Source organism: Ovis aries, chromosome 15, assembly GCF_016772045.2.
Source record: "Ovis aries strain OAR_USU_Benz2616 breed Rambouillet chromosome 15, ARS-UI_Ramb_v3.0, whole genome shotgun sequence".
NCBI classification, from domain to species: domain Eukaryota; kingdom Metazoa; phylum Chordata; class Mammalia; order Artiodactyla; family Bovidae; genus Ovis; species Ovis aries.
The window spans coordinates 61935833-62080011 of record NC_056068.1 but is presented as its reverse complement, the minus strand read 5'-3'; the positions used below and the strand labels follow the sequence as shown (position 1 = coordinate 62080011).

The following is a 144179-nucleotide window of genomic DNA, read 5'->3' as shown; positions in this document are numbered from 1 at the left end:
AGTCAGACACAACTGAAGTGACTTAGCAGCAGCAGCAGTTTATTTTAGTTTTAAAATTCCATGGATCAGTAATATCATGCAGTCTTTGTCTTTCTCTAATTTATTTCACTTAATATAATGCCCTCCAAGTCCAGCAATGTTGCTGTTAGTAGCAAGGTTTCATTCTTTTTTATGACTGAGTAGTATTCCATTGTACATATTAATGCATATATTTACACGACTTCTTCATCCATTCATCTGTTGATGGAAACTTAGTTTGCTTCTGTATCTTGGCAACTATAAATAACGCTGCTATAAACATGGGGCATATATATCCTTTAGAATTAGTGAGTTGGTTATTTTTTTCAGATACATCCCCAGGAAAGGAACTGCTGGGTTGTGTGGTAGTTTTGGGCTTCCCAGGTGGCTCAGTAGTAAAGAATCCGCTTGCCAGTGCAGGAGATGCAAGAGACGCAGGTTCGATTTCTGGGTTGGGAAGATCCCCTGGAGGAGGAAACGACAACCCACTCCAGCATTCTTGCCTGGGAAGTTCTATGGACAAAGGAGCCTGGCAGGCTACAGTCCATGGGGTCACAGAGAGTCAGACATGACTGAGTGACTGTGCATGCATGGAGTTTGGATGATTTATCACGTTTTACATCTGTAGTTCTTTAAATGTATGTTTCACCTCCTCTTCTTACCTCCAAGTGCTTTAAGGTCAGAGGTAGTATCTTATTCATCTTTATATCACCCATAGTCCCTAGTACAGTGTATGTACTCAGTAACATTTGTTAAATAAATGAGTATGTGAAAAAACAAACAAACCAGTGAATGAATGCCTTGTTTAGCACAGATGCTGAGCATGATATCAGCATGCGTGGTGTACTGAAACAGACTTATAAGGCTTTTTTTTTTCATTGAATTTGTGATCATTGATAAAACTGACAAATCCATTTTAGGATAAGGTCTGTGGACACAGAGTAGTTAAAAATCTTTCTTTCTCACACTTGTGATATCTTGATTGCTTTTGACATCCTGCTACAAAAAGAAGAGGGAAATTCTGAAATGTGGAAGTTCTACTCAAAAGGTCTTGATCCATGGTTTGCCTGTCCCCAGGACAGCCTGTTCGAGCAGAATCAGGACTCCAGCCAACAGCTCAGATATTGACAGTGTGATGCCCATTGTTTGAAGATTCTGCCCCCAAGCTTCTTCCATGTGGAAGAGCCAGGATTTTATCTGATCATAATTCAGGCTGATCTATAAAGGCACATGGACATCATGTTTCAGAATTTTTGAGTATGCCTGCTTGGAGAAGGCAATGGCACCCCACTCCAGTACTCTTGCCTGGAAAATCCCATGGACGGAGGAGCCTGGTGGGCTGCAGTCCATGGGGTCACTAAGAGTCGGACACGACTGAGTGAATTCACTTTCACTTTCCACTTTCATGCATTGGAGAAGGAAATGGCAACCCACTCCAGTGTTCTTGCCTGGAGAATCCCAGGGACGGGGGAGCCTGGTGGGCTGCCGTCTATGGGGTCTCACACAGTCGGACACAACTGAAGCAGCTTAACAGCAGCAGCAGCCATAATTCTTAGCATATTGCCTCACACATAATACACGTTTGTGGTTCAAAAAATAGTAATATGCTGCTGCTGCTAAGTCGCTTCAGTCATGTCCGACTCTGAAACCCTAGCCTATCAGGCTCCTCTGCCTATTGGATTCTCCAGGCATGACTACTGGAGTGGGTTCCTTGCCCTCCTCCAGGGGATCTTCCTGACTCAGGGATCAAACCAGCATCTCTTAAGTCTACCGGCATTGGCAGGCAGGTTCTTTACCACCTGCATCATCTGGGAAGCCCAATAACATGGTAGTCTCTCCTTGTCCAAAAGGAATACATTTAACAACCCAGTAGATGTCAGAAACTACAGATAGTACTGAATACTATATATACCATTTTTTCCTATGTCTATCTATTTATAATAAATTTTAATTTATGATTTTAACATAGTAAGAGATTAATAACAGTAATAAAACTGAATAATTATAATAATGTACTATAAAACAGAATGTGGTAAACCTTGGAATATTTTAATGTCTCTTTATCTGTTGAGGATGTTGAATCAATGGGCTTTTTTTCTTAGCAGCTCAAATGATGCAAATGTATTAACTTAAGAGTTCTGAAGTTCTACACAAGCTTATGTACATGTAATACATGTCAGAAGTCTGATGTGTATCTCACTGGGCTAATATCAAATTGTGGCAGGACTGGGTTCCCCTCTGGAGTACTGTGTGCCCAGTCACTTGAGTCCTGTCTGACTCTTTGTGACTGCATGGACTGTGGCCCGCCAGGCTCTGTTCATGGGATTTCCCAGGCAAGAACACTGGAATGGGTTGCCATTCCCTCCTCCAGGGGATCTTCCAGACCCAAGGATCAAACCTGTGTCTCCTGCATGGCAGGGCGAGTCTACTTCTGAGCCACCAGGTCCTTGCTTATTTAGGTTGTTGGTAGAATAGAGTCCTTGCTGGGGATCTCCATTTTCTTGCTGGGTGTCATCTGAAGGCTGGTCCCAGCTTCTGGAGTCTGCCTGCATAGCCACATGATTTGGCCTATGGCTTCCTTTCCTCTATTTTCAAAGAATCAGGGGCATTCTTAGCATATCAGAAACACTGGCAGGTTTGGAAGTATGGAGTAATAAAAGTCAAATATATGCAATGAGTTATTAAAACAGTGAGAACATGAAAGTATTAACTAAGGATAGTGATACTAAAGCATATCCCCAGATGCCTTATTAAGAAAGCCATTCTTACATCCACCATGAGAACTGACAAAAGGTCAGTGTATTGATAAATCACATGGGCATTCGACATGAGAAACCAAGACAAGAGATCTGGAATTTAGGACAAAAGGATAACTCTTGAAAAGGCTCTGAATAAATGAAGAGAGATCCCTTAATCAGTTCTCACTGACTCCATAAAAGACATTTAACTTTATGATTCTTGTCACGAAGTGCAGCCACCCAAGTCTCAGTCACTTCAGTTCACTCGCTCAGTCGTGTTCGACTCTTTGCAACCCCATGGACTGCAGTATGTCAGGCTTCCCCATGCATCACCAACTCCAGGAGTTTACTCAAACTCACGTCCATCGAGTAGGTGATGCCATCTAACCATCTCATTCTCTGTTGTCCCCTTCTATAATCTTTCACATCATCAGGGTCTTTTCCAATGAGTCAGTTCTTTGTATTAGGTGGCCAAAGTATTGGAGTTTCAGCTTCAGCATCAATCCTTCCAATGAATATTCAGGACTGATTTCCTTTAGGATGGACTGGTTGGATCTCCATGCAGTCCCAGGGACTCTCAAGAGTCTTCTCCAATACCACAGTTCAAAAGCATCAATTCTTTGGCGCTCAACTTTCTTTATAGTCCAACCCTCATGTCCATACATGACTACTGGAAAAACCATACTTTGACCAGACTGACCTTTGTCAGCAAAGTAATGTCTCTGCTTTTTTATATGCAGTCTAGGTTGGTCATAGCTTTTCTTCCAATGAGCAAGTGTCTTTTAATTTCATGGCCGCAATCACTGTCTCCAATGATTTTGGAGCCCCTCAAAATAAAGTCTCTCACTGTTTCCATTGTTTCCCCATCTATTTGCCATGAAGTGAGGGGACCAGATGCCATGATCTTAGTTTTCTGAATGTTCAGTTTTAAGTCAACTTTTTCACTCTCCTCTTTCAGTTTCATCAAGAGGCTCTTTAATTCTTCTTCACTTTCTGCCATAAGGGTGGTGTCATCTGCATATCTGAGGTTATTGATATTTCTCCCAGCGATCTTGATTCCAGCTTGTGCTTCATCCAGCCTGGCATTTCTCATGAGTACTCTGCATATAAGTTAAATAAGCAGGGTGACAATATTCAGCCTTGATGTACTCCTTTCCCAATTTGGAACCAGTCCATTCTTCCACGTCCAAGTCTAACTGTTGCTTCTTGACCTGCAAACAGATTTCTCCGAAGGCAGGTAAGGTGGTTTGGTATTTCCATCTCTGGAAGAATTTTCCAGTTTGTTGTGATCCACACAAAAGCTGGTGTAGTCAATAAAGCAGAAGTAGATGTTTTTCTGGAACTCTCTCACTTTTTTGATGATCCAATGGATGTTGGCAGTTTGATCTCTGGTTCTTCTGCCTTTTCTAAATCCAGCTTGAACATCTGGAAGTTCATGGTTCACATACTGTTGAAGCCTGGCTTAGAAAATTTTAAGCATTACTTTGCTAGAATGTGAGATGAGTGCAATTGTGCAGTAGTTTGAACATTCTTTGGCATTGTCTTTCTTTGGGACTGGAATGAAAATGGACCTTTTCCGGTCCTGTGGCCACTGCTGAGTTTTCCAATTTGTTGGCATATTGAGTGCAGCACTTTCACAGCATCATCTTTTAGGATTTGAAATAGCTCAGCTGGAATTCCATCACCTCCACTAGCTTTGTTCATGAAACTATGAGCCATGCCGTGTAGGGCCACCCAAGATGGATGGGTCATGGTGGAGAGTTCTGACAAAACGTGGTCCACTGGAGAAGGGAATGGCAAACCACTTCAGTATTCTTGCCTTGAGAACCCCATTAACAGTATGAAATGGCAGAAAGATAGGGCACTGAAAGATGAACTCCCCAGGTCGGTAGGTGCCCACTATGCTTCTGGAGAAGAGTGGAGAAATAACTCCAGAAAGAATGAAGAGATAGAGTCAAAGCAAAAACAACATCCAATTGTGGCTGTGACCAGTGATGGAAGTAAAGTCTGATGCTGTAAAGAATGATATTTTATAGAAACCTGGAATGTTAGGTCCATGAATCAAGGCAAATTGGAAGTGGTCAGACAGGAAATGGCAAGAGTGATTTTAGGAATCAGTGAACTAAAATGGACTGGAATGGGTGAATTTAACTCAGATGACCATCGTATCTGCTACTGTGGGCAAGAATCCCTTAGAAGAAATGGAGTAGCCATCATAGTCAACAAAAGAGTCCGAAATGCAGTACTTGGATGCAGTCTCAAAAATGACAGAATGATCTCTGTTCGTTTCCAAGGCAAACCATTCAATATCATGGTAATCCAAGTCTATGTCCCAACCAGTAATGCTGAAGAAGCTGAAGTTGAACAGTTCTATGAAGACCTACAAGACCTTCTAGAACTAACACCCCCAAAAGATATCGTTTTCATTACTGGGGACTGGAATGCAAAAGTAGGAAGTCAAGAAACACCTGGGGTAACAGGCGAATTTGGCCTTGGAGTACAGAATGAAGCAGGGCAAAAGCTAACAGAGTTTTGTCAAGAGAATGCACCCATATCTGGGAGAAGGCTGTTCCTCAGGCAGGGTGTGCCTACTGGGTTTATGGACTCCCTGAAGGCCAGGGTGGCCCAGGTGATGTGAACGAGGGGAGAGTAGGAAGAGACAAAGTCAACTGGAGAGCAGGAAGGGTAAAATTGAAGGTTCAGGGAACACCTTCTAGAGGAAAAGGTGATGGTGGGAGAAAAGTAAAAGCTAAAATTAGATGACAGGCTTTGCTCATAGGCTAGATCCCAAGCCAAATCTACAGATTCAAGGGCTTCCCAGGTGGCACTAGTGGTAAGGAACCCGCCTGCCAGTGCAGGAGACACAAGAGATGTGGGTTTGATCCCGGGGTTGGGAAGATCCCCTGGAGGAGGAAATGGCAATGCACACCAAGATTCTTGCCTGAAAATTCCCATGGACAGAAAAGCCTACACACCATGATGTCACAAAGAGTCAGACAGGACTGAGCAACAGTGTGCATATCCCACATTCACTCCACAGCCCGCAGGTGCCAGGTGTAAAAGATAAATGACTACTCTGGATGTCTAATGGGTTCTGTGTGGCTCACAGATCCATCTTCCATGAAATATAAGATGGTTGTCAACCATCTTATAGATACAACTAAAACTCAAGCCACCCTTTCAGGGGGCCGGGAGGCCATGGTATAAGGCTGTATCAGCAAAAAACCGATTTCAACAAGGTCACCCCCTACTTGCCCTCAATGCAATGCCTCCTTGGAAGGAGATGCGAGGCCTCACTTTGGATGCCCCCGAACTCTCTGGAGCTCTGGAGCTCTACTTCCAGGCCCCACGCCAGCATGGAGCATATGTGAGCTGCTGTGTGAGGCTCCCGGAGTTCAAGGGCAGGCCTGGCTTTCTTTTCTAAGCTTGCTCAGATCTTCAGCCAGCTTACCCACTTAGGAAGTTCGCTTTGCCCTTGTGGAGAACAAACATTTACAAAAGATGGCCTGGAATTCTGCTCCGGTGTCATTTAGGGAGGCCAACTGTTCCCAAGGCTGTGGGCCAACTTTTCCTCAGCAAGAAGGCCCCTCCATGTGGGCCCCTCATGACAGAGCTCAGGGTGCAAATGAGGTGGATGGTTTTCTGTTCTCTTCCCCTTCCCCTTCTTATCTCCCATAGAAAACAAGATTCACAGTGTTTCCCCTCATTTTGCCTTCATTAATCTTACTAGGCGTCGGCAAAGCTTGTTCCCTGAACGCCCCAATGGGGAATGTTTTCTTTACTGAAGTGCACGATTCTCCTATTCAAATCACCAATTTCCATGGTTTCACCTCAGTGCGCTGGTGCTCTCAGGCCTTTCAGGAATGAGCTCAATTATCAACCCCGAGTGAATCTGAAACCTGATTCCGTCTTCTTATGATCTGATGAAAGGAATGGGGTTTTATAAATGTCACTAAAGAAACAGTCAAACCTAGAATGCTAGTGGCTGGCGAGGCAATAATCCCCCCTGTGAACTTGGGGCTTATTAGCTTTCGAATATTTGAAGCAGATCAGTGGTCCGGTGATCACTGTGTGTCTTAGAGGGTTAAGATTTTACCCTGAAAAACATTCCTTATAATACTTGGCATGCACATTCCAAAAAAAAAAAAAAAAATTCTATCACAAGACTGGCAGTTTTTAAATTAATTATTTGAGCTTGAACAATTCAAAAGCATCATCAAATTAAAACAAGGTAATTTGGCACAGAGGTTATTGCCCATCATGTCTTCTAATTACTTTTCTGTATTTTGAAAAAACAAAAACAAAACATTAAATGCTGAGATAATGAACTTTGGGGGCAGCGTTCCGCAGCAATCCCCTTGGTGATGGAAAAACAGTGCTGACTTCCAAACAGACCCAATTGATCTTTCCCAGAAAGATCTTTTTGTAGGAAGTGGCAAGTCAAAGACTCGGGCTCCTTAGGACATCTTTACAGCACCACAGCCACAAATTGCACACAGAGTTATGGAGCAAGGAGAATTTTTTTAAAAAATAGACACAAGGGTGCTTTAAAAAAATTCAACTTTTAAAAGTATAATTTACATATTATTAAGTAGGTCTATTTTAAGTGTGTAACTTAATGAGTTTTGACAAATGTACACAGCTGTGTAACCACCAGTGCAATCAAGATAAAGCATGTTTCCATCACCCTCCAAATCTCCCTGTGTCCATCAGAGCCCATACCCCTCATCCATTCCACTTTTCAGGCCCAGGCAGCCACTGATCTATTTTCTGCCACGATAGATTAGGATCTCATATAAATGGAATCATAGAGTATGTACTCTTTTGTGCCTAGCTTCTTTCATTCATCAAAACATTAAAAAAAGATCTGTCCATATTTCTATGTATGTCCATAGCTTGCTCTTTTTATTGCTGAACAGTATTTTATTGTATGCACGTACCAAAATTTGTTTTTTTCTATTTTAATATGAACATTTGTGTATAAGTCTTTGTGTGGACACATCAAGTCTTTTTGCAAGAATAAACGTAAGACATATAAAAGGTTTGTGTAGAGCCCATAAGTTCAGTTGTCAAAGGGGAGAGGTGGGTGATGTAGATAAGGAAAGCAGGGTAAGTATAAGCCGAAACGGGTGGTGGGGACTCCAAAAATTTACCATAGGATTAGTTTTCAACTCCTGGTTTGTAGAAATCATGTTAAGAAATATGAAACAGTAATGGATCAAAAGTAAGAGCTTTACAGATCAACTCATTCCTTTGGGTCAAGGAACAAAGCACCTTTTCCAGACTTTCCCTTTCCCACAAGCATCATGGCATTAAGAATCAAGAACTTAAGATTTGGGCTTGATAGTCTTGGGTTCGAATTCCTGATCCACACCCACCAGCTATTTATATGATCCTGAACAAGCCTCCCAACTCTCTGAATCTTACTTTCCTTATTTGTAAAATGGGGATGATTTGATAACAGCTATCTCATAGAGGGTGATAAAGAATAAATGCTTATTGAGGTTAGTCTAAACATTTCCAGAAAAGCACTGATTCTCTCCCTCACTTTGGCGTAAGTTGCATGCCAGTCTCAGACACATTACTCCATCTTATGTTATTAAATCCTCCTTCTATTTTATTAACTAGGAAACGAGTCTCGGAGTGATAAGAGTGCAATGAGTCCAATGATGAGAGTGGAGGAGGAGAACCACCACCTCTAGCTGGACTTTGTGATGCCTCCCGAAAGCACAAGGCCTGGCCTGACACTTTTTGAGACCCTAGATGTCTGCCCTCACACATTTGCAGTGAGTCTCACCTTTCCCCCATCACTGCAGCCTCTGCCACTGTCCACAGCCCATATGTCCGATGTTCTCAGGAGTAACTGGAGGCAGAACTTTCCTAAGAGCAGCTCTCAGGCTAACCTGAACTGGGCTTTCAACTCAAGCGCTGCTCTCTACTGTTTTCCCAGGACCTGGTTCAGTGCCTGGCATGCGGTAGGACCTAGGTCTATGTGCATCGAAGGAAGCAAGAAAGGAGGAAGGAGCATGCTGGGAACAACATAGCTGCTCCCAACGAGAACATTCTTCCTACTGCCTGTGTGTGTGCATTTGCACGTGTGTGCGTGCACACACACAGAGCTTGAACCCATGAATGATTGCAATAAAATGTAATTATATCCCAGTAAAAGGACAATTAGGCAGATTATTTCTATAGATGTGGTGTTGCTTTGGGGCTTATACTGTCTCTATTGAAAATTTTAAAGGTTATAGTCATTTGCTTTAAATTTTATATATTTTATATGTGTACACATACACACATAAACACACGTGTGTGTGTGTGAGCTAACTTACCAGAGAATAAAAGTTCAAGTAATAAAAAGATTATATTTAATTAGGATATTAAGGAATATCTTTCTACTAAACATTTTCATTCTAATGAGATAACTTTTAACTCTAATATTTTTTGGTTTTCATTTGCTTACGAAAATTTTGGAGCAATTCCTACAAAGAACACATTTCTGGGAGTTTTTTTCTTCCTACATTAATGGTGGATATAAAACAGTACCAAAATTTTCAACTCCAGGCTGTGTTTGGCAGGAGAGGACCTATTACAAGAAATAGACCAAAGATCTTAAATGACCAGGTATTTGGTGAAGTGCTCAGTAGAACAATTTTTGAAGGAACATTCTTAGAAACTGGTAACTTCTTTCTGTTGTCCCTTCATATCATGCTGGGGCTAGGTTTTTCAGTGTTGTAAGATATTGACTTGTGGGTAATACAGTCACACCTAGAGAGCTGAAAGAGACTCAAGGCAGCACTGAGTTCCAAAGCTTCACTTTCCTGAAAAAGAAAGTGAAATATGGAATCTAAAAAACAAAACAACTGAATGAACACCAAACAGAAGCAGACTCATAGAGAACAAACTGGTGGTTGTCAAAGGGGAGGCAGAATAGGGAGATGAGTGAAATACGTAAGGGAATTAAGAGGTCCAAAATTGTAGTTATAAATAAGTCACAGGAATATAAAATGCAGCAGAGGGAATATAGTCAATAGTATTGCAATAACGTTGTATACTGACAGATGGTAAATAGACTTATTATGGTGATCATTTCATAATGTATAAAAATATCTAATCTCGATGTGGTACTCTTGAAGCTAATACAATATTGTAAGTCAATTATATTTCAGTAAAAAAAAAGAAAGTGAAATGACTCCTTTAGTTCACAAAGCAAATAAGTGGCACTGGTTAAGTCCAGAAGCCCAGATCTTCTAATAGTCATGCCAGCGTTAACAAATGCTATACACCTTTCATTCCGAAAAGTTTTAAACATAGGAAAGCAGAAAAAAGTAGTACAATGAACAATACACACTCCATATACATTCAACAAATTTCAATATTTGCCACACTTGCTTGATATTTTTCTCTTTCTGTCTGTACACCTGAGTAAAGTGTAAGACTTACATACAATTCTTTTTGTCCTTACACTATATCCCATTAAAGAATGGTGGATGGTGGTTTAGTTGCTAGGTCATGTCCAACTCTTGCTACCCCATGGACTGTAGCCCACCAGGCTCCTCTGTCCGTGGGATTCTCCAGGCAAGAATACTGGAATGGGTTCCCGTTTCCTTCTCCAGGGGATCTTCCTGACCCAGGGATGGAGCCTGCATTTCCTGTATTGTAGGTGGTCTCCTCACTGCAGGTGGATTCTCCACTGCTGAGCCACCAGGGAAGCCCATCAAAGAATACCATACTCAAAAGTTACCTTACAAATTCTTTTCTCTGTATGGTTATGATATCAATTTGAAGCACAGTTAAGATCATTTATTCCTATTTTGATTACATTTGAGGGCTTGTTTCTTTCCATTTGATATAAGAATTTTTTAGAATATAAGCATTTACAGTGTTCAAAAGTCCAAGTGATATAAAAAATGTCCTTTCCATTTTATATCCTTACAGAAGCCTCACTCCCCTCCCCAACCCCTGTCCTTCATAAATAAATATTTTAATCCTACTGCAGTTTGTCCTTCCTGTAGTTCCATTTTAGAAAAATAAGCAAATACATATATCTTAATAGTCTTCCTTCTTTCTTACATAAAAGGTAGAAATTACTATTACTATAATGCAGTTCTGCGTCTTCATTGTGTTTCATTTAACAATATCTCCTGGAGAGATCTCTGTATTGGTTCATCATTTTCTTTTATGGCTACAAAACTTTCCATTATGTGGATGATCCCGACAGCTCCCTTTTAATGGACATGTGGGCCAGCTTAGATCTTTTGCCCTGAGATAATGCTACAGTGAATAACTATATTCTTTCACGCATATGTTGTTTCAGATTTGTGGAGGCTTTTTTTCAGAGCAGACTCTTACAATATTGCTTGCCAAAGGGTAAATGCGCGTATAATTTTAATGGATATGGCCAAATTCTCCTCCACAGGAACATAGCATTTTGCATCCTACCAAACCTGTGTGAGAAACCTGTTCCCACACAGCCTCACAGTGTTATCAAGCTTTAGGGTTTCTGCCAGCTAATAGGTAAGAAATGGTGTCTCAGGGCAGTGTTAGTTCACAGTTCTCTTATTATGAAAGAAGTTGAGCATTTTATTGTGTACTTAAAGACATATCTGTATATCTTTTCCTATAAATAGTATGGTCATGTTTTATGCCCATTTTTTTAAATTAAGTTTTTCTCTTTTTCTTAAGAGCCCTTTATATATTAGAGAATTAGTCCTTGATATAAATGAAAGTTGCAAATATCCTCACTGCCACCTTTGTCTTTTGTTGTTATTACTGATGTAGTTTGCCTACAGTGTTATTTTGTTACTCAATAAGAAGTTTTTAATGCATTTAAATTTATTATTTTTCCTTTTATTACTTTCAGCCTGTGAGTCATAGTTAGGCTTTCTTCACTGTGGATTATAAAGGAATCTCTTTTTGGTAATGCTCTGGCTTTATTTTTTATGGATACATGTAGATCTTGGGTCCATTTAGCATTTATTCTGGTAACACTGTAAGTTTTTATACAAATTTCATTTTGGCATTTGATTTTTTCTCTATTTCATAGCATTTTTAAGATTAATCAATCAAAAGTTTTTATATTTTATCATTGGCATCTGCTGGGGAAAGTCCAGGGACATCCTCAGGATGGATGACTTCGGCGAATGAAGAAAGATAGAGATAGAGATAAAGAACAACACGGGGTGACCGAGCTTCTTTGGTGAGCGAGGCCCCTTTTTATTTTATTTTCCTTGGGGCTTTTATACCCTGAGTTGTACATACAGCAAGGTGAAAAATGCAGAGTCAACTCAACATTCCATCAGTATTAACTTTTATCAATACCAGGTTCTTTTCTGCAAGAGTCTTATTTTTTGTACATCAGCTTCTGTCCCGGAGGCCTGTTGATATTCCATGAACTCCTTTTGATAAATGTTGGTCAGCCAGAACAATAATCTTCCTTTAAAGTGTTTCTTCCTAAATTCTTAGCCTGCGTCACCCTTAAAGTACAAAGTTACTTTTTTATGGAGCAAAGATTCAGTGGATTACAGCAAAGAAAGAACTTACCAACTCAGCCTCTAATGTTGCTAATGTTAAAGCAACTGCTTGCTATTTCTATATCTTAACTATATGCACTCCCAGGAACACAATGGATAAGGGATGTGAGAACTTGGCAGCAAGCATAGGCCCAACAATGTTGCAAGAGTCTGGATAAATCTGCCAAGTAAGCTAGAATGCTAACAGAGGGTTTGAAACACTCCTTTCATGCCCAGGAGATTTATCAACTAGAGCCCTAAGTTAACTCTTTTAGTCAGAGACAGCCCCCTGCTAATGTCAGAAGAGCTGGTGAAAGACATAAAATAGTTAGACAGATTCTGGTTCGGGGGGGTAGATGCTCGAGCAGGTCCAGGGGGTCCGCCGAGTCCTGAGGCCTTGCTTATCAGGACTCTTCGGCATGACCTTGTCATGGGTCGGATGGCCCAGGGATTCCCTCAAGTCCTGCATGACCTTGTCATGGGTGGGATCTCCCATGCTGGCTCCTGGCATCTCCCCCTTTTTTATTTTTTAAGACAGCCAGATGTAATTCAGTCGCAAGCTTCTGAATGCTCTGTGGAAGAATTCTAACAATACAAGGAAGAATAATTATGAGAAGCAATATTAGAGCGGCCACAGCAGCATAGCTAAGAATAGTAGACAGAATGTTTTTTCCTGAAATAAAGTTAGAGAATGTATGGAAAAGGTCACTTGCTATTCCTACGGCAGTAAAATCTAATTGGGAGTGCTCCATGGTCTTTATCTGATTATGAAGTTTTCCTAAATCTAAACTGATGTTGGAGCTGTTTCAGATACCTGAGATATGGTTTTTAACCTTTTCCCAACTATAATCTGTCTCATTCACTTTCAGAGGTGTTACACATATCCACCGGTAGTCGGCATGGCAGAACAGTGTCAATTTCACTTCTAAAGCCTGTAATTCAGCCCCAATATGTATTATTGCTTCTTCTAAAGCATCTACCCTCATTTCTAGTTTCCTGTCTATAACTTCCTGTGTTGCCAGCATTAAAGAGACATTCTTGGACATAGTATTAACATATGCACTTGTTGAGTCAATGATATTTGCCACCACAGTAACAGAAGCAATTGCGGTTATTAAGGCTGATATTCCCAAAATAAGTAAGCCCACAAACCGTCATGATCGCATTAAATCTTGTAGCTGTTGTAGCACAGCAAGACCATGATTATCATACCAATAAGTAGTTATAGTTACAGGCACCATAAGATAGGGTGGTCGTTGCAACACCACAAAAGAACAAATTTTATATTGAGGAGTCAAACAAGATGAGAGCATACATTGTTCACAAGACACTACATTAGGTCCACCTGAATAGTTCATTTGTATAGTAAGTTTTTCAGAATCATTAGTGAAAAGAAAAACATAGGGGAAGGGTAGACAAGCCAAAATAGAGTAAGTAGAATTACTTTTTGGCCGGGTTAAAGTAATAGGGGCAGTAGCAGCAAGGGCTGTCCAAATTTCTGGTTGCCAAAAGGTTTTGTCTTTAGAATGCATTAACTGTGGTCAGAATGACCTTTTCCTATTTGGAACCAGTCTGTTGTTCCATGTCCAGTTCTAACTGTTGCTTCCTGACCTGCATACAGGTTTCTCAAGAGGCAGGTCAGGTGGTATGGTATTCGCATCTCTTTCAGAATTTTCCACAGTTTATTGTGATCCAGACAGTCAAAGGCTTTGGCATAGTCAATAAAGCAGAAATAGATGTTTTTCTGGAACTCTCTTGCTTTTTCTATGACCCAGCAGATGTTGGCAATTTGATCTCCAGTTCCTCTGCCTTTTCTAAAACCAGCTTGAACATCAGGAAGTTCACGGTTCACGTATTGGTGAAGACTGGCTTGGAGAATTTTAAGCATCACTTTACTAGCATGTGAGATGAGTGCAATTGTGCAGTAGTTTGAGCAGTCTCTGGCATTGTCTTTCTTTGGGATTGGGATGAAAACTGACCTTTTTTTTTTTCTTTAAAAAAATATAAATTTATTTATTTTAATTGGAGGCTAATTACTTTACAATATTGTATTGGTTTTGCCATACATCAACATGAATCTGCCACGGGTGTACATGGAAAACTGACCTTTTCCAGTCCTGTGGCCACTGCTGAGTTTTCCAAATTTGCTGGCATATTGAGTGCAGCCCTTTCACAGCAGCATCTTTCAGGATTTGAAATGGCTCAACTGGAATTCCATCACCAGCACTAGCTTTGTTCATAGTGATGCTTCCTAAGGCCCACTTGACTTCACATTCCAGGATGTCTAGCTCTAGGTGAGTGATCACACCATCATGATTATCTGGGTCATGAAGATCTTTTTTGTACAGTTCTTCTGTGTATTCTTGCCACATCTTCTTAGTATCTTCTTCTTTTGTTAGGTTCCTACCATTTCTGTCCTTTATTGAGCCCATCTCTGCATGAACTATTCCCTTGATATCTCTAATTTTCTTGAGGAGACCTCTAGTCTTTCCCATTCTATTGTTTTCCTCTATTTCTTTGCATTGATTGCTGAGGAAGGCTTTCTTATCTCTCTTTGCTGTTCAGAACTCTGCATTCAAATGGGTATATCTTTCCTTTTATCCTTTGCTTTTTACTTCCCTTCTTTTCACAGCTATTTGTAAGGCCTCCTCAGATGGCCATTTTGCTTTCTTGCATTTCTTTTTTTGGGGGATGGTCTTGATTCTTGTCTCCTGTACAACGTCACAAACCTCTGTCCATAGTTCATCAGGCACTCTATCAGATCTAGTCCCTTAAATCTGTTTCTCACTTCCACTGTATAGTCATAAGGGATTTGATTTAGGTCATACCTGAATGGTCTAGTGGTTTTCTCCACTTTCTTCAGTTTCATTCTGAATTTGGCAATAAGGAGTTCATGATCTGAGCCACAGTCAGCTCCCAGTCTTGTTTTTGCTGAATGTATAGAGCTTCTCCATCTTTGGCTGCAAAGAATATAATCAATCTGATTTTGGTGTTGACCATGTGGTGATGTCCATGTGTAGAGTTTTCTCTTGTGTTGTTGGAAAAGGGTGTTTGCTGTGACCAGTGCATTCTCTTGGCAGAACTCTATTAGCTTTTGCCCTGCTTCATTCTGTACTCCAAGGCCAAATTTGCCTGTTACCCCCGGTGTTTCTTGACTTCCTACTTTTGCATTCCAGTCCCCAATAATGAAAAGCACATCTTTTTTGGGGTGTTTAGTTTTAGAAGGTCTTGTAAGTGTTCACAGAACTGTTCAGCTTCAGCTTCTTCAGAGTTACTGGTTCGGGCATAGACTTGGATTACCGTGATATTGAATGGTTTGCCTTGGAAACGAACAGAGATTATTATGTCGTTTTTGAGATTGCATCCAAGTACTGCATTTCAGACTCTTTTGTTGACTATGATGGCTACTCCATTTCTTCTAAGGGATTCCTGCCCGCAGTAGTAGACATAATGGTCATCTGGGTTACATTCACCCATTCCAGTCCATTTTAGTTCGCTGATTCCTAGAATGTCAGTGGTCACTCTTGTCATCTCTTGTTTGACCACTTCCAATTTGCCTTGATTCATGGACCTAACATTCCAGGTTCCTATGCAATATTGCTCTTTATAGCATCGAACCTTGCTTCTACAACCAGTCCCATCCACAATTGAATGTTGTTTTTGCTTTGGTTCCATGCCTTCATTCTTCCTGGTGTTATTTCTCCACTGATTTCCAACAGTATATTGGGCACCTACCTACCTGGAGAGTTCCCCTTTCAGTATCCTATCTTTTTGCCTTTTCATACTGTTCACGGGGTTCTCAAGGCAAGAATACTGAACTGGTTTGCCATTCCCTTCTTCAGTGGACCACATTCTGTCAGACCTCTCCATCATGACCCATCCATCTTGGGTGGCCCCACACGGCATGGCTTAGTTTCACTGAGTTAGACAAGGCTGTGGTCCGTGTGATCAGATTGGCCTGTTGTCTGTGATTGTGGTTTCAGTGTGTCTGCCCTCTGATCTCCTCTCTCAGTGCCTACCGTCTTACTTGGGTTTCTCTTACCTTGGATGTGGGGTATCTCTTCACAGCTGCTCCAGCAAAGCACAGCCACTGCTCCTTACCTCGGACATGGGGTAGCTCCTCTCGGCCGCCACCCTTGACCTTTTGGTTACTCTTTTTTTGGTTACTCTTTCAATTGTATAATCAACTCTGTGATGACTATGTCTACATGGTTCAATTTGGAAGAGGGGTTCCAGAAGAGGAATTGCTATGTGAAAACTTAAGCACATTTTTTAAGACTCCTGATTTATAGTTCTGAATGCTTTCTAGAAAAGTTACAGCCATTAACATTGCCACCAACAACATATGATGCTATCACTACAGCATTTTTGAGAAATATCTTTTCCCTTCAACAAACTTTTCTTTTTTAGATCATAGAGGAAGTGAAATTCTTAGCATGGAGCAGATAAAAAAGTATTATTCAGAATATCTTTGCATTGACCAGTAAATTTGGTTTTATCTTCCTTAAATTTTGTATACGTCATTATAGTGATGTTTACATAATCAAAGGGCTTCCTGGTAACTCAGCTGGTAAAGAATCTGCCTGCAATTCAGGAGACCCCAGTTTGATTCCTGGGTCAGGAAGATCCCCTGGAGAAAGGATAGGCTACCCACTCTAGTATTCCTGGGCTTCCCTGGTGGCTCAGCTGGTAAAAAATTCACCTGCAGTGGGCGAGACCTAGGTTCCATCCCTGGGTTGGGGAGATCCCCTGGAGGAGGGCATAGCAACCCGCTCTAGTATTCTTGCCTGGATAATCCCCATGTACAGAAGTGCCTGGTGGGATACAGTCCATGGGGTCGCAGAGTCGTACACAAATGAGCGACTAAGCACAGCACATAATCAAAATACTACTAAAATTTCAGATGTATAGTTTGCATCCAACTAATAAAAAATGTCTCATATTAATTCTGTTAGCAAATATTTATTGTCTTCTGTGTTCCAGGAACTATGTGGGTCATATGAGATACACCAGTAAACAAAAGTTACCCCTTCATGTATTTAAGTTACTGGGCCAAGCCTTGAAGCATCTGAGTTTGCTACATGTTTTATACATTAGGATGTCTTGCATTCATTCTTCTGCAAATATGTATCATTTATTTATCAAACACATATATGTTGATTGCTTCTATTGTGCCAGACACTCTTCTGGGATCTCAGGATAAACCAGTAAACAAAGACCCTCCCTCAGAGAATCTGTCTTCTAGAAAGGGAGCATGCAATAAACATGAAATGTAACAAATAAGTAAGCTACATAATATGTTAGAAGGTGGTAAGTATGTGGATAAATAGAGCTTGGAGCTGTCAGAAGCAGCTTTGCACTATGTAGGCAGAGTCCTAACCCCTAGTCTTCTCCACTATTATTTCCCACTAAGTTCTCTTTGAGGGCAAAAATATTCTTACATCTTTTTAAAACCTTCTGTTTTTGACTAGTTTTAAGCTTATCCAACAAGTTGCATGCAGAGTGCAGGTGTTCCTAGATACCCTATACCCAGTTTCCTCAAATGTTAACATCTTACAGACCCACAGCAGAATCATCAAACCCAGGAAATTAACATTAATATAATTTGAATTTCACCAGCTTCCTGCCCCAGTGTTCTTTTTCAGTTTCAGCATCTCTTCCAGCATTACATTGCACCTGGTTGTTAATTCTTAGCTTCCTTAAGTCTGTAAGAGAGTATGATAAACTTTCTAAATCTTTTATGACCTTAACACTTTTGAAGGCTAACCATAGTGTTTTAGAATATCTCTAAATTTGGATGTCTGATGTTTTCTCATGATGAGAGCAAGGTTATGAATTTTTGACCAGAACACTAGAAATTATGTGATGTCCTTCTCAAATCATGGGGACCATGATGTCAGTTTATTTTTATAACTGGTAATTTTAACTTTGATCATTTGGTTAAGGTAATATCTGAAGAGTTTCTCCACTGAAGAGTTACTGTCTTTCCCTTTGAAGTTAATAAATATCTTGAGGGACATGTTTTGGGACTTTGCATTTTTTTCCATTTGTATTTTCCCTTGCCCGGCCACTTCTTCAAGGAGCCTTGGTTCCTTTTACTGGAGGATGATGTTTAGAAACCAAGATCTAGGTACTGGATGTGAATGTTGAGACTGGGTACCATTGTCTCTTGGTCCTCTCACAGACAACTAGGAAATTATGTAACTATAAACCATTCATATACACTCATCAGTACCATCTATACCCACCTATATTTCTGTATGTATCTTTCATCATGTTTTGATTGGTGTATGTATTGTGTATATACATATACATATATGAAAAAAAGTAAATGTTAGTAGCTCAGTGGTATCTGACTCTTTGTGACCCCATGGACTGTAGCCTGCTAGGCTCTTCTGTCCATGGAATTCTCCAGACAAGAATACTGGAGTGGGTAGCCATTCCCTTCTCCAGGAGATCTTTCCCACCCAGGGATCAAACCCCAGTCTCTTGCACTGCAGGGAGATTCTTTACCGACTGAGCCACCAACATTGATATAAAATCATCAGTTTATACTGGTAGCTTGGATTTCAGTTCAACACCGCGGGGTTCATGTTAACTTTTTCCTTTTCTTTGTTTGCAATGGCTTTCACTAACAGTGAGAAATCAGGCTGTGATTATCTTAACCTATTTATTTATTTGTCTCAGTAAACTTTTAATAAGCATCTTTACTAAATAGAAAACAATATTTACAGGTAGTTCTCTTTGTCTTTGGCTTGACAATATTCAGTCAAGATACTGTTTTCCATGTAGGCAGAGAGCACCTTAACTCAGCTCTTTCCATCCTTCTTCCTATAGTGTAGTTACACAACTCATTTGTAGTATTTGCAATCTACTTTTCCCTCTATATCCTGGTTAGTTTTTGTTTTATTTTTTAGGGCATATAAAAAAAGATATCTGAAATATTACTATGGTTTTAAAAACACAGCTATAGGAAAAGGTAGACTCAAAGATGCCATTCATCTTTTAAAACTCATTTCTTGGTACCATACTGGCAATTCAATCAATATTTGCTGAATAAAAGAATTAATTTATAATGTCAGTGCAAAATGTTGATGTTCTGAAAGCACAGTTACCATAGTATTTGAAACTAAAATGATGGTATTGGAAAAACATGGCTGGGGAAGAAAAATTTAGAAGAAAAAAATATTAACAGAATCAAGCTAAATCAGAGGGGAAAATGGCTTAAGAGTCTCACTTTGGCTTTTCTGATTTAATTCTGTAGCTTTTCAATCAAACACTTCTAAGGAGTCATGCACAAATTAGAGAAGGGCCAAATTTGTCAAAGACGTCTCAAAAACTGAGTAAATCTCACATCAGAGTTTACGTTAGCCAGAAAGCAGAGTTACCTGCAATACCATTTTTTAATCCATATATATATAGATAGATTAAATTTCTACAGAATCTCAGATGTCTTCTTTCTGTTTCTTTGTCTCATTGTAGAATGTAAAAATCTTTCAAACAAAAGAACACATTTAATGATTTAACATTATGAATCTGCATGCTTCCTCTAAGTAAATGTCATAACAGGCCACAAATAATTTAAATTACCAAATAATTTAAATTTCATTATCCATAAAGTGGGGGGTTGGAGGACTGGGCAAAGGTTTTATTTCTTTTTGTTATCAGCATTTGTGGGACATTTTCTATTGTCATTTGTTTTTCTAGGTCATGTTCAAAGAAAATTAACATAGGGTTCTTCATAAAGTCTATAAGTGTGTTTTCTTTTTTTAGAGTGGGGAGATGAGGAACTAGATATAATAAATTACAATACATACGGTAGAAAGGGTTTTCTGAGGATAGTCAAATTAGATCCCTATCAGGTAGACTTTTCTTGAATATGTTCGTCCTGGCTTAAAAGCATCAAGTGGCTTTGAAGTTGCAGCCATTCATATGTGTATTTTTTGCAGGGAAATTCACCAAAACAGAACCATTTCCCCAGCTCGTCACTAATGCTCTTCCTGGGCCCTCATCCCTCCTCCTCCTGCCAAATTGAGCTCTCAGGAAAGAATCTGCATCAGTTTACTCCAGCTTCCATGAATTAAAGTCCACAGGGTAGGGAAAAGAAGAAGGAAACCAGCCCTAGGGGTGGGGGATGGGTGGGGGTATTTGTATATACCAGGCACTGTGCTGGGGTATATTTACTTCTTAAGCCTCATATCAAAAATGAAAGAAGAGTAGGGATTTGATCATCACGTTAAGTGTAAGTGGGAAAGTAAAAAAATATATATATATATTAAAAAAAATATATATGTATATATATATTGTGTGTGTGTGAAAACTGATCTACTCAATCTATTGTCAAGGTTGGAAACAGCATCTTCTTTAACTTCTGCTTTATTCTTTCTTGTGTCCTGGCTGGTCTTGTCCCTGAATAGTGTCATTCAGACTCTGAACAGTGTTAGCTGAAGATTAGGTTGTTTTCACTGACAATCAGAGAAGATTCCATCCTCTGATAGAGTTCATTTCACAAATATTTATTGAGCTCCTGCTTCATGAGGCTTGTTTCCTATGAAAGGGTACATGGGAGAAGATGAACATGGAATAAACCATCAGCTCTATTTTCAGGAAGCTCACAGTCCAGTGGTAAACATATTCAGAGCGTGCTTGGGGAGTGTGTATGTATGTCTACCCGAGTGGGTCTCCATGCTGTGTGATGTTTACTTTCTAATCTCCATCAGCTCCAGGAGTCTCACAAACCCCATGTTCCAAGTTTCCTTTAACCTGCCATAAACATGGTCACTTTATCTCTCAGACAATAATAAACGCGGTGAGCCAGTGATAAGTAACTCTGCGAGGGCTGCTCTCTTTCTAGCTAGAGGAAGCTTCCTTATCCTTGTTAGTGCTGGGCAGGATTTAGGGGCTTAAGCTTGGTGTCAGAGCACCTTTTTCACTCCCAAGATACATTACTTTTTTCTCAGCTCTTATCTTGATTCACTCAACTGTCTCTTTAACTATGCTCTTGCCCCAACGCAGGGTGGATATGACACGTGTTGGTCTCTTGTCCTTAAGAGCTGAGAGAGAACTTGAGTCAGTCATCCTAAGAGCAGTCTCATCCCTTTAGATGTTTTTTTCCTGCAAGGATTGCTGGGGATGAATTCAGAGGAAGGGAAGAGGACCACCGTGAACATCTATTCTTCCCTTCTGTGTCTCTCTAAAGTCCTGGGTATAGGGAGGGAATTGGCTTCATGTTCATTTTCCCAGAAACTGCCTAGGACTTGATGAGAAAGGTGACTCCTAACTACTCTTGGACTTGCCCCAGCCAGTTTCATTAAAATGCCAGCTGTTTCAACAGCTAAATGTCTCGGTTACACCCTGTTTGTTGTGATGTGTTTTTCTGAAGGGCCCTGCACTCCTGGCTGATAAGCTTGAGGTCTGGATCAGGGTAACCACAGAGTGGGCAAAACTTGTCTGCACACCCTTTTCCTCATTCTCAGGTAGGACCATGTGTTGGTAGTTGGTAGATGCAGAGATCTCTGAGAGGGCGATAGTGTCTTTTGCTGCTAGCTTTTCTTTGCACATGTCTCCAAATCTACAAAAAAGTTGAAGACAAAGGGAATTTCTGAGGACAGGGATATAGTGAAGTCGCTCAGTCGTGTCTGACTCTTTGCAACCCCATGGACGGTAGCCTACCAGGCTCCTCTGTCCATGGGATTCTCCAGGCCAGAATACTAGAGTGGGTTGCCATTTCCTTCTCCAGGGGATCTTCCCAACCCAGGGATTGAACCTGGGTCCCCAGCATTGTAGACAGATGCTTTACTGTCTGAGCCACCAGGGAAGTCCAGAAATGACTTTGAAACTTACTGCTAGAGTGACTTTTAGAGATAGTCCATGGAATCCTCCAGGCCAGAATACTGGAGTGGGTAGCCTTTCCCTTCTCCAAGGGATCTTCCCAACCCAGGGACTGAACCCAGGTCTCCCGCATTGCAGGCAGATTCTTTACCAACTGAGCCACAAGGGAAAATCGAGGACAGGGAAACGGACCATAAATAGCCACAAATACTCTGGTTTTACAGAGAAATAAAAGTTATGACTCTTTGATTTACTTCCCCTATCTTACAGGTTTTTGGAACCTAAAGCCTTGGACCAAAGAGGTTGAAACCTGAAAGGTAGTCACCAGGAAGACAAAGCTGATATTTCTATTTACTTTTTGAATGTCCTGCAGAACTTGTGGGTAAAGAACTGACAGCACTGTCTAGAGTTTCTAGGTATTAGTCACTCAGTCATGTCCGACTTTTTGTGACCCCATGGATTGTGGCCTGCCAGGCTCCTCTGTCCATGGAATTCTCCAGGCAAGAATATTGGAGTGGGTAGCCATGCCTTCCTCCAGGGGATCTTCCAGACCCAGGGATCCTGCGTTGCAGGCAGATTCTTTACCGTTTGAGCTACCAGGGTGGTAAAGATGTCCAAAATATTTTGGACAGTATGGGAAAAGAAAGCAATATTGCAGATATAATACTTAATCATACATCTATATGATTGCATGTGTTTGTATAAACACTTCAAAAGTATTTTTATGATATTTACAAGTCATGGGAGGATATTCATAGAATAATTTCCACTTGTTACCTTAGGATGCGGGTAGCAAGGAGAGAGATAAGGGGGTGGAGGTAGGGAGACTATTAATTTTTCTCTTATACCCTTCACATCTGTTCAAATTGTTGTAATAAGCTTTTATGAATTAGAAAATAAAGCATTCTATTATAAAAAGGAGCTGGAAGGTTTGCTTGTGCATCTGAGGCTGGCTGAAGTGGGGATTAAATGAGAGGCTTGCCAATCAGGCGGGAGAGTTTGGAGCCTCACTGAGCCCCTCGGACAGAGCAGGGGCTGCCCCATGGGCTGTGCTACCCCGGGGAGGAGGCCAAGGAGGCTGTGAGCAACAGGACTGTGGGAGCCTGCACTTCCTCCGGCCTAACCTCCAGTAGATGTCATTGCAGACCGCCCAGGTGATCAATCAAGAGTCTGGTTAGACCTGGAACTGGAGGGAGCATCTTGAAATCAAAGTGAGCTGATAAGCAGGGAGCACTTTGGCAGGGCCTAGAGTCCGATATTGTTCTTAGTTATAGACAACACTGAGCAGGCATCAGGGGCCAGAGAGCATGCTACTGCTTGGCAAAGCTCTCCTTTCATCTGGGTTTCCTTGTCGGGTCAGATGGTAAAGAATCTGCCTGCAATGCGGGAGACCTGTGTTCGATCCCTGGGTGGGGAAGATGCTCTGAAGAAGGGAATGGCTACCCACTCCAGTATTCTTGCCTGGAGAACCCATGGACAGAGGAGCCTGGTGGGCTACAGTCCATGGGGTTGCAGAGTCAGAGACAGCGGAAGCGACTTAGCACACACGCACAAGCACATATAGCCTCCCGGTTTTTCCAGCACTTTCTCACACCTGGTTAATCCTCTTTGGTCTGAAGTTTCCTAAAAACCAGCAAGCATACTGCACTTCCTTCAGTCCTCCACAGGGTCTGATATATCACAGCCCCTCACTAAATGTAGTTAGCTGTATTTATTTGTCGAACACGTTACTGACAGGACTCAGACCCCAAAGAGGTTGCAATAGAAGCTCCCCAGGTCAAGTAGGGGAAACCAGAAGCAGATCAAGCCTTGGGGAGAGCCCTGGGAACGCTACTTTATGTGGAGAAAGTGTTCTAAATTCTTCAGCCCACTCTTTCCTCATATCATTCTCCTCTTCCTCTTCCTTTCCTTATAAAAACATCTGAGTTTGTGTCCCAGGATAAGAGAAAAATGCGGGTCCTACCCAATTTAGTTCTTCCTCTACTGATCTGATTAGAATAAACAAGAGCCTCCTAGGACTTGTAAAAAAATCCTTACTCAGATCTTGGATGAATTATTGCTGAGAGGTTTTAATTGGCTGTGGTTGGCTTCTGACCTCTTGTACAGACTGATTTATGAGGTGAATTTGCAATCAACTGTTGGAAAAATTGATAGCTTGGTAACAGACAGAAGTTGCTATTTGAATAGGGCTTGGAAAATATTTATGCCATCTCAGCCCCCACCACAAACACCCACTTTCATATCTGAAGACAGCACTCCCTAGGAAACTGATGGACCCTAAGCTAGCCCTTTGTGTTCTGTTTATAAAATCAGATACATGTTGCTATTTTCAAATCTGTAGGGAGGAAAATATTCAGTTAATATGTAGAATTATCTGTTTTGCTCTTCCTATAGCTGTTTTTAAGCCTCCTCACACAATTTTACATATAAAAGTTTCTCTTTCAACACAAAGTGATTGCTCTCCCCCCCACTATTTTTAGTATATTTCGTGTGGTTCTTTAGGAGACATGACTTCTACTTGTGAATCACTCTCTCAGGATTTGGACAGATTTGGACATAGCCCCTCAGACTGCAGGACAGCAAGTCCTCTTTCTTTGTATAGAGGAGGAAGTCAGATTTTGAAGGACTGTGTGAGGCAAAAGAGGCTGAGTCCATGCAAAGTGGTGCAATGATTCTGCATCAATCTATGGGCCCTAGATCCTTTTAGAAAACAGGAGATCTGTGCTCAGTGATATTGATCTCCAGTTCACATTGCTTCTAGGACGCAGGACACAGTTCAGATCCAACAAGCCATTCTTAGAAAATGGTTTAGGAATAAGTAAAGCATTTCCTTACAGGAATTCCTATAGCCTGTGTATTACACTGATTCACATTGATTATCAGCCACCTGTTACCTTGTCCCTATCTTCTTTAGCCAACAAGTTTCTAAATGTTCCCAGCACTTTGCTAGATACAGAATCAGTGTCTAATAACTTACTGTTAACTTTGTTCATTTATTCATTCATTCAGCAAGTCTTTGAGTGCCTACCATGAACAACCTCTGAGCAGGCATCTAGTATACAGTGATGAACAAAACAGAGGTGGCTCTTAACTTCACGGGGCATAGCTTCTTTGGGAAGGCAGACATGGAACAAGGGAAGCACAGAAACACATCATGACAGATTATTACACATGCTAAAAAAGAAAAAGAGCAGGAGGCTGTGGGGAACAAGAGAGAGCAGAAGATGCTGACTCTACCTTTCATAGTCAAAGAAAGACTCCCTGAAGAGGTGACGTTTAAGCTGAGACCTGAAGAAAAAAGCCAGCCATGAGAAGAAGGGGAAAATCATTCCAAGCAGAAGGGACAGCATGTGCGAAGGCCCTGCCTCAGAGTAGGACTGAGCAGGTACAACCGAAGAACTAAAAAGGACCTGTGTGCATGGAGCATAGTGAGAAATGCAGGAAGATGGATGACGGACGATCAGAAGACCAGTCACTTAAGGGCTATACAGCCTAAAAGTTAAGAAGTCTGGACTTTGTTCCCTGAGCAGTGGGAAGGTATAGTCATCCTTACAGAACCTCACAAAGACACTGCATTGAATTTCTGGCTAAAATAGGCCTCTTGCCAGCCTTGAGCCAAATTAAATGAGGTCATGACTTTTCAGAAAGTTTACTGTATCTCTTTTGGTATGTGTTCGATGCCTGTTATATACCATATATATATTACACAATTTAGATAGTACTTGCTTATGTTCACAATGTATCTTGATTTTTAATGACTTCATATTATTTTAATTTGGATGTGCCATAAAGGATCTGGCCTGGTTCCTATTAGACATTTGAATCAAATAACATAGTAACAATATTAATAATTTAATGATAAATATATAAAAACATACAGAACTTATACATTAATATTGGCACACAGACACCTGATTATTTTCTTGGGGAAAATTCCTAGGAATGAAATTTTTGGGCCAAAAGAATATGTTTACTCTTATGATTGAATCAAAAGCGCCAGCCTGAAAAATACCAATTTCCATGCTCATGAGAGAAATTTGAGAGTAGCCATTTCAACAGTGTTCAGATGGTGTGTATTAGGCTGTAGAGAAAATGAGGAGTTACTCATGTTCACTGGGGTTGGAATCTTGGGTCTCATAAGCTTCGTGTAGTACAGGTAGGTATACAAACCTTACCCTGAAAGACATTTTCTTCATCAGTAAAACAGGGGAGATAATAGTATTTGCTTCGTAGGATTGATGCAAAGTTTAAGAGAAATCAAGTTCGGAAAATGCTTAACAAAGTACCTACCCAGAGTAAGCATTTATTACTCTCTCCCTCCCTTCCTCCCTCCCTCTCTCTCTTTCTCTCTCTCTCTCTCTCACACACACACACACACACACACACAATCTTATGTTATGTTGTGAATTTGGATACTCTTTTGAACAAATAGTAAAAAGGCAATTCCAGTCTTTGTTATCCCATGAATAACATGGGATGACATGTTATTAGGCATGAATAAAGGGTTTTTCTACTTTCTTTTGCAAACAAGAGTGTAATTTCCATATTCAAAGGTGAAATTTCTCCCACATGGATGTTTCCTTTCTAAAGAGAAGGCAAATCATCTTTGCCTACCACTGTGCTAGAGACTATCTGTTTTGCGTTTGAACCTTTCACTATTTGCTCACGTTATAAGGCAAATATGTGGCACAGAGTTAAGAGCCTCTAAAGACCTGGGTGGGAAGGCTAGTTCTTGTTACTTCCAGGCCCAAGCGTGGCCTTGAGCTGGTTGCTCACCCTCTCTGAGCCTCATTTCTTCCCACTGTAATATAGGTAATGCCACCTCTCAGTATTATGAGGACTAAGTCAGAGTAACACAAAAAAGGCCTCCTAATCTCTGCTGTGTATGAGATCAATAAATGTTGAATCCAAATCTCATATTTAGCTCCCAAGCAACAAATAGTGAAGATGTTAGGGGAAACTTCCTATATTCATGAGAAAAGACATCTGCTCTTGAGTCTAGCTCAGTCTTTTATTCCTACGATGATCAATTGCTTCTTCCTTTTCATAGCCTGACTTATAACCAAGATAAGAAAACACAAGTGATAAGGACACTGATGAATCTCCTGACACACTGCAGAGTTATTTGAATGATTGGGTTGACCTGCCATCTTCCTCTTTTGTCAACCTAGAAAAACTCTGAAATGGCCAAGAGGTCCAAGGCAGCCAGTAGCCCAATGAAATGAAGAGTGGAAAGAGTGCCTGAGTTCATGGTGGTCCTGAAAGAGTGTCAACAAAGAACCACTGTCTCTCTAAAGTTTACTGTGGAAACCTCCATTCCAATTGGGAGTGATGGCCAGAACCAACTTGGGCACATACAGAGTTAATTTGAGGTGGCAGGCTAGGAAAGGGAATACAAGAAAAAGCTTGGATCAGGACTTTAAAAATCATAACTCAAACTATGACTTTTTTTGGAGATTTTTCTAATTAGGTTTTTCATTCTTGTTACTTCTAGAAAGCTCTCCCCCTCAATACCCATAAACAGGTAGAAATTCTCAAATTCCAAGTTCTTAAACTATTGGCTAGCGCATGGGCTTTGAGACCAATTTATACCTGCAGCCCAGGCTGCCCTACCTTTTCTTGAAGTGTAACAATCATTTTGAACCTCTCTCTCCATCTCTATTAGTGACAATTCCATTCTTGTACTTGCTGGAGCAGAAAACTTCAGGGTTCCTCTTGTCTCCTGGCTTTTTGTCTTATATTGTTTTTCTTATATCCCTGCTCAGTCTGCTTGGAAATCCTATTTGCTATACCTTTAAAATATATCCAAGCCAATAAGACCCTTTTAAATGAATTATTCTCATTGCTACCCCTTGGCTATAACCATCTCTTTCCTGATTATTACAATATCCCCATCATTGTTTGCCCTTGTTTCATCCTGATTATTTCAGTCTATTTTCCACACATCAGGAAGATGAACCTGTTTACCTGTCCAAGTCAGAAAATGTCAGAAACCTCCAGGGGACTTCCCTAGTGGTCCAGTGGTTAGGAATCTGTCATGTGATGCAGGGATCTGGTTCTGAGGGACTGGTTGGAAGACGAAGATCACACACGTCTTGGGGCAACTAAGCCTCAGTGCAGCAATACTGAGCCCACCTCCACCCTCTGGAGAGAACTTAGACTTGATTTAGGTGTGGATTCCCATCCTGGCTCTGCCAGTTCAGGCATGGGTGGCCTGCCCATGTTCCTTCCACAACATCTGTCTCCTCATCAGAAGATGAGGGCTGTAAAAAGGGTTAGCCCAGAAAAATTTAAAACATCTTTAAGAAGTTGTCTAGCACAGAGAAAGTTTTCAGTGGACAGTAACTATTATTTTTCTTGTCCCTAAGCTTGGAAATTTATATCAAAAAGGACAATGACCTTTTGAAATATGTTCCCTTATGAGTTTGTCTGGGACTTCCTGGACCATGAACCTGTCCCTCTACATCATGCCAAATGAAGCTGGATTGTGAGACTTTTGTCCTCTTGGAACTATGGAATACACATTATTAAATATATTCAGGACCAAGGATTCTAGGGAGAGGCCATGAGATTGAACGGAAGGGATAAAGTGAAGGCTTCTGATTATTTCCCGATTGTTACTTTTCATTTGGCCTTCCTTTGTTTGTGTCCTCCCTCCCTACTCCTCAAAATTTGAAGGCTTATGAAAATGAGCTGAAAGATCAAGGAAAATATTTGATAGACTTAGATATATCATGTAGTATTTACAGATTCTTTCAAGTCTTCAACATTTAAAACTTGAGTTTATTGTTATTAGTAAAACATCCCTAGCTGATTCCTGTTGGCTCACCATATATATATATGTATATATATATACATATATATATTACAGTTGGAACATGAGACAAAACCTTCTATTAAAATGCTGACTATTCATTCAGCCTTTCAGATGTGGGTTCTTAGATGCTGAATTACAACTGCTAGAGTTGTAAGTTGACTTTTTACTAGCAAGTTCAAAGATCATCTCTCACTGCTTTTATTTTTTTATTTCATTAATTCACAAACATTTATTGGGTTCTTGATATGTGTCAATTATGGAGATGGAAAAATCAATAAAATATGGGCCCATCCCTCAAGAAAGGTTCATCTACCTACAATATGATCTGCTGAATCATAATAATCTATTGTTATAGATTATCTTGATTTTTGTGATGTATTTGAATACCGTCCTCATTTAAGAACACTGGGAAACTTTTTATCTCCCAAAGGAGTGTGTGTGTGTGTTTGTGTGTGTGTGTGTATTCACTGCCCTCAAATCATTTTTTCGTGTTCTAAACAACCTTTCAAAAAAGTCCTTAAGTCCAACTTCAGGTTTGGGAAGATATGTCTACTTGGGTTTCCTATAATGTTTTGTATTGCAGTATTATAGGCTAGATTATTTAAAATTTCTTAGTTGTTTCCATAGTTTTGAAATGCAAAAGTCTTCTTATACCTTATGAGTATTCTTTTATAAACTAATCCTTTTGTTCTTGGGAAATGTTTATAGAATAGATAAATAGACTCATAGGAAAACTTAAAGACTCTTAGTCTCTCACATAATGGAAAATATTTTATCCAGCTATGTTATTATTTTATGAATTTTAATACTGTGTGCTTATTGATTTTAATTGCATTTCTAGGTGATACACATAATTTGCAATTAATAAAAATTAGTTATTTTCTAAACTTTATTTCTCTTATTTGTGTTTTATGTTTTGCTGCATTGTACAGAACAAGGGTTTGCAACCTCAGCACTATTGATATTTTAGGCTGGATAGTTCCCTGTTGTGGGGGCTGCCCTGTGCATTGTAGAACGTTTACCAGTATCCCTGGCCTCTACCCACTAGACACCAATAGTTTCCCCAAAGTTGTGACAACCAAAAATGGCTCCAGACATTGTCAAATGTCCCCTGGAAAGCAAAATTACCACCAGTAGAGACCCACTGGTCTAGAATATCCAAAACATTTTGTAAAGAAAACAGTGATATGGGCATCCCTAGTTTGCTTCTGATTTTACAGAAAATAATGCTTCCATTATAATGTTTTTCCACTAAATATATCAGTTTAACATAGGTAGTCTTTGTGAAGGAAATAAAATTTTACTCTTAAATAAAATGTAAATTTGCAATGAGTATTGATTGTTAATAATGTAGGATAAATTCCTTGCAATCAAAAAGATTTAGTACACTTCAGTAGACCCCTAAGGACCCTGTCAGCTCAGATGGTAAAGAATCTGCCTGCAATGCAGGAAACCTGGGTTCAATCCCTGGTTCGGAAAGAGCCTCTGGAGAAGGGAATGACTGCTCACTCCAGTATTCTTGCCTGGAGAATTCCATGGACAGAGGAGACTGGTGGCCTATAGTCCATGGGATTGCAAAGAATTGGACACAACTGAGCAACTTAACATTTTAGGACCAAGGCTGGGTGGGGAGTATGAGTGTATGAGTGTGTGTGTGTGTGTGTGCGTGTGTGTGTGTGTGGAGTTGGATAGGAAGTGTTTGTTGTGTAACTCTTGATTCTAGACACTTGATCACAAAAGCAGAAAATAATCAGCGCTAAGAGAAGGCTCTTGCACCGTGAAGGGAAGGAAACCAAATACTGGATTATTGCTATAATTGAAAAATAGCCCCCAGGTATTTTGAGTAAAGGAGTTCTTTAGCCACTCCATTCAAATGATAATTTATGGCTCTTTCTGTTTTTCTGAACTTATTTTATTAGGCTTCTGCTTTCAACATTTCAAATATAATAATGAAGCTGACAGTCCCTGTTATTCACTTCCAACGGCCTTGAGAAGTCTGCTTCTGTGACTAAGGTGATGATGGCAGGCTTGGCGAGGAGCTGGAAGGTTCTAATCAAACCTTCAAAAACCGCCTGGAGTCGGGGCCGCAGACAGACCGCACAGGTGAGAGGAAGCATAAATTCTGCGCCTTTGCTGCTCAGACTCCACTTGGCCTGAAGGGCCTCCCTCTGTGGGGGGCTCGGAGGCGCCCTGGGCTGGCGGATTTATGTCAGCAAGCGCAGCGCAGTAGAAAGAGATTAAGAACACTTTCAAAGGGTGCAGGAGTGGGCTGCTCCTCCGGCTGAGCGATCTGGGACACAGAGCTCAGTCTGTGAGGACCTGGGCGGATGCCAGCGAAGGGAGTAAGGCAGGCCTGAGGAATGGAAGGCCACTGGCCAATTGGGTGTTGTGATAATTATATCCTTGTTTCCTTGAAGGTACCAGTGTCCTTGATTTTCCAGCTTCAAAGAGCGCTGCCTCTGAAGTGGGGGGACGTTCACACCTGCTTTGCCGCAGTGATTTCTGCCTTCCTGGCTGCAGACTCAACAAGACAACAATAGTTCAACAATAGGACATTTTCAAGGCCATATTCATGCACTAGGCAAAGCTTCTTTCCCACCCTTTCTTCCTTAATGGAAAGGAAAAGTTAGTGTACTCCGTGAGAATTCAGCAATGAACACAACAGAATAGTTTTACCTTAAATTTAGATACTTTGGAGGTTGTTGTAGCTGTTTAGTTGCTATGTCATGTCTGACTCTCTGTGACCCCATGGACTGTAGCCTGCCAGGTTCCTCTGTTCCTGGGATTCTCCAGGCAAGAATACTGGAGTGGGTTGCCATTTCCTTCTCCAGGGGATCTTCCTGACCCAAGGGTTGGACCCATGTCTCCTGCATTGCAAGCAGATTCTTTACCGTCTGAGCCACTAGGGAAGCTAGGCACTCTAAATCATCGCACGCACCATCTTTATCCTTCCTCCCTCTGATTCTCACCCCTCACAAAGGGACTACCACAGGACCAGAAGTCAAGCAATAACTAGAGGTGTCAGTATACAATATACCTGGAATGTTTTGGTCTTTTCTTTTTCTCTATCTCATTCATCTTCAGAGAAGCTGTGCAAACAATATTTAAGGAGTATCAGCATAGTTCTACCTTCTATATTTTTCTTAAAGCATTTAGATTTCCACGAGACCTTTCAAGAGAAAAGTGATGTATTTATTTATTTTTAATGGGACCCTGTTTGTCTACCAGGATCTAGAAGTGGGATTTTCACTAAATATACATTTACTGCCTCCCACCTAATCTTTCCACCGATCATCTGAATCCTCCCATCATTCAATGTACAAATTTAAAACCATATTCTGATTAATAAATTCCCTTTGTTAAAGATGAGATGACTGGTTTCTGGCATATAAAACTTTCCCAAGAAGTAGACTGGATATTACACATAACTTCCTAAATCCTGAGCTCTAATGTTTCTCTGCTGTTGCCATCAGTTCTGGAAACCAAACCTTCCTTCTCTATACAAAGGCGGGTGCTGGTCAAAACCTGGAAAGAAGAATGAGGGATATACAGTCTATTTTTGAAAGTACTTCTTGTTCTGACCCTTGAGAGTGATATACAGTGGTCCTGTATACAAAATATTCCCGCTTTTTAACTTTTGCTCTGAGATGGTGCAAATAAATGCTGTTAAGTTGATGAGTTTACAACTTGGTGTTATGTAAGTAACTAGCCTTTCTTTGTTGAAACATGAAGTCAGTCTGTCTCTCTGTCTTCTTCCCTCCTTCTGCCCTACCCTTCCTTTATCTCCATTGTATTAAGAGTGTTTCACTTCCAAGGATCAGAAGTAATGACTGTTATGATACCAGGGGGGAGCAAAAGCTCTGTCCTTCAGTCTGCTCCTACCCGTCACTCGGGACCCTGGGATCCTGAGCTCTTGCCTGTGATTTAATAATGAGACCCAATGGGGCAGCCCAGGTGCTGTATCTCATACCCTTGCCGATTGCCAAGGGAACATTTAATCTGTTGGCTTTATTCAGTTATGCTAGTCTGGCAAACATACCTGGAGCTATAAATTATTTAGATGTTTAATTTATTTGGTGTAGAAGGAACTCTCTTATACCTTAGTTATCTAATAGCAGATGAAAAAACACTTTGTTTGCAAATCATAAAAGCTTTAACAGACTTGTGTCTTAAAGAGTAACAGAGACTTTCCTGACCTGAGAAGTTTAACAGGGATCCAAAAAGCATTGTTAACACATTATCCTCTAAGATAAAAATTATGGTATAAATTCCTCTGGATTAGAAGTGAAATGTGAAACAAATGCCTTCCATCAGATGCTAACAGACAACCAGTCTGAAGTGAATTCAAGCGTAAACTGCAAAGGAGGGATCAGGAGGGACACAGCAGGGTCCTTTGTCACAGTGCCCATCTCCTCTGTGATAATGTATATCCACTATAAGGACCCAAGGGAGGGGGATATTTTAAATTGTTGGAAATATGATATAACCTAAACCCTATTAGTACACAAAATTACGATCTAACAGTGAAACATATTGTTGTTTAATTTATTCTTTGACTTTGCACCTAGCACATTTCATTAAATTAGAAACTCAGTACATGTTTCATTAAAATAGAAACAGATAGCACAAAGATATTATCTTATACAGCATTCCTTGTCACATCAGATAGTTCCAAGACCCTGTTTTATGCATTCTCTTGGTGAAAAATGATTGATCTGAAGCAAAAATAAATTATCTACAGCAACACAGAAATATAAACAACACAATAATAAATAATTACAATTAATAATATAATACTAAACAATATAGTAATAATAAACAATGGGAGTACAGAAATTCTTTGTAAAATTTTTCTTTTATTATTGCTTTGTTTTCAAGTTACATCTTGAATCAGGTGGTATTACTGGGCTTTTGTTTACCATCATTCAAATATTTAAACAATTTTCCTTTTTCAGTAGGAAGCAGCAGAGTTTTTAGATAAGAATGTGGTTTCTGCAGTAGCCTGAGTCTGAATTCTTCACTTTATTAGACGTGACACTGGAGAAATTATTTAACTTCTGTCTCCGTTGCCTAATCTGTAAATTAGGGATATTATCTTTCTCATAGAGTTCTTATGTAGTAAAGTACATAAAACAGCACCTCACATTTAATAAATGCTAAATTGCTGCTATTAGTCATTTACTACCGTGCTTTGGATTCATTTCTTCATATTCATACAATAAACAATTCTATGAGGTAGTTATTATTCCGTTTTACTGGAAAAGACATTTACTCCTGGACCCACAGTTGCTGCTGCTGCTGCTAAGTCGCTTCAGTCATGTCTGACTCTGTGCGACCCCATAGACGGTAGCCCACCAGGCTCCCCCGTCCCTGGGATTCTCCAGGCAAGAACACTGGAGTGGGTTGCCATTTCCTTCTCCAATGCATGAAAGTGAAAAGTGAAAGTAAAGCGCTCAGTCGTGTCCGATTCTTCGCAACCCCATGGACTGCAGCCCACCAGGCTCCTCCGTCCATGGGATTTTAAAGCACATCCAATTCACACTCACGTCTTTAAGTCCCTGTGGCAGGTTCTGATTTCTGGAGCCGATTCTGAGACAGAGGGCTTAGTAACCGGAAGTATAAGGGGCGTGCTCGGGGGCGACATCTGTTGGCCGAGGGAGCACGATGATGCAGCACCTGTGGCCGCAGCCAAGGCCACCCTACAGGAGCTCCAGCACAGGCCTGGCCCTCCAGTGTTAAACCTCAGTGGGGCAAGAGGTTGGCTGGCGCAATCTGCCGTCCTTGAGGCTGCCCCGAACAGGGGTGTGGGTTTGGGCAGAGCAGCTCTCTTCAGCCACGGGCTATCTCCAGAGAGGGTCTCAGTTGAAGGGGCAAGCAGCAGCCAACACGTGCAGCAGCTGGGGGCGTAAGCACTTCGGTCTCCAGGGCGGGGATCTGAGCAGGGGGTCAGGAGGACCACACCTCTTCCGTCTTTGGAGGGTGCCCAAGGTCGTCTCATGGCCCATGGCGGTTCTTTTGCCCAGAATCTCTCAGACCCCATTCGTGTTGGGGGAGTCTAGGAAGCATGTGGATGGACTGTTTCTGTGAACTACACAAGGTGCTTGGTGACTTGAGATAGCACAGATGCTGCCAACCAGCATCAGACCTGAGTAAATCACCCGTAGGCCCTGGCTGCCCAAGTTTATAGTCTTCTTACAGCTGGCTATAGGACTGCTCATTTAAAAATGCTTAAATAGAACAAATTTTAAAAAATCCAATCTTCGAGCATGCACTTTTTATGGTGTTTATGTCATGATCCATAGGCTAGAACTACAGAATTTTAAAACCAGAAGGGGCCTGAGAGATCCCATTCCCCGGTTTGGGTTGGGTTGGCAGGGAGTGATTTAGTCAAGGTCACACAGCAAGTTAACAGTTACACACAATGGGATTGGGACCATAAGCATGAAAATTGATATTCTCAAGTAGAGGTTAGCTGTTTGCCAAAGAAATTATAAAACAAATTCTTGGCTGAAAACTTGAAAGGATAGGTTTGGAATGTTATCTTAATGCACATTACAATCTTGAAGTTTCTTGTCATATCCTAGATAAAGCACTGTGTTTATATTTTACTCATTTCCATGCAAAATGGCTTCTAAAACTAAATGCCAAGAATTCTCACTGACACTGTTTGGTTCACATTTCGTTGATTATATTTTGTTATTTTACTGTTTTACAATTAAAACCATCCTCTATTCCTAGCACTATAGTTTTTCTCTATGTAATTGATACAATACCATAAATACTGTGTGGTATTAGCAATTTTTGAAGAATGAATTTTAAGTTTGAGAGTGGAGTCTTATCTTAAAATTACTTTCAGAAAACATATGAGACACACAGAGCTGTCAGGTTTAAATCTGTACCACCAATTTTATGTTAACTTATTATCTCAATATTCTCTGGCACATGGATACACTTATAATCACAAAGATTAGTGCTTAGCAAAAAAAAAAAAAATTAAGTTTTCATTACCTCCTCAGTACACTGCCTGGTTGGAGTTAGACGTTTAAAAATCCCATATGATTGTTCAGCTCTTAAGCAATGTTAACCCTTAAATTTTCAGCAGAAAACCTACTGAACAGTATTTGATGACTAGGAATAGTAAGAGTTTAGAGTTGAGGTTCAGAGCACAGACTGACAACCCATACTGCCTGAGGTCAAAGCCTAGTTCTACCAGCTGGTAACTTTGGGCAGGTTATTTAACCTCTATAAAATGGGAATAATATTTATACTTGTTTTTTTTGTTTCTTGTAAGGATTATATGAGATAATACATGTAAAGGGCCTAGAATGGTGCCTATACACAACAGTGCTTAGTTGATGCTCTGTCATTTAGAATTTGCTTTTTAAACTATAGAGGATTAAGCCTTTTACAAGGACAGTTAAAAATGCAGATTTGAAGACTAGATACATCTAAGTGATCCTGTTCAGTTTTTGATGCTTACAATGGAGCTCTTAGATGAAACAGAATCATAAGCCTCGTTAGGCCGTAAGTTCAGATTCTAAAGATTTATTCCACAGCCTGATGTACATAATATATGAAGCAGTAAATTCCCAGCTTTTAACTGTAAGACATTTAATTCTGGAAATCCAAAAATCATGTTCTAATAGTGAGCTCTTAAAATCATTCTCAATGTAACTCCATGAAAGCAGTGACTATGCCAACCTTGTTCACCAGTGCGTGCCCAGCCTTTTACATACTGGCATTAGTATGAATTTAGTATGTGTAGAATGACTGACCAATTGACTGTAAAAGGCAATGCCCTTTAATTCATAGAATTTTAGAGTTAGAGGGGATAACCTGCTAATGGTGTCATAAATAAGGAACCTGAGGATAAATGACTTAGAACTAATTAAACGATTAACTGTGTAGAAGCACGATCCAAGGTGTTGACTCCAGGCCTTGGACAGTCAAACAAGTGATTGCCTTCTGCAGATTTTTGCTAAATGTATTCCTAGAAACACCAGTCTCCTGGGATAGTCTTGGAGTCAAGAGTGGAAGGAGTTGCTCTATGGGCGAAACTTCGGGGAAATTTGGGGTTAAATTAATTAAATTGTGAATTTCAGCATTCTGGAGGTTTGGCTATAAAACCCCTTTAGAAATGAGGATCTTTTGGAATTGATGGTCCATGAAACACATGGGAGAAGACTGACCAGTAGCTTTCAGTAAATACTAACCACGCCCTGACTACATGCATCATGATAGAAACGATACAAAAAGTTAAGGTGAGTTAGACACCAACGAGGTCCTGGGGCATTTCTGGGAGTGGAGCAGGGTAAGTGAAGTGGCAAGGGCAAGAGAGAATTATGAAAAGGCATGTATAATTTCAGTCTATGTCTGAATTTGGGAACAGTCATAAGAAAGGATCAAATAAAAATGTTACAGGGATTCAAAGTTGAGTGTTCCGTGGAAGAAACAGCATTTGAGATGAATCTTGAAAGATGGATGTGAATTTCTTCAGTAAATGTCTGCTAGTTTTTGTTTATCTGAAACTAAATTTGTTTTACTCTCATTTATGAAATGTGGGTTTTCTGGATGTGCAATGGATAGTTATTTCTCTTCAACACTTTGAATAATTATTCCACAGACTCCCTTCGTCCACTATAACTCTTGATAAGCCTGACAGTCTAATTGTTAGTCCTTTACAGTCCTTTTCTCTGCAGTTGCTTTTAAGATTTTCTCAGTGTCTTTGGAGTTCCCCAGTTGCCCTATAACACATCTAAGACATAAATTTCCTTTTTAATTTCTCTTTCTAGGGATGTAGTGTATTTCCTAAAGCCTATGGCTTTCTACTGATTCTAAAAAATTCTCAGTTATCTTTGCTTCAGATATTATTATATTATCCATCCTCTCTACTCTCTTTCAAACCTGCAATTAAAATTTTAATTATTAGGTTATTAAATTATTAGAACATCTCATTCTATCTTCCATATCTTTAAATTTCTCTTTTTATTTTCCATTTCCTTTCTTCCTGTGCTACATTTTGAATGTTTTCTTCAAATATTTCTTGAATCCACTAATTATCTCTTCAGATATTTAACATGTTCATTAAATGTTTTACTTTCAACCATTTGATTTTTGTCCAAATCATCTTTTTTTGTTTTCTTATCTTTGGTTTTCCAGTCCTTATTTCTTTAAATTTGTCAAATGTAGACATTCTATGTTAGATAGTCAACAGAATGTAGTGATGAAGAGTGCAGACTCTAGAACCAACTGTCTGAATCCAGATTGTAGCTCTACCACTAAAGCTACCCAGGTGGTGCTAGTGGTAAGAATCTGCCTGCCAGTGCAGGAGACATAAGAGACTAGAGTTCGATCCCTGGGTCAGAAAGATCACCTGGAGCAGGGCATGGCAACCCACTTCAATATTCTTGCCTAGAGAATCCCATGGACAGATGGGTGGGCTGCAGTCTTATGGGGTCGCAACTTAGCATAAACACACCACTTAAGAAATGTTGACCTGGAATAAATTACATAACAGTAGTACTTGCTTCATAGTGTTGTTATGGGAATTAAATAAGTTAAAATTGGAAAAAAAAACTTTACAACAGAGCTAGCACTTAAGTGAAGAGGTGAAGTGAAGTTGCTCAGTCATGTCTGACCCTTTGTGGCCCCATGGACAGTAAGCCTATCAGGCTCCTCCGTCTATGGGATTTTCCAGGCAAGAATACTGGAGTGGGTTGCCATTTCCTTCTCCAGGGATCTTCCCAACCCAGGGACTGAACCTGGGTCTCCCGCATTGTAGGCAGACGCTTTTACCGTCTGAGCCACCAGGGAAGCCAGCACCTAATAATTGCCCTAAATACGTTCATAAATGAAAATATACATCCAGATTTCTTGGAGTCTAAACTGGATGCTTGTTTTTCCGGTGACTCACTCACTCTTGGTGGTCTGCCTCCTTCTGTGCTTGGTGATCTTGGATTCAAACTCATACTTGGTGACTCTTGGCTTTCCTACTGAGTATTTGATTCTGTTGGGAACAGAAGGAAAATGCCAACCTGAGAACATACTTCACACTTTTTGGAGAGTCCTGGCCTAAGGAGGAAGTGTCAGACTCTTGGCTTCCCCGTCTTCTGATGCTTTAGGGTTCATGCTGTGCTACAATGGTTCTGGCCCTTAGGACAACCCAGTATTCTTATTTTCTTAGCACTCTTGGTTCCCAGTTCTGGTTTCAGCTCGTATTTGAGGATAAGAGCTGTCCCTGGACAATGACTTTTCTACTTACAAGCCCAACAGTCCATTTAAAAAGTGATCCAGGAATTTCCCTGGTGGCCCAATAATTAGCACTGCACTTTCACTGCTGTGGCCTGAGTTCAGTCTCTGGTTGGCAAACAGATCCTGCAAGCCATGCAGCAAAGAACAACAAGAACAACAAAGAAACAAACAAAAAATCCAGTTCTTTTGCATTTGGAAGGGCTTCTGAGTATCTAGTTATCTATACTGCCAGAAGTTACCTCCTGCTTCGAATCAGTCAGCATGGGTTACCTTCAGTTCAGTTCAGTTCAGTCGCTCAGTCGTGTCCGACTCTTTGCGACCCCATGAATCGCAGCACACCAGGCCTCCCTGTCCATCACCAACTCCCGGACTTCACTCAGACTCACGTCCATCGAGTCAGTGATGCCATCCAGCCATCTCATCCTGGGTCATCCCCTTCTCCTCCTGCCCCCAATCCCTCCCAGCATCAGAGTCTTTTCCAATGAGTCAACTCTTTGCATGCAGTGGCCAAAGTACAGGTGTTTCAGCTTCAGCATCATTCCTTCCAAAGAAATCCCAGGGCTGATCTCCTTCAGAATGGACTGGTTGGATCTCCTTGCAGTCCAAGGGACTCTCAAGAGTCTTCTCCAACACCACAGTTCAAAAGCATCAATTCTTCGGTGCTCAGTCTTCTTCACAATCCAACTCTCACATCCATACATGACCACAGGAAAAACCATAGCCTTGACTAGACGGACCTTAGTCGGCAAAGTAATGTCTCTGCTTTTGAATATGCTCCAGTAAAAAACAATCTCCAGTGGCTTAGAAAAACAAATGTTTGTTTCCTTTTATGCTACACATCCATCCCAAGTCAGTCGGGTCTCTGCTCCATGTGATCTGTACTCAGGGATTCAGGCTGACGGGGCTCTGATTCTCTGGAAGAACATCAATCCTATAATGGGAGTGAGAAAATACAGTGACTCATACTCTCTGGTTGTTAATTCCATCTGGAAGTGACCTAGATCATTCAGTTTTAATTAGTCAAGGCAAGTGCCCAGGCCACACTGAACTCCAAGGAGGTGCTTAGGAAGGAGAACTGGAAATATCAGTGAACATCACTCACAATTACTACATGCTTTTGACACCTGATACTATAAACATCCTTAGGTTCTAATATGGGTTGCCCTGGTGGCTTAGCAGTAAAGAATCCACCTGCAATGCAGGAGATGTGGGTTCGATCTCTGGGTCAGAAAGATCCCTTGGAGAAGGAGATGGCAACCCACTCCAGTATTCTTGCCTGGAAAATCCTGTGGAAGAGAAGCCTGGGGGACTACAGTGCATAGGGTCACAAAAGAGTCAGGACACAACTTAGCGACCAACAAGTGTTCTTATATGGATCTGGTAACTAGTCTTTATAAATATTATTATGAAGCTCTCAAACATAAAGAATGTAAAAATATTATAATGTGTTATAATGTGTGTGTGCTCAGTCGCTCAGTCCTGTCCAATTCTTTGCAGCCCCATGGATTGTAGCCCGCCAGGCTACTCTGTCCATGGGATTTCCCAGGCAAGAATACTGAAGCGGGTTGCCATGTCCTCTTCCAGGGCATCTTCCCGACCCAAAGATCGAACCCACGTCTTCTGCATTGGCAGGCAGATTCTTTACCACTGACCCACAGGGGAAGCCCCAAACATAACATTTATTTTCTTTTAAAGAGATGATGAAGGATGTTCTGGAGAGAGAGGGCAGAGGGAGGATGTCTTTGAGAACTGATGAGTCTGCAAGAAGAAATTCCCTGTCAGGAAAAAGTGCAGAATCATCTAGAGGGGATTCATCCTCTGCCTCCTGGCAGGGTCTGGAAGGGCAGCATCTGGTGGGGAGGGGCTGCACATGTTCCCAGGGAGGCTGGATCCCAGTCTCCCTGGAGTCCCTTCTGAGCCCCCAGGGGAGGTACAGAAGTACCTGGTCAGCCTGGATCAGAGAGCAGTGATTTGACTTATCAGCAATTAGAGGAGGCCTTAGCATGTGGTTTGGTGTTCAATAAATATTTGTTAAGTAAGTGAATGATGATGATAAGGTCAGGCCTTGGTGTTGCGTAAGAACCTGGACTTCTTCATGAGCCTGTGGATTGCAGAGATGGAGGTGGCAACTTTTCTCATATGCTAGGCAGGATGGGGACTTGGAGTCAGAATTAGGGTGATTTGGCTTCCCCAGTGGGTTAGCCCTAAAGAATCTGCCTGCAATGCAGGAGATGTAGGAGATGTGGGTTTGATCCCTGGGTTGGGAAGATCCCCTGGAGGAGGAAATAGCAACCTACTCCAGTATTCTTGCCTGAAAAGTTCCATGGACAGCAGAGCCTGGAGGGCTACAGTCCATGGGGTTGCAAAGAGTTGGACACGACTGAAGGACTGACCACAAGCATGAAGGAAAATAATAGCAACATCTTGCACACTTGTTAGGCATTTTTAAAACTATTTCCCTGCATCCTTTGTAATGTGTTATGTAATATATCATATTTGTAATGTAACTTATTTGCAAATAAACAATAGATATTTATTGACTAGTGGATAAAGAATTTTCAGCACATTACTCATGAACAAGGTGAAGTGAAGAAGTGAAGTGAAGTGAAAGTCGCTCAGTCGTGTCCAACTCTTTGCGACCCCATGTACTGTCCATGGAATTCTCCAGGCCAGAATACTGGAGTGGGTAGCCATTCCCTTCTCCAGGGAATATTCCCAACCTAGGAATCGAACCCAGGTCTCCCACATTGCAGGTGGATTCTTTACCAGTTGAGCCACCAGGGAAGCCCCACTCATGAACAGGGTAAGAGCTGTAATTCTCAAAGTGCAGGTACAAAGCTTCAGACACGCTCCCCACAGGCAGCCTGGGGTGTGAGTCTAGTCTGCGGTAAATCAACAGGCGCCCCACTGGTCTTACCCAGGCTCTGAGGCCTCAGGTCACAGTAGAGAGGGTTAGGGGATGAATACAGCAGACTTGGGTTCTGCTCTTAGCCCTGACACTACACTGTCTCAGGTAAACCCTTCAATCTCTTCTGTAAAACAAGCGTTGGGTTCAATGGTCCCTAAGACAAGGTTGAAGTTCAGCCTGTCCACACTGGGTCTGGCCATTCCAATCATCCCCAACTGGTTCAGGTATCTACTATCCACTGCTTAAATGTTTTGAATATCGTCCCTACTCTCAAGTCTTTGCTATGTAAGGACAAGTTTCTTGCAGGTTTGTAGCAGACAGAGGTAACCTGGCTTCTCAGAAACAGAAGAATCACAGGAACCCATCCAAATCGTTAGCTTATCCTGATTATAAATATTACTCCTGGTGATTCCAGGAGCAATTGCTACATGTCATATAAAACTGACTTCTTATCACTGACTCTGTGCTTCAATTTTCCATTTTCTAACCTCCTCTAAATTTTTTTCTTTCTCCTTTTACTGTAAAGTAATATTTTCCTTGGCTTCAAAACATGTGGACACCTTCCCCATAGTTGTGGAAATAATGGGAGGCTTGAGCCCAGAGCATCTGAGGTTCTCTCATGGAGCCTCACTGTTGCTCCTTGGGAGAAATCAAAACACAAAAGGAAGGCGCTGCTGTAGCCAGACAGCCAAAGAGTAGTTTGTATTCTTTCATTTCCCTGCACCTTTGCCAATATTGTTTCCTCTGCCTGAAAAGTCCTCTCTACACTCTTTCTTCGGGTAAGCTTCTATCCACTCCTCAATGTCCTCAGTCTATGATTATTTTATTTCCATAACATCTGCACACCTTGCTGTTACAGAACTTAGCACTCTGTAGTGTAAGTACTATTTGTAAATCAACTTCCGGACTTGGAGAATCTACACCGTCTGGAAAACCTGTGTTCATTTTTCTTTTTATTTTTTTTTCAATTGGAGGATAATTACAAGTTTTGTTGCTTTCTGCCATACAACAATGTGAATCAGCCATAAATATATGTGTGTGTGTGTATCTATATCTATCTATCTCTCTCTATATATCTCCTCCCTCTTGAACCTCCACCCCCCTGCCCAACCCCTCTCTTCTTCACAGAGCTCTGGGCTGGGCTCCCTGTGTTGTATAGCAGCTATCTATTTTTTTAAATTTCCCTATTGTATATATTTTTGGCTGTGCTGGGGCCTCACTGCTGCGTGGGCCTTTCTGTAGCCGTGGTGAGAGTTACACTCTAGCTGCAGCGCGTGGCCTTCTCATTGTGGTGACCGCTCTTGCTGTGGAGCATGGGCTCTGGGGTATGCGAGCTTCAGTTGCAGCATGTGGCCTCGGTACCTGCGGCTCCCGGGCTCTAGCACACAGGCTCGATAGTTGTGGCGCTCAGGCCTAGTGCTCAGCAGCAGGTGAGGTCTTCCTGGATCAGCGATGAAACCCGAGTCTCCTGCGTCGGCAAGCGGGTTCTTTCCCACTGAGCCCCCAGGGAAGCTCCTGCTCTCTGTTTCACATGTGGCGGTGTATATATGTCAACGCTGCTCTCTCAATTTGTCCCACCCTCTCCTTCCCCCTCTGTGTTCACAAGTTTGTTCTCTACATCTGCATCTTTATTCCTGCCCTGCAAATAGGTTCACTGGCACCATTTTTCTAGATTCCATATATGTGCATTAATATGCAGTATTTACTTTTCTCTTTCTGACTTCATTCTGTATAACAGGCTCCAGGTTCATCCACCTAAGTTCAGCTCACTCATATTTGTTCCTTTTTATGATTGAATAATATTCTGTTGTATACTGTAGCACAACTTCTCTATCCATTCATCTGTCGATAGACATCTAGTTTGTTTTCATGTCCTGGCTATTGTAAAGAGTGCTGTAATGAACATTGGGGTACATGTGAAAATCTGTGTTCTAATATCTAGCATGACACTCTCCCTTTGATTTCTTTACAGTAGATACAGTCTTATCACCAATGCTCCTTTTGTCAGCCAGTCCGGATCATAGCATTGCCAGAACACAAAAGCGATGGCAGAAAGGGAGCCCAGAACAGAGTAAACAACATACATTGCAGGGCCCATTCAACTCAGCTCACCAGCTGGAAGCAGCCACAGTACTGTGTTAAGAACACTCAAAATAGCTCCTTAGCTCTAGATCTCATTGGCTGACAGCAACAGATGACCCTCAAAAACTGGGACACCCACTGCAATTTTATTTTGGAAAATGTCTCAGATATAAGTAGCGTTATAATGAATTGGTTTTGAAGAGGGTACTACTGAATATTAAAATTATTTCCTGGTATTTGATTCTCAGAGGTTCTATACCTGTCAACAGTAAATCTCCTTTATTTAAATTACCTTGACAGGCTTTCTGTTCCTGTGCCACCAGGCAGTCCTGTGCAAACAGTATGCAACCTGTATTGGTGTTCTCTAGAGAGGACCAAAAAGATGTCTGTGTATACACCGAAAGAGATTATAATGAATAAGCTCACATGATTATGGAGACTTCTGCTGCTAAGTGACTTCAGTCGTGTCCGACTCTGTGCGACTCCACAGACGGTAGCCCACCAGACTCCCCCGTCCCTGGGATTCTCCAGGCAAGAACACTGGAGTGGGTTGTCATTTCCTTCTCCAATGCATGAAAGTGAGAAGTGAAAGTGAAGTTGCTCAGTCGTGTCCTACTCTTAGCGACCCCATGGACTGCAGCCCACCAAGTTCCTCCGTCCAAGTCCAAAGTCTGCAGGGGTGGTAGGCCATAGGCTGGAGACCCAGGCAAGAAGTGTAGTTTGAGTCCAAAGGCAGTCTGGTAGCAGAATTCCATCTTCTTTGGGCAAGGTCAGTCTTTTCTCTATTGAGACCTTCAACTCAGTGGTAGAGACCCATGTTATCTTTTTTGAGACCCACCCACATTATAAAGGGTTAGCTGCTTTATTCAAAGATTTAAATATTAATCTCAATGAAAACAATATTTTCACAGAAACATCTAGAATGATGTTGACTAAATATCTAGGTACTGTGGCCTAACCAAGTTGACACAGAAAATTAACCATCACACCCCCTCACATTCAATTGTTAGCAATGTACCTTGAGGACCACATTGCCTATGACTGAAGCCACATCCAGGCTTAACAGGAAAGCACACTCTTATAAACTAGTGATGTCTGCTCTGAGCACAGAAGGGAAGAGTGGCAGCCTGGGTCATATATTTCCTATTCCTACAATAGAAGTTTGGTTTATATTTACTGAATGAGCAAGTGACAAATCTTGTCCATTTTGCCATTCAACATCGGACAAGCCTTGATTCAAGATGTGTTCAAATTGAATTGTTTGACATCAATCAGGCAAGCTGACCAAATTCTCATGCTCCCTGTGTATATGCACAAGAATGTTCCCAGCAGCTTCATTATCAACATCTCCAAACTAGAAATAACCCAGAATGTTCATCAATGGTACATGGGTAAATGAAAAAATATTTTGCCATAATAAATATGAACTATACATACAACCTGGATGACTCTAACAAACATGAGGTTGAGCAAAAGAACAAAAAGAACAAGGCATTAATTCCATTTATCAAGTTCCATCACATAAAATTAAACTCTGTTCTATGTAGATGCATACTTAGGTGCTGCTGCTGCTGCTAAGTCGCTTCAGTCATGTCTGACTCTGTGCGACCCCAGAGACGGCAGCCCACCAGGCTCCCCCATCCTTGGGATTCTCCAGGCAAGAACACTGGAGTGGGTTGCCATTTCCTTCTCCAATGCATGAAAGTGAAAAGTGAAAGTGAAGTCGCTCAGTCGTGTCCGACTCTTCGAGACCCCATGGACTGCAGCCTACCAGGCTCCTCTGTCCACGGGATTTGCCAGGCAAGAGTAGTGGAATGGGGTGCCATTGCCTTCTCCGACTTAGGCGCTAAATAATTGTGTTTTTTTTTAAGTTATTATTCCCATAAAAGTGGTTATCTCTAGGAGCATGAGAGATGCTATGAGGGGAGAATTCACAATATTACACTTCTTGATTTGGGTTTTAACTTTAAAACAACATGTTAAAATGCTTTTTTGTATGAGTGTTAAACAATCAAAAAGTTTAATTTTCCCCCCTAGGGTTCCCTTATGCCAATTCCTTAAAAAAAAAAAGAAGAAAGAAAGAAACAGGCTGGTGTAGAATTAAAAGAAAACTCAGCTACAATTAGCGGCAGTTCAGGCCTGTAGGGGGCGCTCTCATGCCCTCCAGGCATCCTCAATTACCTCAAACAGGAAGACACTACCCTTATAGCTCTCCTACATCTCCCACAGGCAAGTGTTGCCTATTTCACTGTCCAACTGGAAGGAAAAAACTTCTCTCCCTGAAGGATTGTGCAGCCAATCCCAGACTGGAGCAGTTCAACCAATGAGAAGCTTCCATACTTTGACTCTCAGCTTCCTCCCTCCCAAGTCTCCGCTTTCCCCTATAAAAGCTAGTTTCCCTTCTTTGTTCCCTGGGCTTGCCTATGGTCTTCCATAATTTGATACTCTGAGTTGCAATTCCTCTGGCTGTTACCGAAAAAACTCACTTTTGCTGATAAAATCACTGGTGAAAAGTGAAAGTCGCTCAGTCATGTCTGACTGTTTGTGACCCATGGACTATACAGTCCTTGGAATTCTCCAGGCCAGAATACTGGAGTGGGTAGCCTTTCCCTTCTCCAGGGGATCTTCTCAACCCAGGGATCGAACCCAGGTCTTCCGCATTGCAGGAGGATTCTCTACCAGCTTGAGCCACCAGGGAAGCCCAAAATAACTGGTGGTATTATAGTATTAAAGGGGACACAGGGACCCAAGAAGCTGACCCAATCCCTGTTTAGCCCCTGCCCAAAGAGACCAGTGCATTTGCTCTCCAAACTATTTCCCCACTGGTGTCTACTTTGGAGCTTTTTCTGTTTTGCTTCTTTCCCCAGAACAAATGTCTCCATTTTAGTAGTGATTAGATTTACAATATAACAAATTCAACAGTTGAAAGTCCTAAAATTCATCCTCAGTGAAACTTGCAAAGCAGCTGCAAAAAAGATGAATGTCACTCATGGGATCAAAAGCCTAGAAGGATTTCGTGGAAAAGTTCAGCAATATGTGCATGCACGGCCTATTCTAAGCTGAAGGCTCTGTCAAAGGATAGTGACCCTCTGTCTCACTATGAGCTGAAAGTGCCTGGGATAACTGGCCTTTGGAAAGCTGCTGGTTCCTATGCAGAAATTCTGCTACAAAGGACAGGTTCTCATGATCCGCCTTCCAGGATCCTAGGCTAAAAATTCAGAGTTGAGCTTACAGAAAGTTAGAGAAAAGGCAAAGTGATTTTAAGGGCAGGTGCTGGAGGTTTACTTTCTTCATAGCTTTGAGTACTTAGAAATTTGCAGTTAAATATGCTTTCTTCCCTCTGGAAAACAGATTTCCCCTCTCTCTCACCTCTGCCTGGGGAATAACAAATTTCATATGGAAACCTGAAAACCTGAAGAGAAATATGCAATGCTTCAGACACCTCGTGTCGGACTGGCTGTCACAGACCCTGGTTTGGGTCAGGCTGTTTAAGCTTCTTTGGAACAAGCATTTATCTACTGCGGGGTCATTTTATAGATCCATTAAATCTACATTTTCTCTTGGGCTCCTTTCCTCAGCTCCCCTCAACCCTGCTCTAGTCACACACTCTAAAAACCCCCTTAAGCCCCAGAAATAAATCTCTATAAACTGCCAAGCGTTCAATCAGGCTTTTACTGTATCTCTCTGCAATTAGAATAAATTTACTGCTTGTAGAGATGGGGGGAAATATGCAAGGTACTCCTTGGATAAATACACCGCAGTGAGAAAAGCAGAGACTCTGTGAAAGTTATCTCGGTGAATTCAACAAGAATCAAGGTCACTGGAGCTGCTACATACCAGGGAATGTTAATTAATGGGCCTGCAGCTGGTGGTACCACTTGGCTGCTCTGCTCCAGCTGCTTGCTCCATATTTCTCTCGTTTGTAGGCCCATTCTTGGATCAAATCCCATCTCTTTTTTTCCTCCAAGTACAAAAAGTACATAAGTCTATCCTGGAAGGATGCCAACCTTTCAGAGAACTGAGCAAAGTGTTGTTTCTTGGCTATTTTTATCTCCTTTTTAAAGAGAGGTCATGCTATCACCTCTGGAGCTGGATTACTTGTAATCGGGCATTCAAGCTATGGTCTGAGGTCACCACTCTGGCACCATACACAGGGAGGTGTCCTGAAGTCGGAGAGCAGCGACCGGTACTTGTAACTTCCCCTCAAACAAAAGCGTAAGGCACCTGAAAAGATGCACCTATCTCCTTCACTGCACAGTCTGCATTTTAAGCCAGGCTGAAGGCAAGGTGAAAATACAACCCAAGGCACTCGCCGTCTCTGAGATGAAGAGGGAGAGAGAAAGAAACAGGAGAAAAAGAAGAGAGTGACAGAAGAGGCAGAAAGTATTTCCAGGGTCGTTAATACCATTTGAATCTGCTGGGAAGCCTTAAATGAGACCAGGCATGTAACCCACTTAGCTGGACACAGGCAGCTATTGTTAATTAAAATAACATTTCAGATTTGAGGTAGAACAGACGTGTTCAACATGGACTTGGGGCTGCACTGGCTTGGGACTGTATTTAGGCAGTGCGTTCTTTTGGTTAAACCTGGACTTTGGAGTCAGGAAGATCTGGTTTGGTGTCCTTGCTCAACCACTTAAGTAGCTGTGTGTCACTTGAGTGCTTAGTTATCTCTTTAGACTTCAACTTTCTCATCTGTATAATGGGGCTAATAATAGTATCGGCCTCAAGGCTGCTGAGCAGATCTCATGAAATACAGCATGTGGGACCTTTGGCACAGTGCTTGGTACGTGTTAATCTCAATGAATACTCATCGTGGTAATTGGGGCTTTTATGACTATTTTCATAGGTCAGAAAGGGAAGAATTACAAAAACTGTTTCAGGAAAACAGTTTGCCTCTTCTGGCAGGTGAAGATGGCTTAAGAAGAGCAGTTTTTCCAAAGCAGTGAAAATGGTCCTGCTAGCCTCTGTTGCAGCCGGGCTTGTTTTTCTTCTCATTTGGAAACTTTCTTTCCTTCAGTGTTACACAGTGAGGAGACTGGGCGTTCTTCCCACAATGACAGACATGCAAATCTCGCCCAGAAATAACAGGGAAAATGCCTGACTCTGCTTCTTGAAGGAATTCTCCAGGTAGCCATTAGCCATAAACTCTAGGCTCAGGGCCCTGGAGATGGCTGCGCCCACTCCCCCCAAGCCAGGCGGGCTGTCTTCAACTTGGGCCGGCTCCTTTATGAGAAAGACCAGCTTTACTGAGCCCTTTTTAAAGGGGGTGGGGGGGAAGAACATTCTAAAAAATTAGGAACTGTTCTCCATTACTACTTCCAAACTGTAAAATGATATTTGGGTCTTTTAAAAGACTTGGGAAATTTACTGAAATTAAGGAATATGGATTTAAAGGGAACCTTGGGGGATTAGATTTTTTTCTTCACTTTGAAGCATTTGAAACAACTTTAATCTGCTTTCAGAGTGCTATGCAATTTGGCATGGCATTCTGGGAGAGTGTTGTTGCGTTCTTCCTGGAACTGATACTTTTGTGCCCCTTTTAAAACCCATTTGGAGACATATTTAGGGTATAAAAAAACACTTGAATTTAAAGAACAAGACTATTCAAGGTAAAGGAATGGCTTCTAAGATGCTTCAAAGAAAATTTTAAATTTATATTTTGGGCAAAAGAAAATCCAACAGAAACCTAGCGGGATATGTACCCATGAAGATATAACTATTCATATAGAATTTCCTGGTTGTTGGTCCTCTTATGTAATTATATAATAAATGATATATACTTTACAAAATGCAGAACATTGTATACACACTCATGTAATAGCAGTGCTATAGGAGGCAGGTTTTACAATTTTTATTTTATTGACAAGGAAACTGGGGCTCAGGGAGTTCAAATTTTGCTTAAAAAAAATATTGGGTTGGCCAGTAAGTTCATTCAGGCTTTTCCTAAGTTGTTACAGAATCCGAATGAATTTTTTGGCCAACCCAATATATTAATAGTATGCCGAGAACTTGAACTTGGGACTCTAGGTTTTAATCCCAGTGTTTTTTCCAGCACCCTGCCATGTGGTCTAGGCAGCCCCAGTCAACCTTGGATGCCTCAGTTTCCTGGTCTGTGAGATGAGAATACCTCTGTAGCTTGCTTTCAGGGACTGGTGGATAGATTTTCCAGGGCCAAGTCTACCTATGATGTGACCAAGAAACAGTGAACGATACACCTGAATGAAATACAATTGGCCTTCATTGTCCGTGGGGATCTGGTGCCAGGAGCCTCTGCAGAAGCCAAAATCAATGGATGCTCAAGCCCCTTATATAAAACAGTGTATGACGGTAAAGACTCAGCCGGAGGTATTGAGAGGTTTCCCATTCACGGACATGAAGGGCAGACTGCTGAGCCCAGAGAAATATTGCTAACACCCTGTTACCCCAGGAATGCTCCAGAGCTCTGCAGAAGATATACTCTGAACCTTTAAAATGACATTGGTTGCAAAGGACAAGCGCAGAATGGTTATAAAACTGGTAGGGGACCTGGAAGCTGTGAGTAATTGTGAATCGCTCATGATCCCAGGGGCTGGAGAACCCGCAGAAGGGGCAAATAGGAAAGTGAGGACACATACTTGTTCCTCTGGGGCCTTAATTCCCTGAAGCCATAAAAGAGATAAGTGTATTATCAAAAGGAGTGGAAACTCAACAGCTATGCGATCCTAGAAGAATGTACGGTTTTAAAGTGTCTAGGAAAATAAGATATTTCTCCTATTTATTCAGTTCTTTCAAAAGTATATCTATTGTCAACATAATTGATAGAGAAGCGTAGCATGAGAAAGTGACATCATCTGCTCCTCCCCTAACTCACCTACTAAACTTCACTAGCTCCCCATCACGTACTCTGTGTCTCCTATAGTTTTTCCATTTAATACTGTGTTTGTGTATCATGCATGTTATACAGATTCACATATGTTTTCAAATGAGGTCTCACAGCACCTAGTTTTGCAACTTGCCTTTTTCTAACTTTACAATGTATCATAGATGCTTGCTCGAACAGACTTCTCATTCCCTCCCCCCAGCTTTACTGAGATACACTTGACAAATCAGAGTGGTATGTATCTGTGGTGCTCAGTACGATGATTTGGTGTTTATATATACATTGTGAAATGGTTACAACTGAGCTAGTTAACATGTCCATTACCTTACATAGTTAGCATATGTTTCTATGTGGTGGCAAGCTCTGCTCTCTCAGCAAACTTCAAGAACACAGTACAGTAACTAGAGTCACCATGCTGTCCGTTAGCTCTCCTGGACTTATGCATCATGTGGGACTGAATCTTTGTACATTTTGATGAATATCTCCCCATTTCCTTCAAACTCCAACCTTAGGCAACCACCACTTTAAAATTTCTGCTTGTACGAGTTCAGCTTTTTTAGAGGCCTCCCTCTATTCTTTTTAAAGCATGGAGAGGGTTCCATCGTATGGCTATACCATAGTTTACTTAACCCCCTTTCCATGGATGGAGATATAGGTAACTGCTGTGTTTGTTTCCCCTTAACTATTACAAATAATGCTTCAGCATGTAATAATGAGGGGTTCCCTGGTGGCTCAGGGGTAAAGGATCTGCCTGTAATTCAGGAGCCACGGGTTTGATCACTGGATCAGGAAGATCCCCTGGAGGAGGGCATGGCAACTTATTCCAATATTCCTGCCTGGAGAATCCCATGGACAGAGGAGCCTGGCAGACTACAGTCAGGTCACAAAGAGTCAGACACAACTGAAGCAATTTAGCATGCACACATAAAATGATGGTTTATTAACATAAAAGAAAACAGTCTAGGGATAAATGGGCTAGGGCAAATTTGGGAAGATAGTTCATAACAAAACTCTTACTGTTTGAGCCCAGTGTGGGAAATCAGAGGTGAGCAGAACCTTCTCAGTTTAGCTCTTCATTGTGTCACAGTGACAGCTGGCATGGAAGAAAGAACCCAGGGGGAAAAAAAGAAGTTAAAGAAAGGAAAAAAAGCATGGCAAGATTTTTGAGAGGTCAGGTGAATTAAGGATTATTATCACGTGTACAGAAACTACAGAGAAACTATCTATAAAGCTCAGATTGGTGGCAATGTAAGATGGAAAATGATGGTGAGGTGAGAAAATGTTTGAGCATAGTCTCCATGCCAATCCCTCCCCACCCCCACCAGGAGAGGGGCTGTGTCTTAGTCCTTCATAGCCTTGATACTGGGCATAATTCCTGACAAGTAAAAGGTGTTAATAAGTACTTTAAAAGCAAGGAATACTTCTCTCCAGAGAGCAAAGCCTTTTGGACATAAGCCAGCAGAACCTATCTGAATGTAGATAAATCTTGATTTGTGATGTAAAAATTAACTTGAAAATATAAAAATATTTTCTTGAGTTGAAATGCAGTAAGTTAAAAAATAGTTTCACTAAAAAGCCTCTGTTTGTAATTTACCTGACATATGTTTCTCTGCTTACTGTTCTTTGTGTTTTAATTCATTGCCTGCTCAAAAATATATTACACTGTAACTGGACAATAAATTTAAAAAATTTTTAATTGACCCCATATCCTTGAACCCATCACTAAGTTGTTTTGTGTCTAGTTGCCACTTCTGTCAGTTGGCTGATTTCTGCTTCTTGGCTTCAGCATCCATGCTCCTAAATGAAGTAAAAAGAATCAAGCGCCCCATGGCACGTCTTCAGTCTTGTAACCAGGAATGCAAGAGAAAAGTTTAAGACAGAATCCTGTGTGTGATGGTCCTATTGATTAGGTAACTATGTTCCAGTCAACCAGAGATCAGATGACTTGGGTGTGTGTATACATTCCTGAAAATATTTTTATAAGAAAAGGATAAGTGAAAGATAAGCAAACTGATGTGAGGGATTTACTTTTAAAGGACAGAGAGAGAGAAGAGTCAGCTTGATCATCCTCACCTTCTGCATCAGAGTCAGCAATTTACCAAAAATACACCGAAGGGAAGATTGCCAACCCCTGTTCTTCATCAGTTGAATTCTCCAGAGTGGTAATCCATACTTATTATGACCTTAACATACCAGGGGAAGAAAGATTGAATTAAATTCAGTAGAATCGCTGGTATTACATTTCAAAGCTCCATATATTCATTCATTCCATAAATATGAGCAAAACCGCTAGATAATCAGAAAGACCATTCTTTAGTCATTCTGAATCAGCAGGATTGTTCTGCAGAGTCTTTTAATGAGTTCAGTACCCCCTCAACCCCTCACCCCCAAAGCTCGGTGAATCCTTTCTCCATTTGAGCCAAAGTCCTGGTTCATGATGAGACATGTTTCAGAGTGCTCTTGTCTCGCTGGCAGGGCAGGCAGGGCGGAGCTGGAAGAGGATGTGAGGAGTGGTAGGAACTGCATTCTTTAGTCACCCTGGCAAAGCAGAGATGCTTTACTCTCTAATGGCTGACACAGCAGCAGCAACAACCACTGTGAGACTTGACTCAACACAACTTGACTACGAGAGCACTTCAGGTGGTGCTTATATAGAGACTGCACAGTGCTATACAAATGATCTCAGCTCTTACATAATCATTATTTGCAAAACGTGGGGCAAGAGTGAGAGGCCGTGGGGGAGAGCCTGACTACTGCCATCTTGGCTAATTTGCTCTTTCCCTACAGCTCTGAGTTGGTTTATGGAGCGGATTATCTGCAGTGTGGTGACCCAACGGCCTTATAAAAGAGAGAAGGCGTGATCAGTTTAGGAAGTCATCCTTTAAATTGTCATTTTGGCGGGGTGGCTCTGAGGGTAGAGAACTAGGCTGGGGTCGGAAGTCTTGGGTTCCAGGCCCTTATTATTATAGTGCTGTGTGACGCTGGGCTTCAGTTTCTTCCTCATAAAATGAAGAGTTCAACAAGGTGACTGGGGCATGCAGTTTAGTGCCTTCTATTAGTACACTGTTGTTTTTCAGTCTCGAAGTCATGTCTGACTCTTTCCAAACCCAGGGACTGTAGCCCAGCAGGCTCTTCTGTCTGTGGAATTTTCCAGGCAAGAATATTGGAGTGGGTTGCCATTTCCTTCTCCAGGGGACTCTTTCCAATCCATATCTGCAATCAAATCCATGTCTCTTGTATCTCCTGCATCGGCAGGCAGATTCTTTACCACAGTACCACCACCTATAGGATAAAGGATGCTGGTAAAATCCTATCAAGGCAAGTTTCCAAATCCTAAAGACTTAAGAGTCTTTATAGAAATGAAAACAAAACTCTAGAGATTCTAAGGGGACTCTTCAAGGACACCAGCCCTGGGGTGGGTTTTTCACCCCAAATCAGGTGTTCTTTGTACTCAGGGATCCTGGCGAGAGGGCTCCTTCCTAAACTAGATCAGCTGTAAGCCCTGTTCTTCCTGAAGGCCAAGATAACCTGGAGTTTGCATCAAGGTATATATCTGGCATAGGGTGCTATGCCAGCATTTCCATTTCCAGTGTTCTGCCCAGAAAGGTCTCTACTGGTATCCTCCTGAGCTCTATGAGACCCACCCAGGGCATTTAAGCTGGGCTCCATCTTCCCTCAGCTCCCATCTCAAAAGGAAACCTCAGCGTCTCTCAAAGAGAAGCCTTTCATAGGACTGTGGATTGGGGTTGAAACTGAACCCCCTGACCCTGACTGAAGACATCATTTATCTCATAATTGTGATCTATTTGGAGGAGTTAAGAAAGCCTCAGCTCTGGGGCTCTTTACTCCTGTAACCACTGTCAGGCAGGTGATGCCTCTGGTTATCTTTGGGTAATTTTAGGTACCTAGAGTTGTTCTAGAAGAAGAGAATCACAAAGGTGAGTCTTCTGAATTGTTTCTCTAATCTGATTAGATTTAAAGGCACTACGGACCGTATTTTCTGTAAAGATGATACTCGGAGAAGGCAATGGCACCCCACTCCAGTACTCTTGCCTGGAAAATCCCATGGATGGAGGAGCCTGGTGGACTGCAGTCCATGGAGTCACTAAGAGTTGAACACGACTGAGCGACTTCAATTTCACTTTTCACTTTCATGCATTGGAAATGGCAACCCACTCCACTATTCTTGCCTGGAGAATCCCAGGGACGGGGGAGCCTGATGGGCTGCAGTCTATGGGGTCGCACAGTCGGATACGACTGAAGCTACTTAGCAGCAGCAGCAGCAGCAAAGAGGATACTGACAGTCCATGGTATGCTGCGGCAACAGAGATATACAAAATGAGATCACTGAATACTCCGAAACAAATACTTGTAAAAGGCAAGTTTCTTCAAAGGAAATCCATTGCTGGCTCTTACATGAAAGGGTTGTCCTCTCCTACCCTCACCCCTTTCCAGATAAGACAAAGACTTAATGCTGCCCTGAATAATTTGACTTTGGAAATGGCCAGTTTCACTTTGCTGAAAGCCCTGGGGCTGGGAGCAGCAGCCTGGAGGCAGCCTGTCTTATGTTGCTTGGCCAGGAGAAATCTCTTGAGGCAACATGAAATTATGTCTCTTTGGGTCATTTACTTTTCTAAGAGTCAGTAAAATAATAACACCATCATAACAATAGTGATCACTCACATGGCCCTTGCTATGTGCCAAGCACATAGCTCTTAGCCACAGAGAGATTCATGTTTTAAATTTTTACAACAACCTTATAAGGTAGGTATTATTAATCTCATTATACAGTTGGGGAAATGGAGGCAAAGTCAAATAGCTACCAAGAAGGTATGTAGGATTTGAACCCAGGAAGTCTGGCTCCAGGATCCAGGCTCTTAGCACACTTGGGTGATGAACAGGTTTGGACTGAATCCTGGCCCTGGGGATAAGGTCTTAGAGAAGACCCTGAAACTCTTCCAGCCTCTGCCTCTGAATTTTAACACAGGAATAGTAACAGCTCCTGCCTGATAGAAATGCTGCAAGATTGAAATGGGTTGATAAATGTAAAGGGTTTTGTCCAGGGCCTGCCGCATTATAAGGGTTCAATAAATGGGCTTCCCATCCTCTGAGACGCTAACGTGCAGTTGTTGCAAATAATAGTTTCTCCCAGTTTGGAGCCTGTCTTTCCATCCTCTTAACAATATCTTTCACAGAGCAAAAGCTTTTAATTTTGGCGAAGTCTAATTTATAGATTTCTTTCCTTTTATCAATTGTGCCTTTGGTGCCATATCTAAGAACTCTTTATCAAGTCCTAGGTCCTGCAGATTTTCTCTTAAAATTTTTATAGTTGTGAATGACTTTTTGAAAGGGCATTTTTTTTCCAAAATAAAAAAGGAAGACATGCCTATGGTAGACCATTTGGAATATAAAGAAAAACTCAATGAGGAAAGCTAAAATCACCAGTAAAACCAACATACAGAAATACATTTGGTATTAGATTTAAGGTCTTGCAACTTTAATAAAAATGTCACGTCTTTTATAATGGGGAAACAGAATCCTCCAACAGTAAACTGCATTATTGAGTACCAACCGGAGTGCTGATGGTAGGTACTTCTCTTAATGCCAAGATCAGCGGGGGAGTTGCCATTCAGAAACACTAAGAACTACTGACCCAAACAGTGAAACTCATGTTTATGAACTGCAGCTGTTAGTCACAAGCTGTAATTGCCCCACCAGATAAAGAAGCTATTTAAGAGAGCAGGTTGCTATAGCTGAAAAGAAACAGAAAATAATCTTTTTGGAAATCACAGGATTGTAACTAGGGGAATGTCAGGTTTGAGGGTGGAATGGATCTTTGTGTATTTGCTGACTTGGAGACGGACAAGCTAATCTGGCATGAAGACGGTCCAGCCCTGGCTGCTGTTCTGTTTTGCTGGAGAGTAATAGATTGAGGAAGGCTTCCCTGATGGCTCAGCGGTCAAGAATTCGCCTGCCTGTGCATTTGATGCAGGTTCGATCCCTGGGACGGCAAGATCCCCTGGCGAAAGAAATGGCTACCCACTCTAGTATTCTTACTTGGGAGATCCAGTGGACAGAGGGGCCTGGCAGGCTACAGTCCATGGAGTCCCAGAAGATATGACTGAGCAGACACACACACATACACATAGTCAGTTGAGGATCCTTTTTTCAAGTCCAGGTATGTGAGGGCTTCCACAGCTAGCATCCCTCCAGCCTACCCACGTCTGATTCTGATACCCAGAATTTTGCCTCTTGTCCCACTCCCATCACCTGTCTGACTTGTCAAGTCAGTTGGTAACACCTGTGATCAGAGCACTGGCCTTTATTAGTACACTCTCACCCCCTCCCCCTCCCATCCCACCTCTGCACAGAATACCTGAGGTGGTCTTAAAATACACCATTAGACATTTCAAGAGACATCCCTCCCTACCTTCACTGCCAACCTTCTGAAAAGCTGACACATTTCGAAAGGGCATTTTGAGTGAAAGAGGTGAGATTTGCTATTTAAATTGTCTAGTGAAGTTAAGGAATAATTTTGAAGTTTAGATTTTCATGTATCAAGTTTGCACCCAGTGGAACATCGCGTGAAGTACTTAACTATATACCTGCAAAGAAAATTCTGTTTCTTGATTACCAAGTAAGTATCACTGTGGTTGGTTGAATTTTGAGGAATCAAGTATAATCCTAGGATGGTGACTGATACAAAAAATTTCATGAAAACTCAGATTAAAAGTTAATTATATGCTGAAAATTGAAATCTAAATGCTCATCCAAATATATATAATTATAAATTATTATATATCCATTCAGAAGCTTGACATTTATTGCTATAGAAAGGTGCCTACATATTCCAAGTTTTAAAAAATTGGTTATAAATGTACAAGTAGAATTGGATCCTATTTTTAAAGAGGCATTGGGAAAGACATAGAGCTGTCTCCCTTTATCCAAGGTGGTTACAGTTCAGAACCTCCCAATTGGATGCCTGAAACTGCGGATAGTCCTCGATCCCAGATACACTGGTTTTTTTTTTTTTTCCTGTACATACAAACCAGTGGTAAAGTTCAATTTATAAATATGTAAGGTACAGTAATACATTAAAGACAATAATAATAAAATACAATAATTATAACAATGCGTGCATGCTAAGTCACTTCAATCGTGTCCAACTCTTTGCCACACTATGGACCATAACCTGCCAGGTTCCTCTGTCCATGGGATTCTCCAGGCAGGAATACTGGAGTGGATAGCTGTGCCCTCCCTCAGGAGGGATCCCTTCCCAACCCAGGGATCAAGCTCATGTCTGTTACATCTCCTGCATTGACAAGAGGGTTCTTTACCACTAGAACCATCTGGGAAGCCCCAATTATAAGAACATACTGTAAAAAAACAAAATACGTCAATGGTCTCTCTCTCAAAATATCATAGTGTACAAATTTAATGCTTTTTCAATCTTAGCACTCTCACTCACTATGGCCCTAAGTTTTTCAGTTAGATGTGCAACAGCAAAACTAACACAGATTTCTTTTTCCTTCGTCACAATTCCATGGATAGAAAACTTGTTCTTACCATAGATCTTAGCAGCTTCGGCACAGTAAAGATTTTTCTCATTACTTATTAAATCGAGAACTTGCACCTTTTCACTTTGACGGAAGCACTTTATCACTTTCCTCTGGCATGTCCAGATTGCTAGCATCACGACACTAATGAGCTTTGGGGTCATTATTAACTAAAGTAAGAGTTCCTTGAACACAAGCACTGTGATACCTGACTGTTGGACTGATAACCAAGACGGCTACTATGTGACTAAAGAGCAAGACTTCACGGACAAAGAGATAATTCACATCCAGGGCGTGTCTGAGATCTGGGCCCAATTTTATCAGGCTACACAGAGTTTAAGACTTATAAATTGTTTATTTCTGGAATTTTCCACTAATATTTTTGGTATGTGGTTGACTAGGAGTAACGTAAATTGTGGGAAGTGAAATCTTGACCAAGGGGGGACTTCTGTATACCAAGAGAATATTAGTAGTAATCTCTGGGTCATTCAGTTATGAAAATTTTTTATTTTTTATTTTCTTCTGAGTTTTCCCAAATGAATTGCATTGAGCTTGTACTGCCTTAATAATCAGAAAACAAGAAAGAAAACAAATTCCCAGCAATGGTCATAAGGTGGCATGTTAAACAGAACTGTATCCGTAGTTTACAATTTTAATAGTTTTGTAAGTTATAAAAAATTCATAGTTAAAAATATTCAAAAGGGAGAATAAGATGAAAAATGAGACTCTTCTCCTTGCAAATCCTCAGACCTCCCTCCACATGTAACTACTGTCAGCAAAAATATGTTTAAAGGAGAAATGGAATAGACAGAGCAGATCTGAAATATGGAAGCTAATGTGAAGAGGCCCCAGACAAATCTTGAAGAGAAGTGAATAAAACTCACCATCCACCACCTAGCCCACCCTCAGGACATTCCTTTATAATCGTATGCCACTTCACATAAAGGAAATCACCCTCTTTACACTTTGAACGCATGGGTACCTATAGACACTGATACCTAGCCAAGCATGCAAATTAGCATGGACTCCAAATTCCAAATGAATCAAATCAAGTTTGAACTTTTAGCACATTGGGTAGAGAGTCACAGAAGCAGCAGACCCTGCCCCTGGGTGTGGGGAAGGCTCTTCCTTCTCTCCCATACCCACCACCCACCCCATCCCCCACCTTGCCCAAACGTGCTTATTGACTAGCTTAATATTTGACACTTTCTCATCCCCGTGTGTGTGTGTGTGTGTGTGCTCAGTCGTGTCCAACTCTTTGCCACCCCGTGGACTGTAGCTGACCAGGGTATTCTGTCCATGGGATTATCCCGGCAATACTGAAAAGTGAAAGTGAAGTCACTCAGTCGTGTCCAACTCTTTTCGACCCCATGGGCTGTAGCCTACCAGGCTCCTCCATCCATGGGATTTTCCAGGCAAGAGTACTGGAGTGGGTTGCCATTTCCTTCTCCAGGGGATCTTCCCAACCCAGGGATGGAACCTGGGTCTCCTGCATTACAGACAGATGCTTTACCGTGGGTTGCCATTTCCTCCTCCAGAACATCTTTAGATTCAGGGACCAAACTCAAGTCTCCTGCACTTGGCAGGCAGATTTTTTACCACCTGGGAAGCCCCACTCTCATTCCCCATGCTTTAGTTTAAATGTCACTTCCTCAGAGAAGAGACAAATGGACTTGGCTAAACTGGTGTAACTCCCCCTATACCGTTTATCCTCTCACCATTCCTGATAGTATCCTTGGGAACACCTATCACCATTTGTACTTTTTGACTTTATGTACTTATGCTTGACCCCTAACTCTCCCCTCTCCCCAGGTTGTAAACTTCACAAAAGCAGGGACCCTGTGTGTGTGTTTATCTGCGTTTAATAGCTGACTTTGTTTAGTCAGCTAATAAAACAATGTCAAAAAGATGGAAAATTTTTACAAGTCCATTTTCGAGCTGATATTCTAATTTTATAAATGTTTTAGATAATGGCTGACCCTTAAATGGTAGGTCCATTCATTTCTTCCTTCAGTCAACCAACAGATTTCTGTTAAGAGCCTGGTATTTGCCAGGCCTTGTGCCAGGTGCTGGAGATAGAGGTGCCCAGCAAGGAAGACAAATCAAAACAGGCAAGTACGTTCTAGGGAGACTCGAGCTGTAATACAGGTTTTAGGGAAGCACTGAGTTAGCAATTTCCTGAGCTTTATGAGAACCACAGCTGATTTTGTTCTTCACCCAAGTCACCCTGTGGCATCCATTTAAACTCAACAACTTCATACCCAAAACGTTGATTGGGGTTATCTGTGTATCTGTAAGTTTGTACAGAAAAGATAATCAATTTTTTTAACAGAGACTAAATAGTGTAAGAGAGTGACACCATAGCACACGAGTGAGAAAGCAGACAAATAGTTTTAAAAACGACCTCTGCAAAGTAGGGCTCTATAAAATGCATTCTCTCTCTTTCCTCCATCCTTTCCTGGCTCCCTCCTACTTTCTCTCTCACACACAGTTCAGACACAAGACATGGAGAAGCAAATGTTTTCTGACTCAATGACTTCAGCGGATTAACGCTCCTTTGAAAGTGATATTGCTACAGCCATAACGTGTTTATGTGTAACACAGACATCTTTATATATAATGCAGACGTGTCTGCGCGGGGAACATTAACATCCTGGCCTTGTCATTTAGAGAGGTAGGAAGTTCAGCCTAGAACTCGAGATCCCCAAAGCCTTGGGAAATCTTGATACGGGAGGAGGGAGCAGGAGAGAAGAAGGGAGATTATTTTAAGGGTTATTTCTCTTTTTTTCTAACCCTCCTGGGCTTAACTCCTACTCTCAAGAAACAATCCTTTGCCAGCACAGCTGGGATGGTTGTCAGGCAGAGGTATCCTGGCTGAGGAGAGCAGTCATCCAAAAATTAGAAGATGCTGGTAAATCACGGAGACACTGAAGTGAAAGTTCCATTTTCTAATAACTTGATGGCAAAATATTTATTTGAGACCTTGACACTCCATCCCCAAAGAAACAAATTAAGAGTATTTTCTCAAGAATGTTCTTTACATATCAAAATATATCCTCGAAATAATCTTTTTACTTTAATATTTTAAAACTATCATTCTTTGTAAGTCATGAAAGTTACCCAGGCTTACTATAGCAAAATCAAACAATTCAAAAGTATATCAAGTAAAAAGTTAAAGTCTAGCCCTCCCCTCTCTCCCACTACTCAAAGCAGCCCTGTCCCATAGAAATGTAATGTGAGCCACACATGCAATTTATTTTTTTTTAATTTTAGTTTTTATTTTTTAAATTTTAAAATCTTTAATTCTTACATGCATTCCCAAACATGAACCCCCCTCCCACCTCCCTCCCCATAACATCTTTCTGGGTCATCCCCATGCACCAGCCCCAAGCATGCTGCATCCTGCGTCAGACATAGACTGGCGATTCAATTCACATGATAGTATACATGTTAGAATGTCATTCTCCCAAATCATCCCACCCTCTCCCTCTCCCTCTGAGTCCAAAAGTCCGTTATACACATCTCACACATGCAATTTAAAATTTTGTAGCAGTCACACTGAAAAAGTAAAAAGGAACAGGTGAAATTAGTTTTATATATTTTATTTAACCTAATGTATCCAAATATTATTGCCTCAACATGTAATCAGCAATATCAAATTATTCATGAGCTAAAAATGATTGAGATATTTTCTGTTATTTTTTTGTACCAAGTTTTCTTGGTACAAATCTGGTATGTGTTTTATACTTATAACATGACTCAATTTGGATACTAAATTTTCACTGAAAAACTTGACCTATGATTGAGATGTCTTAAAACATACAGCTGAAAAAGATTCACATATCCAAGTTATTGCAAACACTACAAAGTTTTCCAATAACTGAAGTACCAGTTTTTAAGTTAAATCTGAAGTAATTAAAATGAAATAATTTTTAAAAATGTGATCCCTCTATTTCACTAGCCACATTTCAAGTACTCAGTAGCCATTTGTGTTTGTAACTACCATATTGTAGCACATAGTCCTGCAGGAAACGTTGTGAGTTTGGTGTGGAACCTTCTTCACTTTTTCTCCATTCACATATACATAAATGTATAATTTAACAAACATATGTATGTTACACATATCTGTATTTAATTTCAGAAAATTGTGCTATATATTTTATTCAATCTATTTTTTCAATTTAAGTTGTATTTTGGATATTTTCCCTTTTCATTACATGAAGATCTATATTTTTTAAATAATGCTTGTGTAGTAGGTTTATTGAACCACTTCCCTACTAATGGGCACATAAGTTGTTTCTGATGTTTTTTACATTTATAAATATCTGTGCTTGCCTATTATGCTAGTATTTCCATAGGATACATCCCAAGAGTTGACTCTTCTGAGCCAAAGGGTATATACATCAAAAAATCTGAACGCTAAAGCCAAATTATCCTCCCAAATGGTTACGTCAAATTTTATCCTACACTTTCAGCTGTCATTTCTTGCCAGCACCTGTAAATACTTGAAATGCCAGAATCATAAAACATGAAAAAGATCTTAGGGATCATCTATTCCAGTCCCCTTATTTTATGTACCAAGAAGATCAAGCCAAAGCTACGGGAAGAGGCCATGTAGCTTATTTGTGGCCAGGCTGGGACCTGAGAAGCTCCCGGGTTCTTGCTTTCTGTTCTGTTCTTGCCGCAACTAACTTGCTTTCTGTCCTGGTCCCGGGGAGCACGGAGAAGCCTGGCAGCACCTTTCCAGGCATCCTCAGGAAGGTCATCTTTCTCCGGCTCCTGGTGCTGTATCATCATCAAACCGACCCTGGCCAGCTAGCTCAGCAGGCCTTTCAGTGGAGAATCACATCGCGCCTCAGTAAACAAGGAGCAGGAGTCAAAGGAGCCTTTCCTTGACATTTGTATCCAAAATTGAATTCAGTCTGCTCAAATGCTCGCTACAGTTTCAAGTGTGCCTTTCCTGCCTCCCTTCTGCTAAGCACAGCCAAGTAATGGACTCAGGCAGAAGGAAAGAAAGTGATGGGTGGGAGTGGGGGTGGGGGTGGGGGGTGGGGCGTGTTTCGTTTCATGCAGAAATAAACTCCACTGGTCAGCAGTTCCTGGATGGCCAGCTCAGAAACACTGTCTTTAATAGGAATCACTTTGAGAGGCCAAGGCAGAAGGGTGTGAAGGTCTTTTGCAGGGGAATGTGTTTCCCTCTAGCCACCCTTAAGCTGGTGGGGCCCTTGAGATGCCTCAGGCATCTTACATGTCAGTAAGATGGGCTTCTGCTGGGGACCCCTACCCTACAGTTCCCTACAACTTTACACAAGTGCTGGCCCATAGAATCCTTGCAGAGTAGGCTCCATGCGCGAATGTGCATTGGTGGCAAAGGGCTAGAAATGATCTCTCTTGACTCCATCTCCAGGACACCTCCCTCTTCCTCACCATTCAGCCCCCAGCCCCATCCTACACCCTGCTCAGCCACCAGGCCCCCTCTCTCCTGTCTGTTGCCTACACCCTCAGCTCAACTTCATTACAGACATTAAAAATAAAAAACCTATTTGCTTATGCTAACTCATTTAAAAATCAACTCAGACATCTTAATTCTATTTATTTTTTTTCTTTCCTGTCTTACACCCCCACTTCCTACCCAAATATGATGCTTTTTTGACATATGGGCACCAAAGAGCCAAAATCCAGATTGAAAGCTCCTACTTTTCTTATATACGGGCCAAATAGTTCATACTCCTGCTAAACTTGGAGATGCCTTCTGGTCCTAGTTTTTCTTTTTCTGATGTTTCTTTATTGGAAGAAAGGAAAGAGGCATCACAGTAGGAAAAGATGGAGGGTGGGGAGAGCAGAAAGCAAAATAAGGATTTATTTTGTGCTGTTTTAGCAGGCCATTGTAAGGCTTCTAACCTTGTCATGGTTGGCATATCCTTAGCCCCTAAATGCAGTTCATCCACAGACCTTGCTGCTATGATATCCTGACCTCTGCAATATCTCCAAGTCTACACATTTCTCTTCCTTTTGACCATCTTCACTCTAATTCAGCCTTCCCTCAGTTAGCTCCTATGATATTGTACCCACTCTGGGCTGTTAAGTGTTATGTCTCACACTGTAAGGCAGAATGACTGCAAAGGACTTTTAAGCCTCATGTTAACCCCTGTAGGGAATAATGATAACAATCATGAGCAGCATTGTTAAAATTTGTTGAACACTTCCTTTGTGCCAGGCGCAATTTTAAAAAAAATTTTATTGGGGTATATAGTTGGTTTACGATGTTGTGTTTCAGGTATACAGCAAATGAATCTATTTACACACACACACACACACACACACACACTCTCTCTCTCTCTATTTTAGATTCTTTTCCCATATAGGTCATTACAGAATAGAGTTCTCTGCTATCCAGAAGTTCCTTATTAGTTATCTATTTCAGGTACTTTTTTTTTTATGCTTAAATATCTGAGTCATTTAATCTTCATAACCTTAGAGGTAAATATGATTATTCTCATTTTACAGATAAAGAAATTGAAGCACAGAGACGTATGTAATTTGCCCAAGAACAAAACAGTTAAGTGGTGGAACTAGTTTAGGAATCCAATCTGAAAGAATTATCAAGAAATACCTGAAAAAGAGATGCAGATGTATAGAACAGTCTTTTGGACTCTGTGGGAAAAGGCAAGGGAGGGATGATTTGAGAGAATAGCATTGAAACATGTATATTATCATATGTGAAATAGATCGCCAGTCCAGGTTCGATGCATGAGACAGGGTGCTCGGGGCTGGTGCACTGGGATGACCCAGAGGGAGGGGAGGGGGAGGGAGGTGGGAGGGGCATTCAGGATGGGGAACACATGTACACCAATGGCTGATTCATGTCAATGTATGGCAAAACCACTACAATATTGTAAAGTAATTAGCCTCCAATTAAAATAAATAAATTAAAAATATATATATATATATTTCCCCCCCAAAAAATACCTGAGTGATTAATATTTACATATGTGTCAATGACAGAAGGGTCACAGACAGGTGTAAATTTTCATACAGACCCCACAGGATAGCAAGTGAGTTGCATCTCACTGATTGATTGGGAGGAACTGCCTGGGCCGCTGGGTTGAGAAAGATCACAGGGCTACATCTGGACCCAGTGGGAAACTATGAGGGATTAGAGATGTCTGTCCTGGGCCAAGTCGTGGCTGGAGTGGGGAGTGCGTTTGTTTCCTTGTGCAAGAAATTACCACAAATTTAGTGCCCTAAAACAACACAAATTTATTATCTAATAGTCACAGAGATCAGAAATCCCAAGTGTGTTTCCTTAGGCTAAACTCAAGGCATGGGCTGGGCTGCACTCCCTTCTGGGGGTTCTTCCTAATCGAGAATCTGTTCCTTGCCTTTTTCAGCTTCCAGAGGCTGCCGACATTTCCTGGTTTGTGGTCCAAATCCAAGAATTGCATCATGCTCACTCTGCTTCTATCTCTACTTCTCTGTGACTCTGCTCCCCTCGCCTGCCTCTGTCGCTTAAAAAATTTTTTTTAATTAATTTATTTGGCTGCGTGAAGTCTTGGTTCTAACACATCAGGATGTTCAATCTTCCTTGTGGCATAAAGGATCTAGTTCCCTGACCTGGGATCAAACCCAGACCCCCTGAATTGAGAGCATGGATTCTTAGCCACTGGACCACTAGGGAAGTCCCCTTTTTCCCTGTTAAAAGGACCCTTGTGATTACCCTTGTCCCATCACTTCATGGGAAATAGATGGGGAAACAGTGGAAACAGTGTCAGACTTTATTTTTGGGGGCTCCAAAATCACTGCAGATGGTGATTGCAGCCATGAAATTAAAAGACGCTTACTCCTTGGAAGAAAAGTTATGACCAACCTAGATAGCATATTCAAAAGCAGAGACATTACTTTGCCGACAAAGGTCTGTCTAGTCAAGGCTAGTCTAGTCCAGTGGTCATGTATGGATGTGAGAGTTGGACTGTGAAGAAGGCTGAGTGCCTAAGAATTGATGCTTTTGAACTGTGGTGTTGGAGAAGACTCTTGAGAGTCCCTTGGACTGCAAGGAGATCCAACCAGTCCATTCTAAAGGAGATCAGCCCTGGGATTTCTTTGGAAGGACTGATGCTAAAGCTGAAACTCCAGTACTTTGGCCACCTCATGCGAAGAGTTGACTCATTGGAAAAGACTCTGATGCTGGGAGGGATTGGAGGCAGGAGGAGAAGGGGACAACAGAGGATGAGATGGCTGGATGGCATCACAGACTCAATGGACGTGAGTCTGAGTGAAGTCCGGGAGTTGGTGACGAACAGGGAGGCCTGGCGTGGTGCAATTCATGGGGTCGCAGAGAGTCGGACACAACTGAGCGACTGAACTGAACCGTGATTACATAGGGCCGATCTGGATGATCCAAGATAATCTCCTCATATCAAGATCTTTAATTTCATCATTCTCCAAGTCTCTCTTGCCATATAAGGTAATAGTCACAGGTGCCAGGCATTAAGCAGTGGCTCTCTTTGGGATGCCATTATTTTGCCTGCCATGGGGAATGATGGCATCTTGTGGTGTGAATGCTCCCCTGAAACCAGACTCTAGCTTTTATATCTTTCACTTCTGTCACAAATATGCAAATCGTTGATGAATAAATGAATGAGCTGATTTAAAAAAATACATAGAATAATAGAGTATCTGTCTTAAGTGTGTAAGGAAATTCTGTTGTTAACATGGAAATTTGGAGGGAACCTTTAAAAAACTTTTAGTGGGGTCCCACACTTTGGGCAATGCCAAAATTAATGGTGGTAAACTGAGGTTAATATGAAGCAGACCTCAGTGCTGAATGAATTTTTGGATTTACCAGTTGTCTTAACTAGTTGGGCTTGTTGTTGTTCAGTCACTAAATCATGTCCCAACTCTCTGAGACTCCATGGACTGCAGCATACCATGCATCCCTGTCCTTCACTTTTCTCCCAGAGTTTGCTCAAACTCATGTCCATTGAGTCGAAGATAACATCCAATCATCTCATCCTCTGCCTCCCCCTTCTTCTTTTGCCTTCGGTCTTTCCCAGCACCAGAGTCTATTCCAATGAGTCAGCTCTACGCATTAGGTGGCCAAAGTATTAGAGCTTCAACTTCAGCATCAGTCCTTCCAAAGAATACTCAGGGCTGATTTCCTTTAGGATTGACTGGTTTGACCTCCTTGCAATCCAAGGGACTCGCAAGAGCCTTCTCCAGTTTGGGCTGCTATAACAAGTTACCATGGACTGAGGCTTACAAACAACAGAAACGCATGGCTCACAGTGTTGGAGGCTGGAAGACTGAGATCAGGACCCGGTGAGAGCCTTCTTCCAGGATGCTGACTTCTCATTGTGTCCTCACATAATGAAAAGACAGCAAGCTAGCTCTCTGGCCTCTCACTAATCACATCTGTGAGGGCTCTGCCCTCATGACCTACTTACCTCCCAAAGGGTCCACCTCTGAATACCATCACGTTGGGGATTAAGATTTCAACAAAGGAAGTTTGGGAGTCAGGGTGGAAGCACAAACATTAAGTCCATAGCGTGAGTCTTTTCTTAACATCGCTATCTTTTAACTGCACCAGGGGACAGAGGTCTGATAAGAACACAAGTGTGTTGCATCCGTTTACTCCTACAGAAGACAGTGGGAAGGAGGGGTGAGTTGCTAGCCTTGCAACAGCTTCTTTCTTCCACGGGGAGAATACCTCTCCTTTCCCAGCTGTAGCAGCTGGGATTAGAACAACACCGGTCTGAGTCCCAGATAAAGTCAGGTCTTTCAGGAGCTCTCACTCTGCTCGGGATATAGCTCTAGATTCTCAGCAAAGGTGCCCTGTGCTCTAAGCCCTGCCCTCTTCTCCAGTCTTGCCTCTTTCCCACTTCCCCTACCGGCAATCCAGCCTCCAGGTCCAACTCCTTCTGCTTCAAGGCCTTTTGACGTGCCATTCCCCAATTCTGGAATACTCTTGTTACCTCCTTGTGTCCAATTAATTCCTACATATCCTTAGGCTCAGCCTAAAATTATATCCTGGAAGAAACTTTCTTTAACCCACAAATATAAATCAGCACCCCTTCCCCACTCAGGTCATAAAACATGGGGTAGTGTCAGAAACTCGGGGCCTGGACTTAACTGCTTGACCTTCTATCCTAGGCCCATCTCTCATTAGCTTGGGCAGGATATGCAGACCTCCATACCTCTGACAGCTTCTACTGCAGCGTATCACCATGAGGATTAAATGAGATAATCCATGTAGAAAGTTTGGAAGAGTGTACTATAAGCTATTGTCTTCCTTTATAGCAGTTATCCAAATTGTAATTTAAAAATTTCTTGTTATTATTTGTTTTATATCTACTTTCCAACATGTAGCAGGTTCTGCAGTGGCAAGGTAGCGTCTTTCTTGTCCTCCACTGTACTGGCAGTACCTAGCATGCTGTCTTCCATGCTGAAGGCTCTCAACAGGTATTTCCTGGATGAATGGGTAGATGGATGGATGGGTAGATGGATGGATGGATCAACATATTACCTATTCCTGGAGTAGGTCCCATGAAAAAGTATCACTTTGTCAGAAAATAATCAATATAATTAAAGAGCATTATCTGGAAATTTTTGATTGTCAGATTCCAGGCTGATTAGTAGCCTAAAGTTAGATGCAACATTTACCGTCTCTCCCTTTCTGGGGCCTGCTCTCACCCAGGGCCTTGTGATGCCCATTGCTGGGCAGATTTATGAAACATCTCAACCGACGCTTACATTCCATATGTCACCATTTACACATTCCTGCTGGGGTCAAGGTGGGGAATGGCATGCGTGCTAATAGCTGCATTTCTCACGTGAACTTTCTCATAAACCCTCTTCTCAGCTCATTTTACTGATACATTATAATATGCTTTTATAAACAAGTTTTCAAGGTCATGAATGAATGCTTCCTAATTTCCATTTTTTTGAGGACTACAAATCTTTCAAGGACAACTAGAGGTTTCTTAGCTTCACCTTTCCACAGGCCAGAATTCCATCTGAACCATTCTAGAGGCTCTCTAAGGAAACAGGACATTTTCCAGTGATTCTAAGCTCTCGCCATATCCCCCTTCCTAAAGTCTCAAGGATGCTACAACTATTGTGTTAATTGTGCACTTCTTACTCTCATTCTGTTTGAAGTCCTAAAAAAATGCTCTTTTGCCAGAAAAGAGCCAACAAAATCGCCAAATCCAAATGGCCACCGCTGAGCCTGTTCGTCAAGTTGGTGGAAACCTCCCCCAGCATGTTTGCTTCTTGGCAAGGAGGCCAACCAACATCAGTCTTCCTGTGCCTTCATTTTCTTTCTGACCTGAATGGTCAGCCAAGCCCTATCTTTGTTCCATTTGTCAAAACACCATTGTTCTTTCTCCTCCCTGTGGCAGTTTCATTTCTATTGTTAAGAAAATATCAGAAATCAGAGCAGCCTTGGGTTGACAGACACAGGTCTTGTTGGCTGTGCAGTCTGATTTGTGGCCAGGAGCCAGTCTCATCTTTGGTGCTCAACTGACCGTGGAAACCGTCTCAGGCTAACCAACTCTGGCTCCATCAGGAGACTACAACCCACAAAAGAATTTCTGCCACCAATTGTTCTGTGCTGGGGGGGTCACGATTTATTAGGTGGTGCTTTCTACAACAGGGCAATCTCTTTTTCCAGCTATAATATCCTCATGTGAAGCAATAAGATCCTTAAGAATAAAACAGATCATTTTTCTAAGAGAAATACCTGATAAATCTGCATTTTGGTGAGTAGGTGGCCTCAGGTTATTACTGAAGAAACACATACAATTCAGTGCTAGCCTCAGCCTGTCTTATTCAACAACAGTTCTCATGTGAAGCTAGGGAGACTGAGGCCTTTTTAGATGCTGAATAGAAATACCATGATTTTGGATGTTCCCACCACCATGATTTTTTTCTCCTCCTCTCTGATCATCATTTGCCCAGAATATGTATTTTAAAACAGAATTTATAATTCATCATCTATGTTAGATGGGGTTTTAGATGCTACTTAAGGGGAAAGGAACTTCTATGAAAATGGGTAAGACAGTTCTTCTGTCTTTATAAATTCTCTGTAAACTGTCATTCTAAAATAATTGTTGGGACAATTTATTTAAGAGATTCTTTTAAACAAAGATTATTAGGAATTGAACCGGGCAGTTTGGGGGATTTCTGAAGAGAAGATCCTACCAACCACCAGAGAGAAAAAGTATTTCATGCATGGGCTCAAGAATCAGATGACTTCGGATTCCCCAAAGACAACTTCTAGAAGCTAAAAAGCAAAGAGCAATGCCTTCAAAATCCCAAGGGAAAATGATTTCCAACCTATCATTATTTACCTAGCCAAATATCAGTCAAGAAAAAGCAAGATTAAAATTATTTGCAGAAATTCAAGCCCCCTTCAGTCCATCTCCACCTTTCTTCCCCCTACCCTGGGCCCTTGGAGGCTAACCTGAATTGACTGCATCCACGGGTGGAAAATTCTGAAAGAGATGGGAATACCAGACCACCTCACCTGACTCTTGAGAAACCTATATGCAGGTCAGGAAGCAACAGTTAGAACTGGACATGGAACAACAGACTGGTTCCAAATAGGAAAAGGAGTACGTCAAGGCTGTATATCGTCACCCTGCTTATTTAACTTCTATGCAGAGTACATCATGAGAAATGCTGGGCTAGAAGAAGCACAAGCTGGAATCAAGATTGCCGGGAGAAATATCAATAACCTCAGATATGCAGATGACACCACCCTTATGGCAGAAAGTGAAGAGGAACTAAAAAGCCTCTTGACGAAAGTGAAAGAGGAGAGTGAAAAAGTTGGCTTAAAGCTCAACATTCAGAAAACGAAGATTATGGCATCTGGTCCCATCACTTCATAGGAAATAGATGGGGAAACAGTGGAAACAGTATCAGACTATTTTTCTGGGCTCCAAAATCACTGCAGATGTTGACTGCAGCCATGAAATTAAAAGACGCTTACTCCTTGGAAGGCAAATTATGACCAACCTAGATAGCATATTCAAAAGCAGAGATATTACTTTGTCAAGAAAGGTCCGTCTAGTCAAGGCTATGGTTTTTCCAGTGGTCATGTATGGATGTGAGAGTTGGACTGTGAAGAAAGCTGAGCACTGAAGAATTGATGCTTTTGAACTGTGGTGTTGGCGAAGACTCTTGAGAGTCCCTTGGACTGCAAGGAGATCTAACCAGTCCATCCTAAAGGAGATCAGTCCTGGGTGTTCTTTGGAAGGAATGATGCTAAAGCTGAAACTCCAATAGTTTGGCCACCTCATGTGAAGAGTTAACTCATTGGAAAAGACGCTGATGCTGGGAGGGATTGAGGGCAGGAGGAGGAGGGGACAACAGAGGATGAGATGGTTGGATGGCATCACAGACTCGATGGACATGAGTTTGAGTGAACTCCAGGAGTTGGTGATGGACAGGGAAGCCTGGCGTGCTCTGATTCATGGGGTCGCAAAGAGTCAGACACGACTGAGCTACTGAACTGAACAGGCTCTCTTACCTTCCATTTCTCATAGGATTTGGTCAATGGAAAGTCCTGGCAGAGCTTGGAGGGAGAAAGATGAGATCAGGTTATTTGTCCCCAGCTCCTTCCCTGCCAAGTCAGCTCAGGTTGGCTCCTTACCCAAGGCCAGGGTTCATGAAAGGTGGGCCTCTCCACTCTTTCCAGCAACTTCAGTTTCTCTGGGTTCCAGGAACCACTCTCTTTGCTTGCCCCCATCCTCAGCCCCAGGGTGGGTGGGGAACAGGATCCCTGCAGTGACTATGGTTAGGATATTTCACTGCCCCTGTTGGTTTGCCTTTAACCCTGCCCACACCTTCTTAAATAGACTCTTCATTAGACATTCCTCAATTACCCTATGGGTGTGTGCCCTGTTTCCTGAAGGACCCCAACCTATGCAGTTGCCTGGATGACAGTAGATGGTTTCCCTCACTGCTTGAAGGCAGTATATTTACAATGAAAGGCTTCAGCATTATGTCAACCTGGATATGTATTCCAGCTCTGCCATCTTGTACCTGTGGAACTTTGGACAAGTGACAATCTCTCCACGCCTCCTAGATAAAATGGGGATGTTTATGTGACTTTCATCCCAGTTTCTATGAAGATCGAATGAAACAACCTAGGAAAAAATGCATTGAAGTGCCAGTCATTTAGTGAGGATTTCCCAGGTGGCACTAGTGTAAGGAACCCACCTGCCAATGCCTGAGACATAAGAGAAGTGGGTTTGATCCCTGGGATGGGAAGATTGTCCAGAGGAGGGTATGGCCCCCCACTCCAGGATGCTTGCCTGGAGAATGCTGTGGACAGAGGAGCCTGGTGGGCTACAGCCCATGGGGTCGCAGAGTCAGAGACAATGGAAGCGACTTAGCACGCATGCAGGCACAGTAGAAGGTAATTATTATTATTATTAGCCATGTGCCATGTCTAGCCTGCCAAGAGTTGCCCATACTTTGAAGGGCCAAGTGACCCAAAGGGCAGAGATGCCACCCTCATAAGCCTCAAAACTTCCCTTGTGAATCCTGAAGGGATGCCCAAGAAAATGGAACCACACAGGGACCCACATACCCAACCCTCAAGTGTGGTTTGGGTTGAGGGGGCTGCTCTTGCTTTTGGTGGGGAGGTGAACTCTGACGGGCAGGGTGGAGCATCCTCTGGCTCCCGGCTCCAAGTTCTGCCCACTGTCCCCAGTTCATGATCACAGTGTTCTTTGCCAGAGGTAAATTGAAATCACGATGTATTTCTCAGCAGAATTGTGATCCCGAATACCTAGATGAGGGTTCTTGTTATCTTCCTTTTGAGGGCTTGACTCCCTCCCTGGGATACTTAACCCCTCTCTTCTACCAACGTATGATAACCTCCAGAAAGTCAGCTTTGATGGAGTTCTATCTTTTAGTGTAATTGAAAGTTCCCAATTTGCCCCTATGAAGCCATCTTCCTTTTTTAAATTTGCAATATTCCTTTAGTTCAAGACTTGAGGATCGTTTGTGTGAAGGGGAGCGTGGAACGGAGATGAGGTATAAACAGAAGTTGCTTTTTCAGGGGAGGTAAAAATGAGAAAGCCCAGGTCTGTAAATGTCAGAAACGTGCATACGTTTGTGTGCCTGTGTGCATGCATGCTCGTGTGAATAGCTAAACGTACGTATGAGCTTCTGGGTTTATATAGGTGCATTTTCTTCTTCCTGTGATCACCAGAAATAGCCTCGCTCTGAGATCTGTTGAGAGTCTTCTTGTTAAAAACCTAGGTAGATTCTTCAGTAGAGCTGTCGCCTGCCTTATTTAGACACAGTATTGGTGTGCGCCCACATTTTGCCTCTGCTCCCCATCCATCCTGGCATATGAAAAGTCAAGTCTGGAGACAGGGAGGAGAGACAAAGAGGAAGAAAGGAGTGATTCAGGGGAGAAAAAAAATCAACTTGAGGCTCCTTGAAATAGCACATTCCTTGAAATAGCACATCCCTCACAGTACACTGACACTAATTCACGTATTTAACAAAAAAATTAATTTCAGGGACACAGCCATTGTATGAAGCAGGGTATGCCAGAATCTGACATAAACAGGAAGTGGGTGGGTCAGACTTTAGTTGACACTGCGTAGTGGAAACAGATTCTGTGGCAAAAATATTTATTTTTACATTGGCCCATGGATCTTGCTTGTCATGATTGGTTAGGACATTAAGTCTGATTCTGAGGATAAACTCTGTGCCAAGGGCTGGTGCTGAAGTGGATCCCTGAGGTTTAACCACTTAACTTCCTTCCAGTATTCAGAAGTTAGACTGTACAGAATGATGACCGTTGCTCTGGTTATACAACCTTCTAGACGGGCAACAGTGGACAACCCAAACCTCCTGGTGTCTATTTCCTCATCTTGGGCATGGTGATAATAACTGCTAATTAAAATCATTGTTATGAGAAAATACAGAGAATGCATGAGAGCCTATGCACTTCATAAATGATGGCAGATAATAACTATTACGAAAAGGAGAGGAGGAGGAGGGAAGGAGGAGGGATGGAGAGGGGAAGGAGGGGGGGAACTAATTAAATTAAAAAATCACCCAGAGGGCCATCTGGGGAGCATAAGAGTCATTTTATAGTACCCTTTAAAGAAATCGTGTTCCACATTCTCTTAAATAAGCTTGCTAATTTCCCTGATGGGGCTATTTCTTTGTTTCTAAGCTTCAGCATTTTATTCTGTTGTAATTATACAATATTTCAGGTCTGACATCAAAAAGTGCATCATCTGTTTTTATCTTTCTCAGCCTCATCCACATCCTTAGTGACTGTTGCCAGGTATCCTGGGGTCACCCAAAGTACTTTTGTTCCAGAGACCTTGCAAAGTAAGCCAATGCAGCAATTTAGAAAACTCTTGCTTGTGGACAAAAATACATTAAAACAACCAAGGGAGTGATTACTCTTCAGGATAATTATTTTTAATGCCTTACTAAACACGTTTGCAATGCTTTTCAGGTCCTTTGGGAATCAAATTAGAAGAAAATCTTGTTTGTTTTATTTTGTTGTGTATCTTGGAACTTGATCGTCAGTAAATGTCTGTGATGTTTGCATATTGTGTAACAATCAACCTTCCCACTGCCACTCCTTGCTTCCAAATGCTATCAGGATTTCATCAGTTTTGAATAGGCAACAATATCAAAATACACGGTGGAGAGAATTAATGGTTTCTTTGTGGCTTCTTGGTTATCTTCCTTTGACTATGCTACCAAATGCAACTCTGAAACAGGCTTGTTGTGCTTTGGCGTTTGATCAGCCACTCACTTCAATTCAGTTCCAAACCAGAAGAGCTCCCCCTTGGGGTATCTTGGTTGCTAAACCTGTATGAGGCATCATTGACTACTTTTAAGTATATTAGATATCAGCATATTAGATATCTTGTCAAGTCCTCCTTAAAGTACAATGATGCTTTCCTAATTTTAATAATATTGTGGTTAGCTGATTATGTCACAGGCTACTAGAGGCCCTCTCTCTAAAACCTAACGAAGTGCCCTTTAGTCTCCCTGATCACCATACTGAGGAGTTTAAGAGAATTCTTGGACTTGATCTAAGTGAGACCTGTTACAAGGAGACTTCTTATAGCACAAATTCCACATCCTGTTTCCACTGTGATTGAGTCCTACAGCATAGCCAGACAGTGAGCAAGCTGAGAGCAAGAACTGTGTCTCGCCAGTCCAGTTGCTGGGCCCATAAGAGGGACACAGTAAGTGTGGATGAGTGAATAATAAATAATACGTGTTAGTTGCTCACTTGCAGCCAACTCCTTGTGACCCTATGGACTGTAGCCTGCCAGTCCCGTCTGTCCATGGAATTTTCCAGGCAAGCATGCTGGAGTGGATTGTCATTTCCTACTGTGAGGGATCTTCCCGCCCCAGGGATTGAACCCGTCTCTTGCATTGGCAGATTCGTTACCACTGCAACACCTGGGAAGCCCTGGATGAGTGAATGCTATTATACAAAGATGGTTCTCATCCACCACCAGCTTGGCCTTGGGGACAGCTCTATCACTACCTAGCTGTGTAATCTTGGGTTAATTATGTAATGTCTTATCTGAAAAATAAGGGGTAGGGCTAGAAGCTTTTTAAAGTTCCTCACAGCTGGAACCTGCCGCAAACTGCTGCTTTACCACAGAGAGAATTTATCTTCCATATCCTGTATGCAATGAGTGGTACCTGGTAAGGCACCATATTGAGTTAGGAAAAGGACATGGTGAAAAACTCCTTAGTAGGTGATATTTAGATTCCTCTTGCCCCAAATGATTACTTAAAGCACGTGCAACATGAAAAAGTCCAGCTGTCTCAAATATTCTCATCTTTTGAAAACGGTTCTGTTGATAGACTCCACAAGGTAACTGAAGTCTCTACAGAGTTCTCCATGCATGTAGCCTATCTGAGAGGAGCAGGTGAATTTTTCTTTTTTAAACCCAGCCTCAAAGAGAGAGATGATCAAGGAGCAGTTATGGCATTAATAGATCCACTTTAGATCTATCTATGATAGACATAATTAGAACTGTGTTTAGCAAATACAACTGCCTTGAGGAGATGGGGCTAAATTGACCTAACAGATGTCCATGCTTCTCCAATAATAATAATGATACACTGTGTTTATTTGGACGACGATTAAACTGTTCCTGCTGACTTCAAGGTCCCAGTGCAAAATCCTGGATTCAGATCCTGTGGATTTATCACACCCACTGGAGGACACTGGCTCTCTAAACCTCTGAATGGATTATCCTCTTCCATTAGAGTGGGCTCATCCTTTCCAAAAGATAACATCTTGTTTCTCTGGCCTGAATTTCCCTTGACTTCTTTCAAAATACAATTTGTGAAAACAATGTGTGAGAACACATGACAATGGGAAATACTCAGTGGGAATACTGCAATAAACATGTCAGGTGTATAAACTAGCTGATACTATTTATTTGGTCCTTAAGAAGAAAGCATTGGGATAGGATAAATTGCAATCATTTTTCAACATCTTAGATTTCTCCAATAATGCATATATGTTGGCAAACCTTAGCAGATCATGCTAATTTATTTGCAAGTCATCAAAGGAAAGAATAAAATATATGATTTCAGGCAAATGAATGGACTGGAAAACCAAATTTGGGCAACATCTATATTTTCTTACGCCAGAAATAAACATGTCAACACAGTAAGAGGGTTTTGTCCCACTCCTGGCTGAACTTTTGAGGGCTGAGATGGCTAATATCGAGGGACCCAGCTTTGCGGTCTTTTCTTACAAACTGTTCCATGATTTAAGAAAAGGACAATCTGCAGTGTGACACAGCAAACTAGGTCAGAATAATATTTCTTAATGGCGATTCCTGCAATGTTCTATTAATTACAGCAGCGGTTCAGAATTTTCTGTGCCTTGATGGGTTGTATTTTTAATAAACAGGCACCCATTTTTAAAAATTTAATGTGATATAAAACTGAGTTCCAAGGAATCTCTAATATGTAAGTGATGAAAAACGATGCAGGGGAGAAGCAGACATGTGCCTATCTATATATACACCATACACCAGTGTCCAAAAGATGATCTTTGTGAACATAAAAGTTTATGCTGCCTCTGATTTGTGTGGCTTTTAAAATGCACTCGCAATATTTAGGGATCTTGGAGCATAACATCAGAATAGAAACTCTTTGCCCTAAATTTGCGTGTACTCTCTGGCTTTCTCTCTTACTTACTCCACATGGATTCTCCCTCTTTTCTAGCCAAATTAGTATACCCACAATTCCCTTTGTAGATGGCATCTCTACAACATGCCTCACCTCACAACATTCTTACCTGCCTATTTCTATTGCCACCGTTTCTTGAATCTGGGGACAGGGATCCTCCAGCTCCTCTGGGGTGGGGTAGGGTACTCTAGTTCAAGGCCCGCTCCTCTAAGAAGAATTTTCCTTTCTATCACAGCTAGAAATAACAATCTCTTCTACGGATAATATTCTAGAGCAGGATTTCTCAACCTCAGCACTTACTATCTTAGACTAAATAATTTTTTGTCGTGGGGGGAATGCCCTGTGCATTTAAGAATGTTCAGCAGCATCCCTGGCAGCTACCCACTAGATGCCAGTGGCATCTACCTTCCTACTCCCACAGAGTTGTGACAATCACAGATATCTCTAGACATTGCCAGCTGTCTTTTCCCCTCACCCCAACCCCTGGCGGGGGGCAAATCACCTCAGTTAACCACTGCCCTACAGTTGTTCCCAAATCAAATCACTGATTCTGGAGAACAATGATCATAGGACTTTGGTTCATGCTCTAAGTTATTTGATGATTAACAAATAAAAGATGTTTTAAAAAATTATCAGTTGGGAGTTTCTAAAAATTAACACCAGGTTAACTAAATCAAGTTAGATCCTCAGAAAATTTTAATAGGAGTGTATATTATTGCCTTGTCCCTCTTAAAAAAAGCTTTATAGAACTATAATTTTAATATCACACTATTGAGTTGAAATGAGAAGCCACAAGTTAGAGACTGTCTCTGCAACTTTAGAAACATTATTGTTGAAATTACTAACCATTGCTGATGACTCTTATAGAAAATTCAGTGATATAAATTCCTCTTAAATAATAAGCTCCTTTTGTTGCTAGAAAAGTTGGTCTCTTCTGAAAAACTGGGTTTCTTCCTTCTATTGCATTAACAGAGATATGTAACTAGTTTTATTTTCCCTTTTTGAGTTGGCTGTCAGGAAGCTCAGAGCTAAGATTTATGTTCAATTACAGTAGCTATTCTCATTCTTTCTAACATCAATCCAATCTTTCCTTCTCACTAGCTCCACTTAACTCTTATCTTTCACCTTTTCTCTAACAGCTTTCTTAAATCCATCTTTTTCATAAAATAAAATTTTAAGCAAGTGGAATCCTTATCACTTACCATCAAAACCAGGATGCTTTTGGAAGTAAAGGGAAAATAATAACTAAGCTGGGACAACAGCTTAAACTGAAGCTGCCCTGGGCAAAATCAAAATGTGATGTCACTCTAGAAACACATAATAAATAGATAACAGCAATTACTCCATTCCCAGGTTGGGGATAATTAAAGATAAACATGTGCCCTAAATAGAAAGTCAAAGTTATGTGCTTCTTTCTTATTTAATCATGTGTCAATCTGTTGATTAGAGTTTAACATTTATTATCCCTTGGGAAATGTTGTAATTAGCCTCTATATTAGTAGAGGGAAAAAAAATTTAGGCATTCTTAATCTATTTAATGTCTACAAAAGGGAAGAGGGGGATCCTTCAGATCTGGAACAGTGATCACAATAGAAGTCTCATCTGTTTGTGATTTATGGAGACTTGGAATTAAATGCACTATTGACCAGTATCAGATTTCTAATGACTCTATCTTGTTTTTCCTAAGCGACTTCTCATAAACTTTTATAATATCTTGAGCAGCCCAGCTAATACTATGTTTTAGCCTATTTATAGAACTATTAATAAATGCTGTGTGGTAACTCCAGGAAGACAGTCAAACTGCTTTTTCTCTCTGCTGGCTGAAAACAGTTTCCTGCTTATTTGAAAAAGCATGTAATGACCAACATCTTTGATATATGTTAGATATTCTGCAAAGATCCCAGTGTAACTAAATAAAATTCTAATTTTTATCCTAAAGAGCTCATAGTCAAAAAGGAAACACTGTCAATGCCTTGACTGCAAAGTCTTTCACAAATGAGAGTGAGATATCTATGCAGCCCCAGGTAGTTTAAAAGAAGATAGGAATTTGTTTCTGTGTGAATGCTCAGAATCATGCTATAATTCAAGTTCTGAAGGCTGATCAGCTAATATTCTCTGTTTAGACAAATTAAAATTTAATTACTACCATTTAGATTTCTGACCACATGCCAGGCACCATGTAGGCACTTTACATGTATTGTGTTAATCTGTTCTCAAAACAACTCTATGAGGCAAAGGTATTATTAGCCCCATTTTACAGTTACAAAAATTAAGGCTCATAGAGAATACAAAAGTCACCCAAAGTCTACAGAAAACAAGCAGCAGAGGAGGATTTAAGTCCCAGCCATCTTATCCATAAGCCAGATTCTTCATACTAGTCTGTGCTTCCAGAGAAAGAAGCTACTGGTGTGAAAGCATAAGGCCCTCCTTTGAGCCTAGGAAAATGACCAGAGAAGGGTAACAATAACAGTACCAGCAACATCCACATAGCACACACTCTCTGCCAAGTACTGTGTACATGTATCTCATTTAATTCTCACAACAAACACAAGAGAAAGGCCCACTTTACAAATGAAGGAGAACATGGGAGCAAGGGATGGGCCCCAGTGCTTCCAAGAGTACTCCTGTTAAGATCACCCTGATAGTTCTGTGCACTGCCTGGCACTTTACGGTTTTCAGATCACTCTGTATACTGTATTTCATTGTTTTCACCATCATCCTTTCCCAGATAAGGGTACTGAAAAACCAAGAGCCTAAGTTATTTCTCCAAGGCCATGGTCATTGGCAGAGACAGGATTTGAGTCCAGGTTTTCTTGTAGCTAGCCTGGGATTCTTTATTTTGGACCTGGCTGCATACCTGAAATGTGACTACAAGAAGGCAATCCTAAACTTTTCAAGCTGACTTTAGCCTTGAGCCTTCTGTACTGAATGGAAAGAAGTTGATTTTGAAGCAAAGTTACATATTTCCCGTTTCAGGGCCCAGGTGTAGGGCACAATGATTTCAATTTACTTTATTTTATGATCAGAATGTTGCCTTTTATTTTTTCAAGTACATACCTTTTTAAAATTTTTATTATTTTTTAAAAATATAAATTTATTTATTTTAATTGGAGGTTAATTTCTTTACAATATTGTATTGGTTTTGCCATACATCAACATGTATCCACCACAGGTATACATGTGTTCCCCATCCTGAATCCCCCTCCCTCCTCCTTCCCCATACCATCCCTCTGGGTCATCCCAGTGCACCAGCCCCAAGCATCCATGCATTGAACCTGGGCTGACGACTCGTTTCATATATGATATTATACATGTTTCAGTGCCATTCTCCCAAATCATCCCACCCTCTCCCTCTCCCTCAGAGTCCAAAAGACTGTTCTATATATCTGTGTCTCTTTTGCTGTCTCACATACAGGGTTATCATTACCATCTTTCTAAATTCCATACATATATGTTAGTATACTGTATTGGTGTTTTTCTTTCTGGCTTACTTCACTCTGTATAATAGGTTCCAGTTTCATCCACCTCAATTTACTTTAAGGTGGCAACATCCTATCTTGAGATCAGACTCTTAAGCAAAGGGCTTCCCTTCCTGGCCTTCTCCCTGATCCAACAAGAACAAAGATTGCTACCAATCTCACACCAATCTCTAGAACTCATTCAGTTCAGTTCAGTCCCTCCGTCGTGTCCGACTCTTTGCGACCCCATGAATCGCAGCACGCCAGGCCTTCCTGTCTATCACCAACTCATTAGTTCTTCATAGAAGCAAAAGGCAAAGCAAAAGAAAACCAGACTGTATGTTAATATAGATAACAGCCACCATTTATGGAGTACTTCCTATGGGCTAAAAAGTTTACGTGCCTTATCTCATCTAGTTCTCACAACTTGAATAGGTGTTGTTATTTTTACCTTTGAAAGGAGAAAGTCAAGTTTTTCAGTTTCAGTACCTTTCAGTCCCTCAGCTAGTGCTGACAATTTTAACGCAGCTCCACCTAAACAGCTATCCGACTGATTCCGTAAAGTCCAGCCGCCTGGTGGGCAGACACTTTCCTAGACCAAGTATTCCAAATCCTTCAGAATCTCTCTGCGTCTTGCCAGTAGGATGGGATACTTACTAAAACATTAAAATATGGCAGTGTGGGTAGAGGGCAGAATGAAGGGAGAGCGATTTGGTGCTGCCATCCCCAGGCCTCCTGGTTCCTTATAGCGCAATTATCACCATATGAAAGCACGTGACTTGTAGCTTGTCTGTCACTCCTACTGGAATGTAAGATCCATGCGAGGAAGGCAGACCTTGTCCCCACATTGCTTTAGTCTCAGTCCCTGCTACAATGCCTGTCACATAAGATGTGCCAGTGAATAGTTGCTGCATGGTGAATAAATGAATAGAAATGAAAGGATAAGGATGCCCCTGCTGGAGATAAAGGGGAGACTATTCCCTTTTTCTGGTTGACTCCATGATTTAAAAAAAAAGCTTCAGAGCAATCATTCTGAAAACAAAACAACAACAAAATGCCCTGCTTTGCCAAGATTTACGGAGAGCCTTGGTTATGGGTTTTTCAAGCCACTGCTCCTTTTATCGATTTTTGCCTTGGGTATACCTCTGCTAGGAATTCTGGCAATTCCCTTCCCTCGCTCCCCCACACCTCTTCTCCCGGTCGACCTCTAGTGAACACCCATCCTTCTCCTGCTGACCAGCTGCATATCCGGGTTCGCAGACGAAGGCCCAGGTGGCTCTACACTAATGGCTCATCCGTTATCTGTATGAAGAGCCAGTGCCTTTCTGAGCAGTTGGTTTTTTTTTTTTGAAGCTAAACATTCTATAGAAAGCAATGTCTTTTGTTCTTTATCTCTTCTTTCCTTATTCCTGCGCTTCTGATCAAATATATCCTTTAAAAAAAAAACCAAAAACTCTTTACTGAATATTCCAAATCCAAACTGTTCACATTTTTCCTTTCTTTCACACATTTTGAGCACCACAGTGCTAACAGACTTCTCTAAAGAATATTCCTTTCGTGCCCTGCCATGGCCCCCATGTTCCTTGCTTAACATTTGGATATTTTTACAACATATTCAGTTTGAAAGATAATACTGATACCTTGTTTTATATGAACATTTATACACCAGGACCCTGGCAAGGGACTGAGTTCATTGGGATATTTTATGGCTTAATTCATCTGAATGATTTATATCTCGTTTTGTCTAAGTATTTATGCTAATAAATTTAACAGATTCCCCCTTACTGCCTGGTCCTTCGTTTTCTTCAGGGGGTCAAAGTGAGAGGAAAATAAAGCAGCGTGTTACTAAAGAAAGAAGGAAGAAATTGGCACAACTGATTTAGAACACAAATAAAATTACAACACAAATAACATCTCTGATTACAGTTAAGGTGGGGCAAGTTAAAAAAAAAATCCTAGATTTAGACAGAAACGCTATTTCTCAAAGGCAGAATCACAAAAGTGGCAGAATATTTAGCAAGCTAATTTACTGAGGAAAGTTTTGTTCCTATATAATTAAATCCAACACTGAAGGAAAACTGACAACTATTAAATCGAGTGCAGCCTGAAGAGGGAAAGGGGATAAGATAAAATCCAATCTATAAAATATATTCCATTATCTTTTATAGGTTAAAAGAAATTCTTGGAAAGAATCTTCTAAGATGAGAAGATTTTAAGATTGTGAGGATATTTATTCTTTTACAGGTGCAGAGTAAGTTCGGGGTTTGTTTTTTTTTTTCTCTTGGTTTTTTTTCTTTCCCCCCTTTTTTTTTCTCCTGTTGTTTGCAAAGTTGAATCTGGGGTCAGGAGTTCTAATTGTAACCTCAGACTGGAATTCCAGATGGTGCGCTCAGGACTAGAAGCAACTCTCAGCTCATCAATTTCATAGGCCAGCGTATCTGCTCTGGCCACGGCCCGGCCTCCATCCCCACTGTGGCATTAATGCAGAACAAATTGAGACATATCCTCTATATAATTAGTTCCAGAATTTAAAAAGATTTACGGTATAATAATAGAGGCAGCGCTGCGGAATCCTTTCATTGGGGACTCTCGCGGTGGCATCAGAACAGACGGGTAACCCTGACCGCTTTGGACACTGCGAGCCGGGGGTGCAGGAAAGGGGAGTTTTGCTCTGCGTACCTGGTAGCGAGCACCGGTCCTGGGACCCCAAACCAACTGAGTCTGAACCGTAGATGGTGGATTGGCCAAAAAGTCCAGTTAATTTTCACGTGAACGGAGGGTAGACAATAACAAAAGCCCTTCTCTTACTTTTTTTCAGTTTAGATAAATGAAGCTGGGATTTCCACCGCCTGCGCGGGGATGGAAACCAGCCTAAGCGCCTGCCGCCGCCCGGGGTAGGCAGACTGCTAAGAGCTGCAGTCGGCGGGGAGGAGAGAGCAGCGGTCAGACGCGTGGAGCTCGGGCACTGGCCTCTGCGCGAGGCGCTAAATAGAGCGCCGGTTCCTCCCGCGCAGCCCACCACTCCTTTCTGCTGTTTGCGGCCCCGGGCGCGGGCAGGCGGCCCCAGCCCTTGACAGATCGCAGCGACTCGGTGTGTTTATTCAGTTGTCGGCGGCCGCGGGGGTGACGCCCGGAGCGCGGCTCCGGAGTACGGTCTGGTCCCTGGGGCCGCGGCTACAGGGCCAGGCTGGGCGCTTAGTCAGATCCAGTTGACGGTGCCGGGGTCAGAGTGGTGTGGGGGTAGGGGTGGGGGTCAGAAGACCTCCCTCCCCCTCCCACTCAGCCTCGATTTAAAAATCGTGGAATAATTAAGCCCCTTCCAGGCCAGGATGAACTTTACCAATGACACCAAAGCCACGTAGCTTTCCAGCATCTCTCTTCCTCCTTCCTTTACTCTCCATTCCATTAGCTCCAAAGAGTCAGAGGGTGGTGGGTTAAGTTCTCGGTTTTGCCACTAAGTTGTTCAATGTCCTTGGACAATAATAATAAGAAACTGTAACGTTCATCGAGGACGTAGGCCAACACTATCTTCTGTCTACTCCTGAAGACCCCTTGAGGGTGGGTACTAACAGCTCATTATTCCCTGTGACCACAAAGGAAACTGAGGCTCCCGGCAGCTACAGACCGCGTCTATGGTCCTCCAGCTGCTGGCTACCTGGTGGGGAGCTGCGACCCCTTTCTCTGTCCACCAACCCCTTGCTCTTCACCACTGCACGCCACAGCTGCCTCTCCTCCCTCTGCCTGGGGCTCAGTTTCCTTTTCTGTAGAACGAGGAGTTGAATTTCTAGCTCTGCCAATCGGTGGTTCAGACCACATCCTCTGCCAGAGGTGTCCTCGCTATCTGGGGGTTGGGAAGGTGAGTGAGAGAAAGGAGTGGCCAGGTCTCCGCAGCCCTCAGATCCCTGGGACCTTGGGATGCCGCCGATCGCCCTACCTGCTGGGGAGGGCAGAGGTTGGATCTTCTTTCCAACCAGACTGCCTGCCCAGCTCAGGGCGCGGAGGCTAGCCGAGCGTGCCCGTCCCCTGGGGAACCGCAGAGCGCCCGCTGAGAACGTTGTTTCACCGAGGGAAAAGTGGAGAGCGTAGGGCGCCGGATGAGCGCAGTAGTTTGCCGGCTTTCCAGGGTTGGCTCCGGGGCGCCTGGGCTCAGGGCACGGACGCGGGCGAGGCCGAGGGACCTTCGAAGACCTCATCTCGGGGGGAGGCTGAGGCTTCGGATGCACAGCACTTATTTCTTTGCGCTGTGGGTTGCAAGGGACTCCTCCCACCGCTTCGGACTACAAGGTCTGGGCGAGGGGGTACCCCAGAGTCGAAATGGGGATCGCATCACTGCTTTTCCCTCCCTCAAGAATTTTCAGGCAACAAGTAGAGTCCTAAATTTCCTAGCCCCCCTCCCCTTCCTTTCACCTCACCCCCAGGCGAAACCTTTTTTCCCCCCTTAAAGTCAGAGAGTAAAGCGCTCTCGCTCTCTCTAGGATTCAAAACCACAAAAGGTCACAATCAAGCCACCCTTTTCCAAATACCCCCAACAAACTGCAAAGAAGGATAAAAAAGAAATAATCTCAAGCTTTCCCGTTTAGAAGTGGAAATCCCTGGCTTTTCATAAATGGCTCGCTTTCCCTCACAGCGCTTGAGCGAGTCCTCCTGAAGAAAAAACGACTTCGAAGTATAAGTAAGAACGAAGGGTGTGAGACAGGGGTTTGGGGCGTCCTAGGGGGCAACTTGGCCTGAGAAGCCTTATCTCGAGAGGCCTTTCTCCATCAAAAAGACATAAAGCCCATGTCCTCTGCCCAGCGCTGGAGCCCTGCTCAGGTTTACAGATGCGGCGTGCGGGAGAGGAATGGGCGGCCCACAACGAGTGTGGGCAAGAAGGAGCTGGCCTCGAGAGCCTTTTCACTTTTTTAAAAAGAGAAAGAAAAAGCTTCTGAGCGCAAACATCGAAAAGTCAGGCACCAAAGTCGTGCAGAAAGGTGTCCATCACTGCGAACGTGGTCCGGGTATCAAATGGGTAGCGCCTGTTCCCGACCTTTGCCCTCAAGGCTTCCTGCGCTTCCAGGACAAGCGACCTCCAGAGGAGGGTCCTGTACTTAGCGTGTAGGTGCCACACACGCCGCGGGGCCGCACCCAGAACTCCTGGCTTTTACTTAGCGCAAATTAATTAGAACCAAAGCTCCTTGTGAGTAAAGCAAGGCTTTAAAAACGCCCAGCTTCTTTATAAAACTGCAACCACCTTGATTGTTGCTTCACATGGGCTTGGCTGAACATATTCGGGCCCCATCCGCGGCCAGCCTCGTGTCAGAGGCCAAGCGGCACCCGGCCGCTTCGCGCCCGGGGCTCCTGGCAGTCCCAGGCTGCGCCGTCGCCGCAGCCTCCTGGGTGTTTCCACGCGCCCCTGAAGCGCACTCCAATCCAGGTTCCCAGATTCTAGAATTCCCGCACTCCAAGCCCGGTTCCCTAGGCTTCTAGCCTAGGGTCTGTCTTCCGATAGAAGCCGACTATTTTAGAAAAACCAACAAAACTAAACAAAACCTCAAACACCTGTTCTGGGGCGTGGGACCCCCAAAGAATGACTAGGTGGAGCCAGGAACCTGACTTGGCTGCGCCAGGCTCTGGGAGCTCCCAACCGTAAGAACCCTGCCTTGGGCCGCTTGAGGTTCTCCTCCGTCCCCTTAACCTGGCTTGTGCCTCTTGGGCAGTCACCACGCATCCAGAGTGGTATTCCCGACTGGAATGAGCGGAGGCAGAGCTCAGCAGGAGCCGCTCCGGGAGCCAATCTCACCTCCAAGGACTTCGTATCCAAACCTTCCTCACTCCCTACCCTCCACACTCGGCGCCAGGATTCTCCGACCGGAATCTGGGCATTTCCCTAAGGGTTTTCTTTCCTCCCAAACTAGTCGCCATTCTGTTTTCCCGGCGTCACCGTCGAAGAGTTAGATACTCCTCACTAGAAAGGGAGATGAAGTGTCGCTGGCACCGATTTCAGGTACGCGGAAACCGCCTTTCTCTGGGCGCAAACCTCACCATGTCGCCAGTCAATGGAATTACGCTCCGTTTATTAAATTGATGCAACCTCCAGGTCACCCATCTACGCCTGAGTCTGGCCTCTGGAATCCACAAAAAGCCACCCCACTCCCCAGTGACTCTGAGATTATGACCACCAGTCCAGTCTGACGGCTCTTGAAGCAAGAGCCGGACTCGCCGGCGCAAAGCAAGGAATCCGCCTTTTTGAAGTCCAGGAAAGTTCTCTGCAGCTATTCCGAAGTTCCCGCCCTCGTGGAGCCCCCCGCCCCTCCCTCCAACCCGCCCTCCCCGACTAACAACCCCATCCCCACCCTCACCACACAGGGATGCAGGGGGGACATTCCCTGCTCACCTGGAGCGGCTCGCCAGTGCCGCGAGGCGCCCACACTCGCGAAGGCCGAGAAGGGGAGGTTGGGGGGGGGGGGAGGCCTGTGTCCCACAGGCCAGCGGAGAGCGCGTGGCGGGTAGGAGAGGAGGGTGTCTCTGAGAGGGACGCTCCCTCTGGCCCGCCCCCCACCCCCACTGCGAGGACGCCCCCAAGGAGTCGCGCGCCCTGCCTGGATCCGCTAGGGCTGCTGTGTGAATGGAGCCGCCGAGACTCCTGACTCCTCCTCCTCCCCCGCCGCCGGCCCCTCTTATTTGAGCTTTGAGAAGCTGGGGGCAGCCAGGCAGCTGGGGTAAGGAGTTCAAGGCAGCGCCCACACCCGGGGGCTCTTGCAACTCGACCGCCTATCCGCTCCCCCCGTCCCTCCCTCCCTCCCACTCATTCACTCACCCACCCACCCAGAGCCCGGACGGCAGCCCAGGAGCCGGGGCCCCGCCGCCTCCTCGCCGCGATCCTGGACTTCCTCCTGCGGCAAGAGCCGGCGTCCACGTGTGCCCCGGAGCCGGCGTCTTCGCACACGCTCCGGCCCGCGCCTGGGTGCCTTCAGCAGCCCCAGCTGCCGGGGATCCGGGGTCCGGAAAGCATCTGGGCCAAGTTAGGCGAGGCGGAGTCGAGCGCCGAGCGTCTGCAAAGCCGGAGGGCCCGCGGAACGTCCGGGTTTGAGTCCCAGCAGATGGGCTCCGACGTGCGGGACCTGAACGCGCTGCTGCCGGCCGTACCCTCGCTGGGCGGCGGCGGCGGTTGCGCCCTGCCCGTGAGCGGCGCGGCGCAGTGGGCGCCGGTGCTGGACTTTGCGCCCCCGGGCGCCTCGGCTTACGGGTCCTTGGGCGGTCCTGCGCCGCCGCCGGCTCCGCCACCACCCCCACCGCCGCCGCCGCCTCACTCCTTCATCAAACAGGAGCCGAGCTGGGGAGGCGCGGAGCCGCACGAGGAGCAGTGCTTGAGCGCCTTCACCGTCCACTTCTCTGGCCAGTTTACCGGCACCGCTGGAGCCTGTCGCTACGGACCCTTCGGTCCTCCGCCCAGCCAGGCGTCGTCCGGCCAGGCCAGGATGTTCCCCAACGCGCCCTACCTGCCCAGCTGCCTCGAGAGCCAGCCCGCTATTCGCAACCAGGGTAAGCGGGCAGGGGAGCGCCCCCTGCACGCGGGGCGGTGGCCGCTGGGCTGTGACCGCGCGCGGGCACTCCCCTGTCCTACCACTTCCCTGACCACAGCTCTTACCCGGTCGCCTCCCCAAGGACTGTGAGGGTAGAGGAAGCCGCAGCTGGGGGAGACAGGAGGCCCGGGGAGAGGAGGAAGTCCACGGCGTGGGTTCCCGACATCCTCCAGGGCGGGGAACCGGGGAACCGGACCCTTCGCATGAGCCGGGAGGTCATCTGGGGGCCCTTGGACCCCAGGAAATTCCCAGACTATTCCCCGTGGGGATGGGAAGCGGGAACCGGTGCAATGCCTGACTCTGCCTCGGGAAGAGGTTTTGTCGCCTAAGGCACCACCAAACTGTCGGCAAGCATTGGCGTTTTAGGACCCTGGATTCGGAGTCGGACCAGCGCGTGGTGAGCAGCCCTTGCTGCGTCTGCCCGCCAAAAATGCCAGGAGCCCCTCTGGCCCTAATGGAGGCACCATAAGTACCTTGGAGCCCCAGGATGAGTAAATGAATGAGCTGGAGACAAAATAGTGGCTTTCCTAGATCCATGTCCCTGTTTGCGTTTGGCTCCAGTGTATAGTAGTGTAGAAGTGGATAGCTCCTGGGTGCCAGGTCAGGTGCGGCCACGCGGGCTCCAGGGCTGGAGGAGAACCCCGTTTATCCGATTCCAAACCCTGCGCGACAGGGTCCTACCACAGGCGATGAAATGAGGCCAGAGCGCCGGCTTCCTTCCAGCCCGCCTCAGGCGCCTCCTAGTCGTTGAACCCGGGTTGTAGCTGGAGAAAGATTTTTGCAAGACTTGAAAGTTAAAACAAAGAGAGGTTTATTTTCCGTTTTCAGTCCTCGTACAGCAAGGGACACAGCTGTAGGTTTCTCATCTTGAGCCGTCGCCCGCTTTTTCTCAGGGACCAAAGCAGAATCAATTACGCCGAACTTCTGCATTTTATTTTGTTTATTAGACATATGCGCTGTTGTGAACCTAAACCAATTCTGGTTGATTCGATGTTTTAGGAGATGCTTTAAAAACGCAGGAGCGGATGCTTTTCCTAGAGCAAAAATTCGCTCGGGCCTAGGACTAGTCTGTTTTTGGAATGCGTGGGTTGGGAGCAGAAGAGTGCATACTGTTTGCAGGAGGTGCTGGGGCGCCCAAGGAGCGCGGAAGAAGGGCGGTGTTTTTCCCGCTTTCCCGCGCAAGTTCTAAACGCATATCTTCTTTCGCGCGACCCCATTCACACCCAGCCGAGAGCACCTGGCCCGCCAGAAGCTCTGGCGAAACCGAAACCACCCTCTTCTCTTCGTTCGGGGAATCTGGGATTCATGTCCTGTGGAAAACCTCAAACCCACCCATGAGGTCCCTCCACTCTGAGTCTTTCGTGAAGGAAAACTAGTGTTTGGAACTCATGGAGTATTGGAACATCTCAGTGAGGATTGCAGACTCTTGTTCTCTGATCGTACCACATCTAATTAGCACGTTGGTGTAACCTTTGGTAAATCTCCAGGTCTCAGTTTCTCTTTCTTGTAAGAGAGCCAAGACGCCCAACCTGATGTCTGACTCTGGTTTGAAGTTCTATGCTACATAAGTCCGACTCCGCCCCCGCCCCCCAACCCGGGTTCTAAACACAGAAGGCAGCAGCCACCTAAACTTGGTTGGACCTAAAAGAGCAAGACTGGCAGGCAGGTGTATGAGGTGAGTGAGTCTCTGTTTGGTAGTGTGCTATTTGAAGACACCTTAGAAACCATTTAAGTACCCCGTGTGCAAAATACCATTATCATTTTGAGTCCATCTAGGTTCTGTAGGGTTTTTGGAACCAGGACTCTGTGGCTTTGGTTGGGTCCTTGTGTCCAAACTTCTACAGGGTCATCTGATGCCCAGATTTCCATCAACTCAAGTCTCAGGGTTGAGACTGTGGGCTTCCTAGCCAGCCAGCACTACACGTAAGGGGAAAAATCTTAATTCCTCTCTAGAGGATAGGCCTGAGATGTCAAACAGAAAAGGGGCTTGGGAACTGGGGACCACGACTAATAGGTAAAGGAGCCTCCCCCACCCCAACATTCTGGGAAATTGCTCAGTAGAGAGGCCACAGACCCAGGCCACAGCCTGTAAGCTGGTTCCTGTCTTTAGGCTTGGGTTTTCTCTTGTGATGAAAACATAAGGGGTCATGCTTGCCCAGTCTCTGTAAGTCACTTGGCAGCTGGGAGTTGGGGTGGGATGTCAGAAGCCACTCGTGGCTCAGCCCTGGCGTTGGCAACCAGATTGGGCCCTGAGATTTCAGATTTATTCTCTTGATTTCTGGGCTTCCTGCAGCTCCCCCAGGAATGTAGAGTCTTGGCGGGAGGCTTGAGTTGGGGAAAGCAAGGGCAAGAGTTCCTTCCCCACAGCCCATCAGCTGGCCAAGGTCAGTTCCAGGGGAGAGGAGTAAAGATTCTGGATCCCAGTCTCTACGCAGGGCAACCTTCAATGGCTCAGGGAAGGAGACAATTGCTGGCACTCTTGCTTATCTCCCCACTCCAAGGTATCATACCTCAGTTGAGTTTTTTATTAGTTTCTTAATTATACCTGTATTCTAATCTTGCTTATAAATACTCATTCAGGAAACACTTATTGAGCACTTATTCTGTGCCAGGCACTGGAGACTGAATGTTAAGAGAGAATGTCTTATCCTTTGCAAGAAGCTCACAGCCTGACACTGGAGTAAATCTAGACTCTAAGAGATAAGGTGTCCAGGAGATCTCTCTCTGGCCGAACCTGGACCCAAACCCAGACCATTCTAGGCTATTTCAACCTCCGTTTCTAGGGATCTTGGCCTCCATGTTGAGATGGATTTCTTCTTCCCTGCTGGACAGGCACCGAACCCACTGTAGCCTGGATGTGACCCTTGGGGAGTTTGTCAGGAGGGTGAGGACTTGCATTCCCAAACTGAAGTGCGAAGTTTCGGAAGGGAAGAGGAAGACTGCTTGAGAGTCTTGAGCGATTTCCCCAGACCCTCTGACGCTCAGAACCCTATCCCTGGAGGATACCTGGTTATCACTGGGCCACCTATTGTCACAGGGGGACACCAGCACAGCCCTAGGGCCAAGGGCGCCCCCCTCGGGTCGCTTTGGAGAGGGTATTTCGTTGCTAGATAACCTTCCCGTATGCTGCCGCTGCCGCAGCTGCGGAGTCATCATTTTCAACCCTTGGGACCACCTTCCTGATTGAGCCTGCTGTCCCTCCACCCGTCAGCTTCCGCGGGCCATGCTGTTCCCGGACTCCTCCGCTGCGGCGGGCGGGGGAGAGAAGCGCAAAGCGTGTGTCGCTGCTCCACGCGGTCAAGGTTGCACTGCTTTGCCGGGCCGAGAGGAACCGTGGGAAAGGCGCTACCTTGGCCGCTCGAGCCTCTCCCTCTAAGGCCTGTAACAATACAAGGAATCTTTGAACACGCTGTCCCCTTTGGCCGGCAGCTGTCTCTCCTCCGGCCCCCGGCCCCCGCCTCCGCGCTCTCCGCGCTTGGCTCAGTGCAAGGCCCGGGACCACGCGCTCTAATCAGTCCCGCATCCGATAAGCTTCTAATTTAAAGGGCCCTCTCCCCTCCTCTATGAGGGCGCTTTCACCGATGTGCACCCCCTCTCCGGGGATGGGGGCCTTGGGAGCCTCGCGGGGCGCGGAGTTGAGGCAATCCACGCAGGAGCGGCCTCCCGCAACCCCTTGGCCCTCGCCGCGCACCTATGGTGGCGGGGGCCGTCTCCGGGGACAGCACGGTGCTCCGGCCACTGGCTCAGGAATGGAGAAGGGTCCGTCTAGAGACAACTTCTTTGTCGCTCCTGTTTCTCCTCTTTATTTAAAAAACAGTTCTTTCAAAATTCGGCCTTCCCCCTGTAAGACTGGGCGCTCCGAGCCAAATTTCGCTTGTCAGCTGATTGGTAGGCCTCAAACAGCGCGGCCTCCGTTCCCAAAAGGAAGTGCCTGGAAGCGCCAGCGTGCTCACCCACTCCTGACAGCTAGCGGGCCGGGGGTTATCGTTGCCCACTTAGCAGGCCAGAAATAGAGGCCTCTGGGGTCATGCAAATTGCTAAAGCTGGTGGCTTCTTAAGTTGTCAACCTGTGGCGCCAACTGGTGCGAAAGACTTGTACAATTCGTTTATTAAGACCTGCTCCAACCTTCCCTACGGCTCTTTAACACACCACATTCCCCAAAGTGGACTGTAGAAGCTTGGTTATTGTTTTTGGTTTTTTTTGTGTGTGGGGGGGGCGTTTAAAAGACGTGGGTTTTACCTTTCACTATTCAGTCTAAGTCTTCAGGGACGTTTGTTGTAGAGCCCTGATTATGCCTGGGGCAAGAGTTGGAGAATGAGGGTTGTTTGACTCACCCTACTCCCAAGAATTGAGGAGGGGGGGTGGTTGGAGGCTCAGCTCAGTGCAAGAGGCGGGGCCCAGCGAGGGCGGGGTGGGGGGACTGGGTTCAGCCCAGTGGCCCTGCAGGGAGCTGGTGTGAGCTTCTGGACTAATATTCCTCACTTGGCCAGGACCTCAGTTCAGAGACTACGGAGCCCTGCCTCCAGGAAAGGACCCCACCATTGGGTTCAGGACTCAGAACTGATCCTTATCTTAGCTGGAGGATGCTTTTCCCCCAGAGGCAGCTACGGTTTTGCAGAAGCCAGTGGGGTAAATGTTTCAAGTACTTTGGTGACAGTAATCACAGGAGACTACGTTTTTTCAACCACCAACACGCGTTTTTTCCCCCCTCACCTTCGGAAAGCTGGGGAAGAATGCCGCGACATTGCCTTCGGTTTCTCGGCAGGGAAACTGAGGCATTGGACCCCGTGCGTACCATGTATGGAAAGGGAAGTACACTGTCAGGCACACTCTGAAACAAAAAGGTTTCCCGGCCTGGGACGCGAGGAAGTCGGCCCCTACAGTGATGGTCACAGTCCGATCCGCAGGGCGCTAGCTGGGTCGGAGGAAGGACGGAGGAAGGCGCAGGGTCGAGGCCCGCGGGCCCAACTTGAAAGGCCCCCCTTTTTTTCCCCTCACCAGCTTTCCCGAGGGCTTTGGGTGTCAGTGGTGTCGGGTCGCGCAGCCTCAGACAGATAACATTACTCAGTAATTACTCTCCCCCATTTAAAGCCCAGGCCGTTTAACTGGCCCCGAGTAATTAATGAAAGTTGGTGCGCGGGCCTCTGATTTACGGCTCCGAGTCAGCGCCGGGTCAGCCGAGCAGATCCATTGTGGTCGCCCGCCGCTGCCCCTGCGCGAGAACCGCGCTGTTTTGTTTTGGGGGGGAGAACGACTTTCTCCGCCGAGCGGCTGAAAGTTTTCATACTGGCGAGGTTCGGTGCAGAAGCCGCGGACGTCGTGAAAGACAAGGGCGTAAATAAATTGGGAAACTCTGGGGAGGTCTGGAGTTTACTCGGGAAAGGGCGGGGAGCATGAGCCGAAGTCACACTGGGCCCGGCTTCCCTGGGGGCTGATGGGCGCGGGATCTGAATGCGGGGCTGGGTGCTCCTCGCCCGGTTTCTGGTTCCCAGGGTCCCTGACTCCCCGCTGACGCTGTTTCTCTCTCGGCCTCGTCCGCAGGATACAGCACGGTAACCTTCGACGGGACGCCCAGCTACGGTCACACGCCCTCGCACCACGCGGCCCAGTTCCCTAACCACTCTTTCAAGCACGAGGACCCCATGGGCCAGCAGGGCTCGCTGGGTAAGCCGGGGTGGGGGTGGGGGCTTCTCCCCTTCTTCCATGCCACCCCTGCCTCCCCAGGAATTTCCAACCCACAGCAAATTGGGGAAGGGAGAAGAGGACAGCTAGAAGAATTTTAGAAATAGCCTAATCTCAAAAGAAAAGATTGTTTTCCCCCACTCCAAGTCTGTTAGCCCCACTCCGCCGAGACTGCGAATGTCCAGAGGGTCTTTTCCGTGTTCTGTGCGGTGACTGCTTAAAATAAGGTAAAGGGGGAAGCTTAGCTCGCTGTGATCTGGACACCCGTCTCTCGGCACGGCCCGGGCATCCAGGCCCCCGTGCGCCCTGCACAGCCTGGGGGCCCAGCCCCCGCCCGCGGCCCCGCACCCCCAGCCCTCTGCGCGCGCTCACCCGGCCCTCCTGGCTCTCTGCAGGGGAGCCGCAGTACTCCGTGCCGCCCCCAGTCTACGGCTGCCACACGCCCACCGACAGCTGCACAGGCAGCCAGGCCCTGCTGCTGAGGACGCCCTACAGCAGGTAGGAAGGCGCTCCGCACCGGGTCTGGGTCCCCGCGATCCCGGAGGGGGCGCTTGAGCTGGCGGGCCCTGGAGTGCGAGTCCTGGAGGCCACAGGCGCCTCGAACCCACTGGGCTCCCTGAAGCAAATTAAAGCCCATCTCTTGGCTCCTATCTGAAAGACGTAGGTTCCCCGGTCTCCTGGTGGTCTTACTTTGAATATCAATGAGGGCGGTTACCGTTTGGAGCCGAAGAGCGGAACTTTGAGGATTTTATTTTTATTTTTATTGTTTGGGAAGGGCTCTTTGCTGGGAGCACTTCAGCCTCCTCGGGATCAAAGATTAAACCCGGGGTCCACTCCCACCCACTCAGCGAGTTTGTCTCCCTTTTCCAGCCCCCTCCTCGCGCGCTGGACACACTCGCCAGCCTTCTCTGGGACCATTTCGAGGGCGCGTACACTCGAGCCACCACCTTCTCCCCACCCCAGTCCCCCAGAGGCTCGGGTGCGGCAGCGCCCCGCAGCCCCGGACGGGGTGCGGGATTGCAGGCCGGAGGCTGCGGTGTCTCCGGGGAGACAGCTCCAGTCCGCGCCCGCCCTTCTTCCTGATCCCGGGAGGCGGAAAACCAGCTTCTTCTCCCTCCAAGCTCTTTTCCTGTCCTTCGTGCCTCCTCGGCGCTTGCTCCACCCTCCACCTTCTCTTCCCCCAAATTTATTCTTCAACTTTGGGTGAACTTGGCCGGCATCCCGCGTCGCCGATAGGGTTGCCTAGTAACTACACCCGCCGGAGCCGGGAGGGAAGTGGCCGCTCGCGGCCTTTTGAGGCCGGGGATTGGGCGCGCATTACCTCATTTTCCACCCCCTACCCCCGACCCGGTGCTGCGGGGATCCTGATACCGACTGCCCCAGACTCATCTCCATCTTCCCTCCCCTCGTTTGGAAGACCCGGGGCTGACGTCAAGGGAAGGAGGTAGTGAGGTAATGAAGGAAGGAAAAGCGCCTGCCCTGGGAGATTGGTGGAAGGAATGGCCGCGCCTGGGGGCCCTCCAGTCCCACAGGTGGAGGAGGGGAAGGGGGTCTTCGTTTCCGAGCTCACAGCGGCTCATCCCAACCCCAGCGCCCCGGAGTATTTAGGAAACCGAGCCTAGGACACTGGTCTGATTCTCCCATCCTGGAGAGGGACAGGGTCCAGCCCACCTACTTCTCTAGGCCTAGAGTACACAGACTTCGGAAACCTTTCCTTTTGACTGGGGAAATCCGGCATATCTAATCTGATCTTGGATTCAAGATCACGTTTGTTATTTATTTTTTTTTCTTTCTTTACGCCCGACCTTCACTAGATTTTTTTTTTTTTTTAAGGGAGAGAGAGCAGAAAAAAATAAAGCATGTAGTTTGCCCAGGTTCAGGAAGATTTCCTGGAGAAGGGCATGGCAACCCACTCCACTATTCTTGCCTGGAGAATCCCATGGACAGAGGAGTCTTGTGGGTTACAGTCCATCGGGTAGCAAAGAGTCAGGACACTACTGAGCTACTAACACTTGCCCAGGCACAGATTGAATGATCACACCTTCTCATCTTCCTGTCTCCCTCCCTAGCTGGTAGAACCCAGTTCTGTTCTTGGTACAGCAGGCTCAGGGATCTGCTCCGGGCAGACATCTCTGCACTTGCCCTTGGTGGTTCAGCTCACTGGAATGGGTACAGAATCTGAAATATCTGTTGTACAGCACCTCCCCAACCAAAACTGAGATGGTGGGATCATTGCCATCTTTTTTAAGGAGCTGCTTCTGCCTGTTTCCAGATTGGCATTGCTCTTACTCTAGCCTTGGGGTGGGACGGGCTTTGAAATGGTTCCTGGTGGGATGACCTTGGCCCAGTCCTTCCTCCTTGGCTCTTGGTTGATGCCTCACCCCACGCAGAGAGGAAGACCTTGATGCTGGAATGGGTGCTGTTTAAATGGGCTGGGATACCTCCTTGGAGGCTGGGGACTGGGGAGCTTTGGAGTCTGATTCAGTAGTGACACAGCTACACACATTTCTTACTCCCCCCTCTTCCAAGGCTAAGTCCACCATGTGGGTCTCTAAGAAGGGACTGAACAGCCTAGAAAGGAGTCAGGGATAAAGTGATCACAACCTCTGGCTTAACAGCAGTTCTCCAGACTGAGTCCCTGTGGTGGATTTTGACTTTCCACTGAATTTGTGGTTGCTATGAAAGTAGGAAAAGTCACTTGGATTGCCTTTTATACATAAAAAATTTCACATTTTCTAATCCATCTTCTAACTGGCTGCTGTATAAAGCACTTTTGTCAGGTTCATCTTTCAGAGTTATTTGCTTATTCCTTTCTTCTTTCTACATAATTGGAACTTCTTTGCTCACTTTTGTATAAATGTCATAAAAATACCATTTTCTCTTGTTATAGAAAAACTTCTAAGTAATAACATCTCCTGAAAAAAACAATTTGTGACCCCTGTAGGAAAAGTTTGCTCCCTTGAAGTTGGTGCTGCCTGAGTCTTTGAAACTCCATCCACCCTAAATTCACAATATTTCTAATCACCTTTCAAAAATCAGATACTTCCCCTGCAGTAATGATGGATGTACAGGTGTAGGGATGTTTTAGGATATGTGCATCCACTTTACTACTGTTGTGTCATTTCCTTCTTTCCTACTTCTAAAAAAGTTTGAAAGGTTATTTAAATGCTTTTGTGAATACAGGTTTTGAAAAACATAGGAAATGCAACTAAACTTTAATCACTTAGGTATTCAGTGGTCCCTGGCTCTGTTCCCTTTTCTGTCTAACATTGGGACCTTCTGGGAAAGGCTTGCTTGTATTTTTTGAATTTGTATTTTGTTTGCCTTGTTGCACTTGCTAAGGCAGCCTGCCAGGACTCTTTGCCCTGCCCTTCCAAAGCTGCTTCTGTCTCCCCAGTCTTGGATTTAGTCTGGGGTTAGTGTATTTGGTATATACACTGACATTAAAGAAGCACTACACAATGTGAATTTGCTTTGAGAAAATTCTCAAAATTCTCTATTTGGAGAGAACTGTAAAGTGACTCCTCTTTTTCAGGTAACAGATCTGAGGAGGTATAGCTGTATACAGATGTGATGAATAGTGTATAAAAAATGACCCCAGTCTACTTACGGGAAGTGTTAAGAGATCATTTTCTCTGTCTTCTCTGCCCCCCTCACCCCACATATTGAGGGTGGGCAGAGTTTATTCTGAAGGTCATTAAGGATTCTGGAGCCAGATTTCAGCCCTTCTGGAGCCCAGCGATCATAGCTGGGTGAAAGCGCAAGCCCCGATACATCATTGCTAGGCTTTATTGCATATTTTATGCTGTGGCATACTGTGCTACTTGCTCCACTCAAGTGGCTCATTTTAATTCTTCTGATTACCTTTGAGGTTGGTACTCCCATCCCCACTCTGCTAAAGAAGAGATAGATTCAGAGTCTCAGAGTAACTTGCCCAAGTTACCTAGCAATGAGAATCAGAACTAGGATTTGATTCTCAGTCTCTCTTGTCTTTAAAGCCCACAGGGATTCCAGGTCACTCACTGTCCTCCACCTGAAATATTCCTCTTATATAGCACCTTTGCTAATAATTGCTTACATAAGCTTACTACCTCCTGAAACCATTCTAAGCACTTAATCTTACATTTAATCTGTAATTAAATGTAAGACTTACATTTAATCTGAAACTTTGAGAGTTTCAGTAGGTTATCACCCCCATTTTGCAGGGGAGTAAACTGAGGCCCTTGGAGGTGAATTTGCTTGGTAAGACACAGTATGGGACAAAACAGGTGTGAGGCTCTGCATCCATCCTCTCTCCGGCACCTGGCTGCCTGTCCTGATGCTTAAGGGCCCTTTCCTTTCCAAAGGTGCTGTCTGCCCTAGGTCTTGCTCGAGGAAGGTCTTTATTCTGTGAAAGAAACCCCATTATCCTTTCGTTTTATCCATAGTTTTCAATCAAAATCGCTCTGTGGATCAGAGGCAGTATTTTCATCAGTCAGTACTGTAAGAGCTAACTTGAGCTTTCACTCCAAAAAGTCTTTAACTTACAAAGCCTCCGTCTTTCAAACTCCAGACTCCTCTAGCTTTGCCTTTACCAGTAGTGAGAACTAGTGAAGTTCAGTTCAGGCTCCTAAAGAAACACACTGAAATGGCAGAGACCTTCCTCTTCACCCATCCAGACCCAGGGGGAGCAACAGCTTCCAGGGCCTCCCTGATTTTTGCTTGCCCAGAGCAAGGTCTCAGGGAAGGTGGGACCTCCATGCTCCTCTGAGGGGAAGAAGTAGTGAAGTCCAACCCCGCTAAGCACAGTTTTCTCCTGATGGTGACCTACAACAGGCAGCTAGCAGGGCTTTCCCTACTCATGTCCCTTGAATCCTCTTCCACAAGTCCCCTCTCTCCTGCTGCTTGCTGAGCCCCTTAAAGCCAGAAGTCCTTGACCATGCCCATTTCATGGGTTGATTCTCACAGCTACTTTGAAAAGGAGTTCTGGGCCTGCAAAATATTCCCACACGCACTAATCTTTTTAGACATTATAGTTTCCTTTTCATTTTGTTCTTCTACTAGGTTTGCGTATCCATTTTTAGTAACTGTCCTGCCAATTTAAAGGAGAATGCTTATTTCCTTTGGCCCCTTGTCAGATAAAACTTCAAATGCAGAAGCAGTAGTTGCTGATTTGAATACTTTTGATTGAATGGTGACGATTCACCAGAGATGAAGTTGACAGTGGAGTCTGTTACTATATGGATTATCTTTCATGTGAGAGAAGCTTCTAGCAGCTTATAGAGCTTCTGGGGATCTAGTCAGTGGGAAGTACATGATCTGCCATTTAGGTTGGCCTTCAGCGTAGAATTAAATCAGAGAAGAGCTCTCACCTGAAGAAATAATAATAATGTCTCTTTTTACATGTTTGTCTACAAATACTTGATATGCTGTACAAGCTTCACTTAAGACAATACTTGTTTCCCATATAGGTAGACATGAAGGCAGAAAGTTTGAAATGGTTTCCAGGGTGGTGGGCAGTGTTATCAAAGAAAGGTTTGATTTGAACTTGTCTCCAGGGAGCGGGAAAAACCTAGTTTCAAATATTCCTGCAACTTTTGTGCTGATCAAGTGTTTATGAATAGAAGTTAAAGCCCCGGTGGGTTTTTCTTTGGGTCACTGGTGAGCTAGAGAGAAATGACAATACCAAGAGATTGACTGTAAAATGATTATTCACCATGGCCTGCTGGGCAGAAATTATTGAACAGGCCGCCTCCATGGCGCCTCGGAGGGAAGAACGCAGGAAAAGGTCTGTGTGGAAATTTGGCTGCAGCCTCTGTGCATGGGCCTTGGTTATCAGGTAGAAGTGTGGGGCAAAGCTATTACAGAAAACTCTGGGAACTTGAATTCTGAGCACAGATGCCACTTACATATGCCCTTTTCTTATTGGGAGTTTTTTTTCACCCCGGGAAACACTTTTCTTCCACCAAGATGCTTGTTTGCCAGCTGATAACCATCTGGCAGGGGGCTTCCTGGGTGGCTCAGTGGTAAAGAACCTGCCTGCAGTGCAGGAGACGTGAGTTAGATCCCTGGATCAGGAAGATCCCCTGGAAAAGGAAATGACAACCCCCTCCAGTACTCTTGCCTGGGAAATCCCATGGACAGAGGAGTCTGGTGGGCTACAGCCCGAGGGGTCACCAAGAGTCGGACACGACTCAGTGACTAAACAACAACCACCGTCTGGCAGAGGCAACTCAGGTTGTGATCAGTCTTCGGCAGCCCCATTCCAGTGGCAAAAAGAATGTTTCTACCTCATTCTTCTGAATATACTTAAACACACTTAAAGATGAACATGTACTTGAATTACACATGCATTTGAAGAGTGAGGGAGTTCTGGTCCAGATAATAGCAGAGAGCTTTTCTCTTCCTTTCTTTTTGTGCAGAGGTCGAGAACTCAGTAATCCTGCAGTCCAGGCCAAAACAAACTCTATATGATCTACTACTGACTTCCTTTTAAGTTCCCCTTTTTGCTAGGACTGACTTCCTTTTATTTTACTCCAACTTGCATTAATCCCAGTTATAGAAGTTTCTTTCCTCTCTCCCTTGCTTCCAACTTCAAACATTTCTTACATAGGAAACCAGTGACTTTTTTTTTTTTTTAATTTCAAGATCTACTTGAAAGAAAATATAAAAGACACCATGACCATATATTTTGGAATATATTTTGGCAGCTGGCAATTTCAGCGTTCCTTTCCGAGCAGACAGAGTTAGATGGGGAGCTGAAATGCCTACGTGACCGTTGTGGTTGCTGCGAGCCAAACCACCTGCTTATCTGATCTCCTCTGGGAATGAGGTGGCCGACACCTACAGTGGTTATTTAGTAATTAGATGCTTTGTTTGCCAGGGGTCATATATTCCCTAACTGGTGCTGCCTCTTTCTGTGGGGGGGTTTCATGATGAGAGCTGGGTGTTGACCGATCGCCTGAAGAGATCAGAGCTTGGGCCTGGTATTTTTAGCTCAGATTCACATTTTGTCCTCTCCCAGCAGCAGCTATTGTCATTACTGTCATTGACTTCCAGTTGGAAGATGGTGCCAACCAAGCTGCCTGGCTGAGCCACTGAGGAGCCCCAGCCAGCAGAAGGCAGGATGTGGTTAAAATCGTGCTCTGATTCTATGACCAGCCTCAGGAAATCTTTTTTTTTTTTTTTTTCGGTTTTTGCTTGGGAATTTTCTGAAAGCCCTTCTCCTGTGGCTCTTTTCACCTTCTCTCCTCTTAAGAGGATTTGCAGGCTGAACTATCAGGACTACTGAAATCCAGGAGTGGGGGTCCTCTTGGGACCCTGGCATACTATTCTCTTTCACCTCCAGACTCTTGTCTGTACTATTATCATATTGTTTTTTCTGTTGTTTAAATAGCAGTGAGAGAACAAGGCTCAGAGTTCAAATAATGCCAAGAAGCCATTAAAGGGGCGGGGCAGAGTGGAGGTGGGGGCATCAGGCAGGTCAGCACTAGGCAAGTCTTTGAGCCTCAGTTCTCCTTTGATAAATGACGACCATAAGGCAGTCATAAGTATGCCTGCCTCACAGAGTTGTTGTGATGAATATTGGTGATGAATATTGGTGATGTGTGAGTGTACTGTACGAAATCTGATGGACTAGAAAAAGTGAAATATGTTATCTGTGTAGTCTTAAAAGAGTTATTGTTAGAGCTTCTCAACATCCCTGTAAATTTAGACAGATTGAGATTAAAATTCCCATTTAACAGATGAGAAAACTGAGGTGCAGAGATTTGAACTGATTTGCTCAAGGTCCTAAAACTTACAGAGGAACCCTGTTCAGTAGAAACATAATGCAAGTCATCTACTTAATTTGAAGTTTACCAGTAGCCACATTTAAAAAATTAGAAACAGAAAAATTTAAAAACATTCTATTTAACTCCGAAAGCCCAACTCTTACTTAAGCATGTGGCACTCTCCATATTTCAGGTTCTAAACAGCATGTCTCACTAGTGGCTACCTATTAAGCAGTGCAGTAAAGAGGATTTTCAAGCCCCCACTAGGAAGATACATATATAAGGCATAGATTTTGTATTTAAGAAGGTTTGCTTTCTGGGGGCCAAGAAAATGTACTTAAAAACTTACTTTCTCTTTAGGAATCTGTTGGGCTTATTCTTTAAGTCTGTGAGAAAATTCCAGAATCATAAAGTTAGATGTTTGGGACTCATTGACCCATATGTGTAAACTCCTGTCACTCATCTTGCTTCTCAGACCTCTTGAAAATTACAATGTTGTTAGTCTTATGCAAGGATGAAATAATTTCAGAAAGATCTCAATCCCAGTAGGACCTAGGAAAATTGTCAACCGGGGCTGAGTGATTTTAGTTGGTGAACAATTTTTAAAAAATCAGTGACAAAAACAGAGAGCTGCCTGGGGAATACAATGCCTGTTGGCTGAGATTAATGGCAAGATTAATAAATGGATTGCTTGATGAAAAGGCACAGGAGAACAAAAACCAGTAGAGATTGTGGAGGAGGCTGCTTATTAATGAACTGTCAGCCCAAAGAAAGTTCAAGAAACTCTCCTGTGTTAAATGCAGCAGGCTGGCACTTCTAATAAAAATTGGGGTCCTTCAGGAATTAATTACACTGGCCTTACAGCAAGAATTCGTGGAATTGCTAAATGTAGTGGCACAGACCAGCACCGACTGCGGCTGCAAACAGAGAAGCTGCTGGAGAAACTAATCTTTTTTTTTTTTTTCATTGATATGTAGTATATTGTAGTAGCATAATAGCCAGTTGGACACAGGGATGAATGATGGGGTCCAGATAGGCACTGACTAATGAAACTACACATACTTGGAGTTTGAAGTCACTTCACATTTCATATGTAAAATTCCCTCCTGGAATCTGACTTCCTCCTTATTCTGTGTGCCCGCCACTAAGGAGTTCCAAATAATTTTCCGAGTCATTCTATGAGAGGCAGATGGACTCTACCGTGATTTATCAAGCGATGTTGAGAGAGAGCACAGGGTTCATTTATTCCAAGGGATACATGCTGTTACTTCCCTCACCCCTCCACAGGTTCCCAGTTTGGCTGGCCTGACAAAACCTTCTCTTAATTAAACTTTGGTGTTGCCTCTGCCCGATGGATGAAGCAGCCCAAAGGAATGTGGTGACAAGGTGGAGATTGTCCAGAATTTGCGATCTGGTATCACATACATTAGATACTGAAAGCTTCTTACCTTCTTTCCTTTCTGCCATGAAGGTGGAATGGAAATAGTCTGTAATGTGTTTAGACCAAAGGTTCCCAGACAAAACCATTCATCTCTTGGGCCTCAAATTTCATAATTAACCATTTTACTTCAGGACTAAATGTATCCCTAATAGAACTTGGCTATGTAGGAGATTTCTGGTGATCGGTTGGTATATTAGTTTTCTAGAAAGGAGATAAATATGAAATTAATGAATTAGTAAAAATAAAAGCATGTAATAAAGATGTTGAGTTGTACCGTGCAGGATACTTTTGAGAAGAGTGTTATTTTAGGAAATAAATGTGACAGCTCTTCTATAATGCATTTAAAGAAGTATTTTAAGACATATACAATAGACATGGTTTTAAAAGTTGTATGTGAAAAATAAAAGAATAATTTTTGGTTGGTTTATATGGTGATACAGTTTTCCTTTGGGATCTTAATGTAAGTGATCAGCCATTGTTTTCCCTTATATAATAAAGGTCTGGGTTGGGGCCTTTGAAAAAAACTCCCTTTGACTTATACCATGACCATAAAATTTATAGAGAATGATTCCTTGAGTTGTATCTAGAGTTTATCATCCTCTTTCTTCTGCTTGTCACATCCTTGAGTATTAGACCATCCATCACCCATCACTCTTTGACTTTTCAGGCCCTCATAATCCACATGATACTTATCCTTTTGATTAAAACAAGTTAATGGCCTTTTCACGAATAATTAATCTGCTGTCTTTCTACTTTCAGCTCCAGGCTTTTAACTTTAATGTTGAGCTATCCAGCCTGTGTTGCCTTTCAAAGTTTCACTCCCTTTAGCCTCTTCCCTTCAGAGGTTTAATACCTCTTTAGAAACTTCAGTGTTTGCTCTACTAAGGTTTTTTAAAGGCTTCCAAATTGTTCTCACATCCTTTCTGCTGTGTGTGAATTGAATGAGATGTGGAGATCAGTGGGATGAAATGAAAATCATTTTAGACTCATGTATTCTGTCCATTCTGGAAAATGTGGAGGCTTTCACTGTAAAGAAAAGTTAAAAGTCTGTTGCTTTTTGGAAAAAAAATTGCACACATATATGTTGTATACTATGAATTTCTAACTCTGGACGTTTTTCTGACAGTGACAATTTATACCAGATGACCTCCCAACTTGAATGCATGACCTGGAATCAGATGAACTTAGGAGCCACATTGAAGGGGTAAGTTCTCTACTCCATTTCCTTTCAACAGTAACTTACACCTGTTTGAACCATTTTCAAGGTCCTTATTCCATAGGAAGAGAGCACAGTTGTAGAATAGGCGTGGCTCTCTACAGAATTAAGATGCATACCTCCTTCTCCCAGTTGGTCAGTTTTGTTCAGTATTAAATTTTTAGGAATATAGTTAGGGGATGTCTTTGTCTAGAATGAGGGGTTGAGAATACTGGGAAAACTCCATATGGCCTTTCCTTATTAAATGTTTTAGAGTTCCTTAAAGTTGTGTCCATTCAAACTTGTTTAATATTTATGTTTTGCCTGTGATATCACCAAAGATAATCATTATATCATCTTCCCTAGAAATGCTTTGAGTTTACAAAGTCCAAGATCTAAACTTGTATCTGAAGGTGATTTGGACCATCCAAAGTCAGATGTGGTCACACCTTGTTGCCTCAAGAGGCTTTTATCACATTTGATACACAACCAGAATACAGAGAACACAGCAGTCAAACATAGGTAGGGGCAATGCTTTGCACCTGGAAATGAAAAAAGCAAGGTGGAACTTGCTTTAAACAGTAAGAGAAGTCACTTTTAGGTTTGAATCTGAGTGGATAGGCCGTCGGACATGACAGTCACAAAGCCCCTGTGGTGTAACAGATACTCATCTGGGTCCCCTCATCCTATCTTCCCGATGGCATTATGGTGCCTCCTAGGCACTGTTATCCTGTTTTTCAAAGAAGTTCGTCAAGCTCAGAAATTTAAGTAATTTCCCAAGCTCACATCATACTATGTGTGCGATAGAGCTGAGATTCCAAGTCCATTTCTGATTCCAAAGCAAAGGCTCTTTCCAGTCTCCTTGTGGGGCCTTCTACTGCCCACCCCCACCATCAGCCCAGTGGGACCAGGGACACAGTTCAGCACTCTTGACTAGACAGCTGGCACCTCATCTCTGTGTATTTAGTGGCTTCTCATTGGATTGCGGGATCTGGGCTTGCTAGAGCCGTGCATGCTCCAGTCCCCATTCCCACCTCTTCTTCTTTTCTAGAGTTGCTGCTGGGAGCTCCAGCTCAGTGAAATGGACAGAAGGGCAGAGCAAGTGAGTGGACAATGCGATGATGGCAAAGCAAACGATGTAGGCCTTGTTGACTGGCAGCTGGGTGATGTAGGAGTTAGGACTGACGATGGGTAATCAGGGCAGCAGTTGGTGCACAGGGATGGGAAGAAGTGATCCTTTTTTTTTTTTTTTTTTTTCCTCTCTCTCTCTGCCCCCTCTTATTTACTGTAGATATGTATGTGGGTAAAAATGGAGGTGGTGACATTTCTCATCAGCATACTCCTGGAAGACAAGAAATGATGCCTTAGGAACCCTGCTCATTTCCTGGCAAATGTTTCAAAAAAATATTTAATTTGTGGTATTACACATATTCTTGTTACATCTGTCAAATCTTTCAGCCATACTTAATTTGCCTTTTCTCTATTTACCTTTAAATCTCTCAGGGAGAACTTAACTTTTACCCCAAATCTATGGTCAGACTTTCTGCAAAGACTTTTTAGAGTTCCTAAACATCTGTGTTTTCCCCAGCCTTACAACCTACACCCTGGGACATTTTTGTAACTGTTTCTTTTGATTTTGTTTTCTCTGCTTAAACACCAGAACCAGCCTCCCTCTTCTGGCCCTTCTTTCTTTTGTTGGTTCTGTGCTGTTTTTTGGATCATCCTTTGGTGATCAGCAAAGGTGTTTTTCATCTTCTAAAACTATTAGAGCCTTCTTTCCACACCCAGCCCGAAGTTTGTCAACTATTTTAACCAGATCTCCGCTTCCTTTCTCTAGACCAGAAGTATAGAAGCCTGCTGTTGATTGGGAATTTTTCTCTCCCCACTTCCATCCAAGGGTTGATGACAATTTCAGCATTGTATCTTTCTAGCTACTTGAAACTTATGTTATCTTTCCTGGTCCCAGCCTTTCTTTCTGAATCCCTTACTTTTCTTCTCTCAGAATTCAGTAACTCTCCCCAAACTACATGCCAAGAATAGATAGAACATGATTGTGAAGTGAGGAGTATGTTTCAGTTTTTTAAAATTTCTTCATGATGGAATATAGGCTTTGTTTGTTTACTTAATTAAAAGAATTATGTATAAGGAATCTTGGCATATATTTTAATCTGGGTCTTTCCATTGGTGAGATAACCTTGGTATCTTTTAAAATCTTCAGGCACATGGTATTAGTCACTTGCTAGGGAGTCAGAGGAGAAGGCAATGGCACCCCACTCCAGTACTCTTGCCTGGAAAATCCATGGACAGAGGAGCCTGGTAGGCTGCAGTCCATGGGGTCGCTAAGAGTCGGGCACGACTGAGCGACTTCACTTTGACTTTTCACCTTGATGCATTGGAGAAGGAAATGGCAACCCACTCCAGTATTCTTGCCTGGAGAATCCCGGGGACGGGGGAGCCTGGTGGGCTGCCGTCTATGGGGTCGCACAGAGTCAGACACGACTGAAGCGACTTAGCAGCAGCAGGGAGTCAGAAGCTATAAATATGAAGTGCAAAGTGAGAATAAATTTGTTTTGTTCAATCCTGTATAAGAAACAAAAACTAGAAGAGTTTTCATTGATCTGGTGTTTACATTTTGAAAAAGGATTCTTGAAATTAAAATGTGCTTCTTGAATACTTTATTCAGAGAGCTGTGTAAAAAGCATCAAGTGACTCCAATAGATAGTCTTATAAGAGTACTGTAACTCTCTGGAGAACAAAAAGTTACAATTGTCTAGTTTATCTTCTCTCACGTTGGGTTTTTGATCTCTTTGGCACATACTGTAAGTCAGCTAAATGTTTGTTTCTGTGTGGGAATTGAATATTTATCTAAGGATGGATGTGAACCTTATTGGGCCAGGTGTGAAGGGCTTTATGTACTTTTGTTTTCACGACAATCCTGTAGTCAAACACATCTTTCAGATGAGGGCTTGAGAGGTTACGCTACCTAAGCAAGTTCACTTAGCAAGTAAGTGTGAGAGCCGTGTTGGAACCCACTTCTGTCTGACTGCAGGATCTGGGCTCTAGATTAGAGTTTCTTAAACTTTCTAGACTGTGACCACAGTTAAAAATACCTTTACACTGAGACCGAATGTACACAACACACACATACACACACATTTTCACTAAAAAATATTACATGCTTTACTTACTGATGTTTTCTGCTTTATTGCATATCATCTTAAAAAATGCTGGTTGTGATTTTACAACTTGCTAATGTATCATGACCCACAATTTGCCTCTCTTTTAGCTCTTAAAATAGCAACTCCTTAGCTCTTTCCTTCAAGCCCATGAACAGCTGAGAACTGGATACAATTGAAACTAATATCACAGTAGAAAGTGGTTTTCCCCAGAGGGTACATAATCTGAGTAGGTGTCTTTATTCTCTGTACCAGATTTGTTTTCCTTTGTCATGGTATGAAAAGGCTTTTCATGGAAAATTTGGGAAAAGATCCAATGCGAAGAAAGACAAAGAGAACTAACTGTATTTTTGCATTAATCCATAACTAGTGTCTGGACACTATCTGAAATCAGTGGTGTGAAAAGTCATGGTAACAGCATAGATCTGTAACAGGGAAACTGGATGTCTGAGTCATGTTTTTGGGGGGAAAAGGATGTAATTTCTAAATCACTCATAAAAAAGAAGCGTTATCACGTTTTTATTAAAAGATCGTGTACCCGAGACTAATACCCACTAAATATTTGTTCACATTTTCTTTCTTTGAAAATCATACTTTTTAAAAAAGAATAAGCTTGTTTCCTTGTGTCCTAGGCAAGTCCACAGAGACATCTTTCATTAGATGTTGGGAAGCAGTGTTATACTGGGTGGGGATAGAGTTTTAGGGAGAGTGAGGGCAAGATAAGAAGAAAATATGAAACATGGGCGAGGAGGGGCTTCCCTGATCACTCAGCCAGTAAAAAATCTGCCTGCAGTGTGGGAGACACAGGAGATATGAGTTGGACCCCTGGGTTGGGGAGATTCCCCTGGCGGAGGAAATAGCAACCACTCCAGTATTCTTGCCTGAAAAATCCCATGGACAGAGGAGCCTGGCAGGCTACAGTTGATGAGGTCGCGAAGAATCGGACACGACTGAACGACTAAGCACCCACACAAGGGGGAGGAAAGAATCTTGCCACTGATTTACCCCTCTCTCTCCTTCTCCCTTTACTCATTTTCATCTCTGCATGATAAGAATCAGAGCTGCTTTTATGACGTCAAGTGGGAGAATGTTGTATTTCAGTTTAAGTCAAAGGGAAGATACCTTATGAAGCTACTTTGCTAACTCTGACCACTTTCCTTACCTACAAACAATGAGATTAAATTTTCTAAGTGGGTCATTGGGAGAAAAAATCGCAGGGAAATCTTTCTCAGGACTAGTCCGCTTTTCTGAATAATTCTGTGGGTGGCACCTTGCATTGTTGTCTGCTTTGTGTTTCTTTAGAAGCATTTTTTGTGTGTTCCTAATGCCTGCTCATTTCCCAACGCTGCTCCCAAGCCCAGCTCCTCTGTCAGCCTCTGTTTTGTCTCTTCTGAAGAAAATATCCTGCAAAATGGAGAAACACATCAACCTTGACCGTGGTCCAAGTTGTTAAAACAAGGAAGAAGTTATTCTCTGGGGACTTGGGTAGGGGGAGTGGGAAATTGAACACAATAGAAATGTGAAAGGAGTGCTGAGCAAAATGAATGGCCCCCTTTGCTGGTCCAAGAAGTTCAGACTGTTGGGAACACACAGTATTTGACCTGTGGATGCTTGAAAGGAAAAACGAAAGGTCTCAGGATGAGTGATGTATGGTGAAAACAAAGCTGCGTGTTTGGGTAGGGCCAAGGCTGTCGAATCTGGAGAAAATCCCCACTAGACATGGTCTCATCCCTGAGAACCTCTGCCAGAAGAGATAGCTGTCTTCTCTGGCTGGGAGTTCCAACACACAGCTCAGCACCTTCCCTCTCCAGCCCGTGAACAGAAGGTATCCATCCAAGAGATTTACTTCTCGAAAATGGATAGCTTGCTTTTCAGGGGCTCCTGGAGCTTGTGATGCAAACACAAAGGTGGAGAGAAGCAGCTCTGGGAATATCAGCATTCCTGAGGGCACTCCTCCACCTCCACTCCCAGGATAAAGCTGTTAATTTCTTCTTTTATACAGTTACACTTACGCATTTCAACTGTGCTGGACTTGGCTAGAGTCCGTTAGCTGGACTTCCCAGAACAAAGCAGGGGACTCTCTGGGTTTGCAGGATAGAGACGAGGACTGACTTAGCCCTGTCTCTCCTGTTCCTTTCAGCATGGACTGGTGCAGTGGTTTCTTTGTCTTCACTTCACTTCCCTGCTGCTGCTTTCCTTCCTCTAGCTTTTCATCTTTTCCCCCTTTTCTCTTTGGGCATATATTCAATTCATGTATAAATTTATAGAACAGAAAATCCAATTTTATAGGAAAGGAGATTAACACTTCCAGCAGCAGCCCCGATGAAACTACTGTTAATATTATGTCGCATACCCATCAGACCTTTTCCCATTTGTGTCCTTTTCTTTTTTATTAACAAATGATTGGCTTCAACTTAGATCTGATTCAGCAAAGGTAGTTCTGTAGGCCATTGCAGGGTTCTGTGTTTTTTTGAAAATATTCTCAACCTCTTAAAAATACTTTGCTTTAAGAAATATTTTGGGCTTTATAGACTTAGCGCCTCCATACTGTGTTTCTAACTGTTCTGTTTTAAAGCAGGGAATGAGTTTTATCTCATAAACAGAAGGATAGATAACAGACCTGTTCAGGTCAGGAGAAGAAAGAACTACTGAGCGGAAATCATACCAAAGGAAGGTGGTGATGAAGGGGGCCCAGCTGGGAATGATGAGCATGGTGGACTCGGTGCAGAAAGGGGTTAATGAGGGTCCCAGTCTGTTGATAAAGGTGTGTGTTGGAGTTTGAGAAGGTATATAAGGTATATAAGGGAGAAGGCAATGGCACCCCACTCCAATAATCTTGCCTGGAAAATCCCATGGACAGAGGAGCCTGGTGGGCTGCAGTCCATGGGGTTGCTAAGAGTCGGACACAACTGAGCAACTTCACTTTCACTTTTTGCTTTGATGCATTGGAGAAGGAAATGGCAACCCACTCCAGTGTTCTTGCCTGGAGAGTCCCAGGGACGGGGGAGCCTGTAAGGCTGCCATCTCTGGGGTTACACAGAGTCGGACACGACTGAAGCGACTGAGCAGCAGCAGCAAGGTATATAAGGTGAATGGAGGCTCTCTTTCATGACCTCAAGGAGTCTTTTAGACCTCTCATGTCTATGGTTCCATCATGGGCCTTTTTGAAACCCTCTGCTTTACCATTTATTCTCCTTGTCATCAACCCCCATGCCCCATCATAATCTCTAACTAGAAAAACATCAGTATAGAAGCTGCACTCATAAAATGTCATCCAAGAAAAATAAATAAATAAATAAATAAATAAATAAATAAAATGTCATCCAAATAAATGCACCTCTGGAATGAGGGGCTGCTGCCTATTTTAGTAGGGTTTTTTCCTGTTGAAAGTGAACACGTTCATTTATTCTAGTTTCATTTCTAACTCGTCACTTTAAAAGCAAAGCTACAGATGTAGTGTTCTTAAGGCTAAGATAGTAACTTTATCAAAATGGAAATAGCTTTTCCCCCCCCGGATTATAAAAGTAGCACAGGCTTATTATATAATGAAAAATTCAGACAGTACCAAAACATGGAAAAAGGAAAAGGAAAAAAGAAAAGTCGTGTGTTATCTCACCACACAGAGATAACTAGTGTTTAAACATATTGGGGTATATTTGTATCTGCAAAGAAAATATTCTGGAAACATTTACTGAACTATTAACTATAGTTGCCTCTGAAAAGATTAGAGGGAAAGGGCATAAGCCTGATAGAGATGAGTTTAAGAGATCCTTGGTGGTTTAGCAGGTGAAGAATCCCCTGAAATGCTGGAGATGTGAGTTTGATCCCTGGGTTGAGAAGATTCCCTGGAGAAGGAAATGGCAATGTTCTCCAGTAATCTTGCCTGGGAAATCCCATGGACAGAGGAGCCTGGTGGACTACTGTCCATGGGGTTGCAAAGAGGTGAACAAGATGTGCTAGAGACGTTGTATTAAAATAACACTTCCCTGGAGTTTTGCAGCAAAAGGAAGCTAAGAAATGGGGTTCTAGCTCAGTAGGGAGAGAGGGTCAGGAAAAGTTGGATTTTTAAAAATTGCTTTGATTTATTTATATTTAGATGGAAGCACTTGCCTGTTTGCTATTGAGACATGATCAGGAAGAGTGAAATTAATGATGGGAGGGGATAGAACTGCTAGAACAGGGTCCTTGAAAGAGAAGAGGCTTCATGGGCATCTAGGAGCTGAGATAGTTCATCTAGTGGTAATATTGGTTACCAAGAGCTCTTTGTTTCTAAGGATATTAACCCTTTGCTTGTCATATATGCTGCAAATGTTTCCTCTGTTTGGTATTACATTTTAACAATATTAATGTTTTTTTGTTAGAAATTTTTATTGTCATAGCAAAAATGATCAACTTATGTTTCATAGTTTCAACTTTTGGCTTTTATATTATGCCTAGAAAGATTTTTCCAATTCCAAGTTTTTTTTTTGTTTTTTTTTTTTTTACTTTCTATCTTTTGGTATATTTTTTTGATTGAATTCTTAACATTTAAACATTTAATTTATTCTCAACTTACTAGACAACTGGATTCCACCTTAATTTATTTCTAAATTTATTTCTAACTAGTCCTATCCCCAAACTGCTTTGAATAATCCATCCTTATTACCTTTATCAATTCTGGTCTCATTCTATGTATGTCAGATGTCCCTCTTTTGAATTTCTTTTTCAAGATTTTTTAATCTTGAAAAGATTCATGATCTTAATGCTTCTGGCTTCAAACATCTGTTTGAGAGTGAGTGTGATTCCTTTTAATGTATTACAGGTTTTTTTTCTGTTTCTTCACCTTGAAATACCTTATGTTACTAATGTCAGCTGAAAAAGTGAAAGTCGCTCAGTCGTGTCCAATTCTTTGTGACTTGACTCCATGGACTATTCAGTCCATGGAATTCTCTAGGCCACAATAGTAGAGTGGGTAACCTTTCCCTTCTCCAGGGGATCTTCCCAACCCAGGGATCAAAGCCAAGTCTCCCACATTGCAGGAGGATTCTTTACCAGCTGAGCCATCAGGGAAGCTCAAGAACAATGGAATGGGTAGCCTATCCCTTCTCCAGGTGAATCTTACTGACCCAGGAATCAGACCAGGGTCTCCTGCGTTGCAGATGGATCATTTATCATCTGAGCTACCAGGGAAGCCCTAATGTCAGGTAATGTGGTGCCTTTGAAAGAGAGAGTATGTACTGGCCTTCACTGTACCAATCTCCATTTCAACTGGAGAAGCAGGAAAGGGCTTAGTCTTAAGACCACTGAGCTTGATTCTGGGGTTTTAGGGAGGATTTTTTTTTTTTTAAGGTAATTGAGAATACTTGAGTAAAATTTTTCAGATTTAAGAATTTAAGAGTGTATGAGCAAGCTGGGTGGGAGCCTTTGAGAACTCAGGCTGCAAAAGATCCTGCTAATTTTCCCCACATAGAATTTGTCTATCATGTGAAGCTGAGACACCTGTTCTTAGGGTGAAACTCTGGCGAAAGTGTTGAGAATATAGAACCCAGTGAGTTAGATGAAACTGGGACTCTGATGAACTAGCACTTCAAAACCGGACACATGTAAGGGGAGATCCAGCTCTTTCTTGTATGGTGTGGTGAGGTCGTCTGTGAGAACATGAGTTCCTATGTTTGTATGTGTTGAGGTAGGAAGCATGCCTAAAAATATTCTTCCCAGCAGTAGCAGTCAGTAAGTAGAGTGGGATTTCTTTTGAAGGGGAGCTGTATTCTCCCCAAACTATTGTGGGAAGCTAGATTTTAAATTGCTTTTAGCTCTGCTCTGAGTGTAAAGTAAGAGAAAAGGCAGTTGGAGGAGGTTTGTATGCCATTTCAAATGGTGAGGAAAGCTTGATGGTTCATAATGGCTGATTTATACAGACGTTGTTATCAGGCTATTAACCGCTCAGCCTATATTCCCTATTAAATAGTGGCCAACGACTAGACTGCATGGAAGTGAGAACATGAACTGTGACTGTAGTGAAGCTCTTGAACAGGAATCCAAACAAGTTTCAGTAGTAATAGCTAGCATGGTTGGAACAAGTGGTCATTCTCCAGAAGGTAATACTTTGAAGGACCTTTCTCAGTACTCACTTATAGGTATTGTGTTTTGGTATGTTTGTTGAAAAATAAATCCAATTATTTTGAGATAACTGTTATACATTAGCAGGGCTTTTTCTATAGCAAGTGGCAGAACCTTAGTTGTAACTGGCCTAGGTCAAGAGGGAATTTAAATTTAGCAGCTTACTGTATTTTAAATCCCCTTGTATGGATTCAGGAGCTGAGACAGTGTCTTTAGAATACTGTTTCATTGTCCTTTGCCTCTGCTCTCCTTTGTGTTGGCTCTCTTCTCAGACAGACTCTCTTTATTGTGACAAAAGTAGCTGTTTTTGACAGTTTCATAGGACAGTTTCCCTTTTGGTCCTTCTCCACCAAAGGACCCAGGGAAGGCTCTGATTGGCCAGGATTGGGTCGCGTAGCTAGAGAATACAGTGATCTGATTGGCCAAGCCCTAGGCATGTACACGCTCCTGGAGCCTGAGGGTGGATTCGAGAGGGGTGGCTCCCTGAATGGGGAAGAGGTCTATCTTTCCAGAGGAAGGTGGGAAAAAAGATAAAAGGACACTCCAGGGATTTGAAAAGTCAGAGTTAGTGAAAGTGGAGTGAATCCTCTTCCCCTCCAGATATGATGTGGAGCTGGATGCTGCAGGGATGTACAAGACCTGGCTAGAAAATAAGGATGGAGTAGGGATGGGGAGCCCTCTTTCTAATGCTCATGAAAAAAGTGTGCATTAAAAAGCATAATAATAAGAATTATTAGTATAGTATAATTTTTAATGGAAAATGATATGCAAATATTTTAATTATACATAAAAAATAATAGGTCTTTTTGTTGAGGTCTGAACTGAAATGAAACACCAGAAGGCAGGAAGAAAATAAATTTTTCAAGTAAAAATATGGCTGATTGTTTTCTGCAGACTGTTTTCTGCAGACTGCTGAGGAAATCTGATACTTGTAAATTATCAGTTACTTTTTTTTTTTTAACTCGGTCAGGTTTAACTTGATCATTTCATTTTTATATTCTGCTTTCTATGCTGGATTAGTTAAAGAAACTGTATCTTTCAGTCTTTGTTTTCAGTATGCTTGTTCAAACTATAGGGAAATTATATTTTCATTCAGTAAAGCTTTAAATCCAAGCATTCTGGTGTGACCACGAGGCTTCCCAGGGGACTTCTTGACCCTAAGCCTCTAGGACTCATCAGTTCAAGTCCAACTGTCTCTGGCTGGTCTGTGTGTATGGTGAGTATTTATGCATAGGGTTATTGTTTTGTTGATTTTTTTTGTTAATAATTGTCTTCTCTTGTCTCTTTTGGAGAAGGCAGTGGCACCCCACTCCAGTACTCTTGCCTGGAAAATCCCATGGATGGGGGAGCCTGGTAGGCTGCAGTCCATGGGGTCTCAAAGAGTCGGACACGACTGAGCAACTTCACTTTCACTTTTCACTTTCATGCATTGGAGAAGGAAATGGCAACCCAACTCCAAAGTTCTTGCCTGGAGAATCCCAGGGACGGGGGAGCCTGGTGGGCTGCCATCTATGGGATCGCACAGAGTTGGATACGACTGAAGCGACTCAGCAGCAGCAGCAGCAGCTTGTCTCTTTCATGCTGTAACTGCCCTCCCTGCCCCCACCTCCTCTCTTTTCTCATACTCTGATTTGTTGAAGATAGCAGGTCAATTGGTCAATAGAATATTTCACAATCAGGTTTGGCAGATTGCTTCCTCTTAAAGTCTTTTAACTTGGGATGTCCATGCCCTGTTTTTCCTATAAATAAGTAGTTAGATCTGGAGGCTTGATTAGATTTGGGTTCCTCTTTTTTTGGCAAGAATAATTGAGGAATGGTGGTATGTTCAGTTTCATCTCTTGTGTTTAAACTTTCAGGAAGTGAACTTTTAAAACCTGATTCCATTGCTCTTTTCCCTCAAAACTGGCACACTAGACAGGGGTGATGGTTCTCAAGGCTTGCAACAAAATATATTTTCTTTTTGCACAGTGTATTTTCAACACACACACACACACAAAAAATTCAGGCATCTCAGCATCTCATATATAAGCCTAAGTAGCAAAGATGGTGGAGAAGGCAATGGCACCCCACTCCAGTATTCTTGTCTGGAGAATCCCATGGACGGAGGAGCCTGGTAGGTTGTAGACCATGGGGTCGCACAGAGTCGGACACGACTGAAGCAATTTAGCAGCAGCAGCAGCAAAGATGGAGTGAGAAGAAGGGTTGATGAGTAAATTTCATTTTCTAGATACACCAGAGTATGAGGTTTTCCCATGTGTTTCCCTTTAAATCTGATTAATTCTGCAGAGACAAGAAGAAAGAGGTGAAGAATGGGGGGGGGGGCGGTTATTCACCTGGCCAAAGATTAGAGGTGGGAGAGAGAAATCACAGGTGGAGGTTTCCCCTTTTTGAATATTCATATCAAATGCTAGTTGCCCTCAAAAGGCTCTCTTTTTTTTTAAACTTCTTCTGTTGATAAGGGATTTCAGGGCAGCTCTGGTTTTCCTCATCTGTAAAACCTCAATTCCTTTTTATTAATCTTCTTGTGCCTGTGAAATATCAAAATTAATCATTTCTAAAGAAGCTACTCTTTAAACATTAAGTTTTTTCTGGGTCGAACCTCAGTGTACAAGTTTTTAGCAGGAAGAGGGCTCATAACTTGTGTTATATGAGGGACATTTTCCTGTTTTTACAAACTTTCTAAGGTCACATGATTATGTATTTTAAAGCTGTCTAGGAAAAGCAAACTTTCTCAGGATACATTTTAATGCATTTTAAAGCTGTTTAAGAAAATGTACAGTCCGTGTCACAGCCAAAAGCAGAGTCATGAGATGTATGCTCTGCTGATAATTTCTTCTGCTTAGTTTATTTTCCCAGTTAGGTAGAAAGAAATTTTCTTGTAAAAATTTTGTTCACTGTCAACTGCTCTATTGCACACAAGCAGACCATTTCCTTCAGTGTACTTTGCCCTTTCTTGTACCAAATAAATATTGTGCCTCCAAGCAGATGCTCAGTTGTGCTAAGAGTACATATTTGAACTTGCCCCTCACAGCCTGCATTCTCCTATCCCACTCCCACTGCATTTTTCAAACCTTCAGACATGGATAATTTCATTCATACTCCAGGAGAAAGGAGCTAGGGAGTATTCAGGTGTCATGATGATAGAAGTGAACCCAGGTTGGGCTTGCACCACCAGAATTGTCCAGCTGGCTTTGCAGGAAGACGAGCTACACTGACCTGGATGCAAATGCCCTGTCTGCTGCTTGCCATCTATCTGACTTTAGGCACGTAATTCGATCTTTCCTTAAACCTCAGTATTCTGTGCTTTAAAATGGGGATAGCACTGTTAAATGCCATTTGTTGAGGGCATACCATGTACCAAGCAGTGCTTTACTTACCAATCTCATTTGTAACAGGGGAGTACATTGTACATTGTAATGGGGAGTACTGTTTTTCTCATTGTGCACGAAGCTGAGGCCAGAAAGGCTAAGTCATTTGCCTCAAGTGATGCCCTTAGTGACTCCTAGCATTGTGCTAAGGATAAAAAGTATGTTTTGTTGATCTCAATCTGGCTTCCCTGGTGGCTCAGATCTGCCTACAATGTGGAAGACCTGGGTTCAATCCCAGGATTGGAAAGACCCCCTGGAGGAGGGCATGACAACCCGCTCCAGTATTGCCTAGAGAATCCCCATGGACAGAGGAGCCTGGTGGGCTGTAGTCCCTGGGGTCGCAAAGAGTCAGACACGACTGAGCAACTAAGCACACACATAGATGATCTTCCTGACCCAGGGATTGGACCCGGGTCTCCCGCATTGTAGGCAGGCACTTGACTGAGCCACCAGGGAAGTCCAGATTTCAATCACCAGGCTTAAAAGAAAAACATGAGAAGTAATTTCTGTGGTTGTTAGTAACCTCATGCATATAACTGTAGGCCTGAACATTTTGTTAGGATAAGGTTACTGAGTGATGTTTTACTTTTGCTCCTCATATAGCTTAGCTCTTTGGTTTTCAAGCAAATGTATAAAATTGGTTATTGCTTCATTTTACAGAGGAGGAATCTGAGTCAGAGTTTAGATGATTCACCCATGACCACAGAGTAAATAAATGATAGACTTGGGCCTGGAACACAGGCATTCAGATGCAAAACCCATGTTCTTTCAGACTGATCTTTTGGGTTAATCTAGAGATAAAGAATCTAGGTTAATTTAGCTCTGTTAAATATATCTGCAAGAAACCAAACAAATCCAGTTCCTTTGGTATGGTAGCCTGAATAATGACCCCCAAGGATATCCAAGTCTTCATCCTTGGAGGCTGTGAATGTTGCTTTCTGTAGCAAAAAGGGACTTGACCGATGTCACTAAGTTAGGGATCTTGAGATGGGGAGACTGTCCTGAATACCTGAATGGGCCCTCACTGTAATGAGTGTCCTCATAAAAGGGAGGCAGAGGGAGACTGGACTACAGAAGAGTGACTAGGGATGTGATGAAGGTGGGAGGAGGTCAGAGTGATGTAGTGATGTGAAGGAGGGGCCAAGGAATGCGAGTGAGTTCTGGAAGCTGAAAAAGACAAGGAAAGAGATTCTCCTGTAAGTCTCCAAAAGAAAATAACCCTGCCAACACATAAACTTTAGTGCAGTGAAGCTTATTTTAGACTTCTGGTCTCCAGAATTGTAACAGCACAAATTTGTGTCCTTTCAAGCCACCAAATTTATGGTAATTTGTTACAGCATCTGTAGAAAACAGATACACTTCAACTTGTGTATATGTGTGTTAGTCAACTCTGTTGTTCCAAATCTGCATCCCTAAGGACTGTAGCCCACCAGGCTCCTCTGTCCGTGGAATACTCCAGGAAGAAATACTGCAGTGGGTTGCCATTCCTTTCTCCAGGGAATCTTCCCGACTCAGGGATCGAACCTGAGTCTTCTGCATTGCAGGCAGATTCTGTATTGTCTGAGCCACCAGGGAAGCCCCATACTTCGACTTACTGCACAACAACTGTGGTTTTCTGTCTGTAAGTCAGTGCTTAAGCCTACTTTGAAATGGGCCAGTGATGTTTAGAGGTAAACCACTGACCCCTATAGATGATAACTTCTGGATTTTGGTCTAGCAGCACTGACCATTCCTGCTGTTCAAGTATGCATCCTTTCAAACTTTCAAGGGTTTGGAAGATTCTAATGCTGAAACTCCAGTACTTTGGCCACCTCATGCGAAGAGTTGACTCATTGGAAAAGACTCTGATGCTGGGAGGGATTGGGGGCAGGAGGAGAAGGGGACGACAGAGGATGAGATGGCTGGATGGCATCACCAACTCAATGGATGTGAGTCTGAGTGAAGTCCGGGAGTTGGTGATGGACCAGGAGGCCTGGCATGCTGCGATTCATTGGACGTAACTGAGCAACTGAACGGAACTGAACTGAATGACTCAGTACTTAAAGAATCAGACACATCGCCACCTCCATTCTGTTGCCAGGTAGGAGGAGGCAACAGAATCCAGAGGGAGTTTTCCAGCTTGCAGTTTAAACTTCACTGCTCAACCTTTAAAGCAGAGGTTGCAAATTGATCGCCCTTAGGCCAGAGATAGATTTTGTTTGACCTGACAGTGATTCTTTACAATTTCGGTTATTTCCCAGAATTTAAAACTCAAGTGATCTCACATAAAAGCTGTGATTTCTGACTTTTCTGGAGGATGGAAAGATCTGGCAACATTGGGGTTATGTTATCAGTAGTACTTGGCTGGTAGATCGAGTTCCTCGCTGCCTCCTTTGGGCAGGGGTGGGGTGGCTGGGCTGACTGTCCCTGTCAGTTTGATGCCATCTTTCTTTCCAGGACCTTCGTCATTTATTTTTCTCACTTGCTTGGCCACTGTAGGTACTGAGTTTGTGGCTCTGCTTTAAGGGAAAAAAAACCAAATCCATATTCTGAACAGTTTAGCGAAATCATTGACCCTTGGCTGATAATCATGGAAATTCATGGAGCGAGGTGGCAGAAGAGTTGAGACTTCGCCTTAGTTTTTGCTTAAGTGAGGCAAATATCTTAGTTTTTAAATAGGAAGAAAAAAAAAAAAAACCCAGTAGATTCTGGAAACCATAGAGCAGTGAGATTAGCATGAGTTGTTGGTAAAGCTATTAAGCTGGATTTTGGAAAGCACATAGGGAAAAAAACAAGAGTTTAGGAACAAAGATGTGTTAATCATGCGCAAGGCAATGCTCAAGCCTGTTTCTAGAATTACTAGTCTCCGAGGAAGGTCACTAATGTAGTTGATCTTTATTGCAAAAAGACATGATAGTTAGTTTTTGATATCTTTGTGGATAGTTATAGGCTAAGTACTTAAGTGAGTGATTTTGCAACCCTGTGGACTGAAGCCCACCAGGCTCCTCTGTCCATGGGACTCTCCAGGCAAGAATCCTGGAGTGGGTTGCCATTTCTTTCTCCAGGGGAACTTCCCAACCCAGGGATCGAACCCAGGTCTCCTGCATTGCAGGCAGATGCTTTAACCTCTAAGCTACCAGGGAAGCCAATTTGTGCCTGGTTGAACAAAAAAACCTAAGGAGCTGTGTTAAGTATCTTTATCAGCCTGTGAGTGGTTTCTCGTGTAGTGCTCCAGAGTAGGAAGAAAGTGGCAGTTGTTACCCTCAGCTTCCTCTCCTGTATGGTCCCCTGCCTGCACCAGACCCCCTGACTCTTCTCACCTGCTGGCCCCATGGCTGCCTTCATTACACCTCACTGTCCATCCCTGTGCTTTCCCTGCTCATCTTGGCCAAAGAGTCTTCAAGTCCTTTCGCTCTGCCATTCAGCCGAGTCCAGTATTTTATCCATCAAAGAGTATTTCGCGAGGCAACAAAGCATGAAAACATTGTATAAAGCACCATTTTTTTTTTCCTTAGGAAAGTCCAGCCTCTCTCAGGCTTGGGTCACGTGCCATGCTGTGCGTAGTGCCAGGGCTCCTTTACCTTCCTCTCATTATTTGGTTTGCAAGGAAGTCATGGTGTGTGCATTTCGACCCCGAGGGAGACGTGGGACTCTTGGGATTCATGCTTTCTCTAGAACCTGCCTTCTGATACCAGTTGGCTCCATGAATAATAACACCCTTGTCTCTGGGTCATGACAAGTTTTTACCCCATCTCTGGGGCTCTGTGATTCCTTTCTTGAAAGGAGCATCTTTGGCCCCAGAAATCTCTTCTCTAGGCTGGTAACTACTTGCCCTTCTTGAATGGCTTAATGGTTTCAGACCTCTAGGAGTCCTATTCTCACTCCTATTTGGTTCATCCACAACATACTTACTATAACTTGTACTGGCTGATCTCTTTGGGGACAAAGCTTGGTTTCACTTGACTATCTACATTAGCAGCTGGTTCTTAACAGTGGCTATTGATGCAGCAGCAGCTGCTGTCTTCCTGAGCCCTTTCTCAGATTGATTCCTGCTGATGACTTTTGGCTCTCTTGGACTTAACCCCATCTAAATGACTAGATTCTTTATGATAGCTTCCCTCAGGTCGTCTCATGGAGAGGGCTTTTAGAATCTTTTCACTGCCTGAATATCAGAGACCAGTTTTACATACTGTAAATATATGCAGCAGCAAGGAAGAGCCTTTCCTCTTATGAAAACATTGAAAAGGTACTTTTTAAATGTTGAAATAATGTGAAATGGGATGGAAAGCAAAGACTTTGGAAGCCAAAGCAAAAAGATATCAACAGTTGAGGATGACTCTCTAAAGGAAATAGAATGGAATTTGAAGGATAAATGTGTGGTCCTGAATTGCAATAAAAAACAAAAATCATGCCTTCAGGTTCAAGGTTGGAATACCTGGTTTAACCGTGGTACATACTAGGGTGGGAGTCAGGGATTTCATTTGACTGAAGAAGATCGCCGTAACTTGAGTGCTAAGAGAGAATGTGCTCTTACGTGTGTTAGCAGCAATGCTTTGTCCAGGTTGAGAGGGGAAGCCCCAGACCCTCTACCCAGGGATTGAGCCCTGGCAGCTGGTGGGCATAATGCTTCATATTGACTAGCATATTGACTTAAAAAAAATTTGGAATGAAATTTCTTTAGGTGAGGCATTTCTCTCCATTGTTAGGTGTTTGTTACTTCTGTGATTCTAAAGACTTCTGTGATCCTCCCTTCTCACTCCCTTATATAAATACAGTTCTCAGGGACTAAGCCTACTCTTTGAGAGAGACCTAACAAAATGAATGGGATGAAGAAGAGGATGTTCTGGATGGCATGGGAATTAGATGCCAGTTCACGTTGTTATAGTTGAGAGAGCCCCAGGTCTGTAGTCTGGAGAGCTGTCTTCAGATATCTGAAGGATTGTCATGTGGAAGAGGAGTTAGATTCGGTCCATCTTAGGGAACTATTTTAGACTGTGCACCTTACTTGAGTCAAAGTTGAGAGGTGCAGAAAGGAGCAGCTTGGTCTCTGTTTTCAAGGCTGTGTTTACGGTACAGTGGAGGAGACACACCCAGATAGCTGTAAAATAGTAATACTCTGGTTCTCTAGGAGACATAAAAGAGGCAGATTTATGCCCTGTTTAGAAAGGCCTTTCCCAACAGTTAGACTTCCCTGGTGGCTCAGACAGTAAAGAATCAGCCTGCAACACATGATACCCAGGTTCCGTCCCTGGGTCAGGAAGAACACAAGTGGAGTGGGCTGCCTTGAAAGCTAGTCACCAGTCATGTTGTCTTGCTGGTAAAGATGAGCTGGAGGAAGTCGGAACAGATGACTTTTCTGCCTCTATTAATCTATGGTTCAAGCCCCTCAACTGGCTTTGCTTTTCTTACCTGGAGAGAGTCATTGCTAAGCTGAATGCCCACGAGTTGAACTCAGTGTTCTGGGTGGACCAGGCTGGAAAGAGTGTGAGGTGGCATAGTTTCCACCAGGTGGAACTGCATTGGTGTGTTTGTTTTATGGAGCCAATGAGAACGGACCTGGCTGTTTTTCTTGTTCACGGACGTGCTAGAAGAGTCCAGTGGCACACTTGGCAGGTACAGTCCTGCTGCTTTTGTTGGTTGGTTGCATCTGGTTGTGAGGATCATGGCATCCCATTTGAGTGGGGCAACATTTCATTTCCTGGGACAAGTAGGCTGAGAAAAGTCGGTTTTCCATATTTCTCACCTCCAGGAATCCAGGTAACATCCAGAGATGAGCTGCTGAGACTGGAGACTCCAGGTTCTTCCCGTTTGATTTGTTATTATTGTTTAGCTGCTCAGTCGTATCCGACTCTTTTGCGACTGCTCAGACTGTAGCCTGCCAGGCTCCTCTGCCCATGGGATTTCCCAGGCAAGAACACTGGAGTGGGTTGCCGTTTCCTCCTCCAGGGGATCTTCCCAACCCAGGGATCGAACCCAGGTCTTCTGCATTGGCAGGTGGGTTCTTCGCCACTGAGCCACCAGAGAAGGCCTTCCCCTTTGACACTGGAACTTGAGAATAATACAGACTTCTATAGTTGGGTCCCTGAGCCCTAGAAAACATGTATGTCACATCTGGGCTCCGTGCAGAAGGCCGAACCAAGCAAAGGCAGCCTGGGAGGCAGAATGTTCTGGTAGCACCATTCCTGTTCTGTCTGTCCTCTTTCTGCTGCCGTATCACCATTCTCATCAGCTCTCCCTTCCCCACTGTTGATAGAATGCAATTGTAAGGAGGCCAGACGGGACCTTTTTCTTTTGGCAAACACGTTCTAAAGTTCCAAAAGGCAGACACTACCTGAGTTTGGCATTTCCTCCTAGTTTTGTGTATCTGACCCTGGCTCTTTGGGACATTCCCCTCCCAGATATGTCAAAAATCACCTGAAGGGTGTGGAGATGAGGTGTAGGAGGTTAGAGGGAGCAGAACTGCCACCCACCGCCCCCAGCTGCTCTCGTCACTTTGTAAGAAGGAGACAGGCAGTTCTTTCTAGAAAGCCTGGAGCCAGAACCAGAGGTGAAATGCTACAGCTGCTGTGGCCGCAGGGTGTGTGGATGTGTGTGTCGTCCTGACACTCTTCCCTTCTAGGAATTCTCTCCCCTGGGTGAGTGAGAGTTGAGCCAGCCTTGGATGGAGTGGGCTACGTGCCTCCTATATCGGGCCCCTGGGACTCTCTAGAGTAACAGAGGCAGAGGGTGGGAGCTCTCAGTCCTGACAGTTAACTTTCACCCAGAGGCTTAAAAAAATGCATGGACCCCAGTCCCCAGAGGTAATTTTTTAAAAAATAAATACTTGCAATATAATTTTTTTTTGGCACAGTCACTTTAATTTTTATTAAGCGTATGGCTGATTTACAGTCTTACGTTACTTTCTGCTGTATAGCATGGTGTATCAGTTATACATGCACATGTATCTACTCTTTTTAGATTCTTTTCCCATTAGGCCATTACAGAATATAGCGTTCCCAGCAGGTCTTATTGTCTATTTTATATTTGGTAATGTGTGTATGTCAGTCTGTCTCCCAGTTTATCCTTTCCCCCACCTTAATTTTTTAAGAGCATTATGTATTTCCATAGTGTACCATTCACCCATTTGCAGTGTACAATTCAGGAGTTTTAGTATATTCACAGACTTGTATGACCAGTACCACAATTGGAGGACGTTTTTAACAATCACGGGCTTCCCTGATAGCTTAGTTGGTAAAGAACCTGCCTGCAATGCAGGAGACTCCGGTTCGATTCCTGGGTCAGGGACATCCACTGGAAAAGGGATAGGCTACCCATTCCAGTATTCTTGGGCTTCCCTTGTGGCTCAATTGGTAAAGAATCTGCCTGCAATGCGGGAGACCTGGGTTTGATCTCTGGCTTTGGGAAGATCCCCTGGAGAAGGGAAAGGTTACTTACTCCAGTGTTGTGGCCTGGAGAATTCTCTGGATTATAAGAGTCAGACACAACTGAGTGACTTTCAGTTTCGCTTTACCCATCACTCTCCATTTCCCCTCAAAATCCTCAGTCCTCAGCAGTCGACCACCTATCTACTTTCTGTCTCTATAAATTTGCCTCTTCTGGACGTTTCTTGTAAAGAGAATCATACAGCAGGCGATCCTTTGTGACTGACTTCTTTCTCTTAGCATAATGTTTTCAAGGTTTGTCATGTACTTCATTATCACGTATTTCATTCCTTTTATCCTCAAATAATATTCCACTTTAGGAATATGCCATATTTTGTTTATCCACCATCAGGTGACAGACGTTTGGGCTGATTCTCATTTTTGGCTATTACGAGTAATGCTGCTAATGGCTACAAATTTCTGTGGGGAAATATATTTTCATTTCTCCTGGGAATACACCTGGACGCGGAATTTCTGGGTCACATGGTAACTTTCCATCTAAGCTTTTGAGGAACTGCCAGACGTGGTTCAAAGCAGCATCACCAGTTTACAGAGGCTTCATAAAGCTGCCCACGGTGAGTCGAGCTGCGATTATAGCGTGCTGCCCTGTGGGTTGCAGTTCTCACCCAGCCCCATTTGGTGGTGGTGGTTGTAGTTTTTGTAATCTTTGACTGCACCCTGCGGCCATGCGGGAGCTTAGATCCCCAACCAGGGATCAAACCCACTCCTCCTTCGTCTTAAGCACTGGACTCCTAGGGAAGTCCACTTGGCCTCATTTGGAAGTAAAACAACTGAAGAACAGAGATCAGCTGTTACCCAAAGGAGAGAATATTTTTAGAGCAGAACATCCACCCCTTACAAAGTGTTCTTTCCAGCCTTCTCCATCCCTCAGCTCTCGCTAGTTAGTCCAAGGCTAACTGAGCTCTGGCTCAGGGACTGGTCAGTCTAATGCTGGAGGAAGTGTCCACCTAGGATCTGGCTTGGCTCCGAAGAGTTAAGTTGATCTGGAAACCTGATCTGCGGTTGAAGTGGAGCAGAGCCCCAGATGTGTAATCCCCGCTTCTAAGGATGCGAAGTCTTTTCTTGTAAGCGTCATCGCTTTCTTGGTGCTATCTGGTAAAAACTGAGTCATGAGGTGCCGACAAAAAATCCCTTGCATTCAACGTGAAATTTGAGGCATCTGCTCATTCCTGAGATATTCACAGCTGTCAGCCCTGCTGTCTTGATGGTAAACAACTTGCTGGGAATGAACTCCTGCCACTGTGACTTTTCCCTGGCTTGTCTGAGAGAGGCATGGACCCAGATGGTGTGCCCTGGAGAGTGTGAGGGTAAGGGACTGTGTGGGGGTCACCTGAGGATTGAGCAGCTCTGCCTTTCACAAAGCGCTGCTTCTAGGGTAGCCCCAGTGGAGGGAGGCAGAAGCCAACCGAGGTGTCCCGAGAGCTGTGAAAGGACATTCGTCTCACTGCAGAGGCACATTGCCCTGAAGTGTGCCTGTGAACCAGCCTGAGTCCTGTTCTCCCTTCTCTGTGTTTGCAGCCACGGCACGGGGTACGAGAGTGACAACCATACCACGCCCATCCTCTGTGGCGCCCAGTACAGGATACACACCCACGGCGTCTTCAGGGGCATTCAGGCGAGTACACGGGGCCCCGGCTGCCTCTTTCCTTCCCAACAGCCTCTCACGTCCTTGCTGCTGGCCATTTGGCCCTGGCAAGTCTGTTCCTAACCATAGGCTCCTGTGTCAGCAGAGATGCGCCCTCTTCCACTGGGGCAGGCTGAGGGGTCTTCTCCTTTCCAGAGGCCAGTGTGGATGCAGCCACCTCACTCAGACCAGGGTGCTTTCTGCAGAATTCCCTTCTTTCCTCCTTCACTGTTTAATTCACCTTCTCTAGGGTAGGCTGTGCACATCTTATGTTGGGGCTAAATGAGCTTGAATTAATGACCTGGACTCTGGACTTCTAAGACTTGTTCTGCACGGGCAAGTGCCCAAAGGTAGACTCTGTCTTTACTAAGCGAGAGTGAGGAAAGGAAAGTAAAATGGAAACTGGACGGAAGGCCATCTCCCAGAGCCTCTTTTGTGCGTTCAGAACCACGCACCGTTACCAAGGGTTTGTGTTTGTGCCTTTGGCATGTGACTCTGTGGTTGCAACAACATGAGTAACGGCTGAGATACTTTCTCCAGAGTAGCCAGCACATTAGAAATAAGTTGTGCGTGGGCCAAGTTCCCACGTGATGTGTGGAGCAAGTGCTCTGAGATGTTCTGAAGAATGTTTCCAGAGGCATCATGAAGATAGAACAGCGTGTCCCCTCATCTGAAGCCTTCCAGTGGTGAGAATAAAGGTGGGGGTGACGGAAATATGGGACATGTGATGGAAGTCAGACAAGTAATGTCAGGCTTCTCTACCAGGACTGGCTGACACTGACAACTCTGTTTTATTCCCTGTTGCCCTGTGCGCTGCCTCTGGAGTGAATTAAAGGAACTGTACGAAACTCCTTTTCCCTTCCTTTTCACCAAGCCCAGTTTATCAGACTTTCTGTCGAGGTCTGTGTTCATTTTCTTCCAGAGTGGACCAATCAGACACAGCTGGCTCCTCATTTAAACTTATTGCATCTTTTGCCTTAAGACACTGGGGCCCATCAGTAGTAGAGCCGTGTGGTACTACTGTATGTTTACTTCAAAAAAGATTTGCGCAGCAAGAGTTGAAATAAGAACTTGAACATATGCTGGTGGGTGGTATGGGAAGTGCCCAGGGCAGGTGTGGGTAAGCTTAGAAGAGGTCCTGGGTCTTAAGACAAACTGTGGATGTGCTCTCGGGCCCTGACTTGCACCTCTGTGTGAGGACGAGGAGGCTTCAGTGGTCCCTCAGGCACTTGCGTTGCTTTTGTTTATGACTCACTGGTCCCCGGAGCCTAAGGGGCATTTGCCTCACTGTTGCCCTCTAGCTTCTTCTCACGGAGGACCAACCATGCGCACATACTCCTCCAGGATAAAGGTGATCCACAGAATGCCCCGCGATGGACAGAGAGTGGGCAGAGGGCAGACACACAGTGCTTCCTGGTGTCTCTAGTAAAGGATCATGCTGGCAACACTGTGAGCTTCCTGTGGTTTCAGCTGCCTTCACAGACAGAGCCCTCACCTCCCAGGATGTATTCTTTTTCCTTGTCATTGACTCACACGTGGAAGGTTGCTCAGTTGGGGGCTCATTTTTCTCTAACAAGGAGTTCCCAACCCATTGCAGATAGGGCCCAAGGTCATGTGGCCTGGTGTCCGAGTGGGAGGGAATAGAATAGAACCTGGGGCTTTGACTTCCAGACCTCTGCTTCAAGATGAGAAGCTGAGAGAAAGGAATGATTGGGAGCTCTCCCAGTGTGCAGCATTTCTTTTCCCGATGCTCCGGATCAGCAGCCCTAAGACTGACTTCATCTCAGGTCCCGGTTCTGGTTGATCAGCAGTGATGATCTTAGGGCAATGCACTGTTGAATGTGCTGCTCTGTCATCCATTAGCGATGTCTGCTTTGGGCACCTCAGGTGTGGTGGGGAGTGGTTTCAGGCATCACATCCACTATCCCTCCTTTGGGAATACTTCAGAGCTCACTTTCCTTGGGATCAGTGCGAATGTTCACATGTGGCTTAAAGCCTCTGTTTATCTTACGCTCTGCTTGCAGGATGTGCGGCGTGTGCCTGGAGTGGCCCCGACTCTTGTCCGATCGGCATCTGAGACCAGTGAGAAACGCCCCTTCATGTGTGCTTACCCAGGCTGCAATAAGAGATATTTTAAGCTGTCCCACTTACAGATGCACAGTCGGAAGCACACTGGTAAGTGCATTCACCGTCCAGTCTTGGTTCCGGTGGCTCAGGGGCGGCTTAGGAGCCCCTGCTTCCAGCTGTCACTGCCAGGACACAGGTGATTTCTGGAATGCAAAGTAGGCACTACTTTCAAGTGATGGAAAAAGGCTTCCAGGCCATTTTGTATCCTGAAGTTCTATCCTTTATTTAAAAAGGGAAGAGCAGAGTAGGTAGATAGCATCCCACTCCAGTACTCTTGCATGGAAAATCCCATGGACAGAGGAGCCTGGTAGGCTGCGGTCCATGGGGTCACTGAGAGTTGGACACGACTCAGTGACTTCACTTTCACTTTTCACTTTCATGCATTGGAGAAGGAAATGGCAACCCACAACAGTGTTCTTGCCTGGAGAATCCCAGGGATAGGGGAGCCTGGTGGGCTGCCGTCTATGGGGTCGCACAGAGTCGGACATGACTGAAGTGACTTAGCAGCAGCAGCAGCGTAGGTAGAGCATTTCACAGAATTAGAGACCTGGCTTGAAGTCTGGTTTCACTACCAGGTGGTGTTACCTTGAGCAAGTTACTAACCACTCTTCAAACTTCATCGGCCTTACATGGAAAATGGAGATGATAGCCTCCCTTATACAATTGTTGAGACTAGGTTAACTTCTAAAATCAAATTGAATGAAAGGAATTAGAGAGATGAACCATCTTTTACAGTTCCCTGTGTCAGTAAGTCTGAATAAATGCTCTTATTAGTTTTACAGTAGTATTAGCATCTCTTAAGGGAGAGGAACTAGCCTGGGGGCTTGGTAGTTAGATGATTCTAGGAACTTGATATGCAAGGTCATTCTAGAGACTTAGGATGAGATGGTCCAAAGAAGAGCTTAACTGCTTGGGTTAGTAATAACCAACTAGGTAAGAATGGGAAAATGGCTTCTAGGTTTAATTTTTGTTTTCAACCCCCCCAAAAAGATGATTTTTGAAGATGTTTTAAAGAAAACTGGATTTTCCCATAGATTACAGGGTCTGCCTGTGGGAGAGCACTGGCCACGTTTGGTTGTTGTCCACAGTGAATGTGAATATCGGTTTCACAAATGTCTGTTCTTGGTTGGCCTTGTGGGCACTAGATGGGAATGTGACTGAGTTTCCCGACAGGAAATCAGGGCAAAGCACAGGCTCTCCTACTGGGGAGCTGGTACCATTTTTTCCCCACGATTTACTTTGTTTTAAGTACCATTATTGTTTATTATTGCTTCCCTCATAGATCAGTTGGTAAAGAATTGCTTGCAATGCAGGAGACACAGGTTTGATTCCTGGCTTGGGAAGATCCGGTGGAGAAGGGATAGGCTACCCACTCCAGTATTCTTGGGCTTCCCTTGTGGCTCAGCTGGTAAAGAATCCACCTGCAATGTGGGAGACCTGGGTTCAATCCCTGGCTTGGGAAGATCCCCTGGAGAAGAATACTGGCTACCCACTCCAGTATTCTGGCCTGGAGAATTCTGTGGACTGTATAGTCCATGGGGTAACAAAGAGTCAGACACGACTGAGTGACTTTCACTTTCACTGTTTTATTGTTACTGCAGACTTTTCTTTGGGGAAGCTGAAGAAGAAAATGAGCTGGGTTCAGATCTCTTTAGACCACTGGTCTTTGCTAAGCCATTGTGTCTGAAGGCTACAGTTCTGGCATAGACCTGAGTTTACACTCAGTCGACTACCGGCTTTAAGCTGAAGATGAGAAGTTGCATGTTGTGTTGTTATGTATTTCCCCAAATGAGATCGTTTGAAAAGTATCTGATTATAAGGAAAATGATAAAGTAAGATTCTGCCTGCTGCTGCTGCTGCTGCTGCGTCGCTTCAGTTGTGTCCGACTCTGAGCAACCCCATAGACGGCAGCTCACCAGGCTCCCCCATCCCTGGGATTCTCCTGGCAAGAACACTGGAGTGGGTTGCCATTTCCTTCTCCAATGCATGAAAGTGAAAAGTGAAAGTAAAGTCGCTCAGTCATGTCCAACTCCAGCAACCCCATGGACTACAGCCTACCAGGCTCCTCTGTCCATGGGATTTTCCAGGCAAAAGTACTGGAGTGGGATGCCATTGCCTTCTCCGAAATTCTGCCTAGACAAATAAAAGAGAATACATTGAAGGCAGTATTGTTGTAGAAACTATAATGGAAAAGAGGCACTTAGAAAACAGGGGTTAGATGTCTGGGGAAAGGGAAGGCAGTAAGAAATATAGCCATGACCCTCAGACCTGCTGGAACCTTTAAGAAACTCTTCTTGCAGAAGACGAGGAGAGAAGGGTATTTAACATCACTGAAGTCCCCTTCTTGAAAGAGTGCCATCTTTTTGTATCTATTCCTAATAATAGTACAGACTATTATGTTAAGAACCTTTTATTAAATACTTTCCATGGGCCAAATTCTCTACATTCATTATTTCATTTTATTCTCACACAGAAAACAATTATCCGGTGGGTAGGATATAGGGAAGACTCAAACTCATGCCTTTTAACTCCAAGTCACAGGCCCCTTTCTCAAAGAGTCGATGGTGTGTTTTGGAGGCAAGACATAAAAAAATGAAAAGGGAGGAGAGAATGTGTGATGACTGAGTGAATCTCGAGGCTCTGAGAAGATTCATTCAGAGGGTATTGTTTTGAGTGAGCTTCGTTTGTTTCTTGGAGAAGGAGGGGCTTGGGTTAACCAATAAAGGGTAGGCAGGGTTGGGCAGAGAAAGTAAAGGATGAGCAGAAGCAGAAAGGCAGAAAAAAGATGAGACTGGACAGAAAGAAGTGTTGCTTTTCCAGCTTGAAGAGCTGAAGTTAAGGCACTGGGCTGGATATCAACAGAAAGTTGAGGAAAGCTTCCTGCTCTCAGGATTTTCCAGTCTGGCAGATGGTGGATCTGACAAGGCCCCATGTCAGCCATTCTGTAATGAGGGAAGGAAAGGTTTTCTAAGTGAACAGGAGGCTTCCAAGAAGGCATTGCAGAGGAAACAGCATTTGAGAGGGACGTGCCATAGAGTTTATGATGGGTTAGGGATCTGGAGATAGGAATGGAGGGTGTTTAGTGTGAGCGAAGTACAAGGCAGGGTTCAGGAATGGTGAGCTCTGTAGAGCAGGAATATAGATCAGTTAGGGAAGCAGAGGCAGTCTTAAGGCTGGAAAGGTAACCAGGAATTGCCCGACAACAGAAAGAGCCAGCTGATCCTGGGATGGCTTGCTCTCCATCCCAGAATGCTGGTGACTCAGAATTCTCATAAGAAGGTCGGACGGTCCAGGGTTGCTTAGTGCACTCAGGGGGCGCAGCTCCTGGGATTTGGCTGAACTTTTTCCTGCAAAGACAGGGGCAGGGCTTCTCCATTGAGAGGCAGGAGGTTGTGTAATCCCATTCCTGTTTTCTCTCGAGTAAAGGGATACCCAGAACTCTAAGGCTCTGGCTCCTGGTTTAATTTGAGCATCTTAGAACCCTGGAGTTGTTTATACCTAACTCAGGGATGGGAAGTCAGTAGCAGAGAATACCAGAGCCTTAGGCCATAAAACATAAAGTACTTACTCCACGGGGCCAGCTCCAGGGGGCATCCGTCCCAGAATTCTGCCACAAACTCAAGTCTTGGACTTAAGACTGCTTTGGTTTATTATTTGTTTAAATATTAGCTGCCAGTATTTTTTGAGCACTGCCTCTGTGCTAGGCTGTAGGCTAAGCCCTTTCTGTGGATGGTCTGTTTATAAGTCCTTGGAAGCTGTCAGGTTATTGGCCCTGTTTCACACTGAGGAAACGACACCTCACCCAGCAGATTGAAAGAGCTGGATATTCCCCACTGTGTCAAACTCCAGAACCCGAGTTCCCTTCACTTCCAACTCAGCCTTATTCACCCAGCCCCTGCCTCCTGCCCATGAATGTGTGTATGTAGGTGGGACTTCCTCCTAACCCTGTGGTTTGGCATGCCTGCATGCTAAATCACTTCAGTTGTGTCTGACTCTGTGACCCTAAGGATGATAGCCCGTCAGGCTCCTCTGTCGTTGGGAATTCTCCAGGCAAGATATTGGAGTGGGTTGCCATGCCCTTCTCCAGAGCATCTTCCTGACTCAGGGATTGAACCTGGATCTCTTAACATCTCCTGCATTAGCAGGCCAGTTCCTTACTGCTAGAGCAACCTGGGAAGCCCCCTAAGGTTGACAGCATATCCCTGAAACCTTCCACCCAAGTGCCTTTCAGCATTTTGGGATCCTTTCAGTCCCGGTAAGAGAAATTGCCTCTAATGAGATCTTTATTTCCAAAATCATTTTCCAATGGAATACGTGTCTTCCCCAAGGTGAGAAACCATACCAGTGTGACTTCAAGGACTGTGAGCGAAGGTTTTCTCGTTCAGACCAGCTCAAAAGACACCAAAGGAGACACACAGGTTTGTAGGCTCCCTTCTCATTGCTGGCAGTATGTTCCCTTGGATCATGGTGGATTTTGTGATTCTTTTGATTGTTCAATATGGGTGTGAGAGGGTCAGCCATTTTTTAAGTTTCTCCAATAATTTTCCCTGCTGGGGATTTACCTTCTCTTAAAAAAAAAAAAAAAAGAAAAAAAAAAAAAACAAAGAAAAGAAAAGGAAATGCCCCACATTTCCCCTGAAAACCACAGAGTCATGATACTCCCACTAGCAATTTGCTGATGATACACTAAGTGTCAGTAAAGAACACGGGTGGGTGGAGAGCAAAGTCCCATCTGTAGTGTGTGATTCACTTTTTCAGTCTCAGACACAGCTGAAACTTCTCTGAGAAGCTGGACACTTGTGGTTAAGCAATAGTTGTTCCCAAGACAACAGGTCTTCAAGGATTACTGTGCGGCATTAGGTGGCTCCTGCTGGGCCTGGGGTGTTGGGGAAATCCGAGGGCGAGCCAGACACTGCAGGTATGGCTGGAAATGCCCAACTCCTCAGGCCACCGGGAAGCAGGCCTTGTGGGCCTTGCTATGCCCCCACATGGTTAGGGCCGCGGCTAGACCTTCTCTGTCCGTTTAGGTGTGAAACCATTCCAGTGTAAAACTTGTCAGCGAAAGTTCTCCCGTTCTGACCACCTGAAGACCCACACCAGGACTCATACAGGTAAAACAAGTGCGTAAACTTTTCTTCACATTTATTTTTCTTTATTTTTTTAAACTACTGTTGAATGGAGTTGCTTGTGATGCGAGAGATTGGAAAAGATGAGTGGAAACGTTCTAAACAGCTTTAGATTCAGGAGAGAGAACAGTGCATGGCTGTCTTTAAATAATAACATTGTTTAAGAAGGAATGGGGGTGGGAGGTATGGATCAGAAGAGATGTGAAAAGAACTGTTTTCAGGAGTGTCCAGAATGAAGTGAAGAGATAAGCTAAGTCCCTACTGTTCCCAGTTTGTTGCATCAAATCTTTATCGCTCAGTTTGATAGGATAATCAACCTTGGAGGAAAATAGCAGAAATTCTACAAGCCAACCACTTGTACTCCTGAAAGTTTGCATTTTATAACACTGTTTTCAGAGACCTGAATCTTTGCTCTGCTAAAAGTTAATGCCCCAGGAGCAGTCATGGTTTCTGCCAGACTCATATTGGTGTGTGGGTATTATTTCCTTCATAGTAGACTAAAGGGAGGGACTCCCTCCTTCCCTCTGGCCCAGTGGTTAAGACTCAGCATTTTCAATGCAGGGAGCACAGGTTCAGTCCCTGGTCAGGGAACTAAGATCCCACATGCTGCATGGCCAAAAAGTAAAAATTAAACAAATAAAACGAATAGAGAGAGAAAAGACATTTATTCACAGCTGCTGAAAGTTTTTGCTTCTCCACAAGGCTGGTGTGATTCATAATGGAAATAGCACCATCTTTGATGTGTATTTCCTAGCTTTAGAGGGAGGACCAATGCTTAGGTTATCTCATTTTATCTTCACAACATCCTTGGAAGAAAAGTAGGATAGGTAACATTTCATCCCCGTTTTACAGATGAGAAGACTGAGGCACATAATGATGAAATAACTTTGTTTAAAGTCTCAAAGCTAGTAAGTAGCAACCCCAGTTCTGTCTCTTCCCAGCCCACCTACCCACTGCTTCTTTACTGGGGAAAGAGTCTGTGTTCACCTTGTGGCCCAGGGAGGAGAGAGAATCAGGAGGAGGCCCCCTGGTCAGCAGAGTTGAGTTCCCTTGAGAGTTTGAGGAGGATGATGACCGACAGGAGAAGAGGTTAGGATTTGTCCATTAGGAGGTGACCTTTGACAGCATGGTTGGCAGTGGGAGCAGGGGACAGGAGCCAGATCAGGAAGGGCAGAGGGACAGTGAGTGGGAGGCAAGGGAAGTGTGAGCCGTGATTCCTCCGTGCAGTCCTGGATTCTCAGCCCCAGCAGGCTGTACTTGCAGATAGAGTACCTGTGCCCCAGAGTCAGTGGGATGGACAGCTCATTCCCTGACTCAAGTACCTTTAATGTCGCTTCTTTGCTTTAGTCCTGAGCTCATAATTTGGTGGGGAAGGGTTATCATCCCTGGTACCCTGCGCCCCACCTCATGCATATCTGTACATATACAAAATGACCTATGTCACCAGCAGACTGTTTAATATCTAACTGGGAGCTATAGTTGATTAGCCTCCAGTTCTAACTGGGGGACAGTGCCTCCCCTGGGATATTTCTCAGTGCTTGTCCCATCCAGTATTTCTCAGAGAAGAACTATCTATATCCTGAGAACCTCCTCAGGTGGAAGAAGTGACTCCTGTGATGTTTTGACTTAGGATAAAGCCATAGCTGTATTTCCATTATGCCGAGGCCCAGGAAGTGTGATGCAACAAAGTGTGTCCTACAGACAGACCTGGATTTGGAATCAGACAGACCTAGGTTTAAGAAGTCCTGCCTGTGTCTGCATTCACCTGAGGTTCTAGCCTCATCTGTAGAATGGGGATAATAATGCTTACCTTACAGGTTGTTGGAAAGAGTACATGAAATTATATATATTATGTATAATTAATATATATAATTTTATATATGTGTGTATATGTATATATATAGAAATATGATAACCAAGCACAGAGCTTAGTACCTAGATAGGCATTCAGAAATACTAATTATCTTTCCCATCCAAAATGAGATTTGGAAGAAACTTCTGAGGCCTCCTTAGATGAAGAAGCCTTGATTTTTTGGCAGGCTTTTAAAAAATCTCGAAACCATGGCTCACCTCAAATCTTTTTTATAATGGGTATTACTCTCTAAATAACCCTTTAAAGTAAAAGAAGCAAATACCATGTGTACTGATGTCAGTGATTTATTTAAAACGCCCAGCCCATCCAGAATATGTATACAGACAGAGATGTTAAAGCTATAGTTGCAGCTATGTACTGGGTGGCAGTCCATTAACAGTATCCTACGTGATGATCCTAAGGCCCTTGCCTTCCAGTTAAGCTCAGTCCCCTCCTTAAACAGCAAACGGGAAGCGTTTACACAATTCACAAAACCGTCTAATGACAGCGGTTTTGTTTTACCAAGTGTTTCCCCCCTTGATTAAATACGAAGTGCCCAGGCATTTCCATTACCTAGATTCGCTCCGTCTCTCCCATTTCCCGAGTCTTCTGACTTAGTGACATTCTGTAATTGCCACAGCATTTTAATCCTTGAGGCCCCAGAGGTGCTGCCAGGTCAGGGCCGCCTTGTGAGATGAACTAGGTGTGTGAGCTTAGGCAAAGAGCTAGAGGGAATCTGGAGTGGGTGCCTTGCGATGATTTAACTCAGGCCTTTGGTAGTTGAACTTGCAGCTCCGTCTCTCCACGGCAAGTGTCTCTGACTGGCCATTGTGTCAACAGGTGAGAAGCCCTTCAGCTGTCGGTGGCCCAGTTGTCAGAAAAAGTTTGCCCGGTCAGACGAGTTAGTCCGCCATCACAACATGCACCAGAGGAACATGAGCAAGCTTCAGCTGGCGCTCTGAGGGTCCACAGCGGCCCCTGTCCTGCACCCCAGGCAGGACAGCGCGCGAACTCCTTTCAAAGCTGACTGTAAGATTCCTCCTCACTCGCCTGTCAGAGAAGGAAATGGCAGTTGATCTTTCTTCATCCAGCGTCTGAGACAAGATGCCTGTACTACTGGATTCTACCAGGTTTGCCCAAAGGAGTTGGTCTCTGCTTAGCCAACTTTGAGTTGACTCGTAAGGCCCTGGAGAAGTGGCTCTCAGTGTCCAGTTAGTTAAAAGCCCGTCGCCATTTGGTCTGGATTTTCCACTGTAAGCAGAGCCACTGTTGGTGATGTTCCCCCGCCCCTTCTCACTTTACGCTCATTTTCACGAGGAATGGAGTCATTGTACCATTTTCCATCATAGAATATTTATGGGCCCAGGCATGTGGATGTGTCTGCTAATGTAAACTTTGTCATGGTTTCCATTTACTAACAGCAACAGCGAGAAATAAATCAGAGAGTAAGGCACTGGGGGTGAGTCCTGTCCGACATTCCGGAGGTTAGGCAGGCTGCTAACCTGGACCAGGCAACTTTTAAAACTCAAGCATTTCAAGCAGCTGGAAAAAAAAAAAAAAAAAAGAATCAGAACTAACCAGTACCTCTGCAGAGATATCTGAAAGAATCTTAGCATTCAGTTAATTCATTGTTAACGTTAGCACAATGCTCTTAGGAAATCGTGCTTGAGGATCTGAGATTTTGTTTTTGTGTTTCTGTTTGACTTTGAGTTGTAATCATACACATCCTCAGAGATGTACGTATCTCCTCACACAAAGGAAGTGGAATTCATTTTTATCATTCGGGGTGTCCTTAGAGTATACAGACCATGCTGGTTATGTGGCTTCAAGTTGTAAAAATTAAAATGACTAAAAGAACATAAGGGCTGGTCCAGAATTTCCACTGATAAGACTGTTCTTAAGTAACTTAAATAACTTTGGGTCTCCAAGTATATGTGAAAAAAAAAAAAAATGAGACTTAATAGTGTGAGGAAATCCATTGTTTAAAGGTGGTTGGGTGTATGTGTGTGTGTTTTGTTTTTATTTTTTAAGGGAGGGAGTTTATTATTTACTGTTGCTTGAAATTATTGTGTAAATATATATATCTGATAATGATTTGCTCTTTGACAGCTAAAGTTAGGATATGTATAAATGTTAGACGCATCACTGTTTTGGTGTTGATCTTCCAACATATTGATAACACTAAAAATGTAACCTGCATTTTTCACTTTGCTCTCAATTAAAGTCTATTCAAAAGGAAAGTGGTAAGATTCTATCAACTGTATTGTGTTCACATCTTGGGGAGAGCTGAGCCTCTTTTCCACAGGTAAGATGCTGACACTGACATCAGTGACCACTGCAGACTAATCAGGTCGTGACCATTCTTTGTTTCTCTCTGTTGAAACTCAGGAGGCAATTACTAACCCTAGAAGCAGCCAGAGAGCACTGCCCCTTCCTCTCATCATAAAGTAATTGTGATCACAAGGGCTTATGGCTGGACGGGGGGACTTGTGTTTTCAGAGTCATTTTCATCAGGCTATCATTGCATCGCTTCTTATTCCATGTCAGCAAAAAAGCCTAGAGAGATGTAAATAACTGTTCTTTAAAAAAAAAAAAAAAAAGTTCACAGGTACACACTGCAATCAGGAGGGTATAAACTGAACACCTAGTACAACTGAATTAGCAATTGTAGTTGCTGTGAAGTAGCTCAGCAGGTTGGAGACAGCTCAGGCTTTCCAGGGCAGCTGAGTGTGAAAGCAAAGATCTACATTATCTATAAACTATAAACTCTCTTCCTGGTTCTGGTGGATAGTTTTTCAGTTGTAAATAAGGAGATTAATTTGGTGCCGCTCCTCTCCACTCCATTATCTGGGAACTTGCATGCATTCCAGGCTTCGTTTCTTCATTTAAAATGTATCTTGAACAGACAGCAGCTCACCACAGGGATTTTTCTGTGTTGAAGTGCAGCTCAAAGTTTGGGGCCGCCTGAAAGTCAGGTCCTGAGGCCCCACTTGGTTTGCATCTGGCTCTTGCATCACTGTTAATTATAGCAAATGTGGTGACTCATTTGTATCAGCAGTTTTTATCTTTTCCTGCCAGAAGACAGCATTTCTCTGGAGAAGCTCAGGACAAGCATGGCAAACGTCAGCGAGTCAGAACGAGCCAGGTTTCACAACAAAAGCAGCCACATTGTTTCAGCTGCTCGAGGAAGCCCAGAGATTCTCACACCACTTCAGCAGGTTAGCCTGCAGTTAAGGTCATGGGCTTTGGAAAGCACACCAACCTGGGTTCAGATCGTCAGTCCTTGTTTCCCTCATGTGTGTGTCTGACAGATAGTCGTGGTGAGGATTAAACAGGGGGAAAAGCATTAAAACTTCAAGCACATAGCAAAGGCTTCATACACACCATCTAGGAAAATGATTACCCAAGAACTCATGCTAATTTCCTTTCCACTCTCCTCTCCCACCTCCCCGCCCCAAACACTACCATCACCTCCAGCGTCCTTTTCGGGTATTCAGATATCTTCACAGGCCAAGTCCACCAAACGACAAACAAATCCATTTCCCTGTACCACAAACCAGAGTCAAGGTTTGCAGCAACAGAGCTCTCGTCAGCCTCTCCCCAGAGACCACATCTGTTGGTTTTGTGTTTGGTAATGCACCCAGTGGCATTGAGTAGGCGTTCTGGGACCTGTGGTGTTGACCATGAGCAGATTGTCAGAAAGAACGCTGGTCACAGGGAGCTCTCTGTAGTTCAGGCTAGAGGCTATATTAGGTGCAGGTGTCAAAATGTACATTTTCCCATCTCACTTTAGTAAAATATCTGGTCCAGTATCTTTAAAAGGCCGCCTCCAGTCCTTCAGTGGTTCTTCCCAGACTCTCTCATCCGGGACCCTCTGTAGCACTTGGGGTACATAACATTCAATAGCATCTTCTATGGGTGTTGTGCTTTCCCATCTTAGGACCGTCCGTCAGTAAGGTTGACAGGAAAAGTATTATTCCCACTTTACGCTTGGGGAAACTAAGGCTCAGTGATAGTAGTGGCTGAGGCTGGTCTTGGTATTCCATATCCAGTTTTCCTTCCAAAACGTGCTTGACGATGTAGACATGCACTCTGCTCCATAGTTTTCTATCTGCAAGTTACACCTTCCTGACCACGCGTGAGCTCCCAGAGGAGTGGATCATCTCCCTTCCTGTGTTAGTTCCTCAAGGACTTCTCAGCTTTTACTAACCATAGACATTCCCTATGGAATGGAATTTGTTTAAGTACAGTCTCCCATTCGGAAGCTCTGGGACGGGGCCTGAGACCACATTCCTGACACGTTCCCAGGCTATGCCCACCCTGCTGGGCTGTGGACCACACTTCGTGTTAGCTGCTCAGTCACGTCTGACTCTTCACAGCCCCATGGACTGCAGCCGGCCAGGCTCCTCTGTCCATGGAATTCTTGTATTTCTGGTGGCTCAGATGGACCACACTTCTTACAAAAACCTAAAGGCTGGGCTCCATAAATACTTTCTGCTGAGTTTTGCACCTGACAGTCCTAGGACTACCCCGAACCTTCTTTGCCTGTGGACAGTGACCATGAAGATGGCCTGGGGCTCTGCTGTAATGGGCCCTGGGGCTGAGGGGCAGGGCACTGGTGTTGAATGTGGTCAGAAGTGCTGCGTGCAGGCGAGTCCCGTCTCTGCAGAGGTTTGTTTTCAAACAGCCTGCCCATCCTCTGTCAGTGACGTTCCACAGGCAGGAGAGACACCCTCTCCCCCAGCCCAAGTCCAGGTAAGGAGAAGCATGGCACATGGTCCACCTGCATATCCAGTCCTCACACCCCACTGGGTTCACATTTCTACCGCAGGCCTCTCCCTGATGCCATGTTTGCCAGTGCCCACAGACCAAAACCTTCCAGTGTTTTGGAGAGGATTTATTTCCCATGAGCCAGGCAGGAATCCCCCATGTCTCGTCCCTACTAGGGGCCAGTGTTTAGCTCTTCAGATACCAAAGGGAAAAGGGAGAAGGCAGTGTCTTCCAGAGCCCTGTTCTCCCTGCGGGTTGTTTGCACCGCTGACTTTGGACTTACCAGGTCAGGCATGTCAGGAACAGGTGTGTGTATGTGAGTATAAGTAAAAGAGTGGTTCCCAGCTAGACACATTTTTCTTCAGAGCCTTGAAGCCAGCAGAGTGGCTCATAGGAATTGCTCACAGGTAAATGTGTAAGAACCACAGTGAAGAAACAAATCCCCAAGAAAACATGAAAGGCTTGGCCCTTTTATTTCAGGTCTTTGCTTCTAGTGATTCCTTAACTGTATTTCAGATGATTGAAATCTGGGCAGAACTTCGTAAGTGATCACAATGATGACCACATGGTCTGATATTTTACACTGAGATAGTAGTGCCTCAGTGGAGGGTTCTAGGTTCTTCTCCATTTTTCAAGCAAAATCCTGATTCTGTGAATTCTCAGACTCGTCTTAAGAAGGAAATAGATCCAGGCAGCACAGGAAGGGTCACCTCTCAAGGGGCCAGAAACCCAGCAGAACACACAGCCAGACTTAGGTGCTACTGAACAAAGTTTTGTTTCAGAGACTGGTGAGGAGACGAGGACAAACTCCTGAGGACTCCGAGAAGTCCATACCTTTAAGCACAGACTGAAAAACAGCCTGCTGTGAGTGGGAGCCTCAGACAGAAGGATCTCAGATGTAAAGAGCTAAGGCAGAGGAAATAAGCATATGTAATTTTAGGAAATCACAAGGTATTTTTATGGAGCACAGAAGGATTGAGAGATGGTCCATGAGGGTGGGGCTGAGATCAATGTAGAGGGTGGGTTGGTTGAAATGAATGGCGTCTCTTCCTCTTGGCATCCTGGGAGGATTGATGTTGACACTGGGTGATTGCTTGACATGGTAGGGACTCTGAGGAGGCATTTGGAGTCCAGGAGAAAGAGGAAAGAGGGGGACAACTCTGGGAAGAAAGATGAGGGATGGAGTGTGGATGTTAGGGAAGTCTGACAGGAAGAGGGGGCTTCTGTCTGACAGGGCCCGACACCCATGTGAACCCATCCCAACTCTGTTAACATGCACCCAGGGCTTTTCCAAATGGGAGATGCTTGATGATAATAATGGGGCCATTTATTAGATCTTTATGTAGAGACCAGTGCTTTTGTACATGCATTCTCTTATTGAGAATGTGCCCAGTTTACAGATAAAGAAACCGAGGCTCTACAAAACACCTCACACAGGGTCTCGGAGCTCTTGTACAGCAGAGATTCAAACCCAACTCTGACTCTTGGCCACACTCTTAACCCCTTAATTCTACAATACTTATCCCCCTCATCCCAGAGCATGTTGGCCCCACGAACCAGAGGACAGAAATGCTGAGAGAACACAGCAGTGATATCTTCTTGCCCATTGGCTTGTTCAGATACTAGGAATGTTTGCCGAGTGCCCAGAGGAAGGGTAGGTGTGATTGGTAAAATGTTCCTCCCATATCCAGTGATAGAGCCTGTTAGTGAAGTATGTTTTTATTCAATATTTTGTATTAAATACTGGAACTTAAATGACATAGCATAATGTTAGGCGGACAGTGATAAAAGGGGAAAATTGAGAAACACATTTAAGAGTTCAAGGTCAATGAGTACTTTTAAAAAGCAGCATCCTGCTTTCCCAAGCAGCTCTGCGTCAGAGGGAGGGGGCAGGGGAGGAAGCTGCTGGTGTCTGGTGATGGTCAGGGTGCGGGGAAATCTTGGGTGTGTCCCATGGACAGGTTTGTCCCTTAGTCTTAGCAGGCAGCCTTCATGTTTCGAAGATGTCTTTGGGCCCTTAGCATCCAAAGGAGGAAGTTCCAGGGAGACAGATTCATAGCTGTCTCTTGTCCTAATTTTTCTGAGGTCTCCAAATACAGTGATCCATGTCAGTGGGCTTTATCACTCAATGCGGGCATAGCCTTCCTTCCAAGCTGCCACTGCAGCAGAGCTGGCCCCTGGCAGGGGAGAAGGGGCACGCTCTGCTTGGAAGGGTTTGTGGAGGTCTCATGGGGGAAGAAGTCCAGTGAGGCCACACCTGCCCTCATGGCAGCAGCAGGCGGAGTGAGGCTGAGTTGACCCCCTCTCGTAGGCTCCGCCTGATAAAGATGTCTGAAATCTCTGGGTGGACACCATAAAGTGTGTTTGAGGAAGACTCCCGATGCTGTCATGTGGAGATAAGCTGCCGCTGTTTTTAGACAGGGACTCCTGGGCCCTAGGAGAAGCAGCTGAGGTGCTGTGAACCATGCAAGATGCGTCCTCCACCTGCGTCAAGTAAATTCTAACTGCTAGCGGCGAGACACGATGGTTCTGCTTGCCGATCCAGCCTCTGGCCCGTCCCTCCATTCTCCTCTGACAGGAGGGGTCTAGAAAGGTCCAGAGCCGAGGATGAGGATTGTTGAAAGAGGCCTTGGGGTTGGCATGTCCTCCAGGAGCATCCCAGCAATGAGATACAGGCTCTGCAGCTCAAATCGCGAGATCCAAGATTCCTGAACCTCAGCTTCTGCTCAGATAACAACACTGTTCTCCAGAGTGTTCCAGAAGCCTGGAGGGGATGCTCAGCTGGCATGCTCAGGCAGGGTAGCCAGGTCTCTAGCTGTGCAGTGATCAGGGCAGAGCGTTTCAAGGAGGACTGAGGCAGAGCCTGTCCCCAGTTTTCACCCACACTGGCCCCAGGTCATCCTGCCAGCAAGCCATGGCCCACTGCACTGCAGAGAGGAGACGTGGGCAGTGCTGGGCAAAGCCGGGAGGGACAGGGTGTCGGTCACTGCCAAACCTCACTTATCCCACAGTTGTCTGTGTGACCCTCCAGGAGGCTGAAGGGGCTGGGACACAGGTTGCCCTGGAGAGATAGCAGCTGTCAGCGGGACTGGCTGGGACCCACCTTCATCAGTTGTCAGGTCCACGCCCTGGTGTCTTGAGCCCTCTTTCGTATAAAGGTCCTCACTGAACCCATCAGAAGCTGCTGGTTTCAGCTTCCCAAGTAAGAGGAGAGGAAAAAAGTTTTCAGAAGCCGTGGCTCAGGCACAAAATGTGGGATGTGTCAGCAAGAGGGACAGGACCAAGGAGTCTGGAGAGCTGTGGGGCTCAGTTTTGGGGTCTGTTTGGGTCTTTGGAAACACCTTGTTTGGTTACCGAACGAGAGGAACAATGGCTCCAATAGTCAAAAGCAGCTGCGATGAAAAATTCCTGGTTCTGGGTTCTGAGATGAATTTATAGTGTGTGGGTTTTCAAAAACCACAATGATAGATTCAGAGTTTATCAATATTTTACTACAGTCATCTCCATGGCACTACTAAACCGGGATGAAAATGGAAAAGTCTATCTATCTACTGTTGAGCCTCCAGATACTTATCTCACTTTGCCTGTTTTCCTCCACACCAGTCCTCCTAGGATAACAGGCTGTATGGATGGAGGTCATACCAGTTTCATGCCCCAGCACTGCCATTTCCCAGCCCTATGACCCTGGATGTGCATGCTGTCTCTTCAGTCATGTTCGACTCTTTGTGACCCCATA

At 43.8% G+C, this 144179-nt stretch overlaps 1 protein-coding gene and 1 long non-coding RNA gene across 6 annotated transcripts; one reads left to right on the top strand and one right to left on the bottom strand.

The window, feature by feature from the left end:
* Positions 1 to 33447: 33447 nt before the first annotated feature.
* LOC114118448 (uncharacterized) lies at positions 33448 to 87850 on the bottom strand. Its single transcript, XR_003591797.3, has 3 exons — positions 87622 to 87850; positions 53093 to 53202; positions 33448 to 40098 (listed from the first exon to the last, which is right to left on the bottom strand). It is a non-coding gene; the product is annotated as an uncharacterized LOC114118448 (long non-coding RNA).
* Positions 87851 to 90464: 2614 nt separating this feature from the next.
* Positions 90465 to 137913, top strand: WT1 (WT1 transcription factor). 5 transcript variants are annotated; one of them, XM_027979595.3, is made up of 10 exons: positions 90465 to 90485; positions 94353 to 94475; positions 94889 to 94991; positions 104812 to 104889; positions 105932 to 105982; positions 126463 to 126559; positions 128593 to 128743; positions 133024 to 133113; positions 133723 to 133815; positions 136514 to 137913. In XM_027979595.3, exons 2-10 carry the CDS (start codon positions 94454 to 94456, stop codon positions 136633 to 136635), a joined length of 807 nt encoding a protein of 268 aa, XP_027835396.1. In that variant the 5' UTR covers positions 90465 to 90485; positions 94353 to 94453; the 3' UTR covers positions 136636 to 137913. The 5 variants fall into 5 exon arrangements, with proteins under 5 accessions (XP_027835396.1, XP_027835394.1, XP_060255487.1 ...); XM_027979593.3 differs by lacking the exon at positions 90465 to 90485 and adding an exon at positions 93292 to 93440; XM_060399504.1 differs by lacking the exon at positions 90465 to 90485 and adding an exon at positions 94095 to 94145.
* Positions 137914 to 144179: the final 6266 nt, after the last annotated feature.

Bases quoted from the DNA above. Each gene is read 5' to 3' on its own strand.
- WT1 (XM_027979593.3), top strand. From the start codon at position 93,395: ATGCTTTTCCCCCAGAGGCAGCTACGGTTTTGCAGAAGCCAGTGGG. The intron at 93,441-94,352 runs GTAAATGTTTCA...CCTCGTCCGCAG, and splicing joins GTTTTGCAGAAGCCAGTGGG to GATACAGCACGGTAACCTTC. The intron at 105,983-126,462 runs GTGAGTGGACAA...CTGTGTTTGCAG, and splicing joins TGGACAGAAGGGCAGAGCAA to CCACGGCACGGGGTACGAGA.